The 120,103-nt window shown below is 46.2% G+C and overlaps 4 protein-coding genes, 1 long non-coding RNA gene and 3 other non-coding genes across 8 annotated transcripts; 1 reads left to right on the top strand and 7 right to left on the bottom strand.

Annotated features, from left to right (window-relative positions):
- Nucleotides 1–1,629: 1,629 nt before the first annotated feature.
- Nucleotides 1,630–6,791, top strand: TAF12 (TATA-box binding protein associated factor 12). Its single transcript, XM_060258340.1, has 5 exons — nt 1,630–1,909; nt 2,235–2,312; nt 3,033–3,147; nt 6,065–6,153; nt 6,710–6,791. The coding sequence occupies exons 1-5, from the start codon at nt 1,742–1,744 to the stop codon at nt 6,743–6,745; spliced, it is 486 nt and encodes a 161-aa protein (XP_060114323.1). The 5' UTR covers nt 1,630–1,741; the 3' UTR covers nt 6,746–6,791.
- Nucleotides 6,792–10,903: 4,112 nt separating this feature from the next.
- On the bottom strand, nt 10,904–30,310 carry LOC132586042 (ras-related protein Rab-39B-like). The gene is made up of 2 exons (XM_060257965.1): nt 29,999–30,310; nt 10,904–11,493 (listed from the first exon to the last, which is right to left on the bottom strand). Exons 1-2 carry the CDS (start codon nt 30,217–30,219, stop codon nt 11,073–11,075), a joined length of 642 nt encoding a protein of 213 aa, XP_060113948.1. The 5' UTR covers nt 30,220–30,310; the 3' UTR covers nt 10,904–11,072.
- Nucleotides 30,311–44,811: 14,501 nt separating this feature from the next.
- On the bottom strand, nt 44,812–61,369 carry LOC132586459 (ras-related protein Rab-42-like). The gene is made up of 2 exons (XM_060258539.1): nt 61,137–61,369; nt 44,812–45,553 (listed from the first exon to the last, which is right to left on the bottom strand). The coding sequence occupies exons 1-2, from the start codon at nt 61,367–61,369 to the stop codon at nt 45,127–45,129; spliced, it is 660 nt and encodes a 219-aa protein (XP_060114522.1). The 3' UTR covers nt 44,812–45,126.
- Nucleotides 61,370–69,148: 7,779 nt separating this feature from the next.
- Nucleotides 69,149–79,337, bottom strand: LOC132586195 (uncharacterized). The gene is made up of 9 exons (XR_009556353.1): nt 79,305–79,337; nt 75,501–75,633; nt 74,789–74,980; nt 74,533–74,602; nt 73,934–74,023; nt 73,486–73,536; nt 72,189–72,338; nt 71,750–71,844; nt 69,149–69,262 (listed from the first exon to the last, which is right to left on the bottom strand). It is a non-coding gene; the product is annotated as an uncharacterized LOC132586195 (long non-coding RNA).
- On the bottom strand, nt 70,447–70,520 carry LOC132586574 (small nucleolar RNA SNORD99). Its single transcript, XR_009556381.1, has one exon. It is a non-coding gene; the product is annotated as a small nucleolar RNA SNORD99 (small nucleolar RNA).
- Nucleotides 74,347–74,477, bottom strand: LOC132586569 (small nucleolar RNA SNORA44). The gene has a single exon (XR_009556376.1). It is a non-coding gene; the product is annotated as a small nucleolar RNA SNORA44 (small nucleolar RNA).
- On the bottom strand, nt 74,832–74,971 carry LOC132586568 (small nucleolar RNA SNORA16B/SNORA16A family). Its single transcript, XR_009556375.1, has one exon. It is a non-coding gene; the product is annotated as a small nucleolar RNA SNORA16B/SNORA16A family (small nucleolar RNA).
- A 5,481-nt stretch (nt 79,338–84,818) lies between the features above and the next one.
- LOC132586460 (digestive cysteine proteinase 1-like) lies at nt 84,819–108,732 on the bottom strand. Its single transcript, XM_060258540.1, has 11 exons — nt 108,714–108,732; nt 108,310–108,369; nt 105,718–105,810; nt 104,342–104,514; nt 103,212–103,452; nt 102,031–102,232; nt 99,257–99,450; nt 96,905–96,996; nt 92,716–92,877; nt 89,879–90,068; nt 84,819–85,171 (listed from the first exon to the last, which is right to left on the bottom strand). Exons 1-11 carry the CDS (start codon nt 108,730–108,732, stop codon nt 84,984–84,986), a joined length of 1,614 nt encoding a protein of 537 aa, XP_060114523.1. The 3' UTR covers nt 84,819–84,983.
- Between the last annotated feature and the right edge of the window lie 11,371 nt (nt 108,733–120,103).

Raw genomic sequence — 120,103 nt, forward strand, 5'->3', positions numbered from 1 at the left:
TCTTGAGAAAGTCTCCTCGGAATTCTGAAGTATTGTTGGGATTAATTTGGGCAGGTTATGCGCGGGAACATTTTTGGGCAAAACTGAAGCTAGCCTAAGGGATCGCCCAGAGTCATGGTGCGGGGGAACAGTGAGTAAAGGGTATGTTCTCCAGAAATTATATGTTGGGAATCATGGTTAGTCTGAATCTGTGCTCATCCAGAGCCTCGGCTATTCCTCTGTTCATAAAAGATACTTACCATACATATAAACCAAAGGATGATTCACATGCCTTTTGTGAGGTTTGAGAAGCTATTGCTATCTCAACCAGGGATCTATACTGTACACAAGGAAGGTAAGGTAAAGTTATTTTTGTATCCCGCCCTCCCCCGCCGAAGGCAGGCTCAGGGCGGCTCACAGACATGGGACAACCATGATTTCAATAAAATACAATCGAGACAAAAGACAGATTAAAATACAATTAGGTTACCGTTATAGAGTAGGTTAAAATAGATAAAACAGCTGTTATAAGTTAATAGTTAAGGTGCTACAGTTCACAGTCATGTATAAGATGGCTAGATGGCTAAAAGTCAATTTAGCCGGGTTCTATCTTGAAAGCAAGCTGGAAGAGGATGGTTTTGCAAGCCCTGCGGAACTGATTCAAGTCCCGCAGGGCTCGCATCACCTCTGGAAGTTGATTCCACCATCGGGGGGCCATTGCTGAGAAGGCTTGCTCCCTCGTTGTTTTCAATCTAGCCTCTCTTGGCCCAGGGATTTTTAAAAGGTTTTGAGAACTAGATCTCAGTGCTCTCTGGGGAACATATGGGGAGAGGCGGTCCCTAAGGTAGGCAGGTCCTCGGCCATATAGAGCTTTAAAGGTAATAACCAGCACCTTGTAGCGAACACGATACACAACCGGCAGCCAGTGCAGGTCCCGCAGCCCAGATGTGACTGAATTGAGAGAGCCTAGATGTGGTTTAAAATAAAGTCAAATAAATATGATTTAATGAAAATGTGCTTTCACACAGTAAGAACATACCTTGATTTCTTTCCTGTGTGGACATTGCCAAACTATAAGATGGCTAGACGTTCCGTTTGAAACACATAGATAACATCATAAATTGATGATGTCCAGCTGTAGCTAGAGCTGCATGCTGCAGAACTTTCTTTTTCATTCCCTTCTCTTAGAACTTCAAATGAGGAGATGTCCATATGTTTTAGTGGTCAGCTAATAATTTCTTAAAGATCAACTAGCACCTCACATTTGTTTTTTTTTGAGCCAGGCAAATCCTAGGGAGTGGGCTGCCTTGAATGTTTGGTCTGAAAAATTAATAATAAACATCTGGGATCCACGGGAGGAGGAGTAATAATTGGATTTCCAAATTGTGGTGGTTTTGCATACTAGGTTACTATTCTAGGAAGGAGGCCTTGAAAAACTTCCCCCCTGCCTTCTTATGAAATGACTTAAACGTGAGGTAGTAAGTTGTTTTCCCCTAGTGATTGGCGGAAGCTTATTTCTCTAAATGTGTATCCAAAGATTTCATCAAATTGAAACATCTGGAATCCTACCTGTCAGGAATAGCTTTTTAAAAAGCTATCTTTACACCTTTTCCCACCCTCTAAATCCCTTTCCTTGCTTTTTTTTTTTAACAATGGGGTTTTGGTTTTTTTCCTTCAGCTGATTGGTTTAGGACCTCACACTCCCAAGAAGAAGCAAGATCTTGACAAATTCTATGATCTGAAGGCTAAAGCCCAGCAGATTATGAACCAATTTGGTCCATCTACCTTGATCAACTTATCCAGTTTTTCCTCAATCAAGCCAGAACCTTCTAGTACTCCCCCACATACCTCCATGGCAAACAATACCACTGTGGCAAAGATGCCTGGGACTCCTAGCAGCGGAGGGCGTCTTAGTCCTGAAAGCAGCCAGGTAATTTCATTTCAGGTCCCGGAGAAGCAAGGGGGTGGGGGGATTTTAAAAGTTGCTTGCATTTGAGTCTACCTGGTGCTACCTCTCCTGCAGCCTAAAATGGAAGCTAAACCTTTATTCAATGGTGTCTTTTTCCCGAGCACTGTGTAAGTCCTGCCTGAAATCATTTGATGGTTTTTTATTCTCCTTGTATTTTCTTCATCAAAAGTGCACATATCTCATGGATTGTTCCAGTCTTTTTTATAGTTTGCGGTGAGAATTGATGTAATGACTGCTGTTGTGGTAATGCTTGATTTGATTTCCCTTTACACCCCCCCTCCCCCAGATCTTAACCAAGAAAAAACTGCAGGATCTTGTCCGGGAGGTGGATCCCAATGAGCAACTGGATGAAGATGTAGAGGAGGTAGGCCTTTGTTAAAATGAGAGACTAGTGCTGACTTCTTTGGTACACACTCGACTCCATCCTTTATGGGGCTGGACCACTTATCTAGTGCTGATCAGATGGTAAGGCCATCAGCACAGGCACACATCATCAGCAGTATTGGTAGTGGAAGAATCACTGAGGTGCCTCTTGATACCAGTCTAATTTATTGGGAAAGTGAGAAACTTCTGAGGTTGAGGGGAGGGACGGTGGCTCAGTGATAGAGGATCTGCTTGGGGAGCAGAAGGTCCCAGGTTCAATCCCTGGCATCTCCAAAAAAGGGTCCAGGCAAATAGGTGTGAAAAACCTCAGCTGGAGACCCTGGAGAGCCGCTGCCAGTCTGAGAAGACAGTACTGACTTGGATGGACCAAAGGTCTGATTCAGTATAAGGCAGCTTCATATCTTAATATGTTTGGGGAGGGACGGTGGCTCAGTGATAGAGGATCTGCTTGGGGAGCAGAAGGTCCCAGGTTCAATCCCTGGCATCTCCAAAAAAGGGTCCAGGCAAGTAGGTGTGAAAAAACGTCAGCTTGAGGCCCTGGAGAGCCGCTGCCAGTCTGAGGAGACAATACTGACTTTGATGGACCCAGGGTCTGATTCAGTAGAAGGCAGCTTCATATGTTCATATGTCATCCCTGTAATGTCAGCTGCTGAAACCCACCACGGAACACACCTGGCTTCTTCCTCTCCTCTGTTGACAGATGCTGCTGCAGATTGCTGATGACTTCATTGAAAGCGTGGTGACAGCTGCCTGCCAGCTTGCACGACACCGCAAATCCAACACCCTGGAAGTGAAAGACGTCCAGCTGCACCTCGGTAAGCTTCTCCAGGCCAGGGCAGAAATGGTGACTATACGTGCAGCTCCTGTCACTCGAGGATGAGCCTTTTGTGTCCCCTGATGAATCGGACTGTGTCTCGAGACTCCTGCAGACGTCCTTTCCTATTCATAAGACCGTATGGATAAAATAGTCTGTTCTGTGCAGTGAGTTATTGCTTGCAAATGGGGCTGCTAGGTGGAGGAATTGGACTGCGTATGTGTGACAACTGTCATATATGTACCTGACTCCTCCTTCAAAGATGGCAAAAACGGGGGGCAACCCTAGTGCTTGGGTGTCAACACATGTGGCCCGTGGACCAAACCAGCCCTCCTGGTACTCAGGCTCAAGGGGCTCTCTTCCCCGCCCCCCCCCCCATCCTCACCCTGCGAAGCCCCAAGACTGCTAACGTTCCCAGCTCCTTCTGCCTTCTCTTTGCAGAGGCTAAAGCATAGCAATGCTGCAAAGAAAATGCAGAATGGATTTCACGCTCAGGTCTGTGGGCAGAGCAGACCGGAATGGAAAATCCCATGTTTTCCTTGCAACTTTGTTTCAATGGAAAGGAACTCAGTTCCCAGCATTCCTTTGACCAACTGAAGCTTCCTAGAGTTGTGTCCTTGCAAATCAAGTGTTGATGCTCTGAGTCAGCTTTGTCTCTTCTCACTTGTGCCTAGTGAGTACGCTATCTTGAAAACCCACAGTCATAGGGAGATATTACACTGGAGAGCCATTACTAATCTGAGTAGACTGGGGGGTGGGTGGGCAGGGGAGAGGCTTGAAATGCCCTGGCATTTAATGTTTTCCCAGGCTGAGAGCATTTTATATTTTTAGTTTTCTGCTGTGTGATCCTTGTGCTTTTTCTTGATGTTTTATGTTTAAAATTGCATCACAATATCCTACTATTCCCCTACCTTTCCGTTTTAAACAAAGTATTGCAAGAGTTTTAAGCATGTTTGTATTTTAAGTTAAAAATTAATATCTTTGTTTGCCTGTCTCCTTCATAAAGTCTATATCTCCTCTGTCTGGCATCACGTTTTAGAACACAAAGTCCCATTTATGTCAAATCCAATCCTCCTAACAAATGAGTTTGACGCCCCTGCCTTAAATAGCTGAAAAAATCCTCACATGTTAAGGATTCCAGGCTTTCACATTGTATAGATGGGGCAAAATCCAGTGTCCAGAGGGAACAGGGCCTAAGGAGGTGTTGTAGGAGAGGGGAAGAATAGTCAGAGTTATACCCCCGCCCTTCACTTGGAGACTCAGAGTGGCTTACAATCTCCTTCCCTTCCTCTCCTCACAACAGACATCCTGTGAGGTAGGTGGGGCAGAGAGAACTGTGACTGGCCCAAGGTCACCCAGCTGGCTGCATGTGGAGGAGTGGGGGAATCAAACCTGGTCTTCCAGATTAGAATCCACGACACTTAAGCACTACACCGAACTGAATTTCTTGAGCACAAGGATACACTTCAATTATTCCTGAATTTCTCAGTTGAAAGGCAGAGATTCATGTTTTTTGACCTGTAGGGTCCTTCCCTCCTGGTTGTTGCTCAGCTGAGGTGGGGATGCCATGCTGGTGGGAAAGACTTATGTGATAAGAACATAAGAAAAGCCATGTTGGATCAGACCAATGGCCCATCCAGTCCAACACTCTGTGTCACACGGTGGCCAATAATTTATACACACACACACACACACTGTGGCTAATAGCCACTGATGGACCTCTGCTCCATATTTTTATCTAACCCCCTCTTGAGCTGGCTATGCCTGTAGCCGCCACCACCTCCTATGGCAGTGAATTCCACATGCTAATCACCCTTTGGGTGAAGAAGTACCTCCTTTAATCCGTTCTAACCTGACTGCTCAGCAATTTCATCGAATGCCCACAAGTTCTGGTATTGTGAGAAAGGGAGAAAAAGTACTTCTTTCTCTACCTTCTCCATCCCATGCATAATCTTGTCAACCTCTATCATGTCACCCCGCAGTCAACGTTTCTCCAAGCTAAAGAGCCCCAAGCGTTTTAACCTTTCTTCATAGGGAAAGTGTTCCAACCCTTTAATCATTCTAGTTGCCCTTTTCTGCACTTTTTCCAGTGCTATACTATCCTTTTTGAGGTGCGGTGACCAGAATTGCACACAGCATTCCAAATAAGACCACACCATCAATTTATACAGGGGCATTATGATACTGGCTGATTTGTTTTCAATTCCCTTCCTAATATTACCCAGCATGGTATTGGCCTTTTTTATTGCCATCGCACACTGTCTTGACATTTTCAGTGAGTTATCTACCACGACCCCAAGATCTCTCTCTTGGCCAGTCTCTGCCAGTTCACACCCCATCAACTTGTATTTGTAGCTGGGATTCTTGCCCCAAATGTGCATTACTTTGCACTTGGCCACATTGAACCTCATCTGCCACATTGATGCCCACTCACCCAGCCTCAACAGATCCCTTTGGAGTTCCTCACAATCCTCTCTGGTGATTGCTGCTTCCCATGTGGCTCCAGATCTTTTCGGCAGCACTGTGGGATTGAACTACAGCAGTGTGTCCCCCACTCCACTGCTATAATGTTTCAGGGAGAACCCCTAGTTCAGCTTCCTTGCACCTGTGGGCAGATGTGACATTTCTTACCCAACCTCTAATCCAGATGTTCAAGATAGTTCCACAGAGGGACATAAGAGCCTTGCTCTCTTACAGGGACCTCTCAGATCCTGCCAAAAAAGCAATGAATTAAAATCTAGAGAATCCAGCTCCTATCAAAATAGGTGTTTTATTTCTGTTTCTTACTTTATGTAGTTCTTACAACCCTGGCAGCAAGAAGTGCTTTGGGCTTTTTCCTTCTAATTTGAGGAATGTTGGGGAATCTACTTCTTTTGCGCCTGCTTACTGCTTCTCCTCCCACCTTTGCTTTGCTGTAGAGCGCCAGTGGAATATGTGGATCCCAGGTTTCGGTTCTGAAGAAATTAGGCCATATAAAAAAGCCTGCACTACTGAAGCTCATAAACAGGTAAGGACCCGCTGTCCAAAAACTAACAATCTAATCTAAAAAAAGATTATATGCTCTGAAACGTCTGGCAGAAGTCTTTGGATGATTCGAGCATGTGAGTGCCAAAAGATTGTGGCATGCAAGCCATTCTGCTGGGTGTGGATACTCATTTTGCACCAAAGCAAGGTAGAGACTAGCACCTTGCTAGCTGGTTTAGCTGGCATCCTATTTCAGCTCAGGTACATCACGATCAGTGTTCCCTCTAAGCTGAGTTAGCGTGAGCTAGCTCACAGATTTTTAGCCTCCAGCTCACATATTTTTGTCTTAGCTCAGGAAAAATGGTCCCAGAGCACTCTAGTTTATGCAGTAGCTCACATCTTTAATACCAGCAGCTCACAAAGTAGAATTTTTGCTCATAAGCCTCTGCAGCTTAGAGGGAACATTGGTCACAATGATCAGTAAGACTGGGGGCTTGGAGGCATTTGGATACTGTGGAAGGATTTGTCTAGATCTCATTAATCAAGCACCTTGCTGAGACCACATGTTCCTGACTCACACTTGTTTTTTTTCTTTGCAGAGGATGGCGTTGATCCGCAAAACAACCAAGAAATAATGCCTGGGAAAGGCAAGGAGATAAAAATGGCTTTTCTGGGACTGGGGGGGGAAATCTGCCTCTAAACTGTGACATCTCTATGCCATCATCTATGGGATGATTTATGCTTTACAGAGAGGCATCTATTTCATGGTGCTGCAATATCTGACTTGGAGGGGAGATCTGCCAAAAGCATTAGCCCTGTCTGCCTCTCCCCCTCTCTGGTCCCCCCCCCCAAACGAACACAATGTATCTTGAAACATCAACCTTTTTTCTGACTTCAACAGTGATTTATTGTGCCTGGGATTGCCCAAGGGACAGAATATCTTGGTATTTTGAAGAACAGTATTAGAAGCAGCTGTAGATGTTTTTGTTTCCTTTAACTCTTTGTAATGTCAGTGTTTGGATTTGTTTTATTAGTAAAGAAATTATGACTCTAAAACCAGGTCATGGTACCAGTTGTGAAAAACACATTACTGAAGGCATCAAATCTGGAGCAAGAGATTGGGCCTGTCTTTAAAAAAAAAAACCCTTCAAAACAAACTTATTTTGAGGCTCAACATCAAGCAAGAAAGAAGTTGATTTTTTATTATTATTATTTTTTTTGTGAATTGCAGCTGCTTTGCTTTCAAAGGAGCCATTTACAACAAGGCAAAAGTCCTCCTAGGATGATTGTCCGGTACCCAGCACACACAACGTTAACCAGTAGATTCTGATTACTGGCTAAGAAAAGAGATCAAGGCTGTGTGTATACTGTGTGCATCCACACTTGATGGCTGGTTAATTTCTCCTACAGCAGAGTGGAAAACAGTTTAAAAATAGCCCACCAGCCCTCTCCTTCAGTGTTTGATCTCAAAATCAAAGCACACTCAAGTGTAAAAATAGGTTTAGTCAGCCACAACGCCTTTTCATGTGTGAATAAGAAATTGGCATCAGTGCGCTGAGCCTACAATGCTTTCCCCTTTATAGCATAACCAGCTGTGAATGTGCTTGTGTGTGCGATTCCCTCTCCCTTACATGCTGTTGTTTTGGAAGTCTGGGTCATGCTCACAGAAGCAGTCTTGTCAATCCTTTGCATCCGGCCTTTTCCTCTGCTTTTTAAGCTTCCCACATTTGTCTACAGGTTTATCTAACGCTTACCTGCACAGTCACTTGTGAAGGTCGTACAGCTGTTTCTTGCCCCGTGTGCCTCCAGCATGAAAACTGGCTGTGTCTTCCCACTGAGTGCTGAACGGCAGCTGTTACGGTGGTGTATGGAGGCGTCCCTCTCTTTTCTAAGCCTGTATAGGCCAGATATCCTACGTTCACCTTTAGGAAGCTGGCAAAGCTCTAATCATAACCGTAGTGCTAGTCTAAAACTCAGTCTGAGGCCCGCCTGATCTGTTCTAGATAATGCACTGGGATTTTTACGTCTCTGGTCTTCTTGTTGAACATGGGTTCCCTCAAGGAGATCTGCTTTAGTGTACTTGTGGAGTAACTCCACCATGTGGCTCTTTGTGGCAATGCTTTGAAGTAAAGGCTACGGACGAGTACAATCCAGTTGTGTGTGAAACAGTTATTTGGGAGTGGCAGTATGTTAAAGGGAAACATTTTTGCCCTCTTCAAAGCAAAACAGTCTCTCCCCCCCCCCCTTCAGAACGATGTTAATGCATTTGATGTTATTCAACTGCAGTTTTGCCTCATGAAAACCACTATGGTTGGGGTCTTCATCTTTCAGAAGATCTTGTGTGTTCCATCGGCGCTATAACCAAAGCCTACATCAAGGTGGAGGAGGCTTTATGTTATGGAATATCACACTTGCCTCAGTCCCCTTTTTTGGTGTAATTATGATATACAAACACAGAATTAGTAGGGTTTGTAGAATCTTTCGGGAGAATCTGTTCTGGAGAAAGTTTTCCTTCCAGACGTTTCGTTCTCAGCTGCGGAGAACATCCTCAGTGGCGTTGCAGCCGGAGCAGGCGCTCTGACCTTCTTGGCTGCTGTGCATTGAGGTCAGAAGAAGATATTGAAGAAGATATTGGATTTATATCCCGCCCTCCACTCCGAAGAGTCTCAGAGCGGCTCACAATCTCCTTTACCTTCCTCCCCCACAACAGACACCCTGTGAGGTGGGTGGGGCTGGAGAGGGCTCTCACAGCAGCTGCCCTTTCAAGGACAACCTCTGCCAGAGCTATGGCTGACCCAAGGCCATGCCAGCAGGTGCAAGTGGAGGAGTGGGGAATCAAACCCGGTTCTCCCAGATAAGAGTCCGCACACTTAACCACTACACCAAACTGGCTCTCCAGTCAGCCAAGAAGGTCTGAGCGCCTGCTCCGGCTGCAACGCCACTGAAGATGTTCCCCGCAGCCGAGAACTAAACGTCTGGAAGGAAAACTTTCTCCAGTAGAACACGGCACTTGAGCCCGAAAGATTCTACAAACCCTAATGATGTTACCAGCCGTGAAAACCTGAAATCACAGAATTAGTATTTTGAGTATCTGAATTGTCTTTCAAAAAATAAAATATCTAACCCTTTGGAATATGAAGATCAGCTTCAAAAGTGTAGAAATGCTGGGGCAGCCTTAGGATTTCTAGTAGGCCTTCTGTGCCTTCCGTAGTGCTTGCGATATTCCCCACAAGCTGCATACATTGTAAAGATACAAACCGTTTAAACAGGTTCTAGAATACAGATTTTTAAAAGCATATATCCACAGCCTAAATTATAGTAATTGTGTCATACAACCTGAATTTATTGTTTCACAGATACCGAACGGTGCTTACTTCCAGCTGTTTGTCCATAGGCTTGTAATCTTGGTTTCAGAACGGTCAGTTCTGCTCAATTGATAGCTGCGCACAGTCCTCTTGCAGTTTGGTTTGACTACAATAGACTGCATTCAGCCAGTTGCCAGCACGATACATTGGATATGCCCCATATTTTTGTCCCTGCTGGGAGTCTCTGTAAACTCCTTCTATCAAAGACACAGCCCGGAAAGTGAGGAGGGCTGCGGCACGTAGAGACAGCCCAAATCTCCCTCCCTGTTCTGCTTGAGGATCCATGCAGCCGTCTTGCTACACGGGGTCCTAAGACTCCCAAGTGTCTTTCTAAGGGAGAAATGGGACTGGTGTGTGAAAGGAGAATCTGGGAAGAATCCATCTCCGTTTGGCTACCACCCAGTGGATTCTAAAGGATTGCTATTCCCTGTTCTCATACTCCCAGGGCTGCAACTACAATAAGACCAATTCCACACTAGAGCTTTAATCCTGATTTAACTCTGTCCCCAAACTGACTTTCTACACTAAAACCATAGAATCATAGAGTCATCAAGTTGGTTTCTATGATTCCAGTGTAGAAAGTCAGTTTGGGGGATAGAGTTAAACCAGGATTAAAGCTCTAGTGCACAATTGGTCTAAGTGTTTAATAATGGGATTTCCAACAGCACAGCAATACACATAACTGGAAAGGGGACATCTGCTCTAACAACTAGGCAGGCTCAAGCCAGCAGTTCTAAAAGTTTTGCTTTGAGAACAGCTATTCAGACATCCATGTCCGAAATACAAGAATTGGTGCTTCTAGTCATTTGTTTATGCTGTGAACAAGATTTTTAGAGCCTACTCCGATGGAGATGCACTAGGTTCTGTGGTGCTGTATAACAGCCTTTGTGCTTCTCCTGTTTAACATTAAACATCTCTTCCTTACAATGACAAAGGCAGACATGTAACAGTGAAACGATATCGATCTTTTATCTGCCATCCTCTTTAGAAAGCTATGATGATTTATTTCTAGGGCACAGATAACAGTCTCGCCTTGAATAGCAAGCAAGAGACTTTGGCAGAGCCAAAGACTTAGCTGTTTGTTTGCTCTGCTGCCTAATGACCAGAAGTTAAATGCAGGGAAGTTGGATGTGTTATGAGCTGTCAGTGAAAGGAATATTCCAAAATTTAGCTGGTGGTCTGGGAGGATGGTAAAGGATTTGCATCTCAAAGGGAGGATGCCTGTAACAGGCTCACACATTTCAACCCAGATCCCTGTTTAATAAGACAGAAGAGAGGAAGTCTTGAGACAGGTGAAGGAAAGAACTATATGGGGTGGCTCAGAAGCAGATATCATGCACTTTCAGAGGTGTGTGATATTCTCAGAAGTAAAAAGATGCACACTGCAGACACGCCTAAATCTGTGTGCTGTTTTTGTTCTTGTGGGGGGTCTTTACTCTCCTAAGTTGTGGATCACTTATAAGAAATAGAGGTTCTTAGGGCAGACATTGTCCAGTAAGCCACTCCCACAACTGTTGTTGGTTTTGGTAGAAATGGGTGGCACTCTAAGATGGTCTTGGGTAATTCCTGCATGTTTCCCCGAAGTACTTGTATGTTGCTAGCACGAACATTTCTTTCTCCTCTCTTCCCGTACCTTAGGCTGTGCCTCAGGTGGTAACTTGCACTTAACTCCATCCCACTGTTCGTTTGGTCTCATCTTCCCACTTTCCACTGCTTCATAGATCACTGAGGTTAATGTCTGAAAAGCCACCTCCACATTTTGGCTGGTCTTAGCTGACGTTTCTATGTACTTTGCCCCCAGCGAAGATGCCAGTTTCTCAGCCTCTTTTTGCCCAACTTTGCGTTCAGCCTCCAGGTCGCTCTTGTGGCCAACCAGCACAAAGACCACCTGACAAGGCTTGACAGTCTCCATAACTTCCTGATGCCACTTCTTGATGCTCTCAAAAGATACTCGGTTGGTCAAGTCAAACATCAGCATTCCACCTGCTGAGTTGCGGTAATACGAACGAGTCACAGATCTACGTCACAAGAAAGGAACACCTGGTTAAGGATCTCCATTCTCAGTTGGGTCTCCAAGTAGTCATCTCGTATTCAGTTTTTATCCTGCTATTCCTTTAAGGGGCTAGATGAGGGGCTGATTTCTATGTGCCAGAGTCATCCACAAAGAACTAAATATCTCCTTCCCTGAACTGTTTCCTTGTGGGAGAGCAGCACAGGAGGAAAGGCTAAAACTCCTTTATGGTGCCGCCATCCTAACTAGAGTGAAAACAATGTAGATGATAACAGAGGACAAGCCACTAATGTTTTAACTGATGAAGTTTATAGGTTGGGTCTGAGATCCCCCTCTTGTGACCTTTGTGTTCTGGGAATCATCCCTAGGCATATCTGGTTCTACCTGCTTCCTTATTTTTTACGGGAGCCTTTGGAGATAAGTTAAGCTGATCAACCCAAAGTCACCTAACTGGGGAACATCACGGTTGAGTAGGGAGCTTTCTCAGTCCCAGTTTGACAGTGCAGTATGTCTATAGGCCATGCTCTTCTTAGAAGTTTCCAATTTTGTTTTCCTCCCTCCCCTCCCCCCGCCCCGCTTTTTTGCATTTATCCTCCCTGTTTCCTTGTTTACCTCTAGTATGTAGCTTCTATGCAGCTTTAATCTTAGCGTTTCTCACTCTCTGTTATCTACTTGAGCAAGGAGTGTGGATGAGGGAGTGGTGAGAAAACTCCAGGGGCTTCTTAGAACTCTCGAGGCTTTCAGATGTTTATTTTGAAATTTGAAGATAGTTGGAAGATTTATTTTTTTTATTGAGGGGGTTAATGCTTTTTTTCTTAATGTTAAAAACAGTTATAGGGTGGGTGCTGGTGGTTTGCTTGTATAAGGGGAGCCTGGGTTTTTAGTATACTAAGATAGTAGGCAGGCAATTTGAAGTAGCATATTCTGTTGCAATTGACAACCCGCCAGCGTCTCTTTCAAGAGTAAATTTATATCGGTGCGGCAATTAAGTTGGGCTTTCCCAGCAGCTGGTGGTTTTAAAATTCACCCCCCCCACACACACACAGTGTTTTAGCAATAGGTGTGTAGCTAGGGGCACCAAAGAAGAGATACAAGGACTCCTTGAAGAAATCCCTTGGCACCTGTCGCATCAACCATCACCAGTGGTCTGACCTAGCCTCAGATCGCAAAGCATGGAGGCACACCATCCACCAGGCTGTCTCTTCCTTTGAGAACGCACGCATAGCTGGTCTTGAGGACAAAAGGAGATTGAGGAAGAATCGCACTGCTACAGCACCAACCCCAAATCAGACTTTTCCCTGCAGCCACTGTGGCCGGACCTGCCTGTCCCGCATTGGTCTTGTCAGCCACCAGCGAGCCTGCAGCAGATGTGGACTACTGCACCTTGCTTAAATCTTCGTTCGCGAAGTCAAGCCGAGAGGGTGTAGCTAGGGATGCTAGCCCCCAGGTGGTGTTGGAAGGATACTGGTTTTGGTGGGCCAGGTCTGTCTTTAGCGCAGTGTACTAGGCTTTAACACAGGAGTGCTTCATGGACCTAACGCGGTTGCAAGACAGCGAACCTATACAGAGCCAGATTTCAGTTAAAAAAACAAAAACGATTCCTTTATTTTAGAAATGCATACTTGATAGTGCAGGATAGAGAGACAGACAGTTTCTATTCTATCTAGCTAGGAGATGAATGTGGTTGCTGAGAGGCATCCCACTTCTCTCCATCTTGTGCGCATGGAAAAGAGTGGGAAGAAGAGAAGTTTTCCCTCGGAGAGGTGAGCTGTATTTCAAAGGGTACAGTGACAGAAGAGTAAACAGGATGCTACCTAGAGTTTGCCTGTCTACATCTGCTACTCTGTGGTCAGTTGCTTCTTGGAGGCTGAAGCTCTGGGATGTTGCATCTGGTTCTTCTAACAGTTGGGCCCTGAGGATCCCCTGGAATTACAGCTCATCTGCAGACTACAGAAATGTGTTCCCCTGGAGAAAATGGATGCTTTGAAGGTATTGTGGGATTGTACCCGCTGAGGTCCCTGTCCTCCCCAGGTCCATCCCCAAATCTCCATGAGTTTCCCAACCTGGATCTCGCATCCCTACCTTCCAGTTTGGTGTAGTGGTGAAGTGTGCGGACTCTTAGCTGGGAAAACCGGGTTTGATTCCCCACTCCTCCACTTGCACCTGCTGGAATGGCCTTGGATCAGCCATAGCTCTGGCAGAGGTTGTCCTTGAAAGGGCAGCTGCTGTGGGAGCCCTCTCCAGCCCCACCCACCTCACAGGGTGTCTGTTGTGGGGGAGGAAGGGAAAGGAGATTGTGAGCCGCTCTGAGACTCTTCGGAGTAGAGGGCGGGATATAAATCCAATATCTTCATCTACCTCACAGGGTGTCTGTTGTGGGGGAAGAAGGTAAAGGAGATTGTGAGCCGCTCTGAGACTCTTCGGAGTGGAGGGCGGGATATAAATCCAATATCTTCATCTACCTCACAGGGTGTGTGTTGTGGGGGGGGGGGGAAGGTAAAGGAGATTGTGAGCCGCTCTGAAACTCTTTGGAGTGGAGGGCGGGATATAAATCCAATATCTTCATCTACCTCACAGGGTGTCTGTTGTGGGGGAGGAAGGGAAAGGAGATTGTGAGCCGCTCTGAGACTCTTCGGAGTGGAGGGCGGGATATAAATCCAATATCATCATCATCATCTATCCCCGCCGGTGGCTGGAGGGGGCCTGACAGCGCTATGTGTAGCCCTAAGCCTTTTAAATTTTGTAACACAGCTTTACAAATTTTATAATACGGCACCTACTGCCCTTTTATTATAAATTTATAATTTTAACGAAATCTCTTTATTGGTTTACTGATTTTATTGATTACATTATATAGGATCACAGGGATTTAAAATGGGTAGAAAAAAAGAGTTGGCCTTTCAATTCTACTCCAAAACAAAGGAAGTTAGACACTTTATTTTTGGAATCGAAACCTCTAATAGATTTCATACTTTGCCGGACAAATGGCCAGAAAACGATGTTATTGAGGGGACAAGGTGGGCCCTATATGCAGAAGAAGCCTATTTCAGATTCTAGTGCTGACCTGGTATCAAAGAAATTCTGTTCTTTGGAAATGAAGCGGCTGGGGAGAATGATCTAAAGGGTGGGGAGATATAAACATTCCTAGTCTCACAGCCATTCTTAACAGCTGCAGCTCTTCAGAAAATTCATGATAAGGTTAATTCCCTGGGTGACCAAACAGCCTCCTTTCTTTCACTGGAAACTGGTGTTTAAAAAACAACAATCTTATTTCTCTAAATAAGTTACCATATGTCCTTTTTTTTAGAGACCATGGTGTCCATTCTCTTTTGGGCTGTTTAAAAAAACCTGATGAATATGTCCTCTTTTGGGGTTGGAACATTAGGAATATTCCTAGTTAGTGGCAATTGTCACAGCTTAAATAGTAGGGGGTAATTAAAATGAGATTTGTCATAGTGATCATTTGTTTGAAGTAGTCAGTTGGGTAATAAGTCTTCATTTCTGCTTTTCAAAATAAAGCAACCTAACTAAATAAGAGTAACAGAGGCTTTTTGCAAGGGTTTTGTGTTAAAAAAATCCACTATTTTCTTTTTTCTTCTACGGTCCTTATGTAAAATTTCTCTGTCCTTTGCTTTATTTGTCCATTTAAGTTTTCTTGGCATAATAAATAGTGTATAAAGAACATCTAAGGTATCTGTTGGACATGGCTGAGTGAAGATTTGAACTCTGCCCCACTCCCCTGGTTTAATTCCAGTTCTCTTATGAAATGAGTTCATAGTTAAAAATTATTTTACTTTTATTTAATTGCTTCATTCATACGCTTGCCTTTCTCCCCAGTGGGGACCCAAAGTGGATTTTCCTCTTTATTTTAGAGCAGCTTTGTGAGGTAGGTTATTTTCATCTCTGTCATCACCAACACCGCTGTCGGGTAGATTAGGCTGAAAGACAACGATGGGCATAAATTCACCCAACAAGCTTCCATGGCAGAGTGGGGATTTAGGCTGTGGTCTTCCAGATCTGACTTGCTAACCACTACATCATATGGGCTCTCAGTTAATAACTTAATTTTTAAGTTAATGATGATAAAAGCGGCATGAAATATAATACAGCAATAGATAGTTGCATACAAATAGTAAACAAAATAGCGGTAGAAAACAATTTCTGGCGTAAAATATTTTTTGTGTCAGATCCATAACATATATTAAAACCATAACAGAAAAGGTCCCACTGAATTTTTAATGCCTTCATCTACTTCCTAAAAGTAGGCAAACTTTTGCAGGGAGGGTATTCTGCAACCAAGGAGGGGAGGGACGGTGGCTCAGTGGTAGAGCATCTGCTTGGGAAGCAGGAGGTCCCAGGTTCAATCCCCGGCATCTCCAAAAAAGGGTCCAGGCAAATAGGTGTGAAAAACCTCAGCTTGAGACCCTGGAGAGCCGCTGCCAGTCTGAGCAGACAATACTGACTTTGATGGACCAAGGGTCAGATTCAGTAGAAGGCAGCTTCATATGTTCATAATATATGTTCAAGGAACCACCCCCTCTCTCTGTTAGCTCTCCACTTACCTTATTCCCAAGTAGGGGTACTTGAAGCAAGGCTTGCAATGCTTGTCTTAACTGGTTGGCAGGTTGTTGTGGGTCTTACATACCCAGCAAATATGATGCCACTTTTGTACAAGGAAATTCTGTTAAGATTCCAGCAGACCTATAGGTGGAGGGGATCATCTAATCCAGGGGTGGCCAACGGTAGCTCTCCAGATGTTTTTGCCTACAACTTAGGGGAGGGACGGTGGCTCAGTGGTAGAGCATCTGCTTGGGAAGCAGAAGGTCCCAGGTTCAATCCCCGGCATCTCCAACTAAAAGGGTCCAGGCAAATAGGTATGAAAAACCTCAGCTGGAGACCCTCAGCTGTATAAGGGTCTGGATGGACCAAGGGTCTGATTCAGTATAAGGCAGCTTCATGTGTTCAACTCCCAGCCATTGGCCATGCTGGCTGGGGCTGATGGGGAAAGGAAAGGTCCCTTGTGCAAGCACCAGTCATTTCCGACTCTGGGGTGACATTGCTTTCACAACATTTTCACGGCAGACTTTTTACGGGTGCCATTGCTTTCCTCAGTCATTTACACTTTCCTCCCAGCAAGCTGGGTACTCATTTGACCGACCTCGGAAGGATGGAAGGCTGAGTCAACCTTGGGCTGGCTACCTGAATTCGGCTTCTGCCGGAATCGAACTCAGGTCGTGAGCAGAGAGTTCAGATTTCAGTACTGCTGCTTTACCACTCTGCTCCACAGGGCCACTGGGGCTGATGGGAGTTGTGGGCAAAAAACATCTGGAGAGCTAACGTTGGCCACCCCTGATCTAATCCAATCCCCTCCTCAAGGAGCAGGGAGAATAAACAGAACAGGGACGGTGGGACGGTGGCTCAGTGGTAGAGCATCTGCTTGGGAAGCAGAAGGTCCCAGGTTTAATCCCTGGCATCTCCAAAAAAAGGGTCCAGGCAAATAGGTGTGAAAAACCTCAGCTTGAGACCCTGGAGAGCCGCTGCCAGTCTGAGAAGACAATACTGACTTTGATGGACCAAAGGTCTGATTCAGTATAAGGCAGCTTCATATGTTCAACAGCTGAGAGATGGCTGTCCAGGCTCTGTCTGAAGACTTCCAGGGAGGGAGAGCCTAGCCACTAGTAATTGGTTCCATTGTTAAACCACCTGTACTATTCAGGAACTTTTTCTAATGTTCAATCAAAATCTGCCCTCCTGTAAAATCCATTAAATCTACTTTTGTTTTCCAGAGTGGCAGAGAAGAATTCTTTGCCCACTTCTCTTGAACAGTCTTTCAGGTATTTGATGACTGTAATCATGTCTCTCTTCAGACATCTGGCTAAACATACCTAACCACTTCAGTGCTCTCTCAAAGGACTTGTTTTCCAGACCTGTGCTGGTTTTCTCTAAACCCTTTCCAATTTGTCTACATCTGTCTTAAAATGTAGCACCCAGAGTAGGGTACATTCCTCCAGGTGAGGTTTGACCATGTCTGGTTCTCTAGTATATTTTTTTATAAAAATACATTTCTATCTACATATATCAAGCAATTGGCAATCCATCTAAATGAGCATAAAATACCATATTCTAGCATGAAAGTTAGCATCACAAAATAGCTGTATTTTGACCAAGTAGCCAGCAGAAGCAGTTAATGGGGATTTCTCTGGGCAGTGATTTCCGCTGGGTCAATACTGTTACTAAGCAAGATGTGCTTTGAGTTCTCATCAACCTAACCATTCAAGGGGAGGTGAATGGTACCTTTTTAGCCAGTTTGGACTCCCTGGAAATATTTGTTCATTTAAGCAAATGGCAGACATCTGCACCACCAAGGTAACCTGCTTGCTTAACCTATACCCTTTTTCATGATCAAGGCTGAGAGGATTTCCTAATCTTGTACAATGAACTGGCCCTTCCGTGGAGATGGATGTAGCTAAGCCATGTTCAGACCACACACAGAATGAGGTGACAGCAGAGTCCTAAGGTGGTTTTTAATTTTTCTCTCTGGAAAATATTAAAGCAAAAAGCTTGCACAGTAGGAAGGAGATTAGGGGAAAACCTTCCTTCCTGATGTGTGAACAGTATTTAAATGTAGCGTTTCCCACTTTGAGAGCCAGTTTGGTGTAGTGGTTAAGTGTGTGGACTCTTATCTGGGAGAACCGGGTTTGATTCCCCACTCCTCCACTTGCACCTGCTGGAATGGCCTTGGGTCAGCCATAGCTCTGGCAGAGGTTGTCCTTGAAAGGGCAGCTGCTGTGAGAGCCCTCTCCAGCCCCATCCACCTCACAGGGTGTGTGTTGTGGGGGAGGAAGGGAAAGGAGATTGTGAGCCGCTCTGAGACTCATCGGAGTGGAGGGTGGGATATAAATCCAATATCTTTATCTACCTCACAGGGTGTCTGTTGTGGGGGAGGAAGGTAAAGGAGATTGTGAGCCGCTCTGAGGCTCTTCGGAGTGGAGGGCGGGATATAAATCCAATATCTTCATCTACCTCACAGAGTGTCTGTTGTGGGGGAGGAAGGGAAAGGAGATTGTTAGCCGCTCTGAGACTCTTCAGAGTGGAGGGCAGGATATAAATCCAATATCTTCATCTACCTCACAGGGTGTCTGTTGTAGGGGAGGAGACTGAGACTCTTCGGAGTGGAGGGCGGGATATAAATCCAATATCTTCATCTACCTCACAGGGTGTCTGTTGTGGGGGAGGAAGGGAAAGGAGATTGTGAGCCTCTCTGAGACTCTTCGGAGTGGAGGGCAGGATATAAATCCAATATCTTCTTCTTCTTCAGTCTCCAGCAACACAACCTGACACCTCAGGATTCTGTTGCATGTGCAGACCAGGCCTAATTTCCACATGAACTGTAGGCTTGGTTACTAGAGGGCTGTCTTTCTCCCCTCCCTAGTCACCCCACATTTCTTTCTTCACTCCAATACACCAGAGTTCCTCAATCCCCGGGCTGTGGACCAGTATCGGTCCATGGCCTGTTAGCAACCGGGCCGTGAGCTGTAGAATTATTTCATTATACATCACAATGAAAGAAGAATTTATATCCCGCTCTCCACTCCGAATCTCAGAGTGGTTTACAATCTCCTTTATCTTCCTCCCCTGCAACAGACACTCTGTGAGGTAGATGGAGCTGAGAGAGCTCTACCAGAAGCTGCCCTTCCAAGGACAGTTCTGTGGAACTATGGCTGACCCAAGGCCATTTCAAGTGGAGGAGTGGGGAATCAAACCTGGTTCTCCCAGATAAGAGTCCACACACATAACCACTGCACCAAACTGATAGAAATAAAATGCACAATTGTGTCATCCCAAAACCATCGCACCCCCACCCATCCCCCGGTCCGTGGAAAAATGGTCTTCCACAAAACCAGTCCTTGGTGCCAAAAAGGCTGGTGACCGCTGCTCTATGCCCTGCTTTCTCATCTTTCAGCCTTTGTCCTTTCAGTAGAACACTTCTCCTTTCTTCCCTGCCTTAGGTTTGGTTTTTGATTAGTCAAATGGACTTCTCACATCTGTACCAGAAGATGCACTCCTTTTTGGCATTCCGTGATGACTTATTTCTACTAAGCAATTAGCCAAAGGGATGGGATGAAGGACCTTTCTGCTTTTTAAATAAATAACACGTGTGTGTTCTTGAGGACAAGCCTAAACCATTTAATCAATGCAGTCCTCAGACTCCCCTCCCCGATCTTTTCATAAGGGTTTTCTGACCTTTCAATCAGCTTTCCGCAGTCCTGCTTAGCCAATTCACCCTGTCCATGTCTTGCAGACTTACTTTTACAGCTTCAACAGCGGGGGTTACGTCAGGCATTCAGGAGAAATGGAGTGAGGTGACAGACCTGAGGAACGGAAGATTGTGTTCACTTAGCGTGAAGTCTTCCTTCTCAGTGGTCCCGAGTGGGTCAGTCCTGACTCTCTTGGGAATCAACTCCTCCTCTCCATAGGCAGGGCCAGCAAACGATTAGTCCAGGAGAGGGGACTGTTCCCCTGTACTTTCTGTTCATCGCCAAGCTGTCCGACTTTCTAAGGAACCTGGAAGCCTTATCTCTAGGAAGGAAGCATATCGTAACAACTTCCCCCCTCCCAAAACCGTCCATTAAGGAGTCTCAAGACATTCCAATTCAATTTCCTTTATTCAGGAATTGCAAGTATTAACCTTTGCAGAACCAAAAAAACCCATTTTGTAACCACTAGGGTTGCCAAACCCAGGTGGGGGCAGGGGATCTCCCGGTTTGGAGACCCTCCCCCTGCTTCAGGGTCGTCATAAAGCAGGGGGAGGGGAGGGAAATGTCTGCTGGGAACTCTATTATTTCCTATAGAGATTTATTCCCATAGAAAATAATGAAGAATTGATACGCATGTATCTGGGGCTCTGGGGGGGGGCTGTTTTTTGAGGTAGAGGCACCGAATTTTCAGTACAGCATCTTGTGCCTCTCCCTAAAATATCCCCCAAGTTTCAAAACGATTGGACCAGGGGGTCAATTCTATGAGCCCTCAAAGAAGGTGCCCCTATCCTTCATTATTTCCTATGGAAGGAAGGCATTGAAAAGGTGTGCCGTCCTTTTAAATGTGATGGCCAGAACTCCCTTTGGAGTTCAATGATGCTTATCACAGCCTTGATCTTGGCTGCACCCCAATGTCTCCTGGCTCCACGCCCAAAGTCTCCTGGCTCCACCCCCAAAGTCCCCAGATATTTCTTAAATTGGACTTGGCAACCCTAGTAACCACACACTCCACCATGTCTCTCCACATGGCGTCCAGCAGGTTTTATGCAACAAAACTTGATTTCCCCTCAAGTCAGCCCATTCCATCACAGAGACGGAGCAGATCCAAAAAGTGGGCGGGGAGGACTGACCCACTCTGTGACCACTGAGAAGGAAGACTTCACAGTAAGTGAACAGAATCTTCTGTTCTCCAGTGTTCCCAGCAGTGGGCCAGTCCTGACTCTTGGGACGTAATACAGCAGTTCCCAAGGGTGGGCCTGCTCAGTCTCCAGAATCAGACTACAGATTGAAGCACCTTTCTACAAAAAGCTCCCTCCGCCGAGGCAATCTTATCTATCATCCTCATCATCTTCATCCTCATCATCATCATCATCAGTTTTTATTTATATCCCGCCCTCCCCGCCGAAGCAGGCTCAGGGCGGCTAACAACACAAATCGATACATACATTGTACAGTATTTAACAGTGCTAATTTAAAAGTTTAATTAAAAATCGATTAAAATCCTAAAATAATAAAAATTAATTGATATATTGGTGCTATTATACAGATGGTGATCTTACTTAGCGGTCTCTTTCTTAGTCGGTGAAGGCCATTCGGAACAGGATGGTCTTGCAGGCCCTACGGAACTGTTCAAAGTCCCGCAGGGCCCGCATTTCTTCTGGAAGCTGACTCCACAGCTGTGGAGCCATAACAGAGAAAGCCCGAGTGCGGGTGCTCTGTAGTTTTACCTCTTTTGGCCCGGGAATAGTCAGCAGGTTCTTCCCTGCTGACCTCAGTGATCTCTGGGGTTCGTACGGGGAGAGACGGTCCCTAAGGTAGGCAGGTCCTCGGCCATATAGGGCTTTAAAGGTAATAACCAGCACTTTGTAACGAATCCGGTACATAACTGGCAGCCAGTGCAGTTCACGCAACCCCGGTTGTATGTGTTCCCACTTTGGGAGCCCCAACAACAGTCTGGCAGCCGCGTTCTGCACCAGCTGCAGCTTCCGGGTTCGGCACAGAGGCAGCCCCATGTAGAGGGCGTTACAGTAATCCAGTCTCGAGGTGATCCAGTCTCTACACAATAGCGTAGACAGTAATCCAGTCTCTACATGATAGTGCTTTGTTAAGGAGCGGACCGAATGCCGGGTTGCTGCTCTGCACACCGCTTCCATTGAAGGAAAGGACCTATAGACTGCCGACGTAGCAGCCCCTCTTAAGGAGTGAGCCATGATTCCTGATGGGGGTTCTAGGCCTCTAGCCTTGTAGACTTCAGCGATACAACCCCGCAACCGTCTACTGATTGTCGTCTTGGAAATGGCCTTCGCAAGTGATTTGCTACTAAAGGAAACAAACAAGGACTCAGAGGTCCGAAAGGGACTTTGTTCTGTCCAAATAAAAGCTTAATGCTCTGCGAACATCTAGGCAGTGCCACAACTTTTCTTTTTCGGGTTTTGGATTTGGGCAAAAAGAGGGAAGAACAATATCTTCTGACCTATGAAAGAACGAGTTAACTTTTGGCACAAAGGCAGGATCAGGCCTCAAGACCACCTTATCCTGATGGAAAACACATAAATCTTTGTGCATGGACAAAGCTTTCAGTTCGGATACTCTGCGGGCCGATGTAATTTCCAAGCAGAGAAATAGCCTTAAACGTTAACAGTTTTAAACTACATGCAGCCATCGGTTCAAATGGTTTATGACAGAGAGCTTCTAATACTACATTCAGATTCCATGAAGGAAATCGATGTGTTTGTGGCGGATTAATAAGAGTCACCCCTCTTAAGAAACATCTAACGTGAGGATGGCCTGACAGCTTCTTGCCCCTCTTATCATCCCTTACTGCAGATATCGCTGCTACCTGCCGTCTAAGGGTGCTAGTGCTGAGACCCTTCTCCAAGCCCGCCTGAAGGAAGGCTAGCACTTTGGTAACTTTAGTAGTCATAGGATCCATGTTGGTTCCCTTACTCTACCTTGTAAATGTCTGCCAAGTAATATTATAGACTCTATTGGTGGAACACCATCTGGAGGCTAGCATTGTATCCACCACCTCTTTCTGGTAGCCCAATTCTATTAAGCGTCTCCGCTCAACCTCCAAACTGTGAGTTTTAGCATCTCCAATTGAGGGTGTAATGCCTCTCCTTGACTTAATAGGTCCTTCCTTAAAGGTAGAACCCAAAGTCTGCACACCCCCAGCCTCATTAGGTCCTGGAACCAGACCCTCCTTGGCCAGAAGGGAGCTATGACTATTACTTCCGCCTTCAGTTCCTGTACCCTGAGTAGAAACCTCTGCAACACCTATATCGGGGGAAAGGCATACAACAGAGTCCTGGGCCACTTTGCGTGTAACGCGTCTGTGCCCATGGATTTCGTGTCCTTGACATGAACTGCAGAACCTGATTGTTTTGCTCTGATGCAAACAGGTCCACCTCTGCAGTCCCGAACCTTCTGCAGATTTGTTTGAAAATTGTCTTGTTCAGAGACCACTCTGCTGGGTCTAGTGTCTGTCGACTGAGCCAGTCCGCTAACACGTTTTCTTTTCCTGCTACATGTGTCGCCTTCAGGGATAGCAGGTTTATTTCTGCCCATTCCATCAGGAGAGTTGCTTCTCTTTGAAGAGCCTTCGACCAAGATCCCCCCTGCTTGTTTACATAGGCTTTCGTCGTCATATTGTCTGTCTGTATCAGTATGTGATGGCCTTTCGCCGGTTCCACAAGTTGAAGTAAGGCCAGCCTGATAGCCCGTAACTCCAAGAGATTTATGCTGTTGGAGGTCTCCTGTTTGAACCAACGGCCTTGTGTCATTGTTCCTTCCACATGTGCCCCCCAGCTGGCATCTGTTGTCAACACAGTCCGGATCGGTTCTCTCAGCAGCTGCCCTGTACTGAACCGGTGCAGAGCCAACCACCAGTTCAATGACTCCTTCACTTGCTTGAGCACTTTCACTTTGGTCATTTTCTTTTGAGCTACGGCCTTCTAAAAAGGACGTAGGAAGGATTGTAACGGGCGCATGTGGAAGCGAGCCCATTGTACCGAATCCTGGCACGAGACTAGGATCCCCAGTAGTCTCGCTAAGGTCATCACTTCCGCGATATCTGATTTCAGTACTGACTGCACTAAGTGAGTCAATTTTTTGTGTCGATCCTGAGTAAGAAACACTCTGTCCTTCTCTGTGTTGATCTGTGCTCCCAGGTGAACAATCAACTGTGTTGGAATGAGAGAGCTCTTCTCCTTGTTTATGACAAATCCATGGGACGACAGCATTTTTATCGTCTCCTCCAGTGCTGCTTGTGTCTGTGAGAATGATGGTGCTTTGACAAGGATATCGTCTAAGTACGGAAAAAGCAAGATTCCTCTGAGTCGTAATGCTGCCACTAAGGTCACTAGTGTTTTGGTGAAGACCCTGGGTGAGGCTCTTAGGCCAAATGGCAATGCCTTGTATTGAAAATGATTTCCGTTGGAAGAAAATCTCAGGAATCTTCAATGCGTCTGTGCAATCGGTATGTGTAAATAGGCCTCCGAAAGATCTATTGATGTCATAAAGTCCCCTTTTTGAAGGGTTAGGAGGATATTACGTAGGGTTTCCATTCAGAACTTCTTTGTTGCTACCTTTCAGTTGAGCCATTTCAGATCTAGAATTGCTCTCATGCCCCTGTTCTTTTTTGGGACTATAAAGAAGACTGAATAGACTCCCCGCGATTTTTCCTCCTCCGGGACCGGTTCTATGGCCCCTATGTTGAGAAGATGGAGAATAGCCAATTGCAGAAGATTGTGCTTTTGAGGGGACTTGTTCCTGTGGACTTCCAGGAATCTGTCCCACAGGAGGGAGTTGAACTCTAAACTGTAGCCCTTGGTCACTGTCTCCAACACCCATTTGTCTGACACCGTTTGCCTCCACACTTCTGCAAAGTGTTGGAGACAACCCCCTATTGCTGCTGGGGCTTCGACCCAGGCACAGTCATGCATTATTGCCCTTCCTTGGGCCTCTGGATGACTGTCCTTTGAACATATATGAATATATGAAGCTGCCTTATACTGAAACAGGCCCTCGGTCCATCAAAGTCAGTATTGTCTACTCAGACTGGCAGCGGCTCTCCGGAGTCTCAAGCTGAGGTTTTTCACACCTATTTGCCTGGACCCTTTTTAGTTGGAGATGCTGGGGATTGAACGTGGGACCTTCTGCTTCCCAAGCAGATGCTCTACCACTGAGCCACCATCCCTCCCTTTATTGTTGAATGGCGTGGACCTAGTGCTTCGGGATTTCTGCTGCCATCTAGCCCTGTAAGTTTTGGGATAGGATGATTTTGGATCTCTCTTATGGTCCCAAAAGGGCTGGAACCTCCTGTTATCCTTGCCCCTCCTTTTGGATGGAAGTCCCTTCTTTTTGTCCTTGTCCTCTATCAGGTATCTCTCTAGACCTTGCCTGAAGAGCAGTTCCCCTTTGAATGGGACTGCTGCCACCTTGGCCCTTGTTGACGGGTCCGCGTCCCAGTTTCTCAGCCAGGTATTCCTTCGAGCTGTCATGCTTGAGGCCATGGCTCTTGCAGATTGCTGCATGGCATCCAGGGTAACATCAGCCGCCAATGCGGCAGTCAGGGTGATCTTTTTAAACTCATCCTTGACATCCTTAGGCAGGCCTTTTTCAGACTTAGACAAATCTGAGACCCATGAATATATCACCCTGGATGCTAGGGATGCTGTCACTGACACTTGCAGTGAGTTGGCTGATGCCTCAAAGTCCCATCATAAGGCCTGTTCAATTCTCTTATCTGTAGGGTCTTTAGGTGTCATGAGCCCTGACGAGGAGGAGCTGGAAGGGTTAACAGACCTGGAAGAGTTGCCAGCCAGTTCCTCAGCTGAACAAACAGCAGCTGGCCCATCAATCACTCTCCAGGCACCAGTGTCAGCTGCCGACGATCAATCTCCTCCGAGCTCTCCTCCTCCCATCTCAAGAGTTCGAAGCAGGGTCCAGAAAGAACTTTCAGAGCGAAGACATGAGGCATGCCGATGTTTCAGATCTCTCAGCCCTGAGTTCTAGCAGAGTCACTGCCACCCAGGGAGCAGGCTGATTGAAACTCCCATGTAGCTCCCACCCAGGACCTGGTAACCTTGTGGAAGCAACAAGTCTATTCTCTGGCTTGCATCCACGCTCCTTCCTGATTCCTGATCCTGACCTGCTTGATTTCCTTGGCACCCTGAACCTTTTGCCTTTTGGACATTAACTTCTGATTCCGGTTTGTGATTCTGCATTGGTGACTTGGCTCCTGCTTGAATTCCTGGACTTTTACCTTGGACTGGCTTTGGACTGCCTGCACCCTGAGAACGTGACATTAGGTGTGCCATCTGCATCCAGGGGGAGGAGGAAAGAGGAGGCAAGACTATTAACTGGGTCATCCACTCTGGGTAATTTTATGCACTTCATTGCCTCTGGAATTAGAGTGTAGAACTTGGAAAAGGCTGAATGGGTTGCTTTGGGTTTAGCTGGGTGTTCCCATTCTGTTCGTATAACCGAGAAAAACCCTGCTGGCAGAGGTACCAGCTGTGGTTTGGACTTAGCCTTAAGAATGGTCTTCTCTGATCCCTCAGGAAAATCTACTTTTTCGTCATCCTAAGCCTTGGGGTCATAGTTCAGTTCTAAGGCTCTAGTAATTTTAGGAAACAGACGTGGGTAGATGTCTGGGGGAAACGATCTGTTCTGAGGAGCTTGGATTATCTCCTTCTCTTCTTCCTTAGAGGAGGAGAGTTCCAAATCCTCAGACTCATTCCCTTGATCAGAGGGTGAATATTCTTCCATACTGTCCCTACGTCTCTTTTTATTCTGTGGTCTAGCAGAATCCTCCTCCTCTTCACAATGCCTGGTCTTTTTGGCATGTTTCTTGGGTTTAGGGTTGGGATTCTGGGTAGAATCCTCCTTGGATGAAGACCGCACTTGACTATTTGCTATATCCAAGCAAATAAGTTTGCCTTGGCATCTTCCCCTGATAGGTCCACTACTGGGCTTTCTATTCTGTCTTCCTGAGAGAGGGGATCAGACAAGTCCAGGTCACTAGGGGCTTCCATATTCTTGGCCTTGGGAAATTCAGAGGGCATTGCCATTTTGTCTTCCTCCAGTGTACTGCAAGGAAGAGAAAGTATGCACAAAATGGCCACCTTTCCTGCCAAAATTTTCCCCTGTCCCTTCTCTACCCTGCAGGCACCTCCCATGCCTTGCTATTAGGGTATGCTGTTTTTTACTTCCAACATAACTTTCTCCCCTTCTTTGGGTATAGGCCTAACAGCCTCCCTCCTGGGGCTTACTTTTAAACAGCCCTTCTATTTCTTTCCAGAAACAACAAAAAAAAAACCCTTTAACTGGGGTGACTGTGATCTTTTTCCACTAGGGCTCCCTAAGACCCAGTCATCTCAGCGATTGGGGATGGGGGGGATGAAAGGAGGAGTGCTCCTTAGACCTTCCCCGGGTGCCACTAGGGGTCACCAACCCCTGCCATCCACCCTGTCGCTTGCCGGATCCCTGCTTCCCTGGGTCGCTTTTGACCCTACCTGTCTCGACGCACCTCAAAAAGGGAGGGTTCTCGGCCGTCCTGTCCATCTCAGGCACGCTGCCGGGTCCGGGCAGGGGATCAGGTTGCTGGAGCTGCTGGCGCGGTTGCCACCGCCTTGTTCCCACTCTTAAATTCGCCCGCGGCTCTCAGCTACGTCGGGCAATGCTTGGAATGGAGCGTCCTCGTTGTGGGGCTCTAGGCGGCGTGGGGAGGCTGCAGTCGCGGTCCTGGGCTTCCTGGGCTCTGACCGACCCCAGGGGCTTCTCTGAAGCTGAGGGAAGGGGGGAGAGAGAGAGAACTCCGTCCCTTTCCTTGCTATTCCTGGTTTTTTTTATCTTTTTTTTTTAAGTTGAGCTCAAGAGCTCAGCTGGCACATCCTGCTCTGGAGGCAGGGCCAAGCAAAACTGAAAGTAGAGGGGAACAGCCCCGCCTCCTGGACTAATCATTTGCTGGCCCTGCCTGCGGAGAGGAGGAGCTGATTCCCAAGAGTCAGGACTGACCCACTACTGGGAACACTGGAGAATGTACTTCACCGCTTTAGGTTGCCAGTGGAAGTCGTCGTGATGGATAACATTTTACAATGTGCCTGTATGTTTTTAAAAGTCTCTGCAAGCAGAAAAACAGCTCAGCAGATTAAAGGGATAAGAACAGAACATTTCTCCTTGTTGCTGGTTTTCTTACATGCATGAATCTTCTGACCCGGAATGCCGTTTCAAGCGTTTTCTCCATAGAAAGTGTATCATACTAAGAACTGGGTTAAAATCCCTTCTCTGCCATAGAAGCTTGCTGATAACCGTAGGCCTGTCACACACTCTCAGCCCTAACCCACCTCACGGTGTTGTTGTGTATATAAAAAAAGAAAAATAACATAAGCTGCCTGAGGTGCCCGTTGTGCTAGAAGGCAGGATAAAAATGAAATAAATACATATTTTTTTATCTCATTCACACCTCAAGCCTGGTCTAACCATTGCTGCACTGAAATGGTAGAACAGACTGTAGCGCCTCAGAATGAGGTGAAGGATGATGTCTTAATTTGTCCCTGTAAGCAGAAAATTAGCACCACATTGCTAGCTATGGTTGCCAACCCCCAGATGGACCCTAGAGATCTCCCAGCAATACCACTAATCTGCAGGATACATCTGAAATCCCTTCCTAAATCTCCAGGAATTTCCCAACCTTGACCTAGCAACTCTAGCTATAGCCTTTGTCTCCAATATATGATTTTTTTATTTGTAGGGATTTTGTTTTATGTGGGGGAGCAGAAAAGGGTGCCATATGCAAACACCTGGCAGCTCATTTTGGCCCCCTCTGCATTTTACCCACTTGTTCTCTTGTATCCATGTACTGGGCTGGAGTGGAGTTTTAAGAAGAGCCAAGAGAAGATTCACCATTTGGCATCTCTGAGGTTCATATCGCTATTGGTTCATTCCCCCACACTAGGGTTGCCAATCCCCAGGTGGGGGCAGGGGATCCCCCGGTTTGGAGGCCCTCCCCCCGCTTCAGGGTCATCAGAAAGCGGGGGGAGGGGAGGTAAATGTCTGCTGGGAACTCTATTATTCCCTATGGAGATTTATTCCCATAGAAAATCATGGAGAATTGATCCACGGGTAACTGGGGCTTTGAGGGGGGCTGTTTTTGGGGGTAGAGGCACCAAATGTTCAGTATAGCATCTAGTGCCTCTCCCCAAAACACCCCCCAAGTTTCAAAAAGATTGGACCAGGGAGTCCAATTCTATGAGCCGCAAAAGAAGGTGCCCCTATCCTTCATTATTTCCTATGGAAGGAAGGAATTTAAAAAGTGTGCCGTCCCTTTAAATGTAAGTAAGTAAAGTAAAGTAAAATTTTATTTGTATCCCGCCCTCCCCCGCCGAAGCAGGCTCAGGGCGGCTAACAACATTTAAAGGTAAACAATACAGTAATAAGTTATTAAAATCACATCAAAACCAATCAATAGTTAATTAAAACATTTCTAAATTTAACACTATTTAAATCTGGCAGTAAACATTATTGTTTGACGCTATGTCTGTCAGATGATGTAGTGGTGATGGATCCCTAGACCAGACCATTTTGGCGTTTCCTTTATTGTGCACCTGTAATTCAGTCGTTGATAAACGCCTGTTTAAAGAGGGCGGTCTTGCAGGCCCTGCGGAACTGATCCGCAGGGCCCGCACTTCCTCTGGGAGCTGATTCCAAAGGTGTGGGGCCGTGGCGGAAAAGGCCCGAGTGCGGGTGTTTTGAAGTTTAACTTCTTTTGGCCCAGGGGTAGTCAATCTGTTTTGTCCTAGTGACCTCAGTGCTCTCTGGGGCTCATATGGGGAGAGACGGTCCCTCAGGTAGGTCGGTCCTTGGCCATATAGGGCTTTAAAGGTAATGACCAGCACTTTGTACTGGATCCGGTATACAATCGGCAGCCAGTGCAGTTCGCGCAGCCCCGGCCGTATATGCTCCCATCTTGGGAGACCAAGTAGCAGCCTGGCTGCCGCATTCTGCACTAGCTGCAACTTCCGGGTCCGGCACTAGCCGCCCCGAGCCACCTGGTGGGAAGGGTGGGATACAAATTACAAATAAATAAATAAATAAGTGTGATGGCCAGAACCTCCCTTTGGAGTTCAATGATGCTTGTCACACCTTGATCTCGGCTCCACCCCCAATGTCTCCTGGATCCACCCCCAAAGTCCCCAGATATTTCTTGAATTGGACTTGGCAACCCTACCCCACACGCATACACAAACCGACCTGAACCGTTCTTGCCCGGCGGTATCCCAAAACTGTAGCTTGACGCGCAGGCCAGGTCTGATCTCCAAAAAGTGAACGTAAAAATCTATCCCTACGGTTTGACTTGTCGACTCCAGGAAGACCCCTTCGGCGTAGCGCTTCAGGAGAGAGGACTTGCCCACAGTGGAGTCGCCCAGCATGATAATCCGGAACTGGTAATGCCAGGCAGAATCCGCTGCCATTTGGAAGCTAGGAAAGGAAGGCACAGAACAACCCACAGTGAGATCAAATGCAAACCACTCCCACTCCTGAAAAGAAAGATTGTTCAGCCCCAGCAAGTATAAGAAGTGAGCTATGGCAGAGGTAGAATCTTACTGGTTGGGGCTTGTTGGAGAAGCAGCTGGGTTGATGTCAGCAACAGCCTGCGGCTGCGAGCTGTTTCACTCCATGTTCAGGCAAGCAGCTGCTAGGCTAGCCGGGATGTTCGTACTCAACCCCACCCTGAATGTGCTGTGCTTATGGAGGGAGAAAGCCAGGCAGAGAGAGCACATATCGTTGGCAGGGTAATTAACACAGCAACGGTGCGCAACCTGATGATAGCAGATAAAGGTTTATTTAGGGATTAATACAAATGATAGCAAAAAGGAGAGACAGACATAAGTTCCTAAGTACATCTCTAGGTGAGAGAGAGGGTAAGACTGAGTGTGGCACTTCTGAGAAGAAGGGGGGGAGGATTGCCTTAGCAATCTGGAGATGAACATATGAAGCTGCCTTCTACTGAATCAGACCCTCGGTCCATAAAAGTCAGTATTGCCTTCTCAGACTGGCAGCAGCTCTCCAGGGTCTCAAGCTGAGGATTTTCACACCTATTTGCCTGGACCCTTTTTTGGAGATGCCGGGGATTGAACCTGGGACCTTCTGCTTCCCAAGCAGATGCTCTACCACTGAGCCACCATCCCTCCACTGCTCTCCAGGGTCTCAAGCTGAGGTTTTTCACACCTATTTGCCTGGACCCTTTTTTGGAGATGCCGGGGATTGAACCTGGGACCTTCTGCTTCCCAAGCAGATGCTCTACCACTGAGCCACCATCCCTCCACTGCTCTCCAGGGTCTCAAGCTGAGGTTTTTCACACCTATTTGCCTCGACCCTTTTTTGGAGATGCCAGGGATTGAACCTGGGACCTTCTGCTTCCAAGCAGATGCTCTACCACTGAGCCACCATCCCTCCACTGCTCTCCAGGGTCTCAAGCTGAGGTTTTTCACACCTATTTGCCTGGACCCTTTTTTGGAGATGCCAGGGATTGAACCTGGGACCTTCTGCTTCCCAAGCAGATGCTCTACCACTGAGCCACCGTCCCTCCCCAGATAGTCAAAGAGAGAAGATCCTGACCTCACTATTATATCTAATTGTCTTCTTGATGTCCCCTTCAGGGTCTTCTCTTCTTTGTACACCAGACATCACCTTTTCCAACACACATCATCTACATTGAAGAGGAAGAAGAAGAGGAGATTGGATTTCTACCCTGCCCTTCGCTACCTGAAGGAGTCTCAGAGCAGCTTACAATCGCCTTTCACTTCCCCTCCCCACAACAGACACCCTGTGAGATAGGTGGGGCTGAGAGAGATCTCTAAGAACTGCTTTTGGGCAGAACAGCTCTCGGAGAACTTGTGGCTGACCCAAGGCCACATCAGGTATATGTGGAGGAGTGGGGAATCAAACCTGGTTCTCCCATATAAGAGTCTGCACACTTAACCACTACACCAAACTGCCTCTTTGCTATCAGCACCATTTCCCCTCCTCTGGGAAAATAATATCCTTGAGAATGCATGCCTGGGAAATGCTTGCTGCATTCTAAGGAAGAAAGCTCCCCTTCTTAATAATTCAGACAGTGTGGTGTAGTGATAATTCAGATGCCGGATTCAAATTCTGCCCTTGCTCTGAAGAACATAGGGTGACCTCTCAGCCTAACCCTCCTCACAAGGTTGTTGTTAAGATAACACAGGGAAAGGGGAACCATGCGTATTCTACTGAGCCCCTTGAAGAAATGGCAAGGTAGAAATGTGACAGACTGACAGACGGTATATGTGTGTATGGTTTTTTTTTAAATCCTAAAGAGACAAACCCTCAGTCTTACGACTGGAAAGATCAGATTGTTTGCATTCGATGGGCAAGATGGTGGAGAAGTTCCTCTCTCAAATCTCAGCTGGGGCTGGGGGGGTGGGATGGTACATTTGAGGCTCAATAGCAGTGTGTATTTTCAGGTCTCATATTCAGTCTCTGGTATTTCCAGCTATAGGAATTTGAACATATGAACATATGAAGCTGCCTTATACTGAATCAGACCCTTGGTCCATCAAAGTCAGTATTGTCTTCTCAGACTGGCAGCGGCTCTCCAGGGTCTCAAGCTGAGGTTTTTCACACCTATTTGCCTGGACCCTTTTTTGGAGATGCCGGGGATCGAACCTGGGACCTTCTGCTTCCCAAGCAGATGCTCTACCACTGAGCCGCAGCCCCATTCATGGCTCTCCAGGATCTCCAGCTGAGGTTTTTCACACCTATTTGTCCGGACCCTTTTTTGGAGATGCCGGGGATTGAACCTGGGACCTTCTGCTTCCAAGCAGATGCTCTACCACTGAGCCACCATCCCTCCCCTAACATATGAAGCTGGCTTCTACTGAATCAGACCCTCGGTCCATCAAAGTCAGTATTGTCTTCTCAGACTGGCCGCGGCTCTCCAGGGCCTCAAGCTGAGGTTTTTCACACCTCTTTGCCTGGACCCTTTTTTTGGAGATGCCAGGGATTGAACCTGGGACCTTCTGCTTCCCAAGCAGATGTTCTGCCACTGAGCCACCGTCCCTCCCACAAGACAATTTGTGTTGTCTAAGACCCTGGACAGGTGCTGCACTTACTTAATAGGAGAAAGGCCACCAGGGTAGATAGACCATGTTTTGCATGTAGACAGTCTCAAGTTTCATTCTTGGTATCTCCAGTTCAGATTCTTGGGCAAGGCATTTTTCCACCTGACCCTGTCACTCCAAGTAGGTAAGCAATGCTCATCTAGAGCGACCAATGGTCTGATGGTAAGGCAAATTCATCTGCCTGTGTCCCAATAACTTGTTGGTCCATTGATGCCACCACACCTTGCTGATTTTTACCTTAAGCATCAATGGGGCAAAACCAAGAGTGCCAGTCCTTGGATAGAAGGATCCTTGCCTTCCACAGCACTTCCACTTGAAAATCCCCTCGTGTCCAGTTAGCCAAATTGCCCTTGAATGAGGTATGGGGGGAATTTATAAGGTGAGCAAAGATGGCAAATGTGCAGGGTCAGTAACCTATGTATACAGGAGGCAGTCTACCCAGGAGCCCTTCTAAATAGTTAAAAGGGCTTTCATTAGAGAAATAGTTCAAGCATACAAGAATAATAATTCACTCAGCAATCATACAGCCCTCGGAAAATCAACAGGGAAATTGGATAGGGAAACAAGTATGGGAATAACACAGGGGGAATACTGTACCGATCTCAAAGAATCCAAAAGCACGAGCCAATTGCAATGACAGTAAGGGAAGGGGGAGCATGAAATGACCAGCATATCTCACAAATAATGGGCCCAATACTGATCAGGTATTTGGGGGTAAGCCCAGATACCTGATTTTTTTAAGCAGCAAAGCTGGGGGGTACCGCAAGAGACACCCCGGACCAGCCAAAACCCAGCCTTCTGATAGAAGAAGAAGAAGATATTGGATTTATATCCCGCCCTCCACTCCGAAGAGTCTCAGAGCGGCTCACAATCTCCTTTCCCTTCCTTCCCCACAACAGACACCCTGTGAGGTGGGTGGGGCTGGAGAGGGCTCTCACAGCAGCTGCCCTTTCAAAGACAACCTCTGCCAGAGCTATGGCTGACCCAAGGCCATCTCAGCAGGTGCAAGTGGAGGAGTGGGGAATCAAACCTGGTTCTCCCAGATAAGAGTCCGTGCACTTAACCACTACACCAAATTCATGTCCTGGGGCACCAGGGTATGGGTGAGCATAGCCCATTAATGGTGGGAAAGGGGGTCCAGGGCTATTTGACACTACCCCAGAAATGGCTCCCAAGGAAATCGGCAGGAGGATTAATGGGCGTCGATAGTTTTACCTATTGCAAACCATCGCTAAAACAAAGAAATATGAGTGGTGAATTTAGCGCCAAATTGCTATCTATTGTAACACCAGAGGCTAACGATGGGGAAGGTCTACATGACTGGATTAAGTCCTTGACAGTGATAATCTTTCTGGGTGTTTTCATTGTGTCAGATCCTTGCCTGGATGGTCAGCAGGAACAGTCTTTTGTTAGGTATGAAGATGTGACAGCAAGCCCGTTGTTGACTGTTGGTTCCTTTATTTGCATCTCCATGGCGCATCCGGAGTACGTGAGCATCTCGTCTTGCCCTTATGGCATTTGACAGGATTGAGAGTTGTTGTTTTAGGACATCACAGGAATATGGCTTCTCTGAAGGCTGCTTCTTGGTGCTATCTTCTGATGACAGGAACGCAGTTGCAGTCTGCAGGAGTGGGCAGCTCTCTAGGGAAGCGTGATCTGGAGTCCTTCTCTGCAGGAGAAGCTCAAACAGTCATACCAATAGCAGGAACAGGCAAGGAACTGTCTGGATCCTGGCTTGAGAGCACTGTTGCATGATTCACACAGGATAAATGTCCATACTGGGCAGGCACAAGTGCCTAATACTTAAAGTTCAACAAGACTGAATGTCCAGTAAGGCAGTTATCACCACTACTATGGCGACGCCAGCCTATCGCCTCCAGCCTCAGCGAGGGCTGCTAAATACACATTAGTCTCTTCGGGGGTCTAATACGGTAGATGAGCAGGGGACCACTGCAGATTTGAAGTCTTTCCCAATCACACAGGCACTAGAGAACGTCACAGCAAACTATAGTGCTTTATTTACCAAATAGGCTTTAACTGGGGGATGGGATGTATGTACAGAGGCTAGTTTATATCTTGTAGGAATAACATTTCCTATACAGTATGTCGGCTAGACCCTCCAGCAATGCTCTGAGGTTTTGCAGGGTACACTCTCCTAAACTTTAATCCGGCTGGCCTCTTGGGCTTTGAGTGCCTGGCCCCTCGAGTCGTCTGGTTTGACAAGCCCCAGCTCTCCTGACTCCCTCAGACCCACGGCTCTCCCTCAGCCGCCTTATAAACTCCTCGGAGCAGTGTATCATATGTCTGTGACCACTAAGGTCTTCCACTTAGACACTCTCTGTCACCTTCCTCTTCCTCAGAGGGCACTCGTGACCTAGAGATATGCCTCACGCTCAGCCACCTGGCTGATCTCACAGTGTGTATATAGAGCTTCACTTCACACCAAGCCTCTCTCACACACTCTTAGTCCAACTCTCTCTTTCTGACCGTTTCTTTTTGACAGTTACCCTCTTAGCCGTTAGCTCAGCTTCTCCATTAACCCTTTGATTCCGTCACAGCACTATGCATGTGGGTTTAATGATAAAAGTCCATAATGGCTAAGAGTGAAGAGTGAGCATAGTCCATTAATGGTGGGAAAGGGGGTCCAGGGCTAATGGTACTACTCAATTTTGCAACTGAAATGCTACCTTTGCACTCGGCTTTCAGCTGTTTTAAGCCCTTTTCCTTTCCACAGTTTCTTTTTAGGTATGTGATCTGAAATGTAACCTAAATTTGCAAGGAGCTCGTAATCGGGTCGTGATAGTTTCTTTTCTGAAGGGGGCAAAATATCAAGTGCTGTTCTCTCTGTCGTATGAATACGTGAACCTACCTTACCCTGAGAGAGGCTGTTGATCTATCAAGGTCACTTATTGTCTCCTCTACAAGGTCTCAGGTGGAAATCTTCCATATCCCCCCATTACCTGATCTTTTAATTGAAGATGTCGGGGATTGAACATTGGACCTTCCTCCCCTAAATCCATACCATTGAAAGTGCCTTGTACCAAGTCAGAATAATGGTCTGTCAAGGTCAGCATGGACTAGTCTGACAAGCAGAGGCTCTCCAGGATCTCAGGCAGAAGTCATTCCCATGACCTACTACATGGCCCTTGTAGCCAAAAATATAAGGGATTGACACTGGAAATTTCTGCATGCAAGGTAAGTAACATAAACACTGATATTAAGAAGTAATATTAAATAATAATGGGTTGGACAAGGCAGATCAATTCCACTAGCTGGAGAGCATCTTGCATCAGGAGGAGTCTCCCTATGACTAAGGCATGTGCCTAGGCTGCTAGCAGAGTGATCTCTGACTTCCAGCCTAATAGAAACAAATGTAAAAATAATCACAAGAGGGACACCAAAAGTATAGAGACACAGAGAGAGAAATATCTGCTGCTTCTCCCTGAAATTGGTCAGAAGGGAACCAAGGGACGGTTGGCTCAGTGGTACAGCATCTGCTTGGGAAGCAGAAGGTCTCAGGTTCAATCCCTGGCATCTCCAAAAAAGGGTCCAGGCAAATAGGTGTGAAAAACCTCAGCTTGAGACCCTGGAGAGCCGCTGCCAGTCTGAGTAGACAATACTGACTTTGATGGACCAAGGGTCTGATTCAGTATAAGGCAGCTTCATATGTTCAAGTTCACTGGACAATTTAGGAGTGCAGATAACGCCATACCCCCAGCTAACCTTCGTGGGGTGCTGCTCTCCTGCTTTTTTTGTCTTCAAGTAGCCAGGTTTGTGCTTCATGGAGCATTCACTGGGAGGCTGGTAAAATGTTCTGATCAACTGCTTCCAGATAGCCAAGGGATTCTATGGTTGCCTAGGAAACATTGCCTCCTTCCATCCTCCAAACAGGCCTCAGGCCAGCCTTGTGGTTAAGGTTCACAGGTCTGCGTTGGAAAATACCTGGAGACTTAGGGGGTGCATCTGCAAGAAGGTGGGGTTTGGGGGATCTCAACATGGTACAATGCCATAGAGTCCGCCTTCAGAGCAGCCATTTTCTCCAGGGGAGCTAATCTCTGTCAGTTGTAAAAGCAGGAGATCTCCAGGCCCCACCCGGAGGCTGGTGACCCTACTTAGTGGTGCTTGGGACAATTGAAGAAAATAGGGCTGTGGGGGGAGAGAGACTCCTTGGGACACCTACAGCACCTTATCCTTGATGCCAGCTCTTGGAAGACACAAATCAGGCAAGGGTTAAGCAGGTCCTGCTGCTGCTAACAGTCAAAGGGCAGAGGCTAGGGTTGCCAATCCCCAGGTGGGGGCAGGGGATCCCCCGGTTTGGAGACCCTCCCCCCCACTTCAGGGTCGTCAGAAAGCGGGGGGAGGGGAGGGAAATGTCTGCTGGGAACTCTGTTATTCCCTATGGAGATTTATTCCCATAGAAAATCATGGAGAATAGATCTGGGGCTCTGGGGGGCTGTCTTTTGGGATAGAGGCACCAAATTTTCAGTACAGCATCTAGTGCCTCTCCCCAAAATACTCCCCAAGTTTCAAAAAGAATGGACCAGGGGGTCCAATTCTATGAGCCCCAAAAGTAGGTGCCACTATCCTTCATTATTTCCTATGGAAGGAAGGCATTGAGAAGGTGTGCCGTCCCTTTAAATGTGTTGGCCAGAACTCCCTTTGGAGTTCAATTATGCTTGTCACAGCCTTGATCCTGGCTCCACCCCCAATGTCTCCTGGCTCCACCCCCAAAGTCTTCTGGCTCCACCCCCAAAGTCCTCAGATATTTCTTGAATTGGACTTGGCAACCCTAGGTGGGGAGGGGAAGCTGCTGTAGATTTCCTTCCGGAATATGCATAACATTATTTGTTTGCTAAAACCAATTTTGAATTTTTTTTTAAATCGCAGTAGTTGGAGAATTCATACAAGCCTCCAAAGTGTATAGATCTTGCTATCGATGGCTTTTTGGGGAGGAAAAGCCCAGCAGGAACTCATTTGCATATTAGACCACACCCCCTGATGTCACCGTTGTAGAAAAAACAGTAGGAACTCGTTTGTATATTAGGCCACACCCAGGGCCGGCGCGTGGGAGTCGGTGAACTAGGCGACGGCCTAGGGTGCCGACTCCCACAGTGGTGCCGTCCTCTCCACTGGCACGATTGCCTTCCCCCACTGCCGCCCTCCTCTCTCCTTCCTTTCTCGGCGCTGGCTCTGCTGTGCTGCACCCCCCACCCCCCGCTGCTGCCACCGCTGCTCTCCTCCCTCCTTGGTACTGGAAGTCAGCGCAGGGCTCCGCTCTGCCCGCCCCCCCCCCCCCCGAGCCTAGGCAGGCCCTTACCAGCTTCTACGAGGCTGCTGATTTTGTAATTGGCATGCACTGCCCACATAACTATTAGATATGGCAATAATCATATCTAATTCTCATTGTGGCCAAGTATGTGTATAAAATGTGGAGGGTGGAGCCATTAACATACAATACAGACCTTTCTACAAAACAGGGTTGCTGAAAAATCTGAAATCTAAAACAAATTACGATTGTGTGACTTGCTGCCATGTGACTTACATTATTCACCAAGGACTGGCAGCTTGCAGCTATTTCACTGCAGCCATCCCACGGTAATCAGTGTGTTGTAGTGGTTAGAGTTTCAGATTAGGATCCGGGAGACCAAGGTTTGAATCCCCACCTCTCCTATGGAAGCTCACTTGTGAATAGGGTTGCCAAGTCCAATACAAGAAATATCTGGGGACTTTGGGGGTGGAGCCAGGAGACTTTGGGGGTGGAGCCAGGAGACATTGGGGCGGAGCCAGGAGCAAGGGTGTGGCAAGCATAACTGAATTTAAAGGGACAGCCCAGATGCCCCCTCCTCCCTGCAGGAGCCACCGGAGGGGGAGGGAACAAGGCCAAAAGCGGCCAGCCCTGCCAGCCAGCCTGCCACCCCACAGCGCCCCACTGCCACTCACCGGACCCTGTTTATTGTTTATTTCATCCCCCGACGCACACACGCGTGACGAGGCAGGCTGCCCGCGGCCGGCTCTGCCTCTGGCCCGGATAAGGCGGCGCTGCCGAGCCGCCCCCGCTCCTTCTCTCTCGCCTCTTCTCTCCCTCGCCCCCTTTGCCTGCCGGATGGAAGAAAGGAGGACTGAGCCGCCTGCCAGCCCGCAGGAACGCCAGCCATCCGGAAGCAGCAGCAGCAGTTGGTCAGCAGCAGCGAGGCCGGCGGGGACGCGCCCGAACTGCTCTCGGCGCCTCCTTCTCCGTGGCTGAAGGGGGCTCGGAGCCCAGCCCAGACGCCCCTTCCTCCCCGCGGGAGCCGCCGAAGGGGGGGAGCAAGGCCAAAAGCGGCCAGAGGGCGGCCAGCCTGGGACAATCACTGCGGTCCCGCCGCCCCTGGCACTCACCAGGCCAAGCTCCTTGGCACGGTTTCCCCCCTCTCCCCCCGCTTCCGTTTTTTTGGGGAGCGGGGGAAGAGGGTGGAAATCCTGGGGTCCCCCGCCAGGGCGGGAGGGTTGGGAAGCCTACTTGTGAACCTTGTCACATTCCCAGCTTAACCTCCCTCACAGAGTTGTTGTGAGGATAAAATGGAGGAGAAGAGAATGGTGTAAATTGTTTTGGACCCCCATTGGGGAAAAGTTAGGGTATAAACGAAGTAAATAAATATAGCTGGAGATGGTGGTGGTGGGAAGTAACGTAAATTCTCAGGTAAGTTTTTCAAGGCAAGAGAGATTCCGAGGTGGTTTGCTATCGCCTGCCTCTGTGTCACAACCCTGGTGTTCCTTAGAGGTCTCCAGTCCAAATACTATGGGGTTACTAGGTCCCTTCTGGCAACTGGTGGGGGAGCCTTGCCAGGAGAAAAAGAAAGGCCCAGGCAACTCTGGAGGGTCTCAGGGTTATTTTTACAAAAAACCTTTGCTGTGTGTTTGGGAAGTTATCGACCATGTAATCTGCTTTGTTGCCCAAACCACAGATGAGAGGCCTGTTGGCTGGCCATCTAATAATAATAAAGAAAACGTTTTATAGCAGTGTCTCTTAGGATTGCCAAGTCCAATTCAAGAAATATCTGGGGGCTTTGGGGGTGGAGCCAGGAGACTTAGGGGGTGGGGCCAGGAGACATTAGGGGTGGAGCCAAGATCAAGGCTGTGAGAAGCATAATTGAACTCCAAAGGGAGTTCTGGCCATCACATTTAAAGGGACGGCATATCTTTTCAATGCCTTCCTTCCATAGGAAATAATGAAGGATAGAGGCATCTTCTTTTGGGGCTCATGGAATCGGACCCCCTGGCCCAATCTTTTTGAAACTTTAGAGGTATTTTGGGGAGAGGCACTAGATGCTAGACTAAAAATTTGGTGCCTCTACCCCCAAAAAACAGCCCCCCAGAGCCCCCGATACCCGCATATCAATTCTCCATGATTTTCTATGGGAATAAATCTCCATAGGGAATAACAGAGTTCCCAGCAGACGTTTCCCTCCCCTCCCCCCGCTTTCTGGCGACCCCGAAGCGGGGGGAGGGTCTCCAAACTGGGGGATCCCCTGCCCCCACCTGGGGATTGGCAACCCTAGTGTCTCTTTTTTCTCTCGGAATTATAGTTGGATTCAAGTCGTCCCATCAGGCTGATCAGTGCTGGGGCTTGGTGGCAGGGGGTAGGGCACCGGTAACTTTAAAATACTACGTAGCTGGGGCTGATCCTGCTTAGCTTCCAAGATCTGATATGGAAGCTGCCACAGGAGGAAATACCAGGGGAGTGGGATACAGGAGAAAGTGAAGTGTCCTTTGCATGTCCTTGCAGGTTCCCCATCATGCAAATGGGCCCCATTTGGCTAGGACTGGCAAGTTATATAGTTATGTATTTAAAACATTTATTCACTATAGGGTTGCCAAGTCCAATTCAAGAAATATCTGGGGACTTTGGGGGTGGAGCCAGGAGACATTAGGGGTGGAGCCAAGATCAAGGCTGTGACAAGCATCATTGAACTCCAAAGGGAGTTCTGGCCATCACATTTCAAGGGACGGCACACCTTTTCAATGCCTTCCTTCCATAGGAAATAATGAAGGATAGGGGCACCTTCTTTTGGAGCTCATAGAATTGGACCCCCTGGTCCAATCTTTTTGAAACTTGGAGGGTATTTTGGGGAGAGGCATTAGATGCTATACTGAAAATTTGGTGCCTCTACCCCCCAAAACAGCCCCCCCGAACCCCAGATACCCGCAGATCAATTATCCATGGTTTTCTATGGGAATAAATCTCCATAGGGAATAACAGAGTTCCCAGCAGACGTTTCCCTCCCCTCCCCCCGCTTTCTGATGACCCTGAAGCGGGGGGAGGGTCTCTAAACCGGGGGATCCCCTGCCCCCACCTGGGGATTGGCAACCCTAATTCACTACATTTCTACCTTCCAGCATTCAAGGCAGCTTGCAGTATAAATAAAACAACAGTTTTTAAAACATAAAAAAATGACAGTTTAAAATCTCAGTTAGGACTGCCGATACTATTATTATTAGAATGTGCTCGATGTGCTTCAGCCGTCTCCTGAATGTTGAAAGGGACAGGACTTGGCATACCTCCCTGGAATCAGTAATCCCTAATCATGGAGCTGCCACCAAAAAGGCCCTCTCTTGTGTGCTCAACAGATAAGCTTCTGATCCCAAGCCATATTGGGGGCTTTAAAGGACAGCACTAAAACCTTGAATTGGGCTCAGGATCGGATCAGTAGCCTGCTTGTAGTATCAGGGTCACATGCTCCTGGTAGCTGGCCCCAACCAGCATTCTGGCGTAGCTGTAGCTTCTGAACACCCTTCAGGGGTATGCATTGCAGTTGTCCAGCCTACATGTGACGAAGGCATAGATCACTGTGGCTAGATCTGACTGAATCAGGAATGGATGCAGCTGATACAGCGGCTGAAGCTGGGCAAAAGCACTCTGAGCCACTGCAGAGTTTTCCTGGGAAGAGGCTGGCAGGGGCTGGGAAAGGGAAAGCTGAAGGCTGAAGGGCAAATAAAGGTAGGTTGGCTGGTAGGGGAAAGAGGGTAGGAAGCAGGGAAAGGTATTGGGATAGGGAAGGGAGAGAGGAAGATAAGAGCCCCCCACCTGCAAGTCCTTGGGGGTCTATCACTTATTGAATATGATTTTTAAAAGAGTAAAAGAACTGCAAAGGCAAAGCTACCCAATCTCAGGATTCCTGTGGATTTGATGTGTCTGGGGTCAATTTAGTCCTCTAAAAGGTTTCATTTATGTCTATCTTGAGCACATTCTAATAACTGATGTACAATATACTGTGTATGGACCAGAAACAGAATTACAAAAAAGTGATGAATTTGGTTTAATAAGAAATCATAGAATCATAGAGTTGGAAGGGACCTTCAGGGTCATCTAGTCCAACCCCCTGCACAATGCAGGAAACTCACAAGTACCTCCCCTTAAATTCACAGGATCTTCATTGCTGTCAGATGGCCTCTGTTTTAAAACCTCCAAGGAAGGAGAGCCCACCACCTCTCGAGGAAGCCTGTTCCAATGAGGAACCGCTCTAACAGTCAGGAAGTTCTTCCTAATGTTGAGCAGGAAACTCTTTTGATTTAATTTCAACCCATTGGTTCTGGTCCTACCTTCCGGGGCCACAGAAAACAATTCCGCCCCATCCTTTATATAACAGCCCTTCAAGTACTTGAAGATGGTGATCATATCACCTCTCAGCTGCCTCCTCTCCAGGCTAAACATCCCCAGCTCCTTCAACCTTTCTTCCTAGGACTCGGTCTCCAGTCCCCTCACCATCTTCGTTGCCCTCCTCTGGACCCATTTCAGCATTTCTATATCCTTCTTAAAATGTGGTGCCCAAAACTGAACACAGGTGAGGTTTTACTGGAGCAAAATGATACCATCACTTCATGTAATCTGGACACTATACTTCTGTTGATACAGCCCAAAATTGCATTCGTCTTTTTAGCCACTGCATCACACTGTTGACTCATGTTCAGCGATGGTCCACTAAAACCCCTAGATTCTTTTTGCACATACTACTGTTAAGACAAGTTTCTCCCATCCTATAACCATGCATTGGATTTTTCCTACTTAAATGCAGAACTTTACATGCAGAACCCTGTTAAAATTAATTTTATTGGTATTAGCCCAGTTTTCCAGCCTGAACAGATATCAAGCAAAAGATGGAATAGAAATATCTTTTCCCAAATTGGTTATTGTGAATGTAGTGATTCAAGCCTCTCAGATTTTTTATTAAACTAAATTATTTTACCAGGCATGTTTAATTCAGGAAAACTCTTTGCTTTGAGGAAGAAACAAATGGACATATCACCAGGAACCATGGCATCTTTCTTTGGCTGTGAGGGAAGATGAAGAGTTTCACAAAGAGATGGCCTTGATCTATCAGTGAATACATCCCAATGTTAGAGCGAGGAGTGGCAGGGATCTGTCATCTGTCACTACTTGGAATCCATTTGCACTGGTATTCTTAGGACACTCAGAATACATGTTTCAGCTATTATGAACTGCAGGGCATTTTACAATTGCAACAGAACTTCCATTTCCAGAACACTCTTCATCAAGATCTTTTTGTTTCTACTATGGCATTCCCAAAGCATTTATGATGTCATGTCAAGTTCTCAGATTCAAACACTCTTATGACTTCACTTCCTCAGGATTAGGTTGGAGGGCAGTGAACCTACAATGGTGCAGTGGGTCATCAAGTTCCTGAAGTCAGTTTACTGCCTGTGCCTTATCAGCTGAGGGCAGGGCTTGACAAATCCCAGCTACCATGGTAGCTACAAATATCACTGTGCCATAGGGTTGCCAGTCCCTCTTGGAGTGGCAGTGGGGGGAAAATATTTTTTAAATAGCTGTCTGGCCAATAGCATGATGTCAGTTCTGGGGGAAACCTAGGGTTGCCAAGTCCAATTTAAGAAATATCTGGGGACTTTGGGGGTGGAGCCAGGAGACTTTGGGGGTGGAGCCAGGAGATATTGGGGTGGAGCCAAGATCAAGGCTGTGACAAGCATCATAGAACTCCAAAGGGAGTTCTGGCCATCACATTTAAAGGGACGGCACACCTTTTCAATGCCTTCCTTCCATAGGAAATAATGAAGGATAGGGGCACCTTCTTTTGGGGCTCATAGAATTGGACCCCCTGGTCCAATTGTTTTGAAACTTGGGGGATATTTTGGGGAGAGACATTAGATGCTGTAAAGAAAATTTTGTGCCTCTACCTCAAAAAACAGCCCCCCCCCCCGAGCCCCAGATACCCGCGGATCAATTCTCCATGATTTTCTATGGGAATAAATCTCCATAGGGAAGAATAGAGTTCCCAGCAGACATTTCCCTCCCCTTCCTCCGCTTTCTGATGACCCTGAAGCGGGGGGAGGGCCTCCAAACCAGGGGATCCCCTGCCCCCACCTGGGGATTGGCAACCCTAGGGAAACCCAAGAGTGATGTCAAGTCATTTTAGGAATCTTTTTTTAAAAAACTCTATAAGATTCCTTCTAGGAATCTTTAAAAACTCCATAAAGTTTCTGACAATTCATAGAGACGTGTGATGTCATGTCTGAGGTTTTTCTGGAACCAACGTAATGCTGTCACTGATGGCTGCCCCCCCCCCCCATGTCCCTGTCCCCCACCCCTGCTGTTTTCCAGGATGGACCTGGTGGTGCTTCGTATTTCCAGGAGTTCTATTATAGCGTCTTTCAGTGATCCTCAGTAGAAATAGTGTTATCATTTCGCTTCAGAATATGTTTTGCTGCACGACCTAAGGATACATATGCATGAAGTTCTCATCATTGCTTGTTTATTTGTTAACTTTACATTGGTCAAATGATGGTAGGTGAATACCTTTCTTAAGCACCTGCTTTCTAAACTGGCTCCAATATTCAATTAAACATTTTTAAACCAATAGTGATGAGAAATTGGGGCGAATAGGTTTAGACGTAAGCTTTCTGTTGCAGTGACAAATATGGTTACCCTGTATTTATTTATTTATATCACTGTGCCACCATTATTAAAAAAAAAAAGAATTATGAGAAACTGTGAAGAGTTTAGGATCAAGTTTTGTGGTAACAGTTATTAGAAAATGGTCGTTAAAATCCAAAATCCTGAAAGCTGAAAAAAAGTCTGGCTCCTAAATTTTTGGACTTGCTCCTAGAGCCACAGAAAATTTGCCAAGGCCTGACAGGAAGTAGGATGTAGAAAAACGCCGATGTGACTAAACTTCAAAATGAATGTTTCTTTCAATCACATCCCAGTCCTTTCCCTTCTTAACACTGACATTTCTCTTCTGGCTTCTTCCTCCTCATTTGGCTGCTGCTGATTGACTTTTTATGAATGACCTTGATGCCGTCCCATCCTTCCTGCAGATCAATTTCTTTTTTTCTCAGAGCCTCATAAATGGCATTGGTCATGGTATCGAAAGCCAAATCCACGTTCATGTTGTCCTTTGCTGACGTTCCGATGAACCGGGTTCCCAGACAAGTGGCCATCCCCTCAGCTTCCTCAATGGAGACTCTGTACTCTGACTGACGGTCACTTTTGTGTCCAATTAGGAGGAAAATTACTTTCTCCATTGTCTGGGCGGTAGTTACTTCATTGTGCCACTCAAAGATGTTCTCAAAAGATCTCCGATTGGTCATATCAAAGACCAAGAAAACTCCCACCGCATTCCGATAGAAAGACCTGGTAATGGATCTAACAGCAAAAAAAACAAAAACAAAACCCAGTTCATCAGACTTTCATGAGATTATGCAACCTGTGTTTATGCCGTTCATCCTAACATCAAACGTTCATCTCCAGGCATTGTCCACATGGCTCCCCGCAAGCCCACCCTCACCCCCAGTGAGAAAGAGCGGTGTGTGAAGAACCGCTTATGATTCAAGTGTGGGGAGGGGGGGAGAACCACGTCGCCAGCGAATGTCCCAGCACCCCACAAGGAACAGCGGCTCTGGGGGTAAAGAAAGACCCAAAGAAGAAGTCTCCTCAGCCACCGCCAAAACCCGCAAAGGGGGGAGCAGCCTTACTCCACTATCTGGAGCAACAAGCTGAGAATTCAGAGGAGAGTGAAGAGGATCAGCTGGCGGGAAACGACAATGAGCGGCTTTGAGGAGCGCACACCAGCAGGTCGCCGAAGTTGCCGCGCCACTGTGGGTGAGAACTTCTGGGACTTTGTATTTTATCTCCATCACCCTAGTAAACCCAGAGACCAGAAGGTTTACCAGTGTGCGAGCCCTATTAGATTCAGGATGTTCCAGAGATTTACTGTCCCCATGGTTGGCTGTTGCTGTAGGGCTACTACGCAAACCCCTTTCCTCCCCACTGTTGTTTGAACAAATGGATGGAGAACCGATGAAGGGAGAGCCATGTACCCAAGAGACAGGCCTCAGTGCTGTGGGGGTGGGGACCCACTGGGAGTGCTTGGGCCACGTATGGAACAAAGACTGGGACCCCGAACCTCCCCTCACCCTCGAATGGAGAAGTTATGCCTCACCAGGCAAGAAGTATCCTCTATCCCCCCCCCCGAGTATCGGGACCTGTGGGGGTGTTTGTACCTGCCAAAGCAGACAAACTCCCCCCCCCCCCCATTCCACTGACTGTGCTATTGAACTCATAAAGGGAGAAGCCGTGCTGAAAGCTAAATTGTATTCAATGAGCCGCCAGGAGAGGGAGGAGCTAAAAAGTTTATGACACCAACTCACAAAGGGGTTCCATCTGCCCCGCACAATCCCCTCACGCGGCCCCAGTGCTCTTTAGAAAAAAAAGATGGGAGTCTGCGCCTATGCACAGACTATCGGGGGTTAAACGCTATTTCTATGAACTATGCTTATCCCCTCCCACTCATAAAAGACTTCCTTGGCAAAGTCTCCCAGGGCAAGATCTTCACTGAACTGGACTTACACGAGTACACATCAAGGAAGGAGATGAGTGGAAAGCAACCTTCAACACCCCGCTAGGCCAGTTTGAATATCTGGTGATGCCTTTCGGCCTGAAGGGAGCCCCTGAGGTGTTCATAAACTTGATAAACGAGACCTTACAGCAACACTTATTTAAGGGTGTGGCTTGTTATCTGGATGACATATTAATATACTCAGAGGACCCACCCTCCCACGTCAAGTTAGTCAGAGAGGTGCTTCAAACTCTCTACGAGAACAGTTGAACTATTCGCTGAACTATTCAAATGTGAATTCCACAAAACAGAACTCGACTTCCTGGGCTACTGGGTTTTGGCAGGGGGGCTAGGGATGGACCCCGCCAAAATACAAGTGGCCCCCCAGACCCGAAAACAACTCCAAAGCTTCCTCGGTTTTGCAAATTTCTATAGAAATTTCATCAATAACTTTGCTTCAGTGGCCCTCCCCCTTTTAAAAACTAAGGGGAGGGGAGCGGAAGCTCAAAAGCCTAGAGCTCGTCTCGAACGGCCCCCCTGCTGCCAGGCAGTCTTTGAGGAACTCAAATGACTGTTCACTTCTGAGCCGATCCTTATCCACCCTGATGGAAACAAAAAGTTTGTGGCACAATGTGATGCAAGCCGAAGCGGCTGTTCTGCTCCAGGAGGGGGAGGATGGGAAGCTGCACCCTTGTGCTTATCTTTCCAAGAAATTCTCATTCACCAAGTGCAATCGGTCAGTGAGGGACAAGGAGACTTCGGCCATCAAACTAGCCTTAAAAACTTGGCGCCACTACCTTGAGGGGGTGAGAGTTTCGTTCAAGCTCTGGACTGGCCATTAGAACTTAGCCTCCCTGGTGGCCGCCCAGAAGCTTAGCACAAAACAGCTTCAGTGAGTGGGGTTCCTCCACAAATTTCGCTTCACACTAGGGCACATCCCTGGAAAGTAGAACTTTTTAGCAAACGCTCTGTCCTGCCTCTTGCAACATGACAGCAATCGAGAAGTGGTTGTAGTCTTGCTATTTTCCCCCTCCCAACTAGGAGCGCTAGTCACTACGCAGTGCCAAACACAGCTAAAGCAGGGCGGGGAGGGGCCCGAATCCCTGCTGTCATCTCTATGCAAGGAGCTAGTTGGCCAGACACCAGACCCAAATCTGGGCATAACCATGTCCCCTGATGGACTCTGGTACAAAGATTCAAAGCTATTTATTCTGGAGTCACTCCGCCTAACAGTTTTACAGCGCTCCCACAATGCAAAACTAGGGGGCCACTTTGGGTTTGTAAAGACTCTTCACCTGGTCCAACATCAGTTCTGGTGGCCAGGACTACGTAGAGATGTATCTAACTATGCGACGGGATGCCCAGTTTGCCTTATGGCAAAAAAGAGGGGAGGGAAGCCCTCGGAGAGTTACAGTCGCTGGAAACGGCTTCCCGACTGCAGGAATGCATCTCAATGGACTTTATCACGGATCTACCTCTCTCCCAAGGGAAGTCTGTAATCTGGGTAGTAGTGGATACATTTTCCAAACAGGCACACTTTGTCCCGTGCTCTCAGCCCCTCACCACAAAGAAACTAGTCCAGCTTTTCTTACAACACATTGTTAGACTCCACTCGTTCCTAGCCAAGGTAACATCCGACCACAAAGCTCAGTTCGTTGCCATTTTCAGTTGTGTAAATCAACAGGCATCGAACAGGGCCTAAGCTCCGCCTATCACCCCCAAATGGACAGACAGACTGAGCGCATGAATGGGGTGGTTGAACAGTTCCTCCGATGCTAGGTGTCATTCCAACAAGACAACTGGGTTTCATTACTGCTGTTTGTGGAGTATCCATATAATAACAGTGTTAATAGCTTTGCCAACACAAGCCCATTCCTCATTGTCAGTGGGTACAAGGGAAAAACATTCCCAGAACTACCGGAAGGCCCCAGGAATGCCAACTCCCCCAACTTTACCGATGGCAGGCCATAGCCCAAGGCTGGACAACAATACAAACTGAGCTCAAAAGAGCCAAAGAGACTTATATTCTAAACTTTGGGACCTTAAAGTGGGTGATACGGTGTACACCTCCACCAAGAACTTGCCTAACTCATAGCCTTCAAAAAAATTAAGATAAAAGTACTTGGGGCCATAGCAAGAGCCCCATGGCGCTGAGAGGTAAAGCTGCAGTACTGCAGTCTGAACTCTCTGCTCACGACCTGAGTTTGATCCTGGCTCAGGTTGACTCAGCCTTCCATCCTTTCGAGGCCAGTAAAATGAGTACCCAGCTTGCTGGGGGGGAAGTGTAGATGACTGGGGAAGGCAATGGCAAACCACCCCGTAAAAAGTTTGCCGTGAAAACGTTGTGAAAGCAACGTCACCCCAAAGTCAGAAATGACTGGTGCTTGCACAGGGGACTACCTTTACCTTTTTTACTTGGGGCCATTCCCTGTTAAAAGGATTATTAATGATGTTACTGTTGAACTTGAACTACCCAAAGCCCTAAAACATGTTCATCCTTGTGTTTCATGCTAGCCTCCTCAAACGCGACCCTGGGACCCTCGTCTTGGCAACTGCAGCCAGCCACTCCAGCTCTGACTCTAGTGCGGGATCAGATTCACCATGAAGTCCAAAGCATCCTCGATTCCAAATGGAAAAGGGGCGAACTCTACCATCTCATCAAATGGACTCACTTCCCCATCAGCCAAGCCGAATGGGTGAAGGCTTCGGACACAAACGTCCCGAGGCTAACCAAAGACTTTCACCACTGCTTTCCAAATAAACCGGGGGGGGGGGGGATGGCTTTGAGGGGCAGTATGTCAAGTGCCTTGCCATGTTAAGAATGAATATTACTGTCTCTACTGTCTCATCGCTGGTGCTTTGCCCTGCTACTGCTTTGCTCTGCTTATCTTTCTAACAGTTATCCAAATTCTTTCCAACTGGCCTGCGGAGTTGCTAAGGGATACCAAGGCTGCGCCGATAACCAAGATGCACCTGGAAGGGGACATAAATGTCTTGGGGGAGGGATATATGCTTCCCGCTTTCATTTCCTGCTTGTTTTTTAAATTGTAACGGATTAAGATAGTCTATATAAGGGGGCGAGTTGCCTGCCTTGCCAGTCTTTGCAAAAACAGTCATGCCTGCAATTTGTTGTCAAGAGTCAATAAACAAGTTGTTTATTGACTCTTGACAATAAATTGCAGGCATGACTGTTTTTGCAAAGACTGGCAAGGCAGGCAACTCGCCCCCTTATATAGACTATCTTAATCCGTGGACTGTTTGTGCTCTTTGAACTATGGGGTCTTGACACCAATGAGTTCTCCCTCAAAGGCATTTAGCGATAGCTCTCAGACCAACACTGTCTCTCTAATAATGTTATTGGTTGTAAGCACAGGACTTCATTCTCTCTCTCTCCTGCTTTCTTTCCCACTTTTCTCCCTCCCTCTTCCCCTCCTCTCTATATATGATCTGCTGCCATGGGACGCCATTTCCCCACCTTCCACATATAGGGGGGGGGGGGGAATACAGTTGAGATATTTTGTGCTATTTTGAATTCTCATCTCCTGATTTTGGGTCTAAAAAGATATAATTTCAAAAGTTTTTCATTTCCAAACTTTTTTCCAGTCTCCAGGTGGGACCTGGAGGTATCTCCCAAAATCATAGCCTTTTCCCCAGTACATTGAGGCTAGCGTCTCTGGAGGAAACAAGTGTCCAAGGAAATGGACAAGGAAATACGATTTTCAAATTTAATCCACATTTCCAGGAATCTCCAGCCTGGAGCTGGCATCTCAAAGTTCAGTTCACCTTAATCCTGCTTTGTTCAACAGCATGCCTCTAGGTGCCTAGGAAGAGAAACTACAGTTACCCTGATAATGTTTTCTCTCCCTCATATTTGTTTTTTTTTAAATTATTTCTAGTGGGTCTTATATGAGACCATGGGTTGAAGTTTTATGTTTGCAATTTTGATGTAAAATTTCTTTCCGCTGAAGTTTAAATTACATCCTTGCACAGCCACACAAGCCTTATCCTGGCTGTGCAAGCTCCTTAACAATTGTTTTATGTTGGGGAGGGACGGTGGCTCAGTGGTAGAGCATCTGCTTGGTAAGCAGAAGGTCCCAGGTTCAATCCCTGGCATCTCCAACTAAAAGGTTCCAGGCAAATAGGTGTGAAAAACCTCAGCTTGAGACCCTGGAGAGCCGCTGCCAGTCAGGGGAGGGATGGTGGCTCAGTGGTAGAGCATCTGCTTGGGAAGCAGAAGGTCCCAGGTTCAATCCCTGGCATCTCCAACTAAAAGGTTCCAGGCAAATAGGTGTGAAAAACCTCAGCTTGAGACCCTGGAGAGCCGCTGCCAGTCAGGGGAGGGACGGTGGCTCAGTGGTAGAGCATCTGCTTGGGAAGCAGAAAATCCCAGGTTCAATCCCCGGCATCTCCAAAAAAGGGTCCAGGCAAATAAGTGTGAAAAACCTCAGCTTGAGACCCTGGAGAGCCGCTGCCAGTCTGAGAAGACAAGACTGACTTGGATGGACCGAGGGTCTAAGGCAGCTTCATATGTAGGAGGGATGGTGGCTCAGTGGTAGAGCATCTGCTTGGGAAGCAGAAGGTCCCAGGTTCAATCCCTGGCATCTCCAAAAAAGGGTCCAGGCAAATAGGTGTGAAAAACCTCAGCTTGAGACCCTGGAGAGCTGCTGCCAGTCTGAGAAGACAATACTGACTTTGATGGACCAAAGGTCTGATTCAGGATAAGGCAGCTTCATATGTTCATATGTTTGTCAAGGTGAATTAACCAGAATCTGATTTCTAGGATTTTGTCATTGTTTTGTTAAGTTTGCTCATCTTTTCTTTCAATATAGATGTGCAGAGGATCTGGACCTGCAAATCAAGTCTAATGCATGCTCAGTAGTTCTAAGAGTTGTTGACAGGCCTGTTCAGAATTGTTTTATGTATGTGTAACCATTATGTTGCTTTTCAGAATTCTTGTTTTGTTAAGTTTTTGCTGAAATCTATGCTCACATGTGAGACCCCCATACCAAGAAGCTTTGGCTGAACTAGCCCAGAGAAAAACTGGATTCAGTGGGACTTGATCAGTTCACTTAAATGTCCAGGTTTTTAATTTCTCTGCTCTAGCTCACGTATCATTTTGGGTCTGATCCCTTTCATATAAAGCTAGCTAGCATTGTTCTATCGAGGCCTTCCCTGGCTAGGGGCGGGGAATCCCCTGCTGGGACCTGGGGACTGGGAAGCCTACTCCTTGGCTACCCACACCCTCCATAGTCAAAAGGCCAACAAGCCACCTGCCTTCCAAAATCACATAAAAAGTGGAGAAAGGGTGGCACGGGCTTCTCTAGGGGTTAATGAGGGCTGCTGGGGGGGGGGGGGGTGGCAAAGCTCCAGGTGGTTTGCTGTCTGCTCTCCTAATGCAGGGACTGTTATGCAGCTGTACCTATTATTCTATGGACAAGGTAGGTGGAGAGGAAGAGGGGGAACCATCAGAAAGGTTCAGGAGCTGTGCTCCTGTGAGCTCCTGCTGAATCTGAGGCCTGGTCTTAAGCATGCTACTGGACTAGGGTTGCCAAGTCCAATTCAAGAAATATCTGGGGACTTTGGGGGTGGAGCAAGGAGACTTTGGGGGTGGAGCCAAGATCAAGGCTGTGACAAGCATAATTGAACTCCAAAGGGAGTTCTGGCCATCACATTTAAAGGGACGGCACACCGTCCATAGGAAATAGTGAAGGATAGGGGCACCTTCTTTTGGGGCTCATAGAATTGGACGCCCTGGTCCAATCTTTTTGAAACTTGGGGGGTATTTTGGGGAGAGGCACTAGATGCAATACTGAAAATTTGGTGCCTCTACCCCAAAAAACAGCCCCCCCAGAGCCCCAGATACCCGCAGATCAATTCTCCATGATTTTCTATGGGAATAAATCTCCATAGGGAATAACAGAGTTCCCAGCAGACATTCCCCTCCCTTCCCCCCGCTTTCTGATGACCCTGAAGTGGGGGGAGGGCCTCCAAACCGGGGGATCCCCTGCCCCCACCTGGGGATTGGCAACCCTGTACTGGACTTTAACTTTGTTCTGCTGCTTCAAACCAACAGGGCTACCCACCAATGTTCCTTCTAAGCCGCAGGGTCTTGTGAGCAAAAATTATACTTTTTGAGCTACTGGCATTAAAGTTGTGAGCTGCTGCATAAATTATTCTGCTCTGGGGCCACTTTTCCTGAGCTAAGACAAAAAATGTGTGAGTGAGAGGCCAAAAATCTATGAGCTAGCTCATGCTAACTCAGTTTAGAGGGAACGCTGCTATCCACTTTGATTCAGCTATCTGTTTCTTAATCATCTGAGTTGGATTTTGGGGGCTCTTAACATAATGTGCTTCATTGTTTAATTGTCTTTGAGAGCCCCTTATCTGCTGGTTTAAAAATAATGTCAGCATGCCGGCAGAGCTGTTTTAGAATATTTATCTCCAAGTTCCCTTTTGCAACTTTTTATTCTGGCCTAAGCTTTTGTAGACCAGAAAACAAGTGTCTTGCAGATTGGGCCTCTGATTGTGACTGGAGTTACTAGAGCATGTAGTATTCAGGCCAGAATGGCTTGCATATTCATAAACACTTTCCCCCCAGAGAGTTTCACTAATCCTTGACAACTAAACAGATGCATTATATCCAGGCATGATGTAACCACATGCATTTGTGTGTGTGTGTGTAAATTCATATGCACAGTTTGCTTTAGGGTTGCCAATCCCCAGGTGGGGGCAGGGGATCCCCCAGTTTGGAGACCTTCCCCCCCCCCCCCCCGCTTCAGGGTCATCAGAAAGCGGGGGGAGGGGTGGGAAATATCTGCTGGGAACTCTATTATTCCATATGGAGATTTATTCCCATAGAAAATCATGGAGAATTGATCTGCGGGTATCTGGGGCTCTGGGGGGGGGCTGTTTTTTGGGGTAGAGACACCAAATTTTCAGTATAGCATCTAGTGCCTCTCCACAAAATACCAGGGTGTCCAATTCTGTGCCCCTATCCTTCATTATTTCCTATGGAAGGAAGGCATTGAAAAGGTGTGCCGTCCCTTTAAATGTGATGGCCAGAACTCCCTTTGGAGTTCAATGATGCTTGTCACAGACTTGATCTTGGCTCCACCCCTAATGTCTCCTGGCTCCACCCCCAAAGTCCCCAGATATTTCTTGAATTGGACTTGGCAACCCTAGTTTGCTTCCTTCTCACCAGGCTGCACAGCGATTGACTCTCCCAACTTCTGGTGCTAACCCTTGTCTCCTTATTCGGCCAGCTCCTGCCCCTCTTCTCTGGGATCCACTGACAACCATAGCAAAGATCATAAGAATGAATCTAGGCATGTGAGTATTGTCACGGTAGCTGTCAATCAGGGCCTGTAGATCCAGAGTTCCCCCCAGGGTGAACATTCCAGAAGGGTAGCTGGCTTCTTGCAGCAAAATTAAGCTGCAATCCAGGGGCCCTTTAAGGATTAACAGAATTTATTCCAGCATTTGTGTGTCAGAGTGCACTTCATAGCATGCATGAAAAAGGAGAGTGAAAATTTTCTGTACTGAGCAATTTGTCTACTTGTCTGCTGGGACAGTCTTCCACACAAGAGTGTCCCACTTAGGGTTGCCAAGTCCAATTTAAGAAATATCTGGGGACTTTGGGGGTGGAGCCAGGAGACTTTGGGGGTGGAGCCAGAAGACATTAGGGGTGGAGCCAAGATCAAGGCTGTGACAAGCATAATTGAACTCCAAAGGGAGTTCTGGCCATCACATTTCAAGGGACGGCACACCTTTTCAATGCCTTCCTTCCATAGGAAATAATGAAGGATAGGGGCACCTTCTTTTGGGGCTCATAGAATTGGACCCCCTGGTTCAATCTTTTTGAAACTTAGGGAGTATTTTGGGGAGAGGCACTAGATGCTGTACTGAAAATTTGGTGCCTCTACCTCAAAAAACAGCCCCCCCAGAGCCTCAGATACCCGCAGATCAATTCTCCATGATTTTCTATGGGAATAAATCTCCATAGGGAATAACAGAGTTCCCAGCAGACATTTCCCTCCCCTCCCCCCGCTTTCTGATGACCCTGAAGCGGGGGGAGGGCCTCCAAACCGGGGGATCCCCTGCCCCCACCTGGCGATTGGCAACCCTAGTCCCACTGGTACTTGTAAGCACTTCATTTATACCCCACCTTTCACCCCAGTGTGGACCTAAATTGCCTTACATTGCTTTCATTCCCTCCATTTTATCCTCATAAGAACCCTGTGAGGTAGGATAGGCTGAGAGTGTGCGACTGGCCCAAACTCACCCAGCCAGCTTCCTTGGAAGAGTAGGGAATTCAAGCATGATTTCCCAGTCCCCTACTCCACACTGGCTCTGTTGGCAGTAGGACTGTTGCAGCCTATCAACTGTTGCAACACACAGTCAGATCAGGTGATTCTGAGTATCCTGACTTAAAATAACAAAGCGTCTTGTGACACTTTAAAGGGCTATGGTAATTGCATGAGTCTTCAAGGTGCCCCAAGGCTAAGGTTACCAGCTCTGAGTTGGGAAATACCTAGAGATAGGGTGGAGCTATTTTTTTCCATGAGAAGTGGAATCAATGTTTTAAATTATCACTGATTTATGTATTACTTCTGTAGCCTGGGGAGCAGTTGTAATTTCCAGCCTCCAGCTGGCCACCCTACTCAACAATCTCCGCTGGGTTGTCTGGAGCGTCTCTGGAATTTGCTATAATGGTCAGTTGCATTTTCCTGCCAGATTGAAAGGAAATCTACACATAATGTAGGAAACAGGGAGTTCCCATGGCCTAGTTTGCCATGTAATGGAAGGGTGACATGGGAAGAAGATGAAGATATTGGATTTATATCCCGCCCTCCACTCCAAAGAGTCTCAGAGCGGCTCACAATCTCCTTTCCCTTCCTCCCCCACAACAGACACCCTGTGAGGTGGGTGGGGCTGGAGAGGGCTCTCGCAGCAGCTGCCCTTTCAAGGACAACCTCTGCCAGGGCTATGGCTGACCCAAGGCCATGCTAGCAGGTGCAAGTGGAGGAGGGGGGAATCAAACCCGGTTCTCCCAGATAAGAGTCTGCCCTTTCAAGGACAACCTCTGCCAGAGCTTGACTGACCCAAGGCCATTCCAGCAGCTGCAAGTGGAGGAGTGGGGAATCAAACCCGGTTCTCCCAGATAAGAGTCCGCACACTTAACCACTACACCAAACTGGCTGTACACCAAACTGTACACCAAACAGAGTACAACTGGGTTGGAGGGCGGGGAGAAGGTGATGTTCTCCTGCAGCCTTTCCTAACCATTTCCATCCCAACCAGGCTCAGGATATATATATAAACCAAACCTGGGGAGAGAATGGCTGGGCAGTGTGGAAACAGAATTGTGGGGTAAGGGAAATGTAATACCCCCTCCCATCGATTTATCATCTCCAAATGCACCCCATTCTAATCTTATTGGCTAAGAATTGGTCGTGGCTGTCTTAAAACAAAAAAACCTAATTTTACTAACTTGAAATTTTACTAATGCAGATTCAAGAAGAAAAAGATTTAGAAGGACTACAAATAAAAGGAGTTACCTATAAATACAGAGCATTTGCAGATGATATAATGTTTATAAATGAAAATCCTTTACAAGTTACACCTTTGTTGTTAATGAGAATACAAGAGTTTGGGGAGTTGGCGGGACTTTATATAAACAAAGAAAAATCAAAAATCTTATGTAAGAATATGCAGAAAAATAGACAACAAGAACTACAAAGACTAACGGGTTGTGAAGTTACCTCTAAGGTAAAATACCTAGGGGTAGAGATAACAATGAAAAATATTGATTTGTTTAAGAACAATTATGAAAAGCTATGGCGTAAAATAGAAGAAGATATGCTAAAGTGGAACAAGCTCAATTTGTCACTGTTGGGTAGAATAGCTGCAGTAAAAATGAATATTTTACCAAGGATTATGTATCTGTTTCAAACCATCCCCATTGTGAAAGATGCTAAGCAATTTGATAAATGGCGAAGAAAAATTTCGGAATTCGTGTGGGCCGGGAGGAAACCTAGAATTAAAATGAAAGTCCTGATAGATGCGAAAGAGAGAGGTGGATTCCAATTACCAGATTTGAAACTGTATCATGAAGCAATTTGTTTAGTATGGTTAAAAGAATGGATAACGTTATTAAATAAAAAACTTCTAATGTTAGAAGGCCATGGAAAAAAATTCGGCTGGCATGCATATTTGTACTATGGAAAAAAGAAGATGGACGGTCTTTTCTCCCACCATTATATAAGGAGTAGCTTATTAAATGTGTGGATAAAGTACAAGAAATATGGTGATGAGAGGAGACCTTTATGGATAGTGCCGGCTGAAGTGATAAAGTTAACGGCCAAAACAGTCAAGGAAAAACAACTATCATACAACCAGTTACTAAAAATACAAAGCGGGAAAATAGAATTGAAAACTGCAGAAGAACTAAACTATAAATATGATTGGTTTCAAATGCAACAAATAAAAAGTTTGATGGAGAATGATATCAAAGCTGAAGGAATAAGGAAAGAACAAACAGAAATGGAAAGAGTTCTGCTTGGAGATAATGAGAAATTAATTTCAAAAGTGTACAAATTACTTTTACAATGGGCTACAGAAGATGAAGTAGTGAAATCTCAAATGATAAAATGGGCAATTAATGTAAATAAAGAAATAAAGATGGAATCTTGGGAATATCTGTGGAAAAATTCCATGAAACTCGCAACATGTCATAGTATTAAAGAGAACTGTTTTAAGATGATGTATAGATGGTATATGACTCCAAAAAAATTAGCAAAGATGAACAATAAGATGCCAGATAGGTGCTGGAAATGTAAAAAGCATGAAGGTTCTTTCTACCATATGTGGTGGACTTGTGAAAGAGCTAAAATGTTTTGGCAAATGATTCAACAAGAGATATCTAAGATCCTGGGATATGAATTCAATAAAGAGGCAGAGACTTTTCTGCTGGGATTACAAATGGAAAAATTTCCAAAAGAAGATAGAACATTAATATGGTACTTGCTCTCAGCTGCTAGGACATTGTATGCGCAGTTGTGGAAGCAAGAAAAAATACCAGAAAAATGGGACTGGATTATGAAAGTTATGTCATGGAGTGAAATGGACAAATTAACAAGAAAATTAAGAGACTGTGATTTAGAACTTTTTAACCAAGAGTGGAAGAAATTCAGAAGATATGTAGAGAAAGAGTGGAAAATAAAAGGACATTGGACAATTTTTGAGGATTAAGATTTTTAAGATAACAATATAACTCTTGAAGGGGGTTCTTCTTCCCTATGTTTCTTTTTTGTTTCGTTTTTTTTCTTGATAGTTAAGGGTACCTTTAATATCTGTTTTTTTAAAGAAAATAACACTGGCGGGGGTCAAGTAATTGGGGGAGGGGTGGGAGAAAGTAAGATGTGGGGTAGAATGATGGTCTTTTTCTTAATATATATTAAGCTTTTTATAAGTTGTAGTTATAGTTCTACTACCATATGTTACTAATAAAATTGTTTATTCGAAAACAAAAAAACCTGTGCCTATTCTGCCTCCCCTCTGCCAAGCGGACTCCCCAGTAAATGCCCCCCCATTGTGTCCTCACTTGGCTGAAGTACATTCGGTTTTGGTGGGGTGGAGGAACCCTCACCTCACCTCCCCTACTTTTTGTTTTTTACCAAGACAAAAACACACCTGTGTAGGGTTGCCAACTTCAGGGAGTGGCTGGAAATCTCCCGCTATTACACCTGAACTCCAGAGATCAGTTCACCTGTAGAAAAATGGCCACTTTGAAATCTGGACTCTATAGCATTATGCCCCAAACCCTACACTCCTCAAGCTGCACCCCCAACATCTCCAGATCTTTCCTAACTTAAAGCTGGCAACTGTACACCTGTGTTGAGTAGGTTTGCCAATCTCCAGGTGGTGCTAGAGATCTCTCAGTATTATAACTGATCCCCAGATGACAGAGATCAGTTCTCCTAGAGAAAATGGCTGCTTTAAAGGGCGGCCTGTATGACACGATGTTTATTTACCAATGAGGTTCCTCCCTTTCCAAAACTTCATGTTCCCCAGGTGTATCCCTCGAATCTCCAGGAATTTTCAAACCAGGGTTGGAAACCCTGTGTTGAGTAAGGCGCAGTTCTGACTCCATAAAAGAGCTTTTCTTCCAGCTTCTTCGCCGCAGCCTAAGTTGTTATATGTATGATTCTCTTCACAGGTCTGAAGCGGCTGAGGTGCTTCCCCTCAGATGTGACAAGTTCCCCAGGGGCAGGAAACCTTTGGATAAGGAGGTCCAGTTGCACAACACACCTCCTCAAGTCTCCTCCCTCACCCCAGATCTGAGGAGGAAAATAGAAAGGGTGGCATACAAATGTGATAGACTGAGGACCCAGTGTGGTGTTGAACTAGGATCTGGATGACTCAAGTTTGAACTACCCCCCCTTGCAATTGAAGCTTGATGAGTGACCTTGGGCCAATCATACACACTCAGCCTATCCTACCTTATAGGATTGTTCTGATAATAAAATTGAGAAGCAGAGAATGTTGTAAGAAACTTTGGTTCCCCTCGGTAGAGAAAAGTGGGGTATAAATGACTAAGTACAATAGATTCGGTACAGCCATCAATAACAAATAAGATTTGCAGAGCTCTTTCAGTGTTCAGAGCACTTCATGCGTATTATCTCATAATCCTAGGCCAGCGCTAAAACCGAAAAATTAAAAACCAGTGGCACAGCAAAGAGATGTCCCAGTCTAAAAGTCAGCTGCACCAAACTTTAGAGAATCAATGCATCTATGCATCAATGGGAATTGTTACGGAAAGAGATAACAAGTTTGCAGCCAGCCAGTTGTTAAGAGAAAAATGGTACAAAATGTTCTTCAGATGTAGGCTTCCCAATCCCCAGGTCCCAGCGGGGGATCCCCCGGTTTTACAGGCTTCCCCCCTCCCCCAGCCAGCTGGCCGGTGGGGGAAGCCCCGCCCCCAGAGCCATCATGCATCTCCATGAACGATTCCCTTAGGGAATGATGGGGAATTGATCCGTGGGTATCAGGGGCTCTGGAGGGGCTGTGTTTTGAGATAGAGGCACCAAATTTTCAGTATAGCATCTAGTGCCTCTCCCCAAAATACCTTCCAAGTTTCAAAAAGATTGGACCAGGGGGTCCAATTCTATGAGCCCCCAAAGAAGGTGCCCCTATCCTTCATTATTTCCTATGGAAGGAAGGCATTGAAAAGGTGCGCCGTCCCTTTAAATGTGATGGCCAGAACCCCCTCGGAGTTCAATTGTGCTTGTCACAACCTTGCTCCTGGCTCCATCCGAATGTCTCCTGGCTCCACCCCCAAAGTCCCCAGATATTTCTTGAATTGGACTTGGCAACCCTGTTCAGATGGTATATAACTCCAAAGGATATATAACTTTTTAAAAGTCATCTTACATTCATGGTTGTCTTCCTTTTGAGTAAATACAGTAACAGTACAATCCCAAATAGTGCAATAACATGCTTGATTTCAATGAATTTCGAAGAGTATAACTCTGCTTCCTGTAATTCTCAGCCTAGCCTACCTCACAGGGTTGTTCTGAAGATGAAATGGAATAGCCCCCTACAGCAGGGGTGGCCAACGGTAGCGCTCCAGATGTTTTTTTGCCTACAACTCCCATCAGCCCCAGCCATTGGCCATGCTGGCTGGGGCTGATGGGAGTTGTAGACAAAAAAAACATCTGGAGAGCTACCGTCGGCCACCCCTGCCCTACAATACTGCCTTGAGGGCCTTAAAAGGATGAAAGGATAACAAATTAAATAAAAGAACAATCAGTATTAAAGAGCTAACAATAACGGGTGAAAGAGAAAACTTAAAAGAAGGTTTGTAGAGAAGTAGAGCATGCAAGTAAGAACTGAAGGTAGCTTGTGCAGAGGCAACGCAGCCGCTTAAAATTCCTGCAATAACACCTTCCTGGATGAAATTTAAGGAATGAGACAACACTATTTTAATACAGTGAGGGAGTGTCCAAGAATATCCTGGTTGTCCAAGAATATCCTGCAGTGAGTGATGCCGGATTTCTATTCCTTGATTAATAGGGTGGGGAGAGAGTTTTTCTAGGTAGTGATAGGGTTGCTGTCTCCAGCGTAGGAAATTCCTGGCAGTAGAGCCTGAGAGAGTTCAGTGTGGATGTGATGCCTTAGAGACCACCCACTGAAGCTGCCATTTCCTCCAGGAGAACTGATCCCTGTAGTCTGGAGATCAGTTGTAGTTAGCAACCTGGAGATGGGAGACTGGTTACCCTGGGGAGTGAGGTCCTGAAGGAGGCATAGTCAAGGAAAAGAACCCTGGACTCCTACTGAAGCAGTCTCTATATTTCTGGTGCTGGGTTGGGGGGGGGGGGGGTCCTTTCTCACCTGAACCTTTCTTGACCAGCCGTGTCCCAAAGCTGTAGCTTCACCTTGATGCCGGGTGGCAGCTCCATGATCTTGCTGTAGAACTCCACACCCACAGTGGGGCATGGATCCGGTAAGAAGTACCTCTCGGTGTACCTCCTCAACAGAGAGGTTTTGCCCACGGTGGAATCGCCCAACAGAATGACGCGGAATTGGTAGTGCCAGTTACCGTTCAGGTTGCATGCTGGAGCCATCGTGGGGGCAGCCTCCACGCCAAGGGATGCAGACAAAGCCATTGTGTGAGGCTACGGCCCAACAAAGAGCGTGCTTTTTAACCGAGCCCTGGCCAGAGATCTTTGATTGGATCAGTTCTCCGCCCTCTAAGTAATAACCCACCTTGCTTAGGACAAGGAGAGGCGGCCACTCTGGCCCCACCCGCTACACATTCTTTACTGTTTTGCCCTGTAAACAGTCCTCAGGTTTTGACAGCCCAGATAGGTGGAGGAGGCGGGAAGCACAGGACAGACGCAATCCATGAGGAGTTAGTGTAGCTCATCAGATCAGTTTCCCAAACAGCTGCATTTTCAAGGGTCGTCTTAACTGTCACCAAACTTCTGTTGAGCTTGCTGGAGGGAAGTGTAGATGACTGGGGAAGGCAATGGCAAGCCACCCCGTAAAAAGCCTGCCATGAAAACGTCGTGATGCGACATCATCCCAGAGTCAGAAACGACTGGTGCTTGCACAGAGGACTCTCTTTACCTTTTTTTTTTTTATTCCCATAAGGCTGAAAGGAAGAGGGGACGGGACCCCAGTAGCTGACTGAAAAGAGATAAAACTAGTTGACAAGGGTGGAATTTTTCCTCCTGGTTCTCTCTCCATAGTGGCCTTCAGGCCCTATCTAATCAATTTTCCCACTCCCACATTGAATGGGTCTGCATGTGACCTGTGGTAGTTACGCAACTTCCTTCTAATGTCCTCTGCAGCTCATAAAAAGCCAGATAGTTAAGCAGCAACCCAATTTAACTTAAAAAACAACAACACATTCCCTTTAGTTCCTCACTTCAAACATGTCCAAACAAGAGTTTACAGTTAGAGTCTGGGAGATCCAGTTCACATCCCCGTTCTCTGAGTGGCCTTGGACCTGTCACACTCTCAGCTAGCACTGCCAAGTTCCCACGGACTACCCGTGGGGGGGTGGAGCTCAGCCTAGCCCATCTCTCAAGTTTGCTTTAAGGATAAAATAGAGAAGGGGAGGATGATGTGTCCCCTCTGGGAGAAAAGTGGTGTATAAATGAATAAACACATAGGTCTAATAGATGTATATGGCCCCGACGAAAGCTCATGACGGGACAAATTTTGTTAGTCTCTGAGGTGCCACTGGACTCATTTGATCTTGCTGCTACTGATGACAAAGCTACATATCTGGAATAAAGACTAATTGCTGGCAGTGGAAAGGGCTGTCAAGTCACAGCGGATTTGTGGCAATCCTGTAGGTTTTCAAGGCAAGAACATTCAGAGGTACTTTGCCTTTGCCTGCCTGTGTCACAACCCTGGGCTTTGGTGGTAGTCCCCCATCAAATACTAAGCAGGCTGACTCTGCTTAGCTTCCAGGGGAGGGACGATGGTTCAGTGGCAGAGCATCTGCTTGGGAAGCAGAAGGTCCCAGGTTCAATCCCTGGCATCTCCAAAAAAGGGTCCAGGCAAATAGGTGTGGAAAACCTCAGCTTGAGACCCCGGAGAGCCATGAATGGGGCTGTGGCTCAGTGATAGAGCATCTTCTTGGGAAGCAGAAGGTCCCAGGTTCAATCCCCGGCATCTCCAAAAAAAGGGTCCAGGCAAATAGGTGTGGAAAACCTCAGCTTGAGACCCCGGAGAGCCATGAATGGGGCTGTGGCTCAGTGATAGAGCATCTTCTTGGGAAGCAGGTCCCAGGTTCAATCCCTGGCATCTCCAAAAAAAGGGTCCAGGCAAATAGGTGTGGAAAACCTCAGCTTGAGACCCCGGAGAGCCATGAATGGGGCTGTGGCTCAGTGGCAGAGCATCTTCTTGGGAAGCAGAAGGTCCCAGGTTCAATCCCCGGCATCTCCAAAAAAAGGGTCCAGGCAAATAGGTGTGGAAAACCTCAGCTTGAGACCCCGGAGAGCCATGAATGGGGCTGTGGCTCAGTGATAGAGCATCTTCTTGGGAAGCAGGTCCCAGGTTCAATCCCTGGCATCTCCAAAAAAAGGGTCCAGGCAAATAGGTGTGGAAAACCTCAGCTTGAGACCCCGGAGAGCCATGAATGGGGCTGTGGCTCAGTGATAGAGCATCTGCTTGGGAAGCAGAAGGTCCCAGGTTCGATCCCCGGCATCTCCAAAAAAGGGTCCAGGCAAATAGGTGTGAAAAACCTCAGCTTGAGACCCTGGAGAGCCGCTGCCAGTCTGAGAAGACAATACTGACTTTGATGGACTGAGGGTCTGATTCAGTAGAAGGCAGCTTCATATGTTCATATGTTCCAAGGCTAGCCTGGACTATTTAGGTCAGGGCAGAAAGCTAGCTAGGTTTTTTAAAAATCTAGAACCACAAGTGTTCAGTTCTGTACATACTTAGTATTTATAGGCTGCTTTTAGTGTTCCAAAGGACTTGGTTTGCTAATAGAACCTACTGTGCCTAAGACCAGGAGGATCCAGATTCAAATCACTGTTAAAAATAATAATCCAACAGTTCTTTAAAAACAAAAACATTACAATGAGCTTTTCTTAGTCACAGCCCACTCTAACGTGTCACACTACAATTTCCCATCACCTACGTAACAAAGCGAGCTGTCGCTCTGAAAAAGCTCCTATTGAAATAAAAGTTGCATCTTTAAGATGCTGTTGCATTTCCCTCCTTTTGCTAGGACGAACTCACAGCTGCCCTTGGTAATCAAATCACGATTCACTCTGAAACAATCACAACACTTCTGTCTAACCAACCACACAGGGACGTTAAGAAAACGGCAGAATTGTGTAGACCCCTCTGAGTTTCTTGGAAATAAACAGATAAAAATTCTACAATAATCTCTTAGCCGATGTATATAGAATTAACAGCCATACTGGTCAATCTTTGCTGATTGTTAATTTTTTAGTGCAGATTAGCAGAAACAAACTTGAAGGCCAGGAAGCCTGCCAGCATCAATATGGTTAAGAACATAGGAGAAGCCATGTTAGATCAGGCCAATGGCCCATCCAGTCCAACACTCTGTGTCACATAAGAACATAAGAGAAGCCATGTTGGATCAGGCCAGTGGCCCATCCAGTCCAACACTCTGTGTCACATAAGAACATAAGAGAAGCCCTGTTGGATCAGGCCAATGGCCCATCCAGTCCAACACTCTGTGTCACATAAGAACATAAGAGAAGCCATGTTGGATCAGGCCAATGGCCCATCCAGTCCAACACTCTCTGTCATATAAGAACATAAGAGAAGCCATGTTGGATCAGGCCAATGGCCCATCCAGTCCAACACTCTGTGTCACATAAGAACATAAGAGAAGCCATGTTGGATCAGGCCAGTGGCCCATCCAGTCCAACACTGTATGTCACATAAGAACATGAGAGAAGCCATGTTGGATCAGGCCAGTGGCCCATCCAGTCCAACACTGTGTGTCACATAAGAACATAAGAGAAGCCATGTTGGATCAGGCCAGTGGCCCATCCAGTCCAACACTCTGTGTCACATAAGAACATAAGAGAAGCCCTGTTGGATCAGGCCAATGGCCCATCCAGTCCAACACTCTGTGTCACATAAGAACATAAGAGAAGCCATGTTGGATCAGGCCAATGGCCCATCCAGTCCAACACTCTCTGTCATATAAGAACATAAGAGAAGCCATGTTGGATCAGGCCAATGGCCCATCCAGTCCAACACTCTGTGTCACATAAGAACATAAGAGAAGCCATGTTGGATCAGGCCAGTGGCCCATCCAGTCCAACACTCTGTGTCACATAAGAACATGAGAGAAGCCATGTTGGATCAGGCCAGTGGCCCATCCAGTCCAACACTGTGTGTCACATAAGAACATGAGGGAAGCCACGTTGGATCAGGCCAATGGCCCCTCCAGTCCAACACTGTGTCACACACACACACACACACACACACTGTGGCTAATAGCCACTGATGGACCTCTGCTCCATATTTTTATCTAACCCCCTCTTGAAGGCGGCTATGCTTGTGGCCGCCACCACCTCTTGTGGCAGTGAATTCCACATGTTAATCACCCTTTGGGTGAAGAAGTACTTCCTTTTATCCGTTTTAACCTGTCTGCTCAGCAATTTCATCGGATGCCCACGAGTTCTTGTATTGTGAAAGGGAGAAAAGTACTTCTTTCTCTGCTTTCTCCATCCCATGCATTATCTTGTAAACCTCTATCATGTCACCCCACAGTCGACGTTTCTCCAAGCTAAAGAGCCCCAAGCGTTTCAACCTTTCTTCATAGGGAAAGTGTTCCAGCCCTTTAATCATTCTAGTTGCCCTTTTCTGGACTTTCTCCAATGCTATAATATCCTTTTTGAGGTGCGGTGCCCAGAACTGCACACAGTACTCCAAATGAGACCACACCATCGATTTATACAGGGGCATTATGATACTAACTGATGTTTTCAATTCCCTTCCTTATAATTCCCAGCATGGTGTTGGCCTTTTTTATTGCAAATGCACACTGTCTTGACATTTTCAGTGAGTTATCTACCACGACCCCAAGATCTCTCTCTTGGTCAGTCTCTGCCAGTTCACAACCCATCAACTTGTATTTGTAGCTGGGATTCTTGGCCCCAATGTGCATTACTTTGCACTTGGCCACACTGAACTGCATCTGCCACGTTGACGCCCACTCACCCAGCCTCAACAGATCCCTTTGGAGTTCCTCACAATCCTCTCTGGTTCTCACCACCCTGAGCAATTTAGTGTCATCCGCAAACTTGGCCACTTCACTGCTCACTCCCCACTCTAAATCATTTATGAACAAGTTAAAGAGCATGGGACCCAGTACCAAGCCCTGCAGCACTCCACTGCTTACCGTCCTCCACCGTGAAGACTGCCCATTTATACTCACTCTCTGCTTCCTATTACTCAGCCAGTTTTTGATCCACAAGAGGACCTGTCCTTTTACTCCATGACTCTCAAGCTTTCTAAGGAGCCTTTGATGAGGAACTTTATCAAAAGCTTTCTGGAAGTCAAGGTAAACAACATCTATCGGGTCTCCTTTGTCCACATGTTTGTTCACCCCCTCAAAGAAATGTAACAGGTTAGTGAGGCAAGATCTTCCCTTACAGAACCCATGCTGAGTCTTCCTCAATGGTTCTGACGCTGCCAGTTTTAGCATGCAAGTATTCTGATAGAAGGTTCAAACACAAAAGGCAAGGGGAAAAGGCTTCCCCCTCCCCACAACTGCATTGTATGGGTTAGTGTTTAGAGTAATAAGTGAGAAACCATAACCCACTCATTGGCTGCTTCAAGAGTTTTCCCATGTGCCATTGTGGCTAGTTGGGGGAGGGGGGCAAGATATTAGGCACTGCTTGTGAACAGCCTAGAACTATCCAATTTGCCACTGAGACATAACACACGAGCAATTCGCAGCTCATGTTTAAACTACCCAGTTCACACAGCAAGGAAGCATTTTTCCTCCTTCACACTCAGGACAACATACATCGCTGTCCTTCCTCCATTTCACCTTCACTCACCTGTAAGGGAGGTTAAATTGGGAGAAGAATGTGTTACTAGCCCAAGTCACCCACTGAGCATCACAGCTGACTGGGAATTTGAACTCATGGGGAACTTTAAAAACAGAACAGCCACCACTACCATATTGCCTAACACAGCAGCACAGCCAACAACCACCAAAGGCTGCTACGAAGGCTGGGGCACCAGTCTCAAACTGTTGGGAAGATTGAATCCATGCATTCTCCCATCATGGAAGCGGCTGTGCCAAATGGGAACACCTGCAGCTATGAAGGCGATGTCTTCTGGGTGCTTCTGAAACACCTCTTGCTCCAGATGGTTCTTTGCTTTCAGGAAGAAATAGGCCCAACACCTCTTAACCCCCTCCAGCACCCAACCTTCTTGCTAGCAAGAGTGAGATTTTAAGGATCAGTAAAGCATTTTAATCATTTAACAGAATGGAATAAGGCAGGTGTCAAAACTCAATTACACGGGATAGATCTGACATAAATATAACTTTAAGAGAAAAGGGAGGAATTCCCCGTGTAGAAGCAGAATTCCAAAAAAGACACACTGGGAAATACTGCTTACTACTTAGCCTGAAAAGTTATCACAAAAGGTTACTTAAAAAGTCAACAGTTCATCACAAACATCCACAATAAGGACTCATAAATCAGAATGTGCTCACAGGCATAATAAACATGCAAGGGAGTCCACAGAATGACTTTCACAAAATTTGCTCACACTGGCATTTCTTAAATGTGCCACAAAGAATTTTACAGGATCCTTAAAGCAAATTATTTCACAAGTCAGTCCTCCAATGTGGCATTGATGTGTGAGAAGTCTATTCATATAAAGCCAGTCCACGTAAAACCAGTGTGATGTTTCGTTGCCTTTGTCAAGACTTGAGGTTTAAGATATTGGATTTATATCCCACTCTATACTCTGAATCTCAGAGCGCTCACAATCCCCTTTTACCTCCCTCCCCAACAGACACCCTCGTGAGGTAGGTGGGGCTGAGAGAGCTGCCCTTTCAAGGACAACTTCTGCGAGAGCTATGGCTGACCCAAGGCCATTCCAGCAGCTGCAAATGGAGGAGTGGGGAATCAAACCTGGTTCCCCCAGATAAGAGTCTGTGCACTTAAGTGGAACCAATCCTTCCTGTCAATTCCATACAAGGCACAGGCTCATTCTTTGTATAAACAGAAGAGGTTCTCAAAGGGCCATTACACCTTCCCCTCTATAAGGGCTGCCCTCTAAACTGTATGCGATTGAGTTGTGATATGCAGAGGGGTAATAGGCATGGAGATACCACCATCAGTAATGTGACAGGAAACCTAGGTCTCCATCTGCTACAGGAGGATTCAGTCCAGTAGGATGCAAAGAATAAATGGAAATAAACCTGAAAAGTGAGCAGTGTCTCACAAAAGCACATCTCTACCACAAATTGTTAGTCTTTAAGGTGCTAGTGAAGCTCAAGAGAATGCATCCCTTCTGGGCTGAACTGAGACCTAGGTTTCCTTTCTCGTTACCAATGCCTGCTGCTGTCCTTCGGCATCTGAAATCACTTCACTCACCAAGATATCAGAGGGACACACATTCTAGCTGTATCTGAAGTTAGTGAATCATGAAAGTTTATGCCTTGCCACACATTTTGTTAGTTAAGGGGCTACTGGACTCCTCCCTTCCACTAATAAAGAATGCAAGCTGTGCTCTTAGGTCTTCTCCCCCATCTGTTAGAACTGGAAAGGGGGATCTCGCCAAGTGCCATGGGACACTCTCTCTCTCCCTCATCCCTCCTCTGAAGACATGTGCAGGCTCAGAAAAGCTTATATCTGAGAAAAAAATGCTGTTGGTCAACTTAAAGGTGCTACGGGACTCTTTCCTTCCCCTTCTCTCCCCAGAAGAGGGGGAGCCCTCAGCCAATCAAAGGAAGGGAGGCTTGACTTTCTTTCTCTCCTCTGCAAAACAGCTAATGGTAAAGACTGGGCAAAAGCCAACTCCAATGGAACAGGAACTAGGACGCTACAGACAGCAAGTTACCCACAGGCCTGATTCAGATGCTGCCTATGGGCAGTTATGTTTGACACCCCTAGAATGAGACATCAGACATCCATTCTCCTTCTTCCAAGCCCTCCCTATGAATAGTTTTATGTGGATAAAATTACTCTTAAAACAGCAACAATACAAGTACCAGAAAGGGTCCCATAAGGTTTGCTGTGTAGAAACAAAAACCAGTCACACTGAAGATAACTGGTGTCGAAGGATGCAATTCTCGGAGCCTATATAAGCACAGGTTTTTAATTTATACTTAAAAGTCTTGTGGGGGAAAGCAAAATAAACACTGCAGACAGGAAAAGAGTGAAAATCCTTTAATTCCATATAGCCATAACATCAGTTGCAAAAATTGTACATAGCGTTCCGGAAGCTTCTTTGTAGACAACCTCAACTCCTGAGGCACCTCCGAAATCCTAGGGAAAAACAAGCATGCATTAATTTTTTTTTAAAGTTCGCCATTACCTGAACCTCATAGATACAACTGAGTACTCAAAGCAAAATACAAATTGTCAAGAGTATATTCTTATTCTGCTATATTTACCAAGCTAAAAATCATTAACGGCTTATTGTGATCAATTTTGAAAGACTAGGAGGTATGCAGTTTAAATACTTTTGCAAAGTTACAGCCAGAAAATGCAGGTTACCATCTGGATGGCTTAACAGCGAATTAGATTTATGGAAAACTAGCCAAGACAGTTTAAGGAAACTTCCAGTCTACAGGCAGTTAATCTCTGAATCAGCATGAGGCAACTCCACAGAAGGACTCAGCTTCCATGCTCCAACTGCTACCCTACAACAGTGTGTGAAACAGAAAGCTGGGCTAGATGGACTACTGGTCCGCTCTAGCAGGGCTCTTATGCTGCTGCTGCCCCTGATTTAATTCATGTTGACTAGCAATGCTCACTGGATGGGTAAGGGGGTAAAATCACTGCTTTGTCCTATTATTCTTCTATTCCTGGAAAACTGTTGGGTTTCTGATGCAATTGCACTTCCTGTTGTCATGAGTTAATTAAATGTTTGTATATGCATGCTGATGTTTAGCCAGTGAGTAGGTAGAGCCAATGAGAATGTTTGCACGTACTTCCCGCCAAGGCTAGGTGTCAATATGCATAGTGACCATCGAGGGAGAGCCCTAATAGGCTAATCCATATATCTGGGTGGCGGTCTGAGGGAAACCATTTGGTCAGTTTTATTGCCCTTTGTGTTAAGCCCTTAGATCTCCATGCAGTTGAAGTTAGGACTTCAGAGTCGAGATGTAGCCTAGAAGCTAGAAAGGATATTGAATCAGTCTTTGTTTTCTAGAAATCCCAGTCATACCTTTTCCTCATTAGTAAACTACTTTGTATTCTTCAGCTAAACCGTGTGCCTGGCTGTTATTTCGTGGTTCTCCCCACGTTACTCTGCTAAAGGTATATTTAAATCCCAACAAAACCTGCAATGCAAAATCAAACCCTGTAAGTAATATGAGTTTGTTCATCCCTCCCAAGCAGTAATCCTTCATACAGAGCTGTGAGTGTCATTTTTCAACACGCAGTTAGCAACTCTTACAGAACGCGCCAAAACACTTTACCCCCCTTTGGGAACTCCCTTCTCCACTGCCTTGTCTCAGCCCCATATCCGCAGGATTCATCCAGCAGTCTCCATAAGAAAAATGAGTCATCACAGACCAGGCATAGGTGATATTGTCTGAGCACCTACCAGGTGTTTTCAACATGGATAGAGTAGCTGTTGATATGCTGCTAAATCCAGGTTAACCCACAGACTGCTAACCAGATACTGCCGGCAGTTTTGCCTTCCTTTGCCGAAGAGGTCAGCAGAGATGTACAGCCCAATTGTGGGAAACGGGACTCTTTTGTCAGAAAGGCAAACAGAAGTTTTGTGTCCTTGAATCCTTCTGCCCCAAACAGTTTACAACTTCCTTCTGCCCTACCCCTCCATTTATCCTCCCAACAACCCTAGAAAGTAGGTGAGGCTGAGTGTAACTGGTTCAAGGCCATATAGCACAACAGGGATTTGAACTCAATTCCCAGATCGTAGTCTGATACTCACACTAGCACTAAACTGTTTTAAGCCTGGAAAATGCCACTGTAATCTTTTGCTTTTGTTTATGAAGCAGCCTGTGGTAACGGCAAGAAGAATAGCAAAACAGTGACAAGAAAACGGAACCTGGGAATTCAGAAAAGCATGAATTGTTGTAAACAGTAAAACCAAGCAGGAAATACTGCAGCTTGATATAATCTGTCCCTCATTTAAGCAACTGGCTCACTGCTTAAGCAAGCAATCTCCAGAAAGCCGGAGCATCCAAATGTGCAACAGGGCACTAAAAGCAGCTATGAGGATACCAATACGGACTGGAACTGCAGTTAGTGTGTGTGCGCACGCATGTGTGGGGATTTTTACTTGCCATTTTGCAAATCAAAATTCCCTTTCCCACAGCAGATTTTAAGCCCTGAGAGGTGAAAAGAAGAAGATGATATTGGATTTATATCCCGCCCTCCACTCCGAAGAGTCTCAGACCGGCTCACAATCTCCTTTCCCTTCCTCCCCCACAACAGTCACCCTGTGAGGTAGATGAAGATATTGGATTTATATCCCGCCCTCCACTCCGAAGAGTCTCAGAGCGGCTCACAATCTCCTTTACCTTCCTCCCCCACAACAGACACCCTGTGAGGTGGCTGGGGCTGGAGAGGGCTCTCACAGCAGCTGCCCTTTCAAGGACAACCTCTGCCAGAGCTATGGCTGACCCAAGGCCATGCTAGCAGGTGCAAGTGGAGGAGTGGGGAATCAAACCTGGTTCTCCCAGATAAGAGTCCGTACACTTCACCACTACACCAAACTGGCTCTCCTGAAATAGGGGTTCCAATTTTAAATTGAATATAAAATTTTAATCTAATTCTCACATTTTTTAAAGAAGGGACGGGAAGGTTTTGCCACTCCAGAACAGCCTATTTCAGGAGGGGTGTTGAAAGACGTGGACAAGTGATGAGAGGAAGTCCTATGAATGATGGACAAATTAAAGGCAAACCAATCACCAAGTCAAGATAACATATATCCAATAGTTCTGAAAGAACTCAAACATGAACGTGTGGATCCCCTGACAAAAATATGCAATCTATCACTAAAATCTGCTCCATTCCTGAGGACTGGAAGGTAGCTAATATAAAAAACACCCCCTCCTCCCAACTTTAAAAAAGGCTCCAGAGGGGATCCAGGAAAATACAGGCTCATCAATCTACAATCAATACTGAATAATTTGGTGGAATCTGTTATTAAAGACAGTAGACACAATGATATACAAAAGCCAAGGAGTTCTGTAAGGGAATATCTTGTCTCACTAACCTTTTAGAGTTCTTTGGACAAGGGTGACACTGTAGAAGTCGTTTACTTCAGAAAGCTTTTAATCAATAACCTCCAAGATGACAACAGATTGAAGGACCATATTCCCCTTCATGCTTCTCCACATCATTGGCATAAATCTGCCAGGCAGGACTAGTCAAAGAAAAATATAAAACAAAAAGCTATGCAGATAATGTTGTTATAACAGTAATGAAACCAAACATTTCCTTGAAATATACAATGGAACAATTAAATTTAGAATGTATTCCAGATATAAACTGAACAAAAATGTTCAGATAATGTTATTAGAAGCAACTAAAGCAGAACAAGCAGAGATAGAAAAAAATAACAAAATGTACTGTTAATAAAAAAGCCTAATAAAATGTTTAGATATATATGTAACAGGACAAAATGAAAATGTATATAAAGATAATTCCCAAAAAGTTTGGGCAAGCATTATTGAAGACATTGGATATATATCCCGCCCTCCACTCAAGAGTCAGAGCCGCTCACAACCTCCTTTCCCTTCCTCCCCACAACAGACACCCTGTGAGGTAGATGAGGATACTGGATTTATATCCCGCCCTCCACTCCGAAGAGTCTCAGAGCGGCTCACAATCTCCTTTACCTTCCTCCCCCACAACAGACACCCTGTGAGCTGGGTGGGGCTGGAGAGGGCTCTCCCAGCAGCTGCCCTTTCAAGGACAACCTCTGCCAGAGCTCTGGCTGACCCAAGGCCATGCTAGCAGGTGCAATGGAGGAGTGGGGAATCAAACCCGGTTCTCCCAGATAAGAGTCCGCACACTTCACCACTACACCAAACTTTGAAGAGTTACAAAGATGTGAAAGGCTGAAAAATTGTGGTTAGGAAAAATTTCTGCTATTAAAATTAACATACTGCCAAAGTTGACAGCCAAAAGTTATCATTTTGTTTCTCCAGAGGTTAGGATACCCCGTATGAATGCAAGAGACATTTTATTTTGTTCTTAAGTTATTTATAACCCTTTCTTACGGGGATTCAAAGATGATCCCACAGATTACACAAACAAGCCTGACATCCTATTCTTACTAATCACAGGATTCTTACTGCTCCTTCATCAAGGACACTTTCATTTCACTCTTCCCCAAGGAGTTCACAATGACATACCTGGCTCTTTTATCTGCACAGCCACTTTTTAGGCTAGGCTGGCTATGTTAATGGCCCAAGGTCACGCAGAGAGCTTCTGTGACAAGACTTCACACCCACACTTCCCCTGTCCTAGCCTGACACTTTTAACGGCTGCATCATACCGGCTCCTACCTGTGTGACTTGGCTGTAACACTCAGAATCTGCTGCACTTCATTGCAGTCTCTGAAATAGCGGAGCAAAGAACATCCAGCTAAACAGGAGGTATATCATGAGTTGGCATAGCAACATCCATTTCCCCTCCCCTCAGCTTACTGGTCCCAGGGGTCTCCTGAAACTGTAAAGGAGACTGTTACCAGCAATGCTGATCCAATCAGGTCCAGGAAAGCTGTTTCAAGCCAGCCTCATTCTATGTGGGAGTGTCCCCATAAAGAGAGCAAAGCCAACTTGCGTTTTACTTTCCCTCCTTTTTGACCATAAGACCGGTATCCAGATCTGATGGGAAAGGGATCAGGAGGAATCAGAAATCGCCCAACTTTGTATTGCGGATCTCTTCATCTTAGAAAGCAGCAAAAAACAAACAAACAAAAACCCTAAACAAAACTGCCGATCTAAACTGTACCTTGCAAAACAGCTTGCTGGGAACCGTCTCTGCTGAAAAAGGACATCTGTATTTCGTCTGCTTCCGATGTAGAGCGGCTTCAGATGATACCTGATTTTAAAAATAGATACACAACATTCAAGCTTTTGCAGAAAGAAATACAGTTATCTCTAATGAAACCACTCAAGCTCCTTAAGGACATCAAGTAAGATTGCTTTTGTCTTGCACATTTGCTACAATCAGTTTTACAAAGCCAAGTCTCAAACACTCATGATTTTCAAGGCGAAAAAGAATCAGAGGTATGCTACCTTTAAGGCAGCTCCATTCCACACCTCCTTCAAGAGATAACCTCTGGTAATCTCCACAAGCACATGGAAACTCAAAAAAGGAGTTTTTAAAAGACTACAAGGGAATAAATTCCTTCCAGATTACAGCTATATAGGAGAGTCGAGTGACAACCCCAGATAACGAAGTCTGAAGAGTCAAAGTCCCTCCACCATGTTCTTGCATGTTGTTGGAGATTCAGTGGCTATTTGCTAAACCACAGCTCTTGGTTAACATGCATTCCACTTGCCTGAGAGATGGCAAACAAGAACATCGAAGGCTGAAGAATCTCTCACCTGTGCTCTAAACAGGGTATGGTAAGAAGGCAGCTTCTGGCAACTTATGGACAGATTATCTTTTCACCTGCTAGGAGAGATGGAAGGGAATGCTATTACATCCCATGGCTTTTATTAGGCCAGGGCCTCAATCTCTTTCACAAAGCTACTTTTGGAGGTTCTAACGTATCCTCCTGTAACGGAGAAAATCAGTGCTTTCTACAGACACAAAGGTGATGCCTCATGGCTCGTCAGAAGCACTGCATGTTCCAAGGACTTCGTTTGGGTAGGATTGACACTGGAGAGGTCCTCAACAGAGAATCTGTATCTTCCTAAAAATGTTGCTGGACAGCTACATGGGGACCAACTGAACAGCGACCGTCATGGAAGAGTTACTCTGGGCACCTTTTTGACCACATCAGCCACACAAGAGGCAGGTGCGGCTTCGATAGGGCCACAAGGAAAGCAGCTGAGCGAGCTTTCAGTAGAAAGAGGCTAAAAGGAATTTAACACAACTACGCCAGGCACAGTAGTTGTTCCACCCCCTGGACAATCCAGGAACAATGGCATCAAGACCCCTTCTATGCCCAACAGAAGCATGCATTCATTTTAACTTACAGCCAGAAAAATCCATTGCTACTTAAGTCACGGGCAAGGATGAAGAAATAGGGCCTCCGAAGCTACCATCTTTAGTTCGATGTTTTCTTGAATTAAAGATGTTTAAAATCAGGGACTGCTTTACATCTGTGAATGCTTCCAAGGGAGAGAAAGACACCAAATACATTCCTAGAAGAGTCTTTGTTTCACCCCTCCGCCTCCCATTATAGTGCCCGCTAGGCACTTTTTTGGACTTCTGAGGAAGGGTGGCTGGTGCCAGTGGCCCACTGGGTGTTACATTAGCAGCTATTCACGAAGCTCTCATAAGGCCACCAGAACAAAAGCATATGGAACCAATGTTTTCTAATTCACTAAGCAGTAGCTTCTTACACAGGCCAGTGCTATCGATTCTTTCACTTCCCCTCAAAGGATGGGGCAAGCCTATCTGTTTTTTCTTGGCAGAAGACAAAATCCAGTTCGGTGCGTAAGCCATCGGGAGAATCTTCTCTAGCACAGCATTAAGATCTGGAACACAAGAAAGTAGAGAATTATTTAGCATCAGCATCTGGACCTGAATATATGTTATCTTCTCCGGCATACACCAGCAGCGCTCCCATTTTTTCTCCAAAGGACTCACCATGGCATACAGAGGTCGTTTTAAATCCACTCAGCAATCCTGTAAAGGTAGGTTAAGTCTGAAAGAGATTTTGCCAATCAGGAAAGCTCTGAACCACAATCTCCACAACCATAACTTGGCCTACACATAAAGCAGAATGAAGTGGCGGGATCCCGCAAAGGCAAAATCACTTTGCAGCTGCAGGAAAATCACATGTAATGTCAGTCTCTTCCTCCCCCACAAAAATACAAAAAAAAAAAAATAGTATTATCAAAGCTCAAGTCTAGCTCTTTGTATGATCCAGCAATAGGAGTGTTGGACTAGCATCAGGGAAACTGGTTCAAACCCTCGTTCATTCTACCATGGAAGCTTGCTGGGGAACCCTAGGCTCTCTCAGCCTGAGTTACCCACTTCACGGGGCTGCTGTTATGAAGAATATTTAAATAAATGCAGGGGAATGCTGGAAAAATGTTATTATCCCACGGTTTGAAGAAGCATAACCAGTTCTGCCCACAAGCAAGCTCTGCCACAATATCCTGCTGCAAGTGTTTGCTGGGATTTAGTCCAGTACTAACCACTGTGTCACACTGCCTTGAACAGAACAGGCAGCGCTGAGAATCAGGAGACTGCTACGAGGACCACCCACAATTTCACACATAGCCCAGCATGTGCAAGGACAGGCTAAATGTACTAATTTTTTAATAAGGGAAAAGCTCTGCTTTCAACCCTAAAAGTTACAAAGCAAAAGCAAAAATGTTTCATCTTGAGTTGTTGTTTTTAATAATAATAGATTCTATGTTATTGAATCTGATCCAATACAAAGGGAGCATAAGGAAAATAGATAATAAAAATATAAATCTAACATACAAGAATCCAATTTAGATCACTGGATGCATATAACAATTTACAAAAACAATCCATAATATACTGGGTATTAACAAATAGCATACAATTCATTCTATTAGGCAAAAAGGAAATATTCCCAAAAAATTCCAAAATGGGCCCACAGCAAATCATAATCTATAGCCAAATCGGTATCATTTTCAAAGAAAGGGTTATCCATTGTCTTTCCTGGTACATACTGGTCCCATAACTTATACCACATTTCAATTTTGGGGGTATATGGGGGTTTCCAATTTTTAGCAATCGTCATGCGACCTATCGTCAACATTGTCAAGATTAAAGATTTCTGATCTTTACTTGCCAATTTATTAGGCCAGATATCAAATAAAAGTTTAAAACCTACTGGAATACTTAGATCGAATACAAGTTTTATTTGCTCTACCACTCTAGTCCAAAAATTTAACACTGTTGGATATTCCCATCACATATGATACAGGGAGCCTTTAGTTTTACAATTCCTCCAATAATCTGGACTTCAGACCCTAAAGATTTTATTCATCATGACAGGGTTTAAATACCAAAGTAAATACATTTTTAAAAATTGGAGCTGAGTACCAATGCTTTTAGCTTTAATGGAAGGGGAGTTCCAGATAATTTTCAAATCGCTTTCCTCTAGCCTTTGAGATAGCATTAAATTCTAACATTTAACGTAAGAAGGTGGATTTGAATGAAGAGTCTATTAAATAATTATATATTTTAGAAAGCAAACCTTACTTGGCATTGCCCTCCTCTTTAAGAAGGGCCTCAAATGGTGTCAATTCCTATCTAATAGTTTCTTTCCTCTAAAGAGAGTGGACCATATTCTGAACTTGAAGGTATTGATACCAATTGATATTAGCTCCTAATTTCTCTTCTGCTTGTTCCTTAGTAATATTATTTAATTTTAAGGTCTTCAGATAATGGCAAATGCAGAGCCCTGGGTTCAAAGCCCAGCTCAGCAGCCTTGTCAGCCTAGGAGAGCCAGTTTGGTGTAGTGGTTAAGTGTGCGGACTCTTATCTGTGAGAACCGGGTTTGATTCCCCACTCCTCCATTTGCACCTGCTGGAATGGCCTTGGGTCAGCCATAGCTCTGGCAGAGGTTGCCCTTGAAAGGGCAGCTGCTGGGAGAGCCCTCTCCAGCCCCACCCACCTCACAGGGTGTCTGTTGTGGGGGAGGAAGGTAAAGGAGATTGTGAGCCGCTCTGAGACTCTTCGGAGTGGAGGGTGGGATATAAATCCAATATCTTCATCTTCTTCTTAAACTACTTGTCCTGCAACCTTAAGTGGAACCATAAGAAACAGCGGATTCACTGCAGTATACAATTTTGCATGGCTTGCAGCCTACCTCACAAGACGCACCGTAGGGTTACTGTGAAAGCTAGAAAACCCCAGGGAGCCCCACAAAGGAAACAATAAAGTAGAACATACCAGAAGCCTAATTCACACACGCAAGAACGTGGGAAAGCAGAATCCAGAGCTCAGGGCAGCATACATGATGCTCCCTTCTCCACTATTCCATCCTCACAACGATCCTGCGAAGTATGCAAGGCCAACCAACTCAAAGCCATCCGGCAAGCTTCTTGGCCATATGGAGATCAGGACTTCACTCTTGTCAAATACCAATCAAACGTTATTAGTAGACTACACCACCTCTGACTAAGGATCACATTTTGAACACTCAAGGCTGTAGGTTTTCCTGTTACACGAAGCTTTTTTAAATGCAAAGTAAAAAAAAGCATTCAATTCCCATAAATGAAATATAAATAAGTAAAATTATTATTATTAGGGATCTGCCACCTCAGACTTCTGCACACGTGAACTAGAACCAGCTGGATATTCCCATCACATATGATACAGGGAGCCTTTAGTTTTACAATTAAGCCCAGTTTATTTATTTATTTTATTATTTATATCCTGCCCTTCCCACCAAGTGGCTCAGGGCGGCTTACAACATAGGATCGCACATAGATTAGGTTTAGGCATTCAAACAGTTAAATAATAAACAGTTATGTATATAACAATTGCCTAGATTTTTAACTATAAATTATGAAATGTTAATTTTTAATGCTTAATTTTATATTCTATGTTAGTTTTACATGTTGTAAGCCGCCCTGAGCCAGCTGGTGGGAAGGGCGGGATATAAATCTCAGATAAATAAAAAAATTAAAACATTTAAAACATTAAGAACAGCAGAAGTCTACTAAAACCACACTTACTTTCTTGTGCCAGTTAGTTATAGGCCAGCTGGAAGAGGGTTGCCTTACAGGCCCTGCGGAACTGAGCAAGGTCCCGCAGGGCCCTCACCTCTTCCAGCAGCTGGTTCCACCAGGAAGGGGCCATAACAGAAAAGGCCCGGTCCCTGGTAGATTTTAGACGGGCTTCTTTTGGCCCGGGGATAACGAGGCGGCTGCTAAACCAGGATTTCTAAAGATAGCCTAAAGAAAACTCAGGCAGTGCGGTTGCAACATAGCTGCAAAAACAGCTATGCCAGTTTCCCAGAAGCAGCAAGTTAAAGGACTGCCCCCCGCCCCAGTACAAAAGGGAATGGAGAATCCCCGCAATACCTTCCTCGTTCAGTTGAATTTTATTATTCATTTCAAAAGTTTAGAAACCTCAGGGGATGCTATCGATATTTAGCAGGCTTATCCGTTCCCCGAAACAAAGGATGGCGATGGATTCCAGCCCCCTCTATACTCACCTCGTTGCTCAACGCTGCCAACAAAGGGAAAGGAAGCTCTTCGCTGGGGACTGGCCTTTTATAGTCACGTCAGCTAACGTTGGCTCTGATTGGCTTTTTAAAAACACGTTGAAAAGAATCTTGGGAAATGTAGTTGCCGGGAGTTCTGCCTTGTTTGTTGAATCAGAACCATAGAAAGGAAGTAGAGAAACGCCCCCTCTCGTTTTGCAAGGTGGGAATGATGATGACTAGGCCACTGGAAAGGCAGCAGGTTACTCTGTCTCTCGGTCTTAACAAGGGGTAGGGTTGCCAAGTCCAATTCAAGATATATCTGGGGACTTTGGGGGCGGAGCCAGGAGACTTTGGGGGTGGAGCCAGTAGACATTAGGGGTGGAGCCAGGAACAAGGGTGTCAAGCATAATTGAACTCCAAAGGGAGTTCTGGCCATCACATTTAAAGGGACGGCACACCTTTTCAATGCCTTCCTTCCATAGGAAATAATGAATGATAGGGGCACCTTCTTTTGGGGCTCATAGAATTGGACCCCCTGGTGCAATCTTTTTGAAACTTGGGGGGTATTTTGGGGAGAGGCACTAGATGCTGCACTGAAGATTTGGTGCATCTACCCCAAAAAACAGCTCCCCCAGAGCCCCAGATAACCGCAGATCAATTCTCCATGGTTTTCTATGGGAATAAATCTCCATAGGGAATAACAGAGTTCCCAGCAGACATTTCCCTCCCCTCCCCCCCCGCTTTCTTTCCCTGAAGCGGGGGGGGGGGAGGGCCTCCAAACCGGGGAATCCCCTGCCCCCACCTGGGGATTGGCAACCCTATTTTCAATAGTGGCCAGACAAACAGTTGTCCGGAATGATCTAGGCAGATCCTGCATTGAGAAGGGGGTTGGACTAGATGGTCGGCATGGCCCCTTCCAACTCTGTGATTCTATTAGTTTTATCCTATGTACTAACCGTACGTATAGGTCCACTCATTTATTTTATTCGACGTGCTTTAGATTTTTTATGAGATACATGCAATTTATTGTTCCGTATTTTGCTTTTCACCTGTTCTGTCATGTTTTGTAACATTTGTACTTTGCCTTGTTGTGATGTATCGGTTTTATACTCAAGACCTTTGGTCATACAAGATTAATAACAAAAGTGAAATGGTGAAATAGGACTTCCATGTTCAGAGGCAGTATATTTCTGAATACTACCTGCTAGTGAGTGTAAGAAGAAGGAAACGCTTTTGGATGTTTCAGGGCATCTGTTTAGTCACTGGGGGGAAACTCTCACTCCTTTCATGCCCATTCATTTGACTCCTTGTAATTATTAGCACAGAATAAAAGCAGAGTTGGTGAATCTCAGGCTGTATGTGAGAAGGATGTGAAGTCAGCGTTTGGCTAGTTGACACCATGCTATTAAGCAAGGAGTGGATAAGGGAAGGCCATACTTTGCTTCTGGTAACCAGCAGAATTTTCCCAATGAGTTGCCTCTGTGGAGAGGAGAAATTATTACCTTGGAAGAGTTGGCAGAGAGAAGTGTGGACTGTACACTCACAGTGCCCATACATGCATCATAAAGGCTGAGGGCCTGTCAAATATTGGCTGTACATAAAAATCAGATGTTGGTGCTAAATCTTCATACTTGGTGAGAATATTTAAGAGAATATTCTCTCTCTCTCTATATATCGAAGAGCCCCATGGTGCAGAGTGGTAAAGCTGCAGTACTGCAGTCGGAGCCCTCTGCTTACAACCTGAGTTCAATCCCAGCGGAAGCTGGGTTCAGGTAGCCGGCTCCAGGTTGACTCAGCCTTCCATCCTTCTGAGGTTGGCAAAATGAGTACCCAGCTTGCTGGGGCGAAAGCGTAGATGACAGGGGAAGGCAATGGCAAACCACCCTGTAAAAAGTCTGCTGTGAAAATGTTATGAAAGCAATGTCACCCCAGAGTCAAAAACGACTTGTGCTTGCACAGGGGTCTGTCTGTCTGTCTGTCTGTCTGTCTGTCTGTCTGTCTGTCTGTCTATCTATCTATCTATCTATCTATCTATCTATCATCGTCCCTATGTGCAGTCTTGTTGTGTGCAGCAACAAAAACATGACTTCCTCTCTTTGACACCGTGACAAGGTAGTGATTGGTGCTTTTGGCCCACTTTAGTAAACACAACAGGATATAGAGAGAAAACCTTTGCTGTTGCTGTTGTAGCAGCTGTGAAGGGTCTGAACTGTTCAGAGCTCAGATTTGGTACTCTGATTTGCTCTCTGGCTAGAACATTCTGAAACACTGACACACTTCTCAGGCACAGCCACACGTTGAGCTCATAAGCTACGTATTTTAGAGCTCCACGGTGCTCAGTCAGAAGTGCTTTGACCATTGCAATGGAAATCTACAGACAAAGAGCACTGTTGTTTCAATGGGGCTTGCATAGTAAAATTTCACTCAGGCTTGTGCCAAGTCATACACACAGTGAGGGAAGTAACGGTCACAATCTCATCGCATCTGGGATTCGTGTCAGCTTTTCATACATGAATGATGGATGCATAGTCTAGCTCTGCAGACAAGAGAAATGTAAACCATAGCTCATCATCTGTGTACATTTCGTTTGCTGCACATAATTTAGTCTGATTGTAGAAACTGGTTTCCATCTTCTAGCTAGTATGAATAAAGTATTGTGTGGAATTGCGGAATCGTTTAGATCTGCCCTTTGACACACACTGACCTTAAAAAATAATAATTGAAGCATGTATTGCAGATGCTTTCTCCGTACAAGTTATTGTATAAGTCAGTGACAACTGGAAAACACAGAAAGGGCAATCTGGGATGGGTACCAAAATCTAACAATTCAGATCACCATCTTTGAAAGTTTTCTGCTGCCTGGGTACAGCCATTCCTTGCTGCATCTTCCACAACAAAGTGATAAAGTTCCTCATCAAAGGCTTCTTAGTAAGCTTGAGAGTCATGGAGTAAAAGGACAGGTCCTCTTGTGGATCAAAAACTGGCTAATTAATAGGAAGCAGAGAGTGAGTATAAATGGGCAGTCTTCACAGTGGAGGACGGTAAGCAGTGGGGTGCTGCAGGGCTCAGTACTGGGTCCCATACTTTTTAACTTGTTCATAGATGATTTGGAGTTGAGAGTAAGCAGTGAAGTGGCCAAGTTTGCGGATGACACTAAATTATTCAGGGTGGTAAGAACCAGAAAGGATTGTGAGGAACTCCAAAGGGATCTGTTGAAGCTGGGTGAGTGGGCGTCAACGTGGCAGATGCGGTTCAATGTGGCCAAGTGCAAAGTAATGCACATTGGGGCCAAGAATCCCTGCTGCAAATACAAGTTGTTGGGGTGTGAACTGGCAGAGACTGACCAAGAGAGAGACCTTGGAGTCATGGTAGATAACTCACTGAAAATGTCAAGACAGTGTGCGATTGCAATAAAAAAGGCCAACGCCATGCTGGGTATTATTAGGAAGGGAATTGAAAACAAATCAGCCAGTATCATAATGCCCCTGTATAAATTGATGGTGTGGTCTCATTTGGAATACAGTGTGCAATTCTGGTCACCGTACCTCAAAAAGGATATTATAGCATTGGAAAAAGTGCAGAAAAGGGCAACTAGAATGATTACAGGTTTGGAACACTTTCCCTATGAAGAAAGGTTAAAACGCTTGGGGCTCTTTAGCTTGGAGAAACGTCGACTGCGGGGTGACATGATAGAGGTTTACAAGATTATGCATGGGATGGGGAAGGTAGAGAAAGAAGTCCTTTTCTCCCTTTCTCACAATACAAGAACTCGTGGGCATTCAATGAAATTGCTGAGCAGTTGGGTTAGAACGGATAAAAGGAGATACTTCTTCACCCAAAGGGTGATTAACATGTGGAATTCACTGCCACAGGAGGTGGTGGCGGCTACAAGCATAGCCAGCTTCAAGAGGGGGTTAGATAAAAATATGGAGCAGAGGTCCATCAGTGGCTATTAGCCACAGTGTGTATATATATATATGTGTGTGTATATACACACACACACATACATTGCCACTGTGTGATACAGAGTGTTGGACTGGATGGGCCATTGGCCTGATCCAACATGGCTTCTCTTATGTTCTTAGCACCACCTCCTTTCATGACATAGGGATGCTAAGTTATGTGATCTAATGCATTACTCCCTCTGATCTCTGCTCCCTGACCTAACCTCCCCCCCAATATATTTACACAACACCAAATAATTTATGGATTTCACTAGCTTTAAAAAGAGGAGACTCAATACATTTACAGAGGATAGGTTTGTTAGTGACTATGAGCTACGTTGGGCTAAATGGAACCTCTATGTTCAGAGGCAGCATACCTTGGACTTTCATTTGCTGGCGGGGGGGGCAACAGTGGGGGAGGCTTGGGTCTTTGCCTTCTTGATTGCAAGCCTTCCAGAGCATCTGATTATCCATGGTTGGGAGCAGGATGCTGAATTAGATGGCCCATTGGTCTGGGGGCTCTTCTGATGTTATATTCTTATTCCAGATCATGTATGAAAAAGTTAAATAACACTGGCCCTGATCCAGATCTCTAGGGAGTGTTTCTTTCCCTGGACTAGAGGAACCACTGATGCAACCCAGCAGTTAAACCCAGCAGGCTCTTAAACTGTTTGAAAAGGCCCTTACAGAGGGGCTACACCGTTATTTTGTTACATACCAAACAAAGTGTAACGTACTGAGACGGGAGACGTTGGTAGGGCAACATGCTTTATTTAAGGCACGTTACAAGAGAGAGAGAGCACGCGGCCGGGTTCCGCTTATATACATTCCCGGAACTTCTTCCCCGACAGGCCAGCCCAATCCTGGCCTGTTGAACTTCCCGCCGCTGCTGGTGATTGGCGGGCTCAGCGCTCCCGCGGAGTCGCCTGGGTGTCCCCAGTCACCTCTGCTGTTTGAAGAAGAAGAAGAAGAAGATGAAGAAGATATTGGATTTATATCCCGCCCTCCACTCCAAAGAGTCTCAGAGCGGCTCACAATCTCCTTTACCTTCCTCCCCCACAACAGACACCCTGTGAGGTGGGTGGGGCTGGAGAGGGCTCTCACAGCAGCTGCCCTTTCAAGGACAACCTCTGCCAGAGCTATGGCTGACCCAAGGCCATGCTAGCAGGTGCAAGTGGAGGAGTGGGGAATCAAACCCGGTTCTCCCAGATAAGAGTCCGCATACTTAACCACTACACCAAACTCGCTCTGGCTACGCGGAATAACGCTATTGCGTCATAACGAAATGGTTGCTGTATTGTGTTATAACGAAATGGTTACCGCCTTATGCTATCGCAATACGCTACACAAAGGAAGCTGTATTGTCAATATTAAACAGACGTTGAGCCATGAAGATACAGGATCTAGACTGAATCACAATGCATTCGTTCCACAGGACATTTTGGGCTGGATCCCGTGCATCTGATCTGTGAATGATGTCGCTTTCCCCCACCACAAAGAGCTTCCCCCGTCACTTGCATCAAGGGAAGATTCCTTGCCTTTGGGGAAAGTGTAGCGGTTGCCAGATCTGCAGCCCCACACAGCATATAACAATACAATTATGTCTTACAGGAGGAGCAGTACTGAAGGGCTAGCTTCCTCTTCAGTTCTGATGTTGAGATCTATCAAAATCCTGTTCAGTTGTCACCTCCAAAGTTTGCAGGCGAGTCGTGTATCGACTAGTCCCCCACGTTCTTGACGACTGTTAAGCCAGGACCGGATAGGTAGCAGCTGTCGTTACCCCACAGTTGTTCTCCTTCATAGAGATGAGAATGTAGCCATCATTTCCCCAGTAGGTGGACCACGAGTTCTTAATAAGCCAGTAGCTTTCCCCCTGGAGAACCCCATATCCTACCGCAAGGACAGCATGATCCAGCTCCATGGTCTGATTTCCTGGAAGGAAAAATGGAAAAGAAGCAGCTTACTACTCTCTGCTTTGAGTGGTACCTTTGAGAAGAGATTAGACTATTATTGTAGCCATCTTAAGACCCAAATTTGCTTTAGGCAGCTTTCAGGGCTTCTTTTTAGAGGCAGGAGGATGGGGGAAAGCCTTTTCTTTCTTAAATAAAGGAGGGAGATGGCAGGTAAGGAAGGGGTAAGAAGTACCCCACCCTCTCCGCACCATTCCCTTTTGGGAAGTCTTAAAATGATTAAGAAAATGTAATATTTGCGCTCCGATGAAGGAGAAGCCAGTGCCTCATGAAGAGTGAAATCCTACTGCTCCACCTATCCAATCCCTGGTATATTATCAGAAATCAAATATGAAATATCGATTGCCAGAAAAACAAAGCGGAAGTCAAGTGGCACCTTGAAGACCAACTAAGTTTTATTCAGAACATCAGCTTTCGTGTGCTAAAAACACACTTCTTCAGATGAGGGGACCTGGTATAGTGGACTGAAATACATGCAGTTTGTTGATTAAGAGGGCAAACCGGCTGGGATCAGTGTGGCAATTTAGAAGGCCGTTTGGTCTGGATAGCCGTCAAAGGTAATAAACGTTTCCTGCCAGTTGGTGTTTCTGCAAGTCTAGGTAAATCACAAAATGACATGTATTTCCTGGTTGTAGTCCACCTAAGAATATAAGAACATAAGAGAAGCCATGTTGGATCAGGCCAACGGCTCATCCAGTCCAACACTCTGTGTCACATAAGAACATAAGAGAAGCCATGTTGGATCAGGCCAATGGCCCATCCAGTCCAACACTCTGTGTCACATAAGAACATAAGAGAAGCCCTGTTGGATCAGGCCAATGGCCCATCCAGTCCAACACTCTGTGTCATAAGAACATAAGAGAAGCCATGTTAGATCAGGCCAATGGCCCATCCAGTCCAACACTCTGTGTCACATAAGAACATAAGAGAAGCCATGCTGGATCAGGCCAATGGCCCATCCAGTCCAACACTCTGTGTCACATAAGAACATAAGAGAAGCCATGCTGGATCAGGCCAATGGCTCATCCAGTCCAACACTCTGTGTCACATAAGAACATAAGAGAAGCCATGCTGGATCAGGCCAATGGCTCATCCAGTCCAACACTCTGTGTCACATAAGAACATAAGAGAAGCCATGTTGGATCAGGCCAATGGCCCATCCAGTCCAACACTCTGTGTCACATAAGAACATAAGAGAAGCCCTGTTGGATCAGGCCAATGGCCCATCCAGTCCAACACTCTGTGTCATAAGAACATAAGAGAAGCCATGTTGGATCAGGCCAATGGCCCATCCAGTCCAACACTCTGTGTCACATAAGAACATAAGAGAAGCCATGCTGGATCAGGCCAATGGCTCATCCAGTCCAACACTCTGTGTCACATAAGAACATAAGAGAAGCCATGTTAGATCAGGCCAATGGCCCATCCAGTCCAACACTCTGTGTCATAAGAACATAAGAGAAGCCATGTTGGATCAGGCCAATGGCCCATCCAGTCCAACACTCTGTGTCACATAAGAACATAAGAGAAGCCATGCTGGATCAGGCCAATGGCTCATCCAGTCCAACACTCTGTGTCACATAAGAACATAAGAGAAGCCATGTTAGATCAGGCCAATGGCCCATCCAGTCCAACACTCTGTGTCATAAGAACATAAGAGAAGCCATGTTAGATCAGGCCAATGGCCCATCCAGTCCAACACTCTGTGTCACATAAGAACATAAGAGAAGCCATGCTGGATCAGGCCAATGGCTCATCCAGTCCAACACTCTGTGTCACATAAGAACATAAGAGAAGCCATGCTGGATCAGGCCAATGGCTCATCCAGTCCAACACTCTGTGTCACATAAGAACATAAGAGAAGCCATGTTGGATCAGGCCAATGGCCCATCCAGTCCAACACTCTGTGTCACATAAGAACATAAGAGAAGCCCTGTTGGATCAGGCCAATGGCCCATCCAGTCCAACACTCTGTGTCATAAGAACATAAGAGAAGCCATGTTGGATCAGGCCAATGGCCCATCCAGTCCAACACTCTGTGTCACATAAGAACATAAGAGAAGCCATGCTGGATCAGGCCAATGGCTCATCCAGTCCAACACTCTGTGTCACATAAGAACATAAGAGAAGCCCTGTTGGATCAGGCCAGTGGCCCATCCAGTCCAACACTCTGTGTCACACTTAAGAACAAAAGAGAAGCCCTGTTGGATCAGGCCAATGGCCCATCCAGTCCAACACTCTGTGTCACATAAGAACATAAGAGAAGCCCTGTTGGATCAGGCCAATGGCCCACCCAGTCCAACACTCTGTGTCACATAAGAGAAGCCCTGTTGGATCAGGCCAATGGCCCATCCAGTCCAACACTCTGTGTCACATAAGAACTTAAGAGAAGCCCTGTTGGATCAGGCCAATGGCCCATCCAGTCCAACACTCTGTGTCACACAGTGGCAAAAAAAAAAATTATATATATACACACACACTGTGGCTAATAGCCACTGATGGACCTCTGCTCCATATTTTTATCTAAACCCCTCTTGAAGGTGGCCATGCTTGTGGCCGCCACCACCTCCTGTGGCAGTGAATTCCACATGAATTCCACCTAATTTACTTCTCAACATCAGTCTATACATTATAAACATCATTCTTGTTTGCCATTAGAAAAAAATAAAATGAAAATGGGTTAAGTGTATGTAATGAGATAAATAGCCAATATCCCTTATTTGTGATTGCCAGAATAGTCATTCAAGTGGCCCTTCTAGCAAGAATATGGGACACATGATTAAATCTGGCCTCTGAAGAATTTCAGGTTTCTTTTTTTTTAAACCGCCAAAAAGATTCCATTCCTCTGGTTATGAAAGGAGGGACGGGGAGTGGGTTGTTAATCACCGAAGGCTCAGAAAATGCCAAAAAGCATGGGATAGTTTCATGTAGCTTCCAGATCTTTCAATCCCTCACAAAGCCCAAGATACGCCTTTTCCCATATTGGTCACCGCAAAAAGTCTTCAAGTATTGCAAAAGCCCAGACCAGAGCGAAGAGTTGCTATTCACATTAACGCAAGCGCATGCAATCATTCTAAATGTTCAGTTCAAAATTTAGATGTTCTAAGGAGGCGTGGCGAGATCTGCAATGGACAGAAAATCCTACATCTTTATAGGAGAAAGAAAGCACAGAATGCTTCTATTGAGGGATGCAAAAAGGCACACTAGCTGGGATAGTGTCCACACACCCCATCACCATGCTATTGAGGATATTCCTGCCACCCGCAGGTCCATCTATCATGTGGTGCAGAACACCATCAGTCGCACCATGCAGCCTGGCACTCCTGCTTCCCTGCTGAGTTGCAGTTAAAGCTATATGGAGAGCCAGTTTGGTGTGGAGAGCCAGTTTGGTGTAGCGGCTAAGTGCACGGACTCTTATCTGGGAGAACCGGGTTTGATTCCCCACTCCTCCACTTGCACCTGCTGGCATGGCCTTGGGTCAGCCATAGCTCTGGCAGAGGTTGTCCTTGAAAGGGCAGCTGCTGTGAGAGCCCTCTCCAGCCCCACCCACCTCACAGGGTGTCTGTTGTGGGGGAGGAAGGGAAAGGAGATTGTGAGCCGCTCTGAGACTCTTCGGAGTGGAGGGCGGGATATAAATCCAATATCTTCATCTACCTCACAGGGTGTCTGTTGTGGGGGAGGAAGGTAAAGGAGATTGTGAGCCGCTCTGAGACTCTTCGGAGTGGAGGGCGGGATAGAAATCCAATATCTTCATCTACCTCACAGGGTGTCTGTTGTGGGGGAGGAAGGGAAAGGAGATTGTGAGCCGCTCTGAGACTTTTCGGAGTGGAGGGTGGGATATAAATCCAATATCTTCATCTACCTCACAGGGTGTCTGTTGTGGGGGGTGGGGAAGGGAAAGGAGATTGTGAGCCGCTCTGAGACTCTTCGGAGTGGAGGGCGGGATATAAATCCAATATCTTCATCTACCTCACAGGGTGTCTGTTGTGGGGGAGGAAGGGAAAGGAGATTGTGAGCCGCTCTGAGACTCTTCGGAGTGGAGGGCGGGATATAAATCCAATATCTTCATCTACCTCACAGGGTGTCTGTTGTGGGGGAGGAAGGGAAAGGAGATTGTGAGCCGCTCTGAGACTCTTCGGAGTGGAGGGCGGGATATAAATCCAATATCTTCATCTTCTTCTTCTATCTTATACCATAACCCAGCTGCAAACAACAAAAAAGGGCTCAAAGGGTGGGAGTAGATTAAGAATGCGGAGCTTAGTTCCTCCATTTTGAAGACAAAACTTATCTCTATATCCTTTCCTAGATTTTCTAGATTGGCTGCAGGTAGACATCCACATGGACGCTCCACTTGCAGCCTTCCACCTCCCGCGGCTCCACATTTCCTCCTTTGAATCAGATGAAGAGGTTTTCCTTTGATCCAGTTTAAAGGCACAAGCTCTGCAAGTCGTGTTCAAAAGTTCCCCAAAATGAAGAGGCGTACTGTGTTCGATGTTTGTGGAGGGGAGCCAGTGTAGAAGTAGCCATAGGCTTGTCCTCGTTGGTGATGTTTATTGAGACTTTCCATACGGTACCAGCCTCTCTTGGTTAGTCAAAGCTTATGGAGCCATCCCACCCAAATGTCTGCCCACTGAAGAAGCCACAAGCTCAGGAGCCAAACCATACTTACCACATTGTGGCTCATAGTAGATGCCATTAGCATAGAAGGCAAAGGATTTGTGAGAGGCGTCGAGGTTCACAGCCACAGGGCCATGCTTGTAGAGAGCGGCCTTTAGGGCAATGGCATTTCCAGAGTCCACGTTGAAATAGCCAGAGACTTGTGCTGTCAGCTCTGATTGGTTATAGTGGCAGTAGCCATTCTGGAAAGCAAGCACAACAGCAAAAGGTGAGAAAGCGGCTGCAGATTTGGGTATGAGCCTACAGTTCAGCAATTCTTTCTGATTGACAAACTGTAATGATGCATGCAATACAGGAATTCGGGGGGTCACAGTTCCACAGGATTGCAGAGAAGTCAGAGGTTTTCCAGATTCCCTAAAGGTGTGATTTCCACTGTGGTGCCCATGAGTACCGTGGAACCTGCAAGTATGTTTCCTGTTGCCTGCCTGGTTATTCCCCAAAGGAAAGAATCGTTCTCTAATTTTCTCCACTTCGTCGTAGTAGGAGGCACTTCAGAAGATGGATCAGGTGACATAATCTTTGCGTCTCAATTCCAAAACCTCCATTCTAGAATCCCATAGATGGAATTCCAACTCCATCATAGTAGGAAGCTTGGCTGAGAACCTCCTATTCTGTGAACTGTGAAAAGGGAGTTCTGGCCTCCCATGATTTTTGCAGAGGGGTCTGTCGTATAACAGCTAGGAACAGGAACAGCTTAGAGACCAACAAGCTCCCCTCATGACGTCTGGCTGTCGACTGCTGGCTTTCTACTTTTCGTTTTTTTTTTTTCTCCTGCTGCCATAGTTCACAGGCCAGGGCCTTGTTTTTGTTTCGTTTGGCTTGGCCACGGCCCTGGCTCAAAAAAGATCTCCAGAAGCGGGAAGGCATTAGGCAACCGCATGCTCCCAGCCTATGCTCTTCATCCTCTCTGCCACCTCCAGCCTCCAGTGGGCTTGTGAAGAGAGCAAGAGATACAGAGCCACCCATGAGCTCCCTCTTCTGGGAGAAGCTGGACCTGCCGCTGCCTGCTCCACCACACGTGGCTTTCTCTCCTCGGCCTCGTTGGGGGGGGGGGGGCGGGGGACAAGGTCTCCCATTGGGCTAGGGTTGCCAATCCCCAGGTGGGGGCAGGGGATCCCCAGGTTTGGAGACCCTCCCCCCGCTTCAGGGTCGTCAGAAAGCGGGGGGAGGGGAGGGAAATGTCTGCTGGGAACTCTATTATTCCCTATGGAGATTTATTCCCATAGAAAATCATGGAGAATTGATCCGTGGGTATCTGGGGCTCTGGGGGGGCTGTTTTTTTGGGGTAGAGGCACCAAATTTTCATTATAGCATCTAGTGCCTCTCCCCAAAATACCACCCCCCCAAGTTTCAAAAAGATTGGACCAGGGGGTCCAATTCTATGAGCCCCAAAAGAAGGTGCCCCTATCCTTCATTATTTCCTATGGAAGGAAGGCATTGAAAAGGTGTGCTGTCCCTTTAAATGTGATGGCCAGAACTCCCTTTGGAGTTCAATTATGCTTGTCACAGCCTTGATCTTGGCTCCACCCCTAATGTCTCCTGGCCCCACCCCCAAAGTCTCCTGGCTCCACCCCCAAAGTCCCCAGATATTTCTTGAATTGGACTTGGCAACCCTACATTGGGCTATATGAGAACACACATATCCATGAAATGCAGCTGATGGCACCATGTCAATTTGTGGAAAGGAACCTACTGAACAGGTGACGTCACTTCTGGTGACATCAGGTGGTATGACCTAATATGCGAACGAGTTCTTGCTTGGCTTTTTCTACAACCCCCCCCCCCCCCCCAACAAGGCTGTTCTAAAGAGAAAACAAGAAGTGGGCAAATGACACTGCAGTCCTTACCACTGAACAGAAGGGTGTAACTTTTCTTAGGTTGCACTGTTTAGGGTAGACACGCATGCACTTGTTCCCCAGTCACATGACTTTTGAGTGGAACCCCCAGGTCAGTGCGGTGTCTTGGTTAGAGTATGAACTAGACCTGGCCTCCATCCTTCAAATCCATCACTGGGTAGCAGCAGTGCCACATGCTGACATCAAGTGGGCATTCTCCTGCCTTTCCACTCCCCCACATCCCCAGGGGCTGGCAGGAAAACAGTGACATCGTGGAAATGAAGTTCCACTTTATGCCAATACTTTGCCCGCGAAAGATGTAAACACAACATTGGTCAGAGAGGATGTTAGGTGTGAAATGCTTTGATCTTGTATGCAAGTTTTATTGCTCTTCTTCCTGGCGAAATGCTTTTTTGGGGAGAAGAACGTCGAGACAAAGAACGTAGCCATGTAGTAAGACATAGATAGACTAGCTGGTAAGCTAGATTGGTTTTCTGTTTTATCCCAAGTACCCTATCCTGATGTTTTCTAGTAAACTTTATTTCTTTTCCTAAGCTTAAGCCTCGACTCCAATTACTGCCACTCCAAACCTCTGAATTTAACATGTATTTCCAACAATTGGTAGCAGATGGTAAATGGTTCCAACACATGTCAAGGCCAAAACTCTCACATGAGTTCAGCCAATATCTTAGACATTCTGTGGTTTGACCATAGAGTTTCTAGAGCGTCGGCTGATATGCTGACATCATCTCCAGTTTTTTTGCATGTTGGCATGTAGCATGAACATCACACCCATCTGTTTATCCACTCCCGAAGCTCCCCCATCATAACAGGAAGCAACCTGGCATCCCTATTTGGGTAACCCTTGGGCCCAATCTCTGTCTGCCTAACTTACCTGCAAAATGAGGGAAGGGAGAATTGTGTGTTTCTCTGCTTCTTGAAAGAATTGCGAAATAAAAATGTGAGACAGAGATCAAGCCACAGATGGACTCACCTGGCCCATGTAAGGCCCGTATGATTCTGTGCTAGGAATTCCACCGTGTCTCATGATCCACTCGTATGCGTACCACTCCTCGCCACCATCACAAGCGTGGTTTCCAAACCCCCAGGAACAGTCGATTAAAGCTTGCTGAGACAGCGGAGTCAGCACTCCAGTCTCAGGGAAAGGAAGAAAAAAAGATTCCTTAGTCAGGGCAGCATTCAAACTATCAAGGCTCAATGGACAAATCCACAGGGATGACTTCTTAACTGCTGATATTGTACATTTAGGGACCGTCTCTCCCCACATGTTCCCCAGAGAGTGCTGAGATCGGGGTCTCAGAACCTCCTTACAATCCCTGGGCCAAAGGAGGCCCGTCTGAAAACAACTAGAGACAGGGCCTTTTCGATTGCAGCCCCCTGTTGGTGGAACCAGCTCCCGGAGGAGGTGAGGGCCCTGCGGAATCTCAGACAGTTCTGCAGGGCCTGTAAAACAACCCTCTTCCGGCTGGCATACAACTGACCGATATCTGAATATCCAAATTCATGAACATCAGCATATCTGAACTTGGAATGCTTGAAGAACTGATTTTTAGGGAGGATGTAGCATGGTATATTGATAAATGTGTTTTTATGTATTTGACTGTATTAATTTTTAATGTATTTAATCTGATTTACTGTTAGAGTTTTATGTTGTGAGCCGCCCTGAGCCCGCTTCGGTGGGGTAGGGCAGGATATAAATCGAAATAAATAAATAAATAAATAAATAAATTTAGGAACAATGCCACAAGCCATACAAGTAGTTATGTATAAAGACAGGGGTTTGTGTGAATAATTGTGTATAAAGATGGGGTGTGTGAATTGAAGCCGGATTGGAGGTGAAAAGCTGCTTTGTATAATAAAACATAGATGGCAGTTATGGAAGTTATAGTCTTTTTTTTTTTTTGTTATACTCAGGTGAGTAGCTGTGTTGGCCTGATGCAGCAGAACAAAGCTTGAGCTAATGGCACCTTTAAGATCAACCAAGGTTTATTCAAGGTATACGCTTTCTTGTGCACACTTCTTCAGATACAATGAAATGGAAGTTTACCAGTCCATACACATGGTAGAGGGTGAGCTGTAAATTAGCATAAAACACAATGAAAATTTTAACAGATTCAAGGACCAAAAAGGAACAACAAGCTTAATTTATATGGTTGCCATTTGTTTGGGCTTAATTTCAGAGGACTCACGTAGTGAAGGAAATAAATGTCAAAATTGGAGATTGATGGGCAGATGCATCCTTAATTGTGAATGCTGAGAGTAATTAACTGAGACCCCGGCCACCACTTTCCATCTGTCTCCTTTCAAGCATGGAGGTGACCTTACAGCATCTTCTTTGAAGTGGGGCAATGGGCTGTGTAGAATTAACTCCTCTGTCCCCAGACAGAGAAATACATTCCAGTTTACCATTCCAAATTACATTACATTGGGCTATACACTACAATCTATTATTCTAATCTGCTATTCCAAATAAAAAATAAAAGAGGCTATATGTCCCTCTATGGAATTGGTGAGAATACAGATTTAAGGACTGAATGAGGTTAGCATATGTAGTGAGATAAGAAACCAATATCCCTGTTAAGCCCTGGGAATTCCATTGTTCTGAGTGTTGTAATAACTTGCAACTTAGCAATTTCCTTTCCTGGTCTGTTCCTGAAGTTCCTTTGCAACAAAACAGCCACGCTGACGTCACCCATTGAATGTCCTGGAGGTTTGAAGTGTTGTATGTCAGTGCTCACCCTCTACCTATATGTATGAAGATAACTTCCATTTCAATGTATCTGATATGCACATGATATGCACATGAAAGCTTAAACCTTTAATAAAACTCTGTTGGACTTAAAGATGCCAATGAACTCAAATTTTCTTTTTCTTTGTTATGTTTTGTATGTGCAGAGATATTTTTGACAAGGAAGGATTCTACTGTGCAGCCCCCTCAGAGGGTGGGAGGGGCTAGAGCCCCTTTCCTAAGTCTACAATGTTTGTGACTTTTCAGCCTTAGAAAAAAAGAGAGCCCGGCTCTTTCTCTCCGCGTCTATAAATTATTAAATGAAAGAGCACATTTTTCTCCCTCTTCTATAATGCTGTAACTCAGGCTCAACACAAGCTGTTACATCTTACATGAGTTGAGACACAAGTGCCTATCCTAACTTGAGGTCACGTATCCTAACTTCAGGTCTGACTGCCCCCACCCCACCCCACAATGCATAATTAACTGTGGTACTACAGTTGCCAACCTCCAGCTGGGACCTGGAGATCCCTTGGAATTTCAACTGATCTACAGACAAAAGATCAGTTTTCCTGGAGAAATGGCTGCTTCGGAAGGTGGATTCTGTGGCATTGTACTGCACCAAAATCCCTCCCCACCCCCAACCCCCTCCTCATGCTCCACACTCAAATCTCCAGGAATTTCCCAAGCTGGAGTTGGCAATATGTAGTACTCACTGCTACAGGATGCCATGTTGGTTGCTTGCTTAATATGGCTTTAAAAGAGATTTGTGGAGGAAAAAATATCTATCAGTTGTTCTTAGCTGTGAAAGCTAACTGGAATCCCCATACTTGGGGGCAGGGTAGATATGAATTATAATTACTAGGGGTTAGGCTTCCCAAATCCCCCGCCTGGGTGGGGGACCCCAGATTTGGAGCCTCCTCCCCCCCCGCTCGCCAAAAATCTGGAAAGCGGGGGGAATGGCGGCCCTTCCCACCCAGCCCCGATCCCAGCAGCTTCTCCTCTCCCCTTCCTGTTTTGTCTTCTCGCCCTCCCCACAGACGCCTCTTTTTCAACCCCCATGCCCCATCCCAGGTTGTGAGGAAAGTGGGGGGTGGGCTGTGAAGAAGGAAGGAAGGAAGGAAGGAAGGAAGGAAGGAAGGAAGGAAGGAAGGAAGGGGGAAGCGAAAAGGGGAGGGCTGGCGACGTGGAGCACGTGAAGCGCCTGGTGTGGCCGGAGAACATGAACGGCAGAGGCACGGCTGGCAAAAAATCCAGCCCCCTCCATTTCGCCGCAGGTACGACCAGCCCTGGCCCTTCCCTTCTCCCTCTCCTCCGCCGCCTCCTCTCCAGGTCTCTTGTGGGGACTCTTCCCCTCCCCTCCTCGAAGGTGCTGTTTGTTTATCTTAAGGCTGGAGCAGAAGGAAGGGATCATTTTCCCAGCGGCCTCTTCGGGCTCGTCCAGGCTTTGTGTGCGGAGACGAAAGGTGGAGACTGGCATCAGTACCAGTGTGCCCTCTAAGCTGCGGTAGTGTGAGCTAGCCCACAGATTTTTAACCTCCAGCTCACACATTTTTTGTCTTAGCTCAGGAAGGATGACCCTAGAGCACAATAATTTATGCAGTAGCTCACAACTTTAATACTGGTAGCTCACAATTTTAATGCCAGTAGCTCAGAAAGTAGTTTTTTTGCTCACAAGACTCTGCAGCTTAGAGGGAACATTGATCAGTACCCAAACTGGATGGAAATATGGGGCTCAGTAATTAGACCTCTCTTCCCCCCTCTCCCTGGGGGGAGCTGTTTTTTGGGGTAGAGGCGCCAAATTTTCAGTATAGTGTCTACTGCCTCTCCCCAAAGTACCCCCCAAGTTTCAAAACAATTGGACCAGGGGGTCCAATTTTATGAGCCCCAAAAGAAGGTGCCCCTATCCTTCATTATTTCCTATGGAAGGAAGGCATTTAAAAAGGTGTGCTGTCCCTTTAAATGTGATGGCCAGAACTCTCTTGAAGTTCAATTATGCTTGTCACAGCCTTGATCTTGGCTCCACCCCTAATGTCTCCTGGCTCCACCCCCAAAGTCCCCAGATATTTCTTGAATTGGACTTGGCAACCCTACTAGGGGTGGGCAGCTATAGGGCCAACTACAGGCCAACCTGTATAGGTTTGGCCTTTCTGTCCTTGTCTTCTGGTTGTCCAGCATGGGAAAGAGGATGCTGGACTAGAAAGATCACTGGACTGGTCCAGCAAGGCTCTTCTATCCTCCCTATGTGCGGTCTGAAGGCAACATATTTACAACCTCCCCTGCTGTCTGTAAGAACTAGACTTAAAAATATTCACTCTGCATTCTTCCCCCCTCCCCGCCATGAAGGCACACAATACTACATTTTTTCTGAAGCTCCTCTGGTCTGGTAAGTGTCTAGATGGCTCTTTCTGTCTTCAAGCCCCTGGACTCTCACCTTGAGGAAGAGGGCCCCCTCCAGCGCTCCAGTGGCAGCAAAACTCCAGCAGGATCCACAGACAGCCTGGTCCTTGACGGGGGTCACAGCTCCTTCAGTAGCCAGAGTAAAGGAAGGACATATATCAACACACCACCATTACAATCTAATTTTTAAAAGCAATTCCCTTCCACCAACGCAGTTTTTGGTGTGCAGATGGTCAAAGGAGAAGAATCATATAGTTGGATCAAACGAAGAACTTGAACTTTAAAGAACCAGAGTCCTCTTATTCTTAAGGAAACATGCAAGCTGAGGCCTGATTTTAAGATTGGCAACAGGCCTGGTGAAGAAGAAGACTGCAGATTTATGCTCTGCCCTTCTCTCTGAATCAGAGACTCAGAGCAGCTTACAATCTCCTATATCTTCTCCTTCCAAAAGAGACACCCTGTGAGGTGGGTGGGGCTGAGAGGGCTCTCACAGCAGCTGTCCTTTCAAGGACAACTCCTGCGAGAGCTATGGCTAACCCAAGGCCATTCCAGCAGCTGTAAGTGGAGGAGTAGGGAATCAAACTCGGTTCTCCCAGATAAGAGTCCGTACACTTAACCAAACTGGCTCTCACACCAAACTGGCTCTCTGAAAAAGGTCCAGTCTTTTAAATAGAGGCTTAACGGGATATTTATTAGGTGATACAACTTATTTCCATGCCATGAAAAGCTCCAGCTGCTAATTTCTATAAAATAAACCTCTAGGCAGTACATTTTTCTTCAAGCCATTGACCTGGAAACACTTCCTGATATTCAGGCTGGTTTCTGTGGTTTCTGTGGTTATTTTGAAGCTGGCCCCAAAAGGCTGCAATGAGCCAAGCTGGTAAGTGATAACCTGGCCTGATGCAAGAAGAAAAACATGGATGATTTCATTGCCTTGAAAAACACACCTGATACTTATTTAATAGCATTTCTGACTCACTCCGTCTGTCATGCTACGTCAGATTTCTTTATACCACATAACTTATAGCACCATCTCTCTCTCAGCCTAACATACGGCTGGTCTCTCACTATTAGAACTGATCTCCAGGTGATAGAGATTAGTTTGCTTGAAGAAAATGGCTGCTCTGGAACTTGAACTCTATGGCATTATGCCCCAAACCCCACCCTCCTCAGGCTGCACTGCCAAAATCTCCAGGTATTTCCCAACCCAGAGCTGGCAACCTGTTCCATTAGCAGTCTGCAATGATGCTGTCCATGCTACCATCTCAGATTTCTGCCACCTGGTTTCCCAGCGTATATGAATCAGGCTCAAAGGTTTTCACATGAACACATGAAGCTGCCTTATACTGTATCAGACCCTGGGTCCATCGAAGTCAGTATTGTCTTCTCAGACTGGCAGTGGCTCTCCAGGGTCTCAAGCTGAGGTTTTTCACGCCTATTTGCCTGGACCCTTTTTTGGAGATGCCGGGGATGGAACCTGGGACCTTCTGCTTCCCAAGCAGATGCTCTACCACTGAGCCACCGTCCCTCCCCTGCTCTCCAGGGTCTCAAGCTGAGGTTTTTCACACCATTTTGCCTGGACCCTTTTTTTGGAGATGCCGGGGATTGAACCTGGGGCCTTCTGCTTCCCAAGCAGATGCTCTACCACTGAGCCACCGTCCCTCCCCAAACATATAAACATATGAAGCTGCCTTATACTGAATCAGATCTTTGGTTCATCAAAGTCAGGCTTGTCTACTCAGACTGGCAGTGGCTCTCCAGGGTCTCAAGCTGAGGTTTTTCACACCTATTTGCCTGGACCCTTTTTTGGAGATGCCAGGGATTGAACCTGGGACCTTCTGCTTCCCAAGCAGATGCTCTACCACTGAGCCACCGTCCCTCCTTCATATGAAGCTGCCTTATACTGAATCAGACCCTCGGTCCATCAAAGTCAGTATTGTCTTCTCAGACTGGCAGCGGCTCTCCAGGGTCTCAAGCTGAGGTTTTTCACACCTATTTGCCTGGACCCTTTTTAGTTGGAGATGCCGGGAATTGAACCTGGGACCTTCTGCTTCCCAAGTAGAGGCTCAGCCACTGAGCCACCATCCCTCCTACATATGAAGCTGCCTTCTACTGAATCAGACCCTTGGTCCATCAAAGTCAGTATTGTCTACTCAGACTGGCAGTAGCTCTCCAGGGTCTCAGGCAGAGGTCTTTCACACCACCTCCTATCTGATCTTTTTAACTGGAGATGGTGGGGATTGAATATGGGACCTTCTGCATGCCAAGCGAATGCTCTGCTGGTGAGCCCCAGCCCCTCCCTCACTTTTATGCAAGCCAATATTTTTATTGTGAAGAAATTTAGGACCCAGCTGAGCGCCCAGGTCTGAGATGTCTCTATGCTTACCAAAAAGCCTCCAATCCAAAGTATCTGGCAGGTTGAGATCATTATAGCCTTGTGATGGGAAATTCCGCCCGTTATTGGGGGCCCCACTTTTTAACCTCCCCCTCAGCACTGCCATCTCCTCTGTGGTATGATCAGCCAGCTGGTTCACAGCCAGCTTGTAGGACAGGTTGGCTCGGTTCTTGGAGTGAACATACCTGGGAGGAAACAAAAAGGAGGCTTCAGAAACCATATACCGATTTTGCATTAAACGGTTTGCTACCGTTTCTCTGCGGATTTTTTTTGCTCCCGATCATTTCTGCGGATTTCGCACCAGGTCTCTGTTGCGGGGTAACTTCGGGTGTAGCTCCGCGGCAAATTGTTTTCGCATTACAATCGGATTGGCATCAGAATGGCGGAGAGAGAACATGTCGGAGGTAAACGCGGTGCTAGGTTCTACGGCTGATGATTTTGTTTGCGATGTCAAAGGGGGAGGGAGTGGGAGGAGTAACAGGCAATGGTGGGTAACGCCCCCAAAAGCTGTCGCCGCGGAACGGGATTGAATTTCCCACTGAAAGGTCTGTGGATTGAATCCGCAGGTTTTCGGGAAGTCCGCAAAAATGAGCATCTAGATACTGTGGGGTGAAAACTGTAAAGCCGCTGATCAAAACGAGGATGCGGGTCAATGTGCGAAATCCAGCATATGAACTGGAGGAAAAAGGGATGTCACCATGGTTTAAACGCTAGTGCAAAATCGGTCATAGTTTTTTTTCAGACAGGACAATGATATAAGAGTCATGGTGGTGTAGTGGTTACAGTACTGGCTTAGGACCTGGGGTTCAAGTCCCCATTCAGCTGTGAAGCTCACTAGATGATCCTGGGCCAATCTTTGTTTTTCATCTTAACCTACCTGAAAGGCTTGTTGTGGGTATAAAATGGTGGAGGGAAGAGGCACGCTCACTGTCTTCAGCTTGAGGAAGGTTAGATGAAACAGGATAGCAGCATCCTTTCCCATAATACGTGTGCTCGTCGCACTACCAGCTTTGTTCACAGGTTTTGCAGGTTTATCTGCAGAACCCATTTGACCCAAAGTGACAGCGAGAAAAAGAAGTCAAGGCTGCTTCTCACATGGCAAAGTCCTTGCGGCAACTCTGAAACTTTTGGATCAAATGCAATTCCCAGGTGTGCCCAAGGCTGATCAGATCAGGACCGCCATGCTTAGGGAAAAGCAGCTTAAACCTCTTCTCCCAGTGTCTTTCTGCTTTTTCCGCTGCTGGAGCAGCTTACCTGCACTGATGGCTACATGTCCGCGTGGGTCATTTGATGCTGGGGATTGTGGTATATTGTACTGTTGCTTTAAGAACAACTCTCGGAGGCTCTCTAGAAAGGTAAAGTTCAGGTCTTGTGACCATAACTAGGAGAGGAGTTAGAGTTACTGAGGCCTAATCATGGGGCGTTTTCGCACTGACCTTAATCGGCAGCGACGTCCCTCTTCACCGCGCAGGATCTGCGCGGATTTCGCACCAATTGCTGCGGAGCACCCGGAAGAGCCGCAAAGTCCCGCGGCTTTTGCGGCGCAAATGGAAACCACCAAAAACCAGTTTCCATTTGTGCCGCAAAAGCCGCGGGACTTTGCGGCTCTTCCGGGTGCTCCGCAGCAATTGGTGTGAAATCCGCGCAGATCCTGCGCGCTGAAGAGGGACGTCGCTGCCGATTAAGGTCAGTGCAAAAACGCCCATGGTCTTTTCTGTTAGTTGGCGGTTGTGTTTCAAAGTTCTTGTGAACACTGCTGCCTCCAGACAACAAGACAGGCGGCCAGATTCTGTGCCCAGTTCCTCTAGGAACATAAAACACGAGGCAGATAGAAAATTAAAACTTAGTCTATGTAATTTTAAAATGGATCTTATGGCTGCCTTATTCCGTTTCTTTGTCATAGTCACAGATACCCAATTTTATGAATAGTTCTGATGGTTTTATTCCACGCGTTGAAGTTAAATATTTTGCATGAATTGATTAAGTGTGCTGGTTGGTGACTGTAACAATAAACGACTACCGCCTCCAGCACTGAGCCTAGGGTTGCCAATCCCCAGGTGGGGGCAGGGGATGCCCCGGTTTGGAGGCCCTGCCCCCACTTCAGGGTCGTCAGAAAGCGGGGGGAGGGGGAGGGAAATGTCTGCCGGGAACTCTGTTATTCCCTATGGAGATTTATTCCCATAGAAAATCATGGAGAATTGATCTGTGGGTATCTGGGGCTCTGGGGGGGCTGTTTTTTGGGGTAGAGGCACCAAATTTTCAGTATAGCATCTAGTGCCTCTCCCCAAAATACCTCCCAAGTTTCAAAAAGATTGGATCAGGGGGTTAATTCTATGAGCCCCAAAAGAAGGTGCCCCTATCCTTCATTATTTCCTATGGAAGGAAGGCATTGAAAAGGTGTGCCGTCCCTTTAAATGTGATGGCCAGAACTCCCTTTGGAGTTCAATTATGCTTGTCACAGCCTTGATCTTGGCTCCACCCCTAATGTCTCCTGGCTCCACCCCCAAAGTCCCTGGATATTTCTTGAATTGGACTTGGCAACCCTAACTGATCCTTTCCCTCCCTAAAACATAAACAGGAATTAGCAGTTCCAGGGTCATAATGCACTGTTGGGGAAAACCAAATGCACCAAAGATCCACACATTGGGGCCCACTGCCATGATTCTTGCCAGTTTTGTGGGCTTTTCTGAATGTGTGTGGAGAAGTGGCTGAATTTAACACGACCGGGTCTTGCCACTCCTCATCTCTGCCATCGTCTTCTGTACCTCATGTTATGTATGAAGTTGTGCTTCCTATGTTCTGTCTCTTCCTCACTCTTGTAGGTCTTCCTGAATTTCTCCTTGTAGCGCTGGAAGAGATGCTCGTGGTGTCTGCTTATCTCTCCAGTAGTCCCAACAAATTCCTGCATGGGATTGGCCAGGATCTGGAGCTCTGGAGCTGACCTGGGCCAGTTATCACACTTGATGTCTGTGAAAGAAAAGGAAAAAAAAAGTGACTGGGGCTGTATTCTTTAGTTCCCTATGGACTGCCATGTGTTGAGGAAAAAATGGACATCCGGAGGCTCATGTTATGCAATCGGGGATGGGACGGTGGCTCAGTGGTAGAGCATCTGCTTGGGAAGCAGAAGGTCCCAGGTTCAATCCCTGGCATCTCCAAAAAAGGGTCCAGGCAAATAGGTGCGAAAAACCTCAGCTTGAGACGCTGGAGAGCCGCTGCCAGTCTGAGAAGACGATACTGACTTTGATGGACCGAGGGTCTGATTCAGTATAAGGCAGCTTCATATGTTCATATGTTCAATCTTTGTAGAAGCTAAGTAGGTCTGTTTCTGGCCTATACCTGGATGGAAGGAGACCTCTTAGGAGCCCTGAAAGCTGTTTTGGGTTCCAGGATAGGGTTGCCAATCCCCAGGTGGGGGCAGGGGATCCCCCGGTTTGGAGGCCCTCCCCCCGCTTCAGGATTGTCAGAAAGCGGGGGGAGGGGAAGGAAATGTCTGCTGGGAACTCTATTATTCCCTATGGAGATTTTTTTCCATAGAAAATCATGGAGGCTTGATCCGCGGGTTTCAGGGGCTCTAGAGGGGGCTGTATTTTGAGGTAGAGGCACCACATTTTCAGTACAGCGTCTAGTGCCTCTCCCCAAAATACCCCCCAAGTTTCAAAACGATTGGACCAGGGGGTTGAATTCTATGAGCCCCAAAAGAAGGTGCCCCTATCCTTCATTATTTCCTATAAAGGAAGGAAGGCATTGAAAAGGTGTGCCGTCCCCTTAAATGTGAGGGCCAGCACTCCCTTGGGAGTTCAATGATGCTTGTCACAGCCTTGATCTTGGCTCCACCCCTAATGTCTCCTGGCTCCACCCCCAAAGTCCCCTGGCTCCACCCCCAAAGTCCGCAGATATTTCTTAAATTGGACTTGGCAACGCTAGAACAGTATTCTTTCGCACATACCATGAGGGAGATCAAAGACACTGGATGGAAAGCTCTGGGAAAAGCTGGTGTAGTCAATCTCATACTTGTCGTAGTGGGAGCCCAAGAGGGTGTTGTATCCCGACATCTCATAATGCACAGGCACAAGCCCACTGGAAGTATCTGCCACCCATAATGTATAGACATTTTTCTTCTTGCCCCAGTGTGACACATTCTCCATCACCGTGCAGTTCCATCCATTGTAGGTTTCCTGCCGTACAGCCTGGAATCAGCAGTGGGAAGCGTTTATTTGTTTCAGTACTTATACTCCACTTTTCCTTGATGCTCATGGCAGCTAACTAGGGTCGCCAATCCCCAGGTGGGGGCAGGGGATCCCCCGGTTTGGAGGCCCTCCCCCCGCTTCAGGGTCGTCAGAAAGCGGGGGGAGGGGAGGGAAATGTCTGCTGGGAACTCTGTTATTCCCTATGAAGATTTATTCCCATAGAAAATCATAGAGAATTGATCCGTGGGTAACTGGGGCTCTGGGGGGGGGGCTGTTTTTTGGGATAGAGGCACCACATTTTCAGTACAGCATCTAGTGCCTCTCCCCTAAATGCCCCCCAAGTTTCAAAAAGATTGGACCAGGGGGTCCAATTCTATGAGCCCCAAAAGAAGGTGCCCCTATCCTTCATTATTTCCTATGGAAGGAAGGAATCGAAAAGGTGTGCCGTCCCTTTAAATGTAACAGCCAGAACTCCCTTTGGAGTTCAATTATCCTTGTCACAGCCTTGATCTTGGCTCCACCCCTCATGTCTCCTGGTTCCACCCCCAAAGTCTCCTGGCTCCACCCCCAAAGTTCCCAGATATTTCTTGAATTGGACTTGGCAACCCTACAGCTAACGCATCGCAATTTAAAGCATACAGAATAAAACAGAATCCAAAATAATTCTTCCATCCTAACAGATACCTCCATTAAAAGCTCTGGGAAAGAAAAAAAATGACTTTACAGAGCCTTTCAAGCGTTTCTAGAGATGGCAGCCCTCCTCCCCAACGTCCTCAGGGAATCCGTTCCACAGAATAGGAGCTAAACAGAAAATAATCTCCATCAGGCACCATCAGTATCCCAATGTACCTACCCACACCAATAGAGAGGAGGACCCCAAGGCACTCACCTGGAACTCAGTTAGGGCAGGGAAGATATTTTGAGGCCTAATGGGAAACTCAGATGTGCCATTGACCTGGAAGCACTTCCTGATATTCAGGCTGGTTTCTGTGGTTTCTGGAGTTATTTTGAAGCTGGCCCCAAAAGGCTGCAATGAGCCAAGCTGGTAAGTGATAACCTGGCCTGATGCAAGAAGAAAAACGTGGATGATTTCATTGCCTTGGAAAACACACCTGATACTTATTTAATAGCATTTCTGACTCACTCCGTCTGTCATGCTACGTCAGATTTCTTTATACCACATAACTTATAGCACCATCTCTCTCTCAGCCTAACATACCTCACAGGATCGTTGTGAGATAAGGGGAGGACAGTGTTGTAAGCCGCTTTGGGTCCCGACTGGAGAGAAAAATGGTATAAATATATCAAACCATTGGCATGTTTCTTTGGTTGAAAGCCAGTGTGACATATTCATACGCATATCAGATAGGGTTGCCAATCCCCAGGTGGGGGCAGGGGATCCCCCGGTTTGGAGGTCCTCTCCCCGCTTCAGGGTCATCAGAAAGCGGGGGGGAGGGGAGGGAAATGTCTGCTGGGAACTCTGTTATTCCCTATGGAAATTTATTCCCATAGAAAATAATGGAGAATTGATGAACGGGTATCTGGGGCTCTGGGGGGCTGTTTTTTGGGGTAGAGGCACCAAATTTTCCGTACATCATCTAGTGCCTCTCCCCAAAATACCCCCCAAGTTTCAAAAAGATTGGACCAGGGGGTCCAATTCTATAAGCCCCAAAAGAAGGTGCCCCTATCCTTCATTACTTCCTACGGAAGGAAGGCATTGAAAAGGTGTGCCGTCCCTTTAAATGTGATGGCCAGAACTCCCCTTTGGAGTTCAATGATGCTTGTCACAGCCTTGATCTTGGCTCCACCCCTAATGTCTCCTGGCTCCACCCCCAAAGTCCCCAGATATTTCTTACATTGGACTTGGCAACCCTACTCAGTGGGCAAGTTGTGAGGAGAAAACAAGGGAAGCAAGGACCTTGGGAGAAAAACAAGAAAGGTCGTTATAAACAGGAGCATCTGTTCTTTTTTAAAAAAATGAAAAGCAGTTTGGGGAGGGATCTGTTGTTAGAGATAGCAGGGGAGAGGGTGCTTGCCGCTTTCCCCACTGCTTTTCTACTTGAAATTGCTCCTCCATTCTTCCCAGACCTGTTCTCCCTGCAGAGCTATGCGTTTTTATCCTGCGAAGAGCCTATCTCAAGAAACAACCAGCGAAGGTTAATCTTGTGATATAGTGCCAAACACCCATGCTAAACATACATGTGGAAAAAGATTTCTGCACAGAGAACAATGGCTTTCTTATTAGGTCATTGCCACCCTACATACCATGATAATACTGGATCCGGCTGTTTCCTTCTGTCGCGTTGAACCATGCCTCAAAGGGCTCCTCTATTTCAGCATAAGGCAGTTTTAGAACCCCTAAAGGAAACGAGATGGTTGGAACAGAGGTCAGGTTGCCAGTCTCCAGGTGGTGGCTGAAGAGCTCCTGGAATTACAACTGGTCTCCAGATCAGGTTGCTAACTTCCAGGTGGGGCTGGAGATCTGCTATTACAACTGATCGCCAGACAGCAGAGATCAGTTCCTCTGGAGAAAATGGCTGCTTTGGATTATATGGCATTATATTCCACCAAGGTCCCTCCTCTCCCCAAACTTTGCTGTTCCCAGGCTCCACCCACAAATGTTCCAAGTATTTCCCAGACCAAGAGCTGGCCATCCTATCTCCAAGTTACAGAGATCGATTCTCCTGGAGAAAATGGCTGCTCTGGACAGGGTTGCCAATTCCGATTCAAGAAATATCTGGGGACTTTGGGGGTGGAGCCAGGAGCAAGGGTGTGACAAGCATAATTGAACTCCAAAGGGCCATCACATTTAAAGGGACCGCACACCTTTTAAATGCCTTCCCTCCATTAAAAATAATTATGGATAGGGGCACCTTATTTGGGGGCCCATAGAATTGGACCCCCTGCTCCAATCTTTTTGAAACTTGGAGTGTTTTGAGGAGAGGCACCAGATGCTATGCTGAAAATTGGGTGCCTCTAACTCAAAAAACACCCCCCCCCCCGAGCCCTAGATACCCACGGATCAATTCTTCATTATATCCTATGGGAATCGGTCTCCATAGGGAATAAGGGAGTGCCCAGTAGGCATTTCCCTCCTCCCCCTGCTTTCTGATGACCCTGAAGCGAGAGGAAAGCCTCCAAACTGGGGGACCCCCTACCCCCACCTGGGGATTGGTAACCCCAGCTCTGGAAGGTGGACTCTATGGCATATCCTACTGAGATCCCTCCCCCCCCACCAAAGCCCCACCCTCCACCCCCTCCAGGAATTTCCCAACCCAGAGCTAGCAACCTTAGCACTGGCCTCTGGAAACAGTATGAGGGCTTGTCACGAAGTGCATGGCCTGTTTTGATTTGTGCAAAGGCAGGGCACAGGGTTTGAATCCATGACCTTCCTGATCTCGGTTTGCTCCCTCAGCCACTGTGGCATCTCCAAACTTGGCAAGCATCTGCTTGTCATATGCTAAACACAGTTTGTGTTACACTTGAACACGTTATGGGCTTTTGGAAGTACAGAAATGCCCCCTTCTCCCATCATCTGGAAAGGGCCTGCTCAGGTACCACTGGTCTGAACTATGTAGTATAAGCATTGGTAGAGATGGGTCTGTTCCATAACCCCTCTTCACAATTAAAAGTTTATCTGCAGCATTTCTTCCGGATGGGTTGAAAGCTGAGAATACCCCACCCCTCAGGACATCTTTTGAGATTTTACAAGTGCTGAGATGCACAACAGCTGTTCCTCCTGTCCACATATCACAACAGGTCTCAACAGGGCTTTTTTTTGGTAGAAAAAGCCCAGCAGGAACTCATTTGCATATTAGGACACACCCCTGATGTTAAACTAGCTGGAACTGCGTTTCTGTGCATTCCTGCTCCAAAAAAAAAAAAAGCACTGAAAGGGTCCTGCTTGGAGATAATGAAAAATTAATATCAAAAGTATATAAACTATTATTGAAATGGTTTACAGAAGAAGAAGTAGTAAAGTCTCAAATGGTTAAATGGGCAATTAATGTGAATAGAGAAATACAAATGGATATGTGGGAGCACCTTTGGAAGAATTCGATGAAGATTTCAACCTGTCAGAGTATTAAGGAGAACTGTTTTAAGGTGATGTATAGGTGGTATATGACTCTGAAAAAGCTGGCTAGGATGAGTAAGAAGATGTCGGATAGATGTTGGAAATGTAGAAAACACGAAGGTTTTTTCTTTCACATGTGGTGGACTTGTGAAAAAGCGAAAGAGTTTTGGAAGATGATACAACAAGAAATCTCCAAAATTTTGGGTTATGATTTTAAGAAAACTGCAGAGACTTTTTTGCTTGGATTATAATTAGAAAAATTTCCAAAGGAAGACAGGACTTTAATTTGGTATTTGCTCTCAGCTGCTAGGACATTGTATGCGCAGCTGTGGAAACAGGGAAAAATACCAGAGAAATGGGATTGGATTGTGAAAGTTTTATTGTGGAGTGAGATGGACAAATTAACTAAAACTTTAAGAGACTACGATTTAGATATATTCAAAAAGGAGTGGAAGAAATTGAAAGGATATATGGAGACAGAGTGGAACGTAAAAAGACATTGGACAATTTTTTAGTATTAATGAGAAAAGAAAAGTATTGAACTTTGATTGGTTAGCGGTACCTTATAATTGAATTTAAATTTATAACTTCGGGGAAGTCAAATATTGGAGGGAGGGGGAGTTGAAATATCATATGGGTTAGTATAGAAAAGAGACAATTAAATATTGTAACCATATGTTATTAATAAATTGTTAAAAAAAGCAGCACTGCATCTCAGAGAACAAAGCACTAAAGAGGCAATCAAGCAAACATTCAGGGGTACCAAGAGCCCCCTGCATTACCTGTGGCCTGATAAGCATCCCCAAACTTGAGAAGAGTCTGCAGAGGTTTGCCTTCGATTGCTGAAACAGAAAAATAGAGTTTGCTTCTAATAGGTCCCCATATTGTTTTGTTTCTTTACAGGTTTGCAGCAAAGGGTATCAGCTCACAATCATCTCTCCCCAGTGAAACAGATGTAAAACAACACAGAATGACAAACAAAACAGAATCTGAGTCTTTGGTTCTCGTTTTTCTAAGAAAAATCTTATGCCAAGACTCAAACAATTCACCACCATTACCCATACCTCTCTACCACCCAGGAGGACATCATTTAATCACACAAGATATTTCTACTTTCTGCCTGGGATTCAGCACTTGCTCACTAAACAGCTAATCGACAGGATCGCGCTCTCGTACGCGGGCTTACCAAAGAAACAAGTCCACATCGCGATAACCAGCATCTCCATTCTTGCAGCATTCACTGATCAGGCACACTGCTCTCGAAGGCCCCTTAAAAAGGAGCAACTTTGCTAAGTGGAGGTCAGTCAGCCAATGGTTTGAGCTGGGTCCTCCCTAAAGGTGGGATCAGAAAGGTTGCTGAATTCTAGAATAGGGCTGGGAAAGGCTGCTAAGACCTCCCCCCCCCCCCCCCAAGGGAGCAGTAAGTCTGGCTATCAGATTTTCCAGAAAACCATGTTAAAAGCAATCATGGCCAAAACACTCAATCCCTGCAGGCAAGGCCTCTGGGAAGCCCTGGAACAGGGGCCCTGGTACTGTCCCCCAGCCATTCCTCTTCGAGCAATTGGTATGAGGAGGTATGCTGCTTGGGAGGAGTTGCAAACACAGAAGAAGACAGAAACAGGATACAGGATGACCTTGACAGGCTGGAAAACTGGGCTAAAACCAATAAAATGAATTTTAACAGGGATAAATGCAAAGTTCTGCATTTAGGTAGGAAAAATCCAATGCATGGTTATAGGATGGGGGAGACTTGTCTTAGCAGTAGTATGTGCGAAAAGGATCTAGGGGTCTTAGTGGATCATATGCTGAACATGAGTCAACAGTGTGATGCGGTGGCTAAAAAGGCAAATGCAATTTGGGGCTGTATCAACAGAAGCATAGTGTCCAGATCACATGAGGTTATGGTATGGCTTTACTCGGCTCTGGTAAGACCTCACCTGGAGTATTGTGTTCAGTTTTGGGCACCACATTTTAAGAAGGATATAGACAAGCTGGAATGGGTCGAGAGGAGGGTGACAATGATGGTGAGGGGTCTGGAGACCAAGTCCTATGAGGAAAGGTTGAAGAAGCTGGGCATGTTTATCCTGGAGAGGAGGAGGCTGACAGGTGATATGATCACTATCTTCAAGTACTTGAAGGGCTGTCATATAGAGGATGGTGTGGAATTGTTTTCTGTGGCCCCAGAAGGTAGGACCAGAACCAATGGGTTGAAATTAAATCAAAAGAGTTTCCACCTCAACATTAGGAAGAACTTCCTGACTGTTAGAGCGATTCCTCAGTGGAACAGGCTTCCTCGGGAGGTGGTGGGGTCTCCTTCCTTGGAGGATTTTAAACAGAGGCTAGATGGCCATCTGACAGCAATGAAGATCCTGTGAATTTAGGGAAGGTGTTTGTGAATTTCCTGCATTGTGCAGGGGGTTGGACTAGATGACCCTGGAGGTACCTTCCAACTCTATGATTCTATGATTCTGAACATGGAAGTTCCAATCAGCAATCACATCTAGTAGCAGTTGACGGACCTATCATCCAAATATTTATTTAATCTCCTTTTAAAGCCACCTAAACTAGCAGACATCTCCACACCTTGAGATGATGAATTCCATAAATCAATTATATGTTTTGTCAAGATATACTGAGTTGGATTCCACAAACCTGCTCCATTTATGGTGGCAATTTCCCCCAGCGCACAGAGCCGTGTGGGGAAGACTCCTTGCACTGGGAAGAATGCTATCCACTAGTATATATATTCATGGGATCCAACTGATTTCTTATCCCTATTTTGACTCTGCCAATCAATTTCACTGTATGACTCTGAATTCTAGCATTTTGAGAAAGAGACAGAATAATCCTTTTCTATCCACCATATTTCCAATTGCATACATTTCTTTCATTTTCTCCCCTTATACATCTTTTTAAAATTTATTTATACCTACGTTTATTTATACCTTCCCTATGAAGAAAGGTTAAAACGCTCGGGGCTTTTTAGCTTGGAGAAATGTCGACTGCGGGGTGACATGATAGAGGTTTACAAGATTGTGCATGGGATGGAGAAGGTAGAGAAATAAGTACTTTCCCCCCTTTCTCACAATACAAGAACTCATGGGCATTCGATGAAATTGCTGAGCAGTCGGGATAGAACGGATAAAAGGAAGTACTTCTTGACTCAAAGGGTGATTAGCATGTGGAATTCACTGCCACAGGAGATGGCGGCGGCTACAAGCATAGCCAGTTTCAAGAGGGGGTTAGATAAAAATATGGAGCAGAGGTCCATCACTGGCTATTAGCCACAGTGTGTATATATATGTGTGTGTGTATTGGCCACTGTGTGACACAGAGTGTTGGACTGGATGGGCCATTGGCCTGATCCAACATGGCTTCTCTTATGTTCTTATGTGACACAGAGTGTTGGACTGGATGGGCCATTGGCCTGATCCAAAATGGCTTCTCTTATGTGACACAGAGTGTTGGACTGGAGGGGCCATTGGCCTGATCCAACATGGCTCCTCTTATGTTCTTATGTGACACAGAGTGCTGGACTGGAGGGACCACTGGCCTGATCCAACAGGGCTTCTCTTATGTTCTTATGTGACTCAGAGTGTTGGACTGGAGGGGCCATTGGCCTGATCCAACATGGCTTCTCTTATGTTCTTATGTGACACAGAGTGTTGGACTGGATGGGCCATTGGCCTGATCCAACATGGCTTCTCTTATGTTCTTCTGTGACACAGAGTGTTGGACTGGATGAGTCACTGGCCTGATCCAACATGACTCTATGTGGAGTGTTGGACTGGATGGGCCATTGGCCTGATCCAACATGGCTTCTCTTATGTTCTTCTGTGACACAGAGTGTTGGACTGGATGGGCCACTGGCCTGATCCAACAGGGCTTCTCTTATGTTCTTATGTGACACAGAGTGTTGGACTGGATGGGCCATTGGCCTGATCCAACATGGCTTCTCTTATGTTCTTATGTGACACAGAGTGTTGGACTGGATGGCCCATTGGCCTGATCCAAAATGGCTTCTCTTACGTTCTTACGTTTCTGTCCAATTGCGTCCCCCTGGCACAGAGTGGTAAAGCAGCAGTACTGCAGGGAGCACAGAGTTTGCATGGGAAGGAGCTCAACAGGGATGTGATGCCGTAAGAATCTGCCCTCCTAAGCTGCCATTTCCTTGAAGGTGAACTCGTCTGGAGACGTAATTCTGAGAGAACTGCAGTCCCTCCTTGAGGCTGGTAATTTTACTGTTTGCACTTAGAAGCAGGATGGATTAAATGCTCCCTTGGTCCAATCCAGCAGGCATCCCTTGATGGTCTTAAAGAGGAAAGGAGAACATGGAATACTGAAAATTTCATTCCTAAGATATAGTGTCTTTGCTTACTCTTCTTGTTCCAAGCTCATCTGGTTTCTGTCACAAAGTTGAAAACCATTCTGCTCCTTTTGGTCAGGATGTCCTCTTCAAAACCATAACACTGCAAGATAAGAAGCCAGACCTTTAAACTAGATTCTGAATCTCAATTTGTGTTCAGAGCAGTTGCCTTGTTTGGTCAAAGTTACATGATGTTTTCCAATCTGGGTTTGAAATGCTTTCCTTGCCTGCTCCATATTGGAGGAAAGCAGCAACTTTTTGTGGTCCGGACAGGGCTGCAGGGCACAGTGGAAACTGCCGTTGATCCATAACTCCTTCGGCAGGCCTGTTCAGAGCATGTGCAAGACTTCAAGAATATTGAGTAATCTGGAAAATTAATAACACAATCATAAGTGTAATTAGATCCTTCTTTGTGCTTCAAGGGTATGTGTGCCGCTGCTGCCCCAAACTCCCTTATCTGTCATCTAGGGTTGCCAGACTCCTGGTGGGCCCTGGAAAACTTCCAGATTTACAACAGACCTCCAAAGATCAGTTCCCCTGGACAAAACAGCTGCTTCAGAGGGTGGACTGTTGAGGTAGGGTTTCCAAGTCCAAATCAAGAAATATCTGGGGACTTTGGGGGTGGAGCCAGGAGACTTTGGGGTGGAGCCAAGATCAAGGCTGTGACAAGCATAATGGAACTCCAAAGGGAATTCTGGCCATCACATTTAAAGGGACGGCACACCTTTTCAATGCCTTCCTTCCATAGGAAATAATGAAGGATAGGGGCACCTCCTTTAGGGGCTCATAGAATTGGACCCCCTGGTCCAATCGTTTTGAAACTTGGGGGATATTTTGGGGAGAGCTACTAGATGCTGTACTGAAAATTTGGTGCCTCTACCTCAAAAAACAGCCCCCCCAGATACCCACGGATCAATTCTCCATTATTTTCTATGGGAATAAATCTCCATAGGGACTAACAGAGTTCCCAGCAGACATTTCCCTCCCCTCCCCCCTCTTTCTGACGACCCTGAAGCGGGGGGAGGGCCTCCAAACCAGGGGATCCCCTGCCCCCACCTGGGGATTGGCAGCCCTATGTTGAGGTCCTTCCCCATGCTCTATCCCCAAATCTCCAGGAATTTCCAAACCCAGAGTTGACGACCCTTCACTTTCGATTCCCTTTTGGTGCTTGCAGAGTGTCAGAACTGGAGAGGGGAGAGTATCACAACACTTGGTTCCTCTTCCTCTCAGCTGGGTCTCTCCTGTTCAGCCTGTAGTGAGAGTCACCTTCCTCACTGGCCTGCTTCCAAGCCCCTTAAGGTTGCCGGCTCTGGTTTAGGAAATACCTGAAGATTTTGAGAGTGGAACCTTGGGGAGAGCGGGATTTGGAGAAGGGAGGGACGTCAGGAGGGTACAATGCCCATAGAGTCCACCCTCCAAATCAGCCATAGGTGAAGCAATCTCTGTCTCCGAGAGGTCAGTTGTAATACCAGGAGATCTCCAGGACCCGCCTGGAAGTGGTTGGTTCAGCCTTTTTGTGGCTGGCTCAACCTCTTGTGACTGCCATTTTTTAGTTGTGCCCACTGCCCAGTGTCAGAATTCCAAAGGTGACTTCAGGCTCAAAAAAATGTTGGGGATCTCTGCGTTGTGCTTTGCTAGGTCTCTTCCCCCCCGCCCTATTCTGAACCAGAACCAAACCAAGGCTATTGGACTGAAATGCATCGCAACTGAGACTTCGGACTTGGACAGTGATCCACAACAAGGCTCTCCCGATGCCATGGCACCCAAAGCAACAAGCCAGTCCCAGCTTTCCTTCACCTCATTTGAACAGGATGTGCTTTGGAAGGACTGAGGAGACATCACATTTGTGCCTGCAGGAAGCACCCATTCAAAAACAGCTACCTTCAGCGTAGAAGACGCTTGACTGGAAAACTCCTGAAGGTAGCCATTTTGTGGTGGAGTCCACTACCATTTCTCAAAATTCAAAAAGAGCCCACAGGTGTGACAAGGTTGAGTACCCCTGCACAAGAAAATACTGTCTTTATACTTTTGTAAGCCCCGTAACAGGAAAGTTAGTTCACGGTAGGTTAAGATGGTAATATACCTTCCATTTTAAAGAGACTGCAATCACAAGACTAATATGATAATTACCATATCAGCCTTTGTTCCAGCTAGCGCGCTGCAGGAGATTGTCTCAGGAAGGGGCAATCCTGACAGAGCAAAAACTTCTGCAAAGCTTGACAACTGAGATAACTTTGCATGCCGGTTAAAGTCATACACAGCCTCCCCCCACTCCTGACTTAGGAAATGCAGCACGCACATCTCAAAAGACAAGGGTGTTGAATACAGCAATAGTGTCTATGAGCCTCAAGGACAGATAACAGAATGGAGACGAATCAAGGTGAAGAAGAAGCTAGTATCATCTTGACATTGTAGCTACCTCAAGTCTCTCTTGCCCTAGTAATAACACCACCATCACCGCAACATCAGGAGCAGAAAGTAGGGTGGAAGTCAAATCATTATCTCTATGTCAATGATTTTCCAGCTTCTGCAGAGTTATTCAGAAGTGTTTTCTTTTTCAAGTGAGTTATACTGACTTGGGTCTCTATCTAGTATGAACCAATCCATGCTTTTATGCCCTCATCCTGTGTCTTTAACAGCAGCTTGATCAGTAGCCAACAGCAGCTGGTAAGATTTTATCTTCAGGTTATGAAAATCGTCACTGATTCCTGCTTCTGGTTAAAACAATTTTATTTGGTAACATATGGTAACAAATTATATTTCATTAATAACTTCTTTTATCTATCCCATATATTACATTCTACCCACCCCTTCCCCCCGTTACTTGACCCCCGCCGGTGTTATTTACTTAAAATACTAATATTTAAAGGTACCCTTAACTAATAAAAACAAATATTAATATTCTTCTTTTTTCTAAAACTTAATCATTATCAAAAATTGTCCAATGTCCTTTTATTTTCCACTCTTCTTTTACATATCTTCTGAACTTTCCCCACTCCATCTTAAAAACTTCTAAATCATAGTCTCTTAAGGTTCTTGTTAACTTGTCCATTTCACTCCATGTCATAACTTTTACAATCCAATCCCATTTCTCTGGTATTTTTTCTTGCTTCCACAACTGCGCATACAATGTCCTAGCAGCTGAAAGCAAGTACCAAATTAGAGTTCTATCTTCTTTTGGAATTTTTTTTCCATTTGTAATCCCAACAGAAAAGTCTCTGCAACTTTCTTAAATTCATATCCCAAGATCTTAGAAATTTCTTGTTGAATACATCTGCCAACATGGATTCCTGCTTGAACACCTACCAGTTTAGTTCGCATCCTGTTCATCTGTAACGAACAGAGCTGAATTTTTTGTGGCTGCTTGTCTGCTCATTGACCTGTTTGTGGCTGTTCGTCAGATGGCTTTGACGGTTCCTTCCTAACAGTACAGAGAAGTGGAAATGACTTGTTATATAATGTGCAGAGGTATCAAACTCATTTATTATGAGGGCCGGATCTGATATAAATGAGACCTCGTTGGGCCAGGCCATGTCAGGTTGGGCTGGGCTGGGCTAGCCATGTCGGGCCAAGCCATATGCATACCTATTTAAGATTAGGTAGCAGTAGGGTTGCCAATTCCCAGGTGGGGGCAGGGGATCCCCCGGTTTGGAGGCCCTCCCCCCGCTTCAGGGTCGTCAGAAAGCGGGGGGAGGGGAGGGAAATGTCTGCTGGGAACTCTGTTATTCCCTATGGAGATTTATTCCCATAGAAAATCATGGAGAATTGATCTGTGGGTATCTGGGGCTCTGGGGGGGCTGTTTTTTGGGATAGAGGCACCAAATTTTTGTTATAGCATCTAGTGCCTCTCCCCAAAATAACCCCCAAGTTTCAAAAATATTGGACCAGGGGGTCCAATTCTATGAGCCCCAAAAGAAGGTGCCCCTATCCTTCACTATTTCCTATGGAAGGAAGGCATTGAAAAGGTGTGCCGTCCCTTTAAATGTGATGGCCAGAACTCCCTTTGGAGTTCCATGATGCTTGTCACAGCCTTGATCTTGGCTCCACCCCTAATGACTCCTGGCTCCACCCCCAAAGTCTCCCGGCTCCACCCCCAAAGTCCCCAGATATTTCTTGAATTGGACTTGGCAACCCTAGGTAGCAGAGATATAAACTTTATAAAGGACACAGACAAATGCAATTAAATTTTTAAAAGAACCTTAAAACATGCTTAAAACATTAGCACTTGTTGGTATTAAAGGTGCTTTCTTTGTCTCTCTCCCATGGGATCCAGGGATCTGGGCAAAGGAAGCCCTGGTTCTTTCCTTCCTCCCTTCCCAGGGGACCGGGAGGGGGAAGGAAGAGAGGCTTGGCTCAGTAGCTCTGTTGTGCGATTGAGAGATCCTTGAAAAACAAACTCTGCCTTCCCCTCTTCCTCCCCAAGGGAGGAGCCTCAGCCAATGGAAAAAAATAGGGTTGCCAAGTCCAATTCAAGAAATATCTGGGGACTTTGGGGGTGGAGCCAGGAGATATTGGGGACAGAGCCAGGAGCAAGGGTGTGACAAGCATAATTGAACTCCAAGGGAGTTCTGGCCATCACATTTAAAGGCACACCTTTTAAAATGCCTTCCTTCCATAGGAAATAATGAAGGATAGGGGCACCTTCTTTTGGGGTTCATAGAATTGGACCCCCTGGTACAATTGTTTTGAAACTTGGGGGGTGTTTTGGGGAGAGGCACTAGATGCTATACCGAAAATTTGGTGCCTCTACCTCAAAAAACAACCCCCCCCCCTCCGAGCCCCCAATACCTCCAGATCAATTCCTCATTATACCCTATGAGAATCTATCTCCATATAGGGAATAATGAAGTGCCCAGCAGACATTTTCTTCCCTCCCCCCCGCCCCCGGTTTCTGGCAACTCTGAAGCGAGGGATTGGCATCTCTACTCACAAGTTGCAGCCAACTTCTTCAAAGTAACACAGACACACCATCCCAAGAGGAAGCCTTTCCAATCGGAGATTGAAGCCTCCGGAGGTGGAAAGTCACATGGTGGCTTTGGGGGCAGGGCTTCCCCCCGCCAGCCAGCTGACTGGGGGTGGGAAGGAGCCTGGGAAAGTGGAAGAACCCCCGCTGGGGCCTGGTGATTGGCAAGCCTAGAAAAAATACAGGTTTTGCTCTGTAGCTCTTGTGCAAGCCTTGGAAAGCAAGCTGTTATGCAGAAGGAAGCAAAAGAGAGGGAGAAGGACGCAGATGACAGCCAGTTGCTTGGGGGCCTATAGGAACCCTCCGGGGGCCTGATTGGCCCCCCAGGCTGCATGTTTGACACCCCTGTGCATGTGTTTTCTCACACAGCCTGTTGGAGTTCCACTTCTCATATTGCCCTCGCAGCTTCTGCTCATCAGGCAGTTGTTTTAAAAGACAATAACGTTTGCTCATGAATAACTGCTGTGTTTTTTGAAAAAATACTGCCATTCAGCTTGCATTCATAGTCCTTAGCAATGTTGACAGCTGCCAATGTATTTGAATTGCATTGAATTTTGCACATGCACAGTTTTGCAAAAACCTGATGCAACCCTGAACAGTAGGCATTTGAATTAAGAACGGAAGAGAAACAATGTTGGATCAGGCCATGGCCCATCTAGTCGGATACTCTGTGTCTTAGAGCGGCCAAGCCCAGGTGCCATCAGGAGGTCCATAAGCAGGGCCAGAATTATTCTGTGCTGAATCAAACTGATCCAGTAATTGGCTTATGTCTGATTGATACAATCTACTGAATCAAGAAGTTTATTATGGTCGATTGATACAGTTGAACAAGGTAAGTTTGATCCTGTTGTCTATGAAATTTGTAGCATCTCTTTTTGCAATCCCAAGAGCTGTTTTTGGAACTCATGTTTACTTTGATTGCTTTCATTTCAGAGACAGTAGCCCCCTATTTTTGATCATTCGTTTGTTCCTTATTGCAGTCATTTGACCAATCAGATAACATGTTTATACTTACAAATTCAAAGCATATAATCGTTCAGATAAAACAATTTAAAAATTAAAATCTAATTACAGTACAGTTTCCAAAACCTAAATATCACCAAATAGAATCTAGCTGCTTGATGAGTAGAATCATAGAGTTGGAAGGGACCTCCAGAGCCATCTAGTCCAACCCTCTGCACAATGCAGGAAATTCACAAAGACCTCCCCCTAAATTCACAGGATCTGCATTGCTCTCAGATGGCCATCTCACCTCTGTTTAAAAACCTCCAAGGAAGGAGAGCCCACCACCTTCCGAGGAAGTCTGTTCCGCTGAGGAACCGCTCTGAGTAATCTTGGCATCTTATCAGATACAAGATAATCAAGTCTAACTTTTTAAAGTAAGGCCAGAGATTTGTCTAACAACAGAATAATAATCTTGTCACGCGCTTCCTTATATTGCGGGTAGCTAAAAAACATGTGCTCTTACGATTTCAACCTCTGTTCGTGAACAGGAGCAGAGACATGTTTTGTTATATCTGCCTTCCAATACCGGAGAAGGGAGGACCAGGCACCTTGCCAGGATAAGCGCCCTTCTGGATCCATTTATTTCTAAAGATGTTAAATAAGCTGTCAGCTTCATAATATTATAAAAGTAGGACCCCCACTGTTTTTTTAATTTTTCGGCATATTGAGTATCTTCCTGCTGAAAACCCTGGCAGAGAAAAAAAGACAGGCACAATACAAAGGCCTGGATTTTTCCTCCTGCTGGGAAAGTAATTTTTGATCAGGAAAATGACACATGTTCTATAACCCCAGTTCTATAACCTCAATCCATACTTAACATAAGAACACAAGAGAAGCCATGTTAGATCAGGCCAATGGCCCATCCAGTCCAACACTCTGTGTCACACAGTGGCAAAAAAAAAATTAGATAGATAGATAGATAGATAGATAGATAGATAGATAGATAGATAGATAGATAGATAGATAGATAGATAGATAGATGATGATAGATAGATAGATAGATAGATAGATAGATAGATAGATAGATAGATAGATAGATAGATAGATAGATAGATATGCCCACGAGTTCTTGTATTGTGAGAAAGGGAGAAAAGGACTTCTTGTACTTGCATCCGTGTGGTGACTTTTTGCAGCTAAATAACATGTCAGGTGGAGCATAATAATGGAGCCCCGATATCACGGGGGTTTTTTTGGCTTCATGGTATTGCTCCAATGCCTCCCAGTGGAGTGAGTTTTAGGACAGAAACTGTGTTACGCAGGTAAAAATATTAAATGCTGAATCCTGCCCTGATTCTGTCCTCTCTATGCCAAGAAAAACTAGAAGAAAAGAAGATAATGCCCCCTGCCTTATTTTCATCTTCACCTGTTCCTTCTGCAAAGCATCAAGGCTTTATCCTCGTCCTTTACCCCATTTCACACTGTGCATATTTCAGATGCTTCCAAATGTACATGGTCTGACCAACTCCTGCCTCCTCTCCCATCCCTTCTGTTCAACCACAGAGGTGATGGTTCAGCCTCTCAGAAGAGAGTCTTGGCAGTCTTCAAAATGTGGCTGGATGATTATTTGTCAGAGATGCTTTAGGCCAGGACTGGCCAAACTGCTCTTTCACACATATTGTGTGGCTCTTGAAGCCCCCACTGCCCCGTCTGCCAGTTTGGAGAAAGCATTTCTCTCTTTAAATCACTTGACCAAGCCAAGCCGGCTGGCAGCTTGGAGAATGCATTTAAAGTTAAAATTGCTTTCTTTCCACTTTTGCCTCCCTCCTCCCTCCCCTCATCTTCCTTCCTCCCTCCCTGACATTCATGTCTTGCGGCTCTCAAACATCTGATTTTTATTCCCTGTGGCTCTTACATTAAGCAAGTTTGGCCACGCCTGCTTTAGGCTGATCCTGCATGGAGCAGGGGGTTGGACTAAATGATCTGTATTGCCCCTCCCAACCCTATGATTCTATGAAAGCTGGGGGTTTGCCTTGGCTAAGCAAGGATCTTTTGAGCAACTTCTCATGCAGCCGTGCTTGGACATTCTCTGGTGTGATGTGAGAGCAGAGCATGGGTGTGTCAAGATAATGGCTCTCGGATGGGTTGTCATGATTTTTTTTCAATGTTGTGCTGTCTTTCAAGTAAATTCCAAACCTTAATTTTCATAAATCCAACCACTTCATTCTTGTGTCTTGTTTTCCTCATGAAAGGGACTCAAGTTAGAATTATCCTATTGTTTTTAAAGAGCACCTGAATATTTTTT

The sequence above is a fragment of the Heteronotia binoei genome, chromosome 17, assembly GCF_032191835.1.
Source record: "Heteronotia binoei isolate CCM8104 ecotype False Entrance Well chromosome 17, APGP_CSIRO_Hbin_v1, whole genome shotgun sequence".
In the NCBI taxonomy this organism is placed as follows: Eukaryota; Metazoa; Chordata; class Lepidosauria; order Squamata; family Gekkonidae; genus Heteronotia; species Heteronotia binoei.

Excerpts from the sequence above, each read along its gene's own strand:
- TAF12 (XM_060258340.1), top strand. The coding sequence starts at position 1,742 with ATGAACCAATTTGGTCCATCTACCTTGATCAACTTATCCAGTTTTTCC. Across the intron at positions 1,910-2,234 it reads TTAGTCCTGAAAGCAGCCAG|ATCTTAACCAAGAAAAAACT; the intron begins GTAATTTCATTT and ends CCCCTCCCCCAG. Across the intron at positions 2,313-3,032 it reads TGGATGAAGATGTAGAGGAG|ATGCTGCTGCAGATTGCTGA; the intron begins GTAGGCCTTTGT and ends CTCTGTTGACAG.
- LOC132586042 (XM_060257965.1), bottom strand. The coding sequence starts at position 30,219 with ATGGCAGCGGATTCTGCCTGGCATTACCAGTTCCGGATTATCATGCTG. Across the intron at positions 11,494-29,998 it reads GCCGGGCAAGAACGGTTCAG|ATCTGTGACTCGTTCGTATT; the intron begins GTCGGTTTGTGT and ends CTTGTGACGTAG.
- LOC132586459 (XM_060258539.1), bottom strand. The coding sequence starts at position 61,369 with ATGGCTCCAGCATGCAACCTGAACGGTAACTGGCACTACCAATTCCGC. Across the intron at positions 45,554-61,136 it reads GCTGGTCAAGAAAGGTTCAG|ATCCATTACCAGGTCTTTCT; the intron begins GTGAGAAAGGAC and ends TTTTGCTGTTAG.
- LOC132586460 (XM_060258540.1), bottom strand. Across the intron at positions 104,515-105,717 it reads CCGGATCCAGTATTATCATG|GCCAGGTTATCACTTACCAG; the intron begins GTATGTAGGGTG and ends TTCTTGCATCAG. Across the intron at positions 85,172-89,878 it reads CTACTATGAGCCACAATGTG|GAAATCAGACCATGGAGCTG; the intron begins GTAAGTATGGTT and ends TTTTCCTTCCAG.